The 143472-nt window shown below is 32.9% G+C and overlaps 15 protein-coding genes across 21 annotated transcripts; 8 read left to right on the top strand and 7 right to left on the bottom strand.

The window, feature by feature from the left end:
• Positions 1 to 2760: 2760 nt before the first annotated feature.
• Positions 2761 to 4263, bottom strand: LOC11430646 (serine/threonine-protein kinase UCN). The gene has a single exon (XM_003597405.4). The coding sequence runs from the start codon at positions 4155 to 4157 to the stop codon at positions 3009 to 3011; it is 1149 nt and encodes a 382-aa protein (XP_003597453.1). The 5' UTR covers positions 4158 to 4263; the 3' UTR covers positions 2761 to 3008.
• A 19583-nt stretch (positions 4264 to 23846) lies between these two features.
• On the top strand, positions 23847 to 33167 carry LOC11434282 (AP2-like ethylene-responsive transcription factor PLT2). Of its 4 annotated transcripts, XM_003597400.4 has the most exons (9): positions 23847 to 24230; positions 24325 to 24700; positions 24945 to 25027; positions 25202 to 25210; positions 25306 to 25394; positions 25520 to 25593; positions 25783 to 25833; positions 25970 to 26046; positions 26387 to 27349. In XM_003597400.4, exons 1-9 carry the CDS (start codon positions 24080 to 24082, stop codon positions 27052 to 27054), a joined length of 1578 nt encoding a protein of 525 aa, XP_003597448.2. In that variant the 5' UTR covers positions 23847 to 24079; the 3' UTR covers positions 27055 to 27349. The 4 variants fall into 4 exon arrangements, with proteins under 4 accessions (XP_003597448.2, XP_024631500.1, XP_003597447.1 ...); XM_024775732.2 differs by lacking the exons at positions 25202 to 25210; positions 25306 to 25394; positions 25520 to 25593; ... (1 more) ...; positions 25970 to 26046; positions 26387 to 27349 and adding exons at positions 30010 to 30016; positions 32557 to 33167 and having other exon boundaries at positions 23897 to 24230; XM_003597399.4 differs by lacking the exons at positions 23847 to 24230; positions 24325 to 24700; positions 24945 to 25027; ... (4 more) ...; positions 25970 to 26046; positions 26387 to 27349 and adding exons at positions 32184 to 32435; positions 32540 to 33167.
• A 1875-nt stretch (positions 33168 to 35042) lies between these two features.
• Positions 35043 to 37493, bottom strand: LOC11421471 (zinc finger A20 and AN1 domain-containing stress-associated protein 8). The gene is made up of 3 exons (XM_024776794.2): positions 37333 to 37493; positions 37138 to 37201; positions 35043 to 35978 (listed from the first exon to the last, which is right to left on the bottom strand). Exon 3 carries the CDS (start codon positions 35961 to 35963, stop codon positions 35445 to 35447), a length of 519 nt encoding a protein of 172 aa, XP_024632562.1. The 5' UTR covers positions 35964 to 35978; positions 37138 to 37201; positions 37333 to 37493; the 3' UTR covers positions 35043 to 35444.
• A 2279-nt stretch (positions 37494 to 39772) lies between these two features.
• LOC11429881 (zinc transporter ZTP29) lies at positions 39773 to 44997 on the top strand. The gene is made up of 12 exons (XM_003597397.4): positions 39773 to 39984; positions 40778 to 40836; positions 41010 to 41102; positions 41176 to 41265; positions 41383 to 41464; positions 41692 to 41747; positions 41890 to 41946; positions 42201 to 42241; positions 42872 to 42939; positions 43305 to 43361; positions 43447 to 43564; positions 44480 to 44997. Exons 1-12 carry the CDS (start codon positions 39921 to 39923, stop codon positions 44523 to 44525), a joined length of 831 nt encoding a protein of 276 aa, XP_003597445.2. The 5' UTR covers positions 39773 to 39920; the 3' UTR covers positions 44526 to 44997.
• Positions 44998 to 50276: 5279 nt separating this feature from the next.
• On the bottom strand, positions 50277 to 53158 carry LOC112419064 (zinc finger protein WIP2). The gene is made up of 2 exons (XM_024775878.2): positions 52561 to 53158; positions 50277 to 50926 (listed from the first exon to the last, which is right to left on the bottom strand). The coding sequence occupies exons 1-2, from the start codon at positions 53059 to 53061 to the stop codon at positions 50480 to 50482; spliced, it is 948 nt and encodes a 315-aa protein (XP_024631646.1). The 5' UTR covers positions 53062 to 53158; the 3' UTR covers positions 50277 to 50479.
• A 7097-nt stretch (positions 53159 to 60255) lies between these two features.
• LOC11425763 (outer envelope protein 80, chloroplastic) lies at positions 60256 to 68565 on the bottom strand. 2 transcript variants are annotated; one of them, XM_003597393.4, is made up of 17 exons: positions 67898 to 68565; positions 67476 to 67569; positions 67308 to 67390; positions 67002 to 67099; positions 66813 to 66882; positions 66372 to 66462; positions 65304 to 65385; positions 64941 to 64976; positions 63303 to 63456; positions 63071 to 63211; positions 62203 to 62273; positions 62027 to 62105; positions 61837 to 61952; positions 61564 to 61711; positions 61279 to 61348; positions 60663 to 60819; positions 60256 to 60477 (listed from the first exon to the last, which is right to left on the bottom strand). In XM_003597393.4, exons 1-16 carry the CDS (start codon positions 68426 to 68428, stop codon positions 60665 to 60667), a joined length of 2019 nt encoding a protein of 672 aa, XP_003597441.1. In that variant the 5' UTR covers positions 68429 to 68565; the 3' UTR covers positions 60256 to 60477; positions 60663 to 60664. The 2 variants fall into 2 exon arrangements, with proteins under 2 accessions (XP_003597441.1, XP_024633208.1); XM_024777440.2 differs by having other exon boundaries at positions 67476 to 67565; positions 67898 to 68040.
• Positions 68566 to 79449: 10884 nt separating this feature from the next.
• On the top strand, positions 79450 to 81386 carry LOC11425762 (uncharacterized). The gene is made up of 2 exons (XM_003597391.4): positions 79450 to 79581; positions 79745 to 81386. Exon 2 carries the CDS (start codon positions 79830 to 79832, stop codon positions 81165 to 81167), a length of 1338 nt encoding a protein of 445 aa, XP_003597439.1. The 5' UTR covers positions 79450 to 79581; positions 79745 to 79829; the 3' UTR covers positions 81168 to 81386.
• A 2008-nt stretch (positions 81387 to 83394) lies between these two features.
• On the top strand, positions 83395 to 87786 carry LOC11432918 (ADP,ATP carrier protein, mitochondrial). Its single transcript, XM_003597390.4, has 4 exons — positions 83395 to 83683; positions 85694 to 86157; positions 86274 to 86645; positions 87234 to 87786. Exons 2-4 carry the CDS (start codon positions 85738 to 85740, stop codon positions 87528 to 87530), a joined length of 1089 nt encoding a protein of 362 aa, XP_003597438.1. The 5' UTR covers positions 83395 to 83683; positions 85694 to 85737; the 3' UTR covers positions 87531 to 87786.
• Positions 87787 to 88721: 935 nt separating this feature from the next.
• Positions 88722 to 90736, top strand: LOC11430644 (extensin-2). The gene has a single exon (XM_003597389.4). The coding sequence runs from the start codon at positions 88754 to 88756 to the stop codon at positions 90527 to 90529; it is 1776 nt and encodes a 591-aa protein (XP_003597437.1). The 5' UTR covers positions 88722 to 88753; the 3' UTR covers positions 90530 to 90736.
• A 6770-nt stretch (positions 90737 to 97506) lies between these two features.
• On the bottom strand, positions 97507 to 110360 carry LOC11431418 (xanthine dehydrogenase 1). Of its 2 annotated transcripts, XM_013609977.3 has the most exons (15): positions 110235 to 110360; positions 109933 to 110050; positions 109128 to 109227; positions 108914 to 109022; positions 107305 to 108789; positions 106046 to 106288; positions 104913 to 105227; positions 103909 to 104148; positions 103137 to 103421; positions 102798 to 103019; positions 101716 to 101877; positions 100409 to 100543; positions 98769 to 99005; positions 98098 to 98271; positions 97507 to 97903 (listed from the first exon to the last, which is right to left on the bottom strand). In XM_013609977.3, the coding sequence occupies exons 1-15, from the start codon at positions 110235 to 110237 to the stop codon at positions 97661 to 97663; spliced, it is 4071 nt and encodes a 1356-aa protein (XP_013465431.1). In that variant the 5' UTR covers positions 110238 to 110360; the 3' UTR covers positions 97507 to 97660. The 2 variants fall into 2 exon arrangements, with proteins under 2 accessions (XP_013465431.1, XP_003597436.2); XM_003597388.4 differs by lacking the exon at positions 110235 to 110360 and having other exon boundaries at positions 109933 to 110181.
• A 3729-nt stretch (positions 110361 to 114089) lies between these two features.
• On the top strand, positions 114090 to 118575 carry LOC11441958 (proteasome subunit beta type-1). The gene is made up of 8 exons (XM_003597386.4): positions 114090 to 114249; positions 115383 to 115440; positions 115560 to 115667; positions 115873 to 115954; positions 117440 to 117569; positions 117653 to 117795; positions 117891 to 117977; positions 118202 to 118575. Exons 2-8 carry the CDS (start codon positions 115394 to 115396, stop codon positions 118274 to 118276), a joined length of 672 nt encoding a protein of 223 aa, XP_003597434.2. The 5' UTR covers positions 114090 to 114249; positions 115383 to 115393; the 3' UTR covers positions 118277 to 118575.
• Positions 118576 to 120112: 1537 nt separating this feature from the next.
• LOC11434737 (60S ribosomal protein L18a-2) lies at positions 120113 to 121580 on the bottom strand. Its single transcript, NM_001378732.1, has 4 exons — positions 121528 to 121580; positions 121326 to 121441; positions 121180 to 121243; positions 120113 to 120557 (listed from the first exon to the last, which is right to left on the bottom strand). Exons 1-4 carry the CDS (start codon positions 121540 to 121542, stop codon positions 120216 to 120218), a joined length of 537 nt encoding a protein of 178 aa, NP_001365661.1. The 5' UTR covers positions 121543 to 121580; the 3' UTR covers positions 120113 to 120215.
• Positions 121581 to 124987: 3407 nt separating this feature from the next.
• Positions 124988 to 128364, bottom strand: LOC11434736 (1-acyl-sn-glycerol-3-phosphate acyltransferase 3). 2 transcript variants are annotated; one of them, XM_039830867.1, is made up of 11 exons: positions 128254 to 128364; positions 127505 to 127627; positions 127363 to 127402; positions 127186 to 127259; positions 127035 to 127094; positions 126844 to 126921; positions 126572 to 126730; positions 126167 to 126292; positions 125939 to 126031; positions 125623 to 125709; positions 124988 to 125497 (listed from the first exon to the last, which is right to left on the bottom strand). In XM_039830867.1, the coding sequence occupies exons 1-11, from the start codon at positions 128290 to 128292 to the stop codon at positions 125249 to 125251; spliced, it is 1128 nt and encodes a 375-aa protein (XP_039686801.1). In that variant the 5' UTR covers positions 128293 to 128364; the 3' UTR covers positions 124988 to 125248. The 2 variants fall into 2 exon arrangements, with proteins under 2 accessions (XP_039686801.1, XP_024631679.1); XM_024775911.2 differs by lacking the exon at positions 128254 to 128364 and adding an exon at positions 127947 to 128197.
• A 2336-nt stretch (positions 128365 to 130700) lies between these two features.
• Positions 130701 to 134799, top strand: LOC11424567 (ER membrane protein complex subunit 6). Its single transcript, XM_003597381.4, has 5 exons — positions 130701 to 130845; positions 131688 to 131832; positions 131968 to 132163; positions 134051 to 134070; positions 134440 to 134799. Exons 2-5 carry the CDS (start codon positions 131717 to 131719, stop codon positions 134468 to 134470), a joined length of 363 nt encoding a protein of 120 aa, XP_003597429.1. The 5' UTR covers positions 130701 to 130845; positions 131688 to 131716; the 3' UTR covers positions 134471 to 134799.
• Positions 134800 to 137160: 2361 nt separating this feature from the next.
• Positions 137161 to 142845, top strand: LOC11429879 (polyadenylate-binding protein RBP47B'). The gene is made up of 7 exons (XM_003597380.4): positions 137161 to 137874; positions 139906 to 139982; positions 140055 to 140185; positions 140420 to 140516; positions 141760 to 141921; positions 142004 to 142098; positions 142386 to 142845. The coding sequence occupies exons 1-7, from the start codon at positions 137247 to 137249 to the stop codon at positions 142480 to 142482; spliced, it is 1287 nt and encodes a 428-aa protein (XP_003597428.1). The 5' UTR covers positions 137161 to 137246; the 3' UTR covers positions 142483 to 142845.
• The last annotated feature ends 627 nt before the right edge of the window (positions 142846 to 143472 follow it).

Here is a 143472-nt window from a genome sequence, read left to right as displayed (position 1 = left end):
CGTTTGAAATGGTAGTTAACCGTATTGATGATATTATGAGAATTTTTGTGTGTGTGAGAGCAATGTTAGAAACCTAAAGAGCAATTTCCAAATAAATGGTCCAACTTGGAATATTCTCTGCCCAAGGGCTGATTAACGGGCTAAGTGTCTACTCCAGATTCAAGTATACTGGGCCTTTTCTCTAACCAAGTATTCCAAGTAGACTGTTTCTTTTTCCAGCCTCCAACTTTCTGGCACACACTCTATTCGAAGTATAAAATCCAAAAAGATGGAGCGTTTTGGAGGATATTTTAACGTGTTTATGAGGGTGTTTTATGTTTTTAGGATTATAATCCAAAATCTGAAAGGCGTGCGAGAAATTAATAGGGTGGAAAAATAATCTATCTTTCAAGTGCTATCGAATTATTGATCTTGGATCCCCGGTCACTATGAGAAAATTTCAAGTAACACTTTTTTCACTTGTATATATTGGTAAAGTTCATAATAAACTATGCACAACAAATCAAGTGTTATGGTCAGAAAAGAATGAGAGAACTTTTAATTCATAAGAAGGAATGATAGTATAATTTGTTCTCCATTTTGACGGCAAAAAAAGCATAATTTGGGGGATTATAGACTACTTACAGTTAATCAATAGAACAAAATTGAAGTCACCACTTTTCCTTTCAGCACATATAAAGGCTTTCAAATCAGTTTCTACATCCAATATTAAAAAGGTAATAATCCTTTTTCTAAAAAGCTTGGACTAAATTCTTGCTAGTTATAATTATGGTATAGCTTTCGGCAACTTATTCCTTCAATTATGTAATCTTATATTTATGAGTACATTATAGTACTAGTTTAAAAATAAAAAATAAAGACTAGAGCCAAATTATGAGTAAGACCTCAGAACATAGACAACACGAGAGAAGATATCAAATCTAGCTAGAAGATAGAAACAAATAGTTGAAATATCTATCAGACATTGTAGGTTTTTGTTGTTTGTTGAGGGAAATGCAATACAAAACATTAAATACAGTATGTCCATACCACACAAGTATCAATCATGAGTCACAACATGTTTACTAGTAAATCCAAAAAATTAAAATATGGCACCTAGCAAATTAAATTGAAGACTAAAATAAACTATGAGCTTGTAAGTTTAATTTAAAACTGTAGATCCTTTGAATTTAGAAGTAATCTCTTCCATAATCAATTAATTTCATACCTTATCAAAAACAAAATTTAGCCGACACAAGGAATACTTAGTTACGTTACTGCTAGGTGTAGGGGAACTTGTTCCTATTCTAACCTCTTGTTTTCAACTGAGCACCAGATTCCTGCATAAGGGACAATTATGTGAAGTGACACATCCAGGAATTGTTTAGACAAATGAACATGTTTATTAGATTAGAAGATTGACAAAATTCTTGTTAGAACAATAACCTAATACAAAAGATTAAAGAAAACGCAAACAATGAACACACAATGTTTTTTACAAAGTGTGCCTAATTGTATCTACATCTCCAACTGCAGAGAAGATGTCACAGTTCGTTTGTATTATTAATGAATGATTGGTGTTTACAGTGTACAGAGTATATTTAAATATTACGGCTCAGATTACAACTTATACAACCTTCCCACTTGCCGGTAGCTATGAGCCATACAAAATAATTTTCAATTATAAGTAACAAGTGAATAATGTGTGATTTTTATTTGAAAATTTTCACAAACCAATGTTTATTGAAGGCAATTTTTCTCTGCATTATGTAAGTTTGGAACAAAATGTTGTGTATCATAATAAAAAAAAAATTATCTTAGAGTTTTGTATTTTTCTGTTTCCAATTTAAACAAATACAAAAAAGGAAAGAAGCGTAATTCATTAGCTCACAAGCTTTTGATCTGTCAAAAAGAAAAAGCTCAAGCATTTAATTACTAAGAGAAGAAGCTTTTTTTTTTACTGGATGAAGAGAACAAGCTTGAGCACGTGTTATGGAATATAACTTCAGTAGCTCATTATTATGTACATAGACTTTATTCGATAATCACACTAAACAGTGTCATTATAATGATAATAATCTTTATTCGAATCAAATGGTGTCAGTGAGAATTATAATTAGAATCATTGGTACTGCTACTAATGCTTAGTTTCTTCTCAAAAGAGAAATGCCTTTAAGCTTTAGACCATTAGTGCTTATACTCTCAATTGTAGTAAACTAGCAATGTTTTCATATGAGGCATCAAAGACCCCTTAAAAAACCTGAAAATCAGTCTGAAAATTAAAACAAGTACATATACTAAAATTGGATAATGGTGACATGAATTTTGCACACCACAAAAAACAGCATTATGGTTCCAAATACTTCAGTTCAGACCCAACATATCTTGCTTTCACTAAGATCTATTCATGTATGACTAGTTTTCCTTATCTATTGCTATTTACTCATGTAATACCTGAACAAGATTGACTAATTAATGCTCAAATTCAAACTAATTCGAGTACATGTCTCTCAATAAAATATTACGTAATACTATTTTTTTTATTTACCAATAAATTTACGTATCAAGTATCAACCACCGAATCCAACCAAGGTAAGCAATTACGTATGCTGCAATCCGTATAATATATGCACTCATGTCAAATTAAATAAAATATTACATGTCATTGTGAGCTTATCTAAGTTAATATCTATAATGTATAATATATGGAAGGTCCGGATCCCGACCACCACAAAAAGAACAATATATCACGTTGACTAAAAAAGATAAGTATGAGAAACGTATAGAAAACACATCAAAAAATGTTAAAGTATAAACAGTAGTATTGTACAATTCTATATACGTATTTTGTACTAATATGCATAATTTTGTGACCACAAAATTCAAGTAAAATTATTACACCAACGCAGACGCAGCTTCTACACGTCCTACCGTTATTGTCTATGTACTTCTGCAAACAGAATTTTCAGTCACAAGAAAAGAATAACTAACTCCGTCTCATCACACGAGCAAAACCTCACACGTGTGTGTCAGAACTCATCAAAAGAAACACTATTCTCAAACTCAGAAGACGGTGACCGTAACGGCGACGACGGCAATTTCAGCTTTTCAAAATAATCACTTATATCCAATCCATCACCGAATTCCCCCGCCTTCAAATATCCGTCATCTCCTCTCGACGGAATAAACGGTGGCCGTTCCACCTCCGTCAGCATTTCCCATTTTACCCCTCTAAAAAACTCATGCTCTTTTATCTCTTCAGCACCACCAACATAACCCAAACGCTTCAACGGATCCTTCTCTAACAACCGTTCGATCAAATCCGTTAACGCCGTTTTCCTTCCAAAAAATTCAAGCTTCTTGAAAAGCACGTTTGAAAAAGTTTCTTTCTTGTTCTTCCCTTTAAACGGTGTTTTCCCATACAGCATCTCGTAGCTTAAAATTCCAAGAGCCCAAAAATCAACTGCAAATTCATGTCCTTCGCCGCGGATTACTTCCGGGGCGACGTACTCTGCTGTGCCAACAAACGAGTTAGACTTTTCACCGTCGGAGAAACTCAATCCACGACGACTCACCGGACTAATTCGACGATTGAGTGGAATTCTCCATCGCCGAGTTTTGCGTTGAGATTCGTGGATTCTGTTATCTTCAACGGTTAAAGTTCTAACTGTTTTGTGTGAAAGTTTACGTGAGAGATCGAAATCAGTTAAGGTGACGTGGCCAGATTGTTGAATAAGAACGTTTTCAGGTTTAAGGTCACGATAAGCTATGCCCATGGTATGAAGATGTTGAAGAGCGCAGAGAATCTCTGCTATGTAGAAATGGATTGCTGTTATTGAGAAGACGCGGTCCGTTTGTTGGTAACGGAGCGCGTTTAGATCACCTCCTGGGCAATATGGAACGGCCCATCCGATTAACTGAGCCGTTTCAAAGTTGCCCAGGAAGGAAGGGAGAAATGGATGTGATAAAGTTGATAAGACGTCGATCTCCCAACGGGCTCGACGTTCGGCTTGATGTGTGGAGGATTTATCGACTACCTTGAGTGCCATGGTGGTGTTAACGTTGTTGTTTTGTTGGATGAGGAAAACGGTTCCCATTGCTCCTTTGCCTAAGATTTTGAGTGGTTTGAGGTTGTTGAGGTTAAGGTCTTGTGTACTAGGTGATGTTGGTGAATCCATTTTCTGTCTTGAGTGAGATAGAGAAGTGAAGGTTGGTTTGAGAGACAGATAGTGAATTTAGAGAGATATATGGTTGTGATTGTTCCCATTTGGCTTTTATAACACTTCTTTTATCTTTTTGTGTCTTTTGTTTTTTTCTTTCTCTTTTGTTTTGTTTGGGTAAATGGTGGCGTTTAATTTGGGAAAGGGAAGTTGTTTTCCACCATGAGAAAGTGGACTTTTTACCATTAAATTTTATAAGAACACTGATCTTATCATAGTCTACCTACACCATATATTTATTTCATATTGTCTTCAACCTCATTATCTTCAACCCCATGAGATTGAAATTGATTATTATTTTTTTTGGTTAGAAAGATAAATTAAAAAGGAAAAACAACAGAGAAAAATAAACTAAGCTCTAGGGTAAAATACTCCTAAGGTGTCGTTCTTGATCAGTGGTAGTAGGTCACTTGGAGAAGTATCATAAGTTGTAAATTCTTCATTCGAGGTGGCACTGAGCTTAGCTAAAAAATCAGCACACTGGTTTCCTTCTCTTAGACAATGATGAACGGTGAAATTCCTTGAGGACAAAAGATCTCTGATATCTTAAAGTAACAGAGCATAGGCATGGTAAGTGGAGGCGTGCACAATAAGGAGCTGAATGGAGATCATGGAGTCCGAGTAACAAATCATTTTGTTAATACCTAAATCAATGGCCAGCAGAATACCACGGTGTATTGTTGTAAGCTCGACAAACAATATGTCAGAAATTGATTATTTAGAGCTAGTTTCAAAACTGATTTCTAACTAAATCAATTAAAATCGATTAAAATACTTTTTCAGTGTCTCTGACGTGTTTCGTTTAATTGATATTCAGGATGGTTCGAAGCATGAGGCAGGCAATGACTGGCTGCAAAATGGGAATTGCCCGATTGCAAAGTCATACCAGGCTGTTAGTAAAGTGCTTCCGCTTGTAGCAAAGGTTATTCAGCCTCCTGCTGGTATGAAATACAAGTGCCCACATGTAATAGTTGAGGTTGAAGCGGTAGCCACACAATCCATAAAGCTTCTCATAATCATCAACTCATTTTCAAGTAAATCTAATACAACACTTTCTTATTATCATCAAGAATACATTTTCAAAAATATGTGTATTTGATTTTGGATGGCAGTGGTGATGTGGGAGGAGGGTGGGGAAGGGGGTGGTGGTGGTGGAAGAGTAGGTGCCACCAATGGTGTGGAAGGAAGTTTGTTGTTGGGAGGAGGTGGAGAGAGAAAGTGAGGGAGATTTGATACTGAGAGTTTATGATAAAGATGTGTTCTTTATTAGATCTAATGGTCAGAAATAGCTTTCCCATGGTGAGAAAAAACTAGCCTTTCCCAAATTAAATGCCACCTGGTAAATATATACATTCTACTTGATATAGGCTTAGCCTTATAGGTATCCCTTCGCAAAGTTTTTTCCATTTTCTATGATAATGTGATATTCCTTCCGTTTTAAAATGAGTATCGCTAAGGAGTGGAATAAATAGTCAAATGTCATAGCAATTTTACTAAAATAACCTTACTTTATAAGAATAAGACAAAACTTAAAGTTGCATTGAAAATTGTGTGTGAGAGAAAAGTTGGAGTATTTATTAAAGGTAAAGTTGGAAGAAAAAAATTAAAGTTGTATTGAAAATGTAAAGCGATATTTATTTTGAAACAATTGTTTTTACTAAAGCGACACTCATTTTAAAACAGAGGGAATATATGAGTAGACTTCGATTATAATTTCATCCATATAAAGAAGAACATTGTTGATTGACGTTGATCAAGTTAGTAATTAGCTGACTCGTACCATTTTCTCGTGTAAGAACCCTTGAGATTTGAGGTATGTCGTGCCCTTAATAAATCTCATGATCAATTTGACCTAAATTTGTTTGAAGCAAAATAATGAACAATTTTTAAGGTTAATATTTATAAAATTACCTTTAACAAATGCCCTTTCAAAATGTTGCTGTGACAACATAAAAAAACGTTGCATATTAATGAGATAATTGAGGCCAATGTATATTATTATAAAGTTAATGTATATATTATTATGAACTAAAAATAATGCACTTTTGCAGGCAACATCAAATTAAAGTAAATTTCTTAAAAAAAAATAAAATTAAAAGTATAAATACATTTTGAAATAAAAAGTAAAGAAGAGATTTAACAAAAGAAAAATCATGTCATCCTATAAAGTTTTCATTAAACTTCTATGAGTACTTTTTTTTTGGAGAGAAAACTTCTATGCATACTTGATTTGATGTTATATGTTTAATTAATGTTTCTTTGATACTGCGGTTTAATTCAGTTGGTAAAATAAAAGCCACAAAATAAATCAAACCATACGGTTGAGTCAAAAAATGACTCAAATACATCTGAAGCAAACATAAATTTTTACCATTTTTGTTTTGAATTAGTTTGATTTACAAGTTGATTCAATATTTTTTTTGAGAGAAGTTGAGTGTGGTTAAGCGGTCAGAAGTTGTTCCGGATCCATTGCTACCATTAAAAGAATGGGGAGGAGAAGTTGAATCTAGCTAGGGTACCAGGGAATAATAGTGAGAGGAAAGCGCTACGAGGACCCTCTTTAAGGGGTTAAGATCCTCTCCATTTATGTGTTTCTCCATTTCTTTAATTTGGAGAGATAAAGACACATAAATCTTGAAAAAAGTAAAATATAATTAATGATCCCTTAAGGATCTTCACCGAGACAAATAGAAAGCTAACCCGATTCAATTTTGAACACCCATAAAATGAGTGCATCTTTGCTCCATTTACCAAGGCTCAATTTATCCCTTTTCCCTTCACAGATGTGTGACATGTGGCCAAAATAAAATCAAAGGTTAGAATTGAAAGTTTTACAAAAAGCTGAAAAACAAAGCACATAAAAACACAAATGTTTATTCTTTCTCACTCACGCGCCCCTTCTTCTTCCTCACATCTTCATCATCGCCTCCACACCCCACTCCCTCCATTGACTGGTGGCGTTCTATCTTTTTGTTCCACTCATCTCCTCACATAACTCAGTGGCGGTGGAAATGGCGACGGTGGAGAGAATCTTCCATATAAACATGTATTGCGGGCATCCCTTCACGAATAGCTATGATGGTTGTCAAAATATCTGTCACTCCATTCTGCCATGCCTGCCATTTAACAACAATGGTCCATGAAGGCGAACCATTTAATTGATTTTACTAACCAATTTCTTCCTAGGTTAACTATTCCAGCTGTCAATTTCCGTTGGGTGAATTTCCTAAATGTCAAATTGGTCTAATATGTTTGACCCAAAAGGAACAAGAGTTGGGAAATTAATGATGTTGTTGCCGCAGGAGGTGGAAGGGGAAGAACATAGTAGTTGAGTTGTGGAGGTGATGATGAAGATGTGAGGAAGAAGAAGGGGCGCGTGAGTGAGAAAGAAGAAACATGTGTGTGTGCGCGTTGTTTTTTAACTTTTCGTAAAATTTTTAATTCTAATCCTTGATTTTATTTTGACCACATGTCACATATCTGTGAAGTAAAAAGGGATAAATGGAGCAAAGATGCACTCCATAAAAATATACCTATAGTATAGCGCTTTTGCAATATTACAACAGCTTATTTTAATTTTGTTTAGCTCACTAAACAAGCACTAGTTAGTGTTGTTGTTAGCATAACTAGAAAACAAAAAAAGAAGTTGACTAAATAATTGTAGCTAGTTAGTTACCTATCTCACATATACACGATACTTATAGTATGAATCAAAGGATTAATATTATTTAACCTAACTTGAGTACAAATATTCATTTGATTAGTCATGACTTCTAACTTTGTTTTGACAAAATTTGTGACTTCTAACTAAAACACAAATATGTGTCAAAAAACTAAGACACGTAGAAGAAGAAGCCCTTGAAGAGATTTTTATTTGATACAATAAAAAGATAATATTATTAGACATTATTGCTTATATATAGGCAATTATAATAATATCAATAAGAGACATATTAAGATAACATAGCCATTTTTACATAGGGGGAGCAGCCATATTATGAATGTATGTAATCACACGTGTGAGACCCATAAAAAACACTTATCTAACAATAATGCCAACTTGCCAAACAAAATGACAAAATGAATTGGTCGTACGGTAATCACATGGGGCTCCCCTATATTTCTAAGTTTGTTTTTTCTTAATGGCAAAATGTATTAAAAAAAAGAAGCAATAATTCATGTAGAACGTGAACGTGCACTTTCTATGCTATAACACTCGATATTGGGACCTTTTGTGACCTTGTCATTTACTAATCCATTCTTTTATATATTGTTCTTCTTTCTTGTATTAATAAAACAGGACATTTCACTCACCCTTCATCATACCACTTTAAATTCTCAAAATGCTTAATATTGTCACTACATACATATTGTGAAATTTCAAATTTAATGCATTTATAGGCTTCCTTTTACTTAGCATTCATTTGGGTCTGTGAAACAGAAATCCACTAGTAAAATTGGTATTTTCTCATCTTTACCATTTAAATATAATTTTTTTGTTAACATCAAAATTTTCTAACCTAAAAGATATTGCATAGCTTTTAAATTTCTAAGTCATTGAACTATAAACCCGGGTAACCACACAGATTGAAGAGGAATAGTGTTGCCAAGTGCCAATGAAAGACAAAGCAATAAATGTTGTGTGACATTTTACATGTTCATTGTTCTTGAGTCGTAAGTCGCTATAGATATGAATTTATTTTGTTAATTCATTGGTTGTATATCATATTATACAAATCCAAAACGATAAAAAGAAATATCCACCCTGTCTAAAAAAATGGTCTCTAAATATAAATTCATTTTTAAATTATTTAATTGTTTAAATTAATTTTTAATTAATACTAATAAGTATGTTTGAAAGATGAGAAGTTGAAGTTAACTATTGTCCCTTCGGAGACTTCCGATAAAATGATATATTAGATACATCTATACATAATATACACGTATTAAACACATTATCTAATTTTCTCAATATATTTGAAAATTACAAATGACAATTATAAAAATTGACGTAAAGAGTAGTGAATATATAGATCGATCAACTAAAATTGAAAACTTCATTGAACCATATTTTAATGAATTTTTTTTAACATTCCTTTTTTCAAAATTGCTTACACCCATATTAGATTAGATTTCAGTTTCATTTCGAAACCAAGTCCTACAAAAGAAATGGTAAATTAAATAATCTAGATGCATTGAGCCATTGCCATATTGATGATCCATTAGGTGGATGCTTCATTGTCAAAAGTGAGGGCTTTATGCAAACATAAAAGATGTTGAAATATATATAAATTGGACTATGGTTATTTAAAATAAATCTAGGGTAGACAAGTGGTGGACACGATGATTATGCTTCCTTTAACACTAACAACAAATTTGCTTTTGGTCTGCAAATATTATAGTTGAAACTGTGAATTTGAGGAGAAAGATGTATTTACAAATGAAACAACTTCACGTATAAAACAAGTTATTTTAATTTATTTAAATCCTTCAAATTTTTTCAATTGACAAATTATTAAATATAACGTGGAATCGTGACCTGGGTAGAATTAGGTGATCTTCCATTGGATCTAACTGTACAAAAAGGTGTAGAGAGAGAGAGAGCCTTCAACCTAAAGTTGTTTTGGTAGTTCAATTCGTATATACTTTTAATCATGTTATATATATTTATTTTCTTTGTGCATGATACAGTGGGACTGGGATCTGATTCCAAAGTAGATATATCACAACCTATCGTACATGGCTACTAGATGCTATCTCGATTTATGAGGAATGTATTAGATTATATGCTTTCTTCTCACATATTCTCTATCTTACTTCTATTGTCCACAAATGATTTTAAAATTTATGCATGGTTGAGTCTAATAATACTTCACAAAATCGATTTGTAAAATGTTGACGGATGACTTCTCTCATTTATGAAAACGTGAAGTGACAAAGAGTACTCTATTGTTATAAAAAATATTTTAAAATGATTTGTTTCTAGTAATAAGAGTAAGTTTTCCTCCAAAGCTAGCCATATATATGGACGTGGAGTGGAAGTAAAGGAGAAATGGGTAACCCACTTTCTGTATGAAATGTTTCAACTTCAAAATCAACCAAATCAAGTCAAAGTCTTAAAAAAAAAAAAAAAAGCTAGCTCGATCATCATCCTACTACCAAACTCGTTTGGTTCTGGATGGATAGTAGTAATTAGATTGAAATCCAAGCCTTGTGATTTTGTGATTTATGTATTGAACTCTTACCATAAGACTAAACATGTTGATTGCACTATGATCATGAGAACCAAAACCACCACTAATATTTGGTGGGTAAAACCTCCAACTGATTGGTTTTGTTTGAATATGGATGAAACATTCAAAGGTATAGCAACGGGCTTGCAGGCTCACACGTATTTTGACCTAGAGTTTAAATTTGAAATTTCACAATTGCTAAAATTTAGAAGTTTCATTGTAAACATTAATCATTAGTTTGATGATTCTCTAAAAACTTGAATCCCCTGATCTAAATTTTATTATTATAGGAAAAGAAATTTTACCAAGAAGGAAATGAGCCTAAGCCTTTCTATCAAGGTTTTACAACTTGAGAGTTTACCTCAACTCGTTTTAACTATATAAATTCGAATCATAAACTCGTACGAGTTTACCTAAAATTAAAATTATATAAAATTTATTTTATATATATAGCATATGTAAGCTAATATTTAAACAAAACATAATCAATTAACCACATTTAAATAATAAACTCTAACAATAAAAAATAAAATTTATCAGTACATTTAAACTCTGTTTCATCTTCAGTTGTAACTTTAACTTCAATTGTTCAATTTTCTCATTTAAATACTTGAGCAAGTAATATATTTGAATGATTTCAAATCAATCAATAATAACAAGCTTCTGAATGCATTCCCTAAAATTCAATGTATATTATTGTCACGCATTGGCATAGCTTCTATACATAACAAGCATGGAAAAAACGAGTTATGTTAACCGTAAAGGCAATATTTCAGCATCTTGGGACTGAAAAAAGATTTGGATTTTGAAAGAAAATGAGACAAAAAAAATAACAAAAAAAAAATATAAAAAGGTAAACTCGGACGAGTTTACACGAGTTTACTGAGTTTAACACGTGTTAACTCGGTCAAACTCGTCAAACTTTCCGATTTCATCAAAAACCGAGTTTACCTCCGAATTAACATGTTTTTGCCACCTAAAAACGTAAAGCCGGGTGAGTTTACGAGTTAACACTCAATTTGTGGAAGAGTGCTTTCTACCACTTTTTTTTTGTTTCCTCTTTCTATCATCTTTTATAGATGGTTGCTCATTAGATCCTCAAATTATTCTATCGATCCACTTTTTTGTGCGTGATCCCGATAGGTTTATAATTTTTTTTTATTTTTTTTATTTTATTTTTATTTTTATATAGAAATGTGAACAATTTCGAGAGATATATTGTGCAATCATCCATCTTTTATTCATTAATCACTATTAACTTGGTTATAAACATTCTCAAAAGTTCATCATTGGCCATGCGTAATTTGAAAAAACAGAATACATCTCATAGCAAAAATAAGTACTCCTTTTTAGATGCTTGGTTTCTGACTTGTGACAAACCTCCGCCGCATGCTGCCGCTCTGCTCCGCCCATCTCGCCACATGTCTCCACCCTGTTCGCCGATGATGTAGTATTTTTCTATCAATCAAAAGTAAGTATTTTTGTGTATCGTCTTTACATGGACTAGCGCGATATTCAAGCCATCAACAATCAATATTGTTTTAAGTGTATGGATTTAAAATGTGTTTTTGTGTAAACCTATATAAACTATTTGACATAAAATAAATAGAGAAGAGATAGGGCTATTTCGCTTGGGGTCAGAGACACTCAACCAAGCGTAACAACTGCAATCTCACGATCAAATAACGGATTCTAACTTTTTAAACTATATTATCACAATCACTCAACAATATCATTCGTGTCCAAATGATATCGTTATTTCTAAGGGATCGTTTAAACATTGATTTCCCAAACATTTAAACGATCACAAAGTCGATTGGATAGCTTAATCGACGATTTCTCAACCGATTAAATTACCCAAAAGCATTAAGTTCTAGATTAAAAGTGATTATCAAATATTAACATCCATGTCTAGAGTGATAACTTAAGATAAATTGTTATTCTATTTCTAGATTCAAAAGTATGTGTCCATATCATTTTAAATCTCAATAAAACATTAAATGCAAGAATAACAACAATATTGAATAAATAGCTAAAATCGTATATTAAAATATCAAAAGTTTACATAATGGCTTGTTTGAATACCTTAAAACCCACAATGGTAGATGTAGCTATATATGGCTTCTTGTGTGTGGCCGAAAACAGTGATCCAAAAGATCCTCTCCGCAAGTCTGTGCAGGCGCTATATATATGTATCTTTCATGTCAAACCCTTCTTTCACGTTTCCTAATCTTTCTTTCTTTTCATCTTGGACCAAACAAAATACAACTTGGGCAATAAGCACAATTTACTTATCAATTCCAGCACTCCCCCATGTTGCTACCGTGGCCACAATTTCAATTTGACCAATCACATTAATTCATAAAACCATACTTTTATTTTATTCTCTTTACTAGCCACTAAGTGACCAATAATAATATTAATAATACACTACTTGACCCGATAAATTAAAAACGACAATTTATTTAAAATGACTCTAAATTAAATACTAAAATAATAATAATAGACTAAAAACTAAACTAAAAAGACTCTAAAATTGTGATATGACGGACGATCATCAGCCGCGCTCGCCCATCTCGCTGTCGTCCTGTCGCGATTGTTTACTGGGTACCTGTCGTCGCAGGTGTTTAGAACTGCTCTTTTCCTTTTCCTTTTCAGTGATTGATTTTGATTTCATCTCTATTTCTTTTAACTAATCCTTTCTTATGCTTATTTTGTTTACTATTTTAACAGTGAGAGAATTGAACAACATTATGCAGAATTTAACGGTACATGAGCAAAGAACCAAAGAGATTCAACAAGAATGAACAGGGAAATTTTTACATTATGTTCTCCAGTATCTCATTAGAATGAAAATGAGTTATTTTTTAAATATCAGTAAGATGTGATTTTTACCAGTTAAACAACCGCGACAGAACGACGGAGATGGCGAGATGGGAGGAGCAGAGCGGCGTACGGCGGCAAAGGTAGAAACATGTGTTAAAATCTGAACCAAAAGATTAATTCAATGGTGGATATTGAGCAAAGTCATATGACTTTTCCCACCAAAAAGTTACTGAATCCGGATCCCAATTTTAGCTCTATCAGAACTTACTTACTCATGGTAGTAAAGCAATATTTATGAAAGGAATTGATTATTTTTTTGTTATAGAAAGTAATTGATTATTAAGTAGACAGTCCTAACAAATTAATTAGACAACATATACTATAAGTATATTTCTTCATTGATTTTTTTTTTTCCTTATAATTTGTAAATATTTTATGGTCATTTATTATCTTATCCTCCAACCTTCTCGCACGCCCTATTTTAGATTCGGAAAAAAAGGATTGTTGAATAAAGTGCAAGAAACTATAGAGTGAGATAAGAAATAGTCCAACATTTTTTGTACCGCTAAGATGAGCCAGCACATTTCCTAAGGGTCACTAGCTTCGTAAGATTGCAATTGAATGTGACAATTGCTCTTTAGACATCCAGGAAAGCCTAACTGTGATTAACTATTGTACGACAACAATTTTTAAATCGTGTGTACTGATTTAAAAAGTATCTTAGCCGATCTAAAAAGTGTTGAATAACAGTTACTACCGTTCAGTGGATGTCTGTGAGTAATCACCAGATGCCTAAATAGCAATCATTATCAAACGTGAGTAGCATAACTATGGGGTTGCCAACTTTGTGGGCTTCAACCCATTTATTAGGAAAGCTGCTCATCTTAGTTTTATTTTTGCTCTTCACACATTACAAAAATACCAAATTACCTCAAGCGCCGGTTAATTGCCGCTCACTCCACAACAGCATTTGCACAAAAATGAAGGTGAAATGAGCAAAATTCGTTTATCAGGCAGATTACACATTTTTTCAATTTCTTTTGCAGTATTTTTATTTAATTTTGATATACCGTCTGTAAAAACGCTTCACAATTAGACCTTTAGTGTATGACTTTCCATATTCAGAAGAAAAAAAAATTACGACCTTACACTTTTTTTACAATATCTAAAAAATTACGATTAAAATCAAATGTTCTTAATGATATGCCAAATACGATTTCTTATATAAATTAAATTACACCGAAAACATCACTTGAAAAATATCAGTTCGTTATTCAGAATGACACGTCAGGAAAAAATAAGTTCAAAATTTCGGGATTGAATTATTTTTGAAAATTTTGAAAATTGGGGACTATATTTTTGGATTTATGATAGTCGACCTCAAAATCGTGAATACATGAGCTAAAAGTTGTTGTGAAGGTTAAGTGTGAGTAAAAAAATACACACTGTGATTTGAAAGTTGATATAATTTTCATACCTTTATCCATGTTGAAAAAGTAGGGGTTGAAAGTGTAAAACCTACAAACAAACGTATATCTTCAACTAGCCGACCGATCCAAGAAAATTCCTTATGGAATTGTTGAGGACGTTTTAGTTAAAATGGATAAATTCATCCTCCCATCTGATTTAGTGGTTCTTGATATGGATGAAGATTCAAAGGTCCATCTTATTTTTGGGGACCATTTATTACCATGGGTAGAGCTCCGATTGATGTCCATTGTCCAACAAGATCAACTCATGCTCAGAGTTAATGAAAAAAATGTGATCTTTGATGTGTTTGCAAGATAACACCATGCTTCTTCCACATAAAAATGTTATTTCATTGACGTGGTTCGTCATTGAAAGACTTTCACTCAACAATTCAAACATGTCTAAAACAATCGAGGAAGCTGTTTTTCATGCTAAAAGATGGAGGGAGGTATGAAAGAAAGAGATGCAAACATCGGGGCTAAGTCTAAAAACATGTTGGACACACAAATTGATTCTTCATTTGGCACATCAATTGATTCTTCATTGGAAATGGAGGAACCTGTCAGTAGAATTTGGAAATTAGGCTTCCATCTTATTACTCAGATTTAGCATGTAAAAAGTGGTTCAACAATACGAATGCATATGGGTCATGTTTCAATTAGCTTCATTCATATCTTAGCAGAAGTTCTTGACATTTAACCATGTTAAGTTTATGTCATTATAGTTAATTAGAAAGAAATAACAATATTGTTAGAATAGTTACTAATGTCATGAAAGCCTTAAGAGAAAATTAAATATATTCTAGTGTAAGGTCATCTTTTTTCACATTCATTTGAGAAAGATGCCCTTATAAAAATATTGACCATGCTATATTTAATGCTTTGGTGATAACAGTAAGTCAAAACTATTCTATATATTCTGTCAAAAAAATAACTTTTCTATATTTAGAGTATTATTATTATTATTATTATTATAAACTACAATGATATAAACTTAACATGGTTTACTTAAAATGTTAATTAAGTTTTTAGTTCCTATAAATATTCACAGTTTTGTTTTTAGTTCCTACAAAATAAAATCACAATTTTTAGTCCCTGTGACATTTTCCTTAAGCATTTTAGGGACCAAAATTGTTTTTTTTTAAGGAAGGGACCAAAATTGTTGATGGAAATTTTTTACAGGGACCAAAAGTGCTGATGAAAAATTTTATAGGGACTAAATAGTGTGATTTTATTTTGTAGGGACTAAAAACAAAATTATAAATATTTATAGGGATTAAAAATTTAATTAACCCTACTTAAAAAATCAAGTTAAACGTAACAGAGTTGAAGGTCAAGAACTTGTGCTCAAATATGAAGCTAATTGTAACAAAATTTAAATAAAGTCATTTTATATGCGTCTAGATGGAATAAGACAAAATTAAGAAAAGAATGTCATAAGTTCCTTCAATGGAAAGTAATTCTATATGATGTGTGTCGGACACCAAATAAATGAGTATTTTGTTAGCTAAAAATAAAACTTTGGTTTGTCACATTGTGATAGTATATATATCCTCTTTCGCTATAATCAACTATGTTAGTGTGTGACCTTTTTAATATATGTGTGTGTGCACATGCGCGCTTGTGCGTTGAAAATAATATTTAGTATAAACATTATTTACCAATTGTTAGAAATCTTAAAATAGCAAAATAATATTGAAATAATATAGATATAAATTAATTTTTTTATTTTTACAAACTTTGATTACACACTACTTTGTCACAATATATTTAAAATAACCGATATCGAATTAGATTGATAGTAATACGAGGCCTAAAAAAATCGGAGCCTAAAGCCCTTACTTTAGTGGCATCCCCCTTAGGCCAGCCCTGACAATGTGTATGCGTATGCATTCTCAGTTTTTTTTAGTTCATATCATATTTTGTTTTTTTAATTAATAAAAACGTTGTATTAGTAAAAATAAATGTAATCATTTTAGTGTTTTTTGGTACTCAATCGAAAATATTTTGGTACTCAAATGTAAAATATATTTGCCCTCAATCTAATACACGTGATACTTGTCCCCCAATTTTCTCATGAGTTAGGGTTGAATTATCCCTATAAATAGAGAGCTCATGTAGTTCATTCTACACATCAAAGAATTCTATTGAGTTATCGAGAATTCTTTCGCTCTTATCTCTCTTTCTGCCTGATGCATTTCCAACCCTTGTTTCCCTTTTATTTTTTGTACTTTTAAAATTAAGAATGTTATTAAAACCATATGCCCTTTCTAGAGATAACGTCCCTTTGAAATCAAGAATGGTCTATGAAATCAGGTGGTTAAGTCGTAGACAAATGGCCAAAAATACAACACAATGGCAATGCAAAAATATTTGAAGTCCAAGTCCGACTGAATTATGGAAGCCATGGATACAACATAAGAACGAACGGAAGGTATCAGAAAAAGATCTGCGGAAAAAGCATCATGATTGCATAACCACAAGATATTTTTTTTGACATCAGAATCATCCAATACAATCCCCAAAATAGTTAAACAGGCGATCATTATTCCAGATGCTCCTTTAAGGAACCAATCTGCACTTGCATTCAGATTGTTTTGACGGAAGCGTGCTATAGGCTGCTTGAGAAACTCAAGTACCATCTGAAAGTTAAAAAACCAAACCAATTAAGAAATAAGTCTATTAAATATTAATATTGTACTAATATTAGATCAAATATTAATGTTGTATTTTGAAACATTAATATTGTTTTTTATGACTTAATTTTTAGTTGGTTTGGTTTTTTAATTGTCAGATGACACTTGAGTTTTTCAAACGGCATATAGCACGATTCTGTCAAAACTATCTGAGTGCAAGGATATAATGGTTCTTTAAAGGAGCATCCGGAATAATGATCACATGTTTAACTATTTTGGGGACCATATTGGATGATTCTGATGTCAAAAAAATAAAAATATCCTGTGGTCATGCCATCAAGATGCTTTTTTTGGCAGTTTTTTTCCTGATGATTTTCATTGGTTCTTATGTTGTATCCGTGGCTTCCATATTTTAATCTTTGAAGAAAAATGACACTTATTTTAAAACAAATAGTGTGTTTTACTATAAAAATCAATATAACGATTAACTAACCATTTTCTTAACTTAAGAAATATGCATGGACTAAAACAACACGAGAAAATATTATATTGACCATCCTCAGTTACAACTTTTATACTACTCCAATCTTATATAAAAATAAAAATAAAAATAAAAAATAAAATTATTGACCATCCTTGGTCATAACTTCTATACTACAATCAAAATAATAATTATCCGATGGTCCTAAATATAAATAAAACCTAACTAATTTCATTACATTGAGTGTTTTTTTTTACGAATCATTATATTGAAAGTTGTTATTCTAAAAATACTCTCATACAAATTAAATGGGAAAAAATTGTAGCTTGAATTAATAATATGAGTAATGCTATGGACAACCTCTCAAACACTCTCCTTTTGACACTTGCTTATTTATTGGCCCACGTCACTCTCTTTGCAAACTCCATCACCGGGTAACCGGCTAAGCCATTGCCTAAAATAGCGTTCTCTCTCTTCTGCCATCTGAAAGGTTTTCTCACCCAATACCTGTTCCCACTGTCTTCTTTGTTTATCCCACCAGCACCAAACTTGCGATTAGGATCTACAGTTCAAGGGTTTAAGATCATCTTCGCTAGATCTAAGAATCTATAATCCCAACAAGTTCAAGGTCATTTTCGTCATCAAGATCGAAGAGATTATGTTGTTATTTTAATTCTATTTGATTTATGGTTGTTATTAGCATGAATCCATAAATTTAGAGCTTGCCTCCATAATTAATTGATGCAGTTCTTCATAAAAAGGATTAATTTAAGGGTCTGAGTAAGAAGAAAAGAAAAGAAACCCAGCCACTGTGAAATAGAAACTTGGAATCTTTGATGGGTGTATATTGTCTTCTGGATTTAAGGTAGAATGAAAAGAAAGTCTTGTGAATTTTAATTTTTATTCAGTTTTTTTCTAAAAAAATTATTCTGATTGTTTTTATTTTGCCCTTTAATTTGAGATAAAGTTTGAGACTTGAACAAGCAAGAACCTTACTGTCATTGTGGAGTTATGTCATGTTAATTAGAGTCAATGAGTCATCTTGCTATTGTAGTTGTTCGAAAGGTTCTTTTATTTGGGCAAAGAGTTTGGGGGATTCATGTATTCCTTGACTGTGAAAAAAAAAAAAACTGGGAATCTGAAGTGATGCGTGTGTGATTTTTTGATCAACAATAGCATGTCTGGGTTTTCTTCACAAAAGAGGACAATTTAAAATAATAAAAAGTATTAAAATATACTAAACAAGATGGATCGGTTGCCGGTTAGAGGATTAATGAAAATTGATGAAATGGTCCAATAATTTAGAGAGTAGCAAAGAGAGAGTGTTAGAGCGGTTGTGCCTAGCACTCCTCTTAATAATATTTTCTATTACATGTCATTCACTATTCCTAAGATGTTTACTTGTTTGTGGTATTATTGTACTAATGTGATATAAGATATGGTATGATCTCAAGCTGTGGTCAAAGTTCTCTTTTTGCATTCGTATCCTTTAACGCAGGCATGCAAACTGGAATTGGCTCTTCTATTCTATGATGCAACTTTGGAAACAAAATCCAAAAGAGAGGGCTGTAATCCTCTCCATTTAGTATATTTTAATTTTCTTCAATTTATAAACAGAAAGACATAAAAAAGTTTGGAAAAAAATTAAAGTAATTAATAGTGACATGACCAATTAAGTCGTAGGATCCTCTACCTATTTTTATGTGTATCTCTATAAATGACATTTTTGGTTTATTTTGATAAACATAGAGGAGCTTAAAACTTCAAACAGGACCAAGAAAAAATGGAATTCAACATGTGTCAATCATATTCCTTATGCCCTCAATTGATTAAATTATTTCTTCTAATATTGTTTATGTTTTTTGTAAAATTAATTAATTAAAAATAATTTGAATTTAAAGTAGTCTATATTTGAATGCATATTCACATAAAAATGAATTAAATAATAAATTTAAGTATAAAATTATGTTTGAGTATGAAGAACCAATGGCTATTTGGATTGAATTATTTGAGTTTATCTATTGGTTTAAGTATTATAAGACTGTTTTGAGAGAATTTATGATAACATCTTACGACAATTTTCATAATTTCTTAAATATAGCTTATATAAACAACTTATAATAATATATAAAAAACAATTTAACGTTGTTATTTTTTTTCTATAAAAAAGCCCATGCAAGCTTATATATACACATTTATCATGATCAAGATTTGCTTATGTAGATTTAGATTGATGGTGATTTTAAGTTTTATTTTCACTGTGTAGGAATTTATACTTGTCTAGTAGTTTTGATGAAGAGGTAGATAAGTTAAAAGGTGGAATCGAATGAAGCGTGAAAAGTGGGGTTTTGCTCCCTTATTGTGGTGCATTTTGGTCAAATTAGAGTTTTGTTTATGTCAAAGAATTTGGCGGAAAACGTGCATCATCAACAATGTCAGATATTTTCAATTGTTTAGTGTTTACACTGACAGTGGCACTCACTAATTATTGAATATAGATATAGATAGTATACCACTATTTTATGAATTACACTATTTTGGATGGGTTAGCTCCAAAGTGTGCAATGATTTAATTATAAATATCTGGCAGACTCAACTTTGTTGTAGCTAGGTTCTTTCAATGATTCACTGGCTTCTCTGCAGACTAACTGGTAAACGTATAAGTTTAGAAAATTGCATATGTTAAGCTGACAAAATATGTATATGCTATTCAAACGGAATCGTCACTGAAATGTTTTAAAATTGTAGGATATATTCATGCATGATATAAATGTGTGATCCATTCATCCTGACTTAGAAGACACACATCACCTAAAGGAACATGCTAGTATCGATGCACACCACCTAAATGAAGCGTGACTCCATACAGCTTATGTCGTATGTGTGTCCTTTAACGGCTTTCTGATGAGGCGCTGTATTTCACATAAATAGTTAGCACCTCCTTCCTCTATATAAGGGTGACTTCGCGTCACCCTCAAGGTACGATATATTTTTCCACACTTTTTACCCATTCAACCTCATTTCTTACACTGACTTGGATGTTGAAGTTTGATGTGCCTGCAGGCAGGCACCCTCCGTTCCACCACAAAGACTTCGTCGCCACTTCACCGTTACCGTAACCTTCATCCGTCTTCACTAGTCAGATCAGTACGAAATATATTTTTAAGTTTAAACAAAATCACCACACCGTTGTAATTTCTTTAAACTCATCGTCAATTCAAATATGTAGTTATATAATTAATTTGTAGCCTCCATATATAACACCTATTAATCGAAAACTTTTTTTTATAACCTAAAAATTCAGAACTAGTTTCCAACGGATATAGAAGTATTTTCATTTAGTAGATTTGTGCTGTAATTGCGGTATATGTTACGGGATCCAAGCCTAGGTTGAGGCCTTGTCCCACTACATCTACTATAGTTGAACATTCCTTAAATTATTGAACAATAGCTTAATAAGCCAAGCTTAGACATTCCATAAATTATGAGTTTTGTGCCATGTTCTGTAATCATTTCATTGGGACATATTTAGATGAAGATGGATTTGGTCAGAAATCTTAGAACTAGTAACACTGCGTGTTACAAGATCTTCAAATTTGGACATCCTAGATTTGGACCTCATAGGTTGAACCTTTAAGAAAGTATAGTACAATTTTTTTAGTTCTAATTAAGTTCTAACGTGTGTATGACCTGACGAGTCATTCTTTAATAGTTATTTTTAATTGAAACAGTAATTTTTTCCAACTATAGCTAGCTAGTGGTCTTTTGACTGGAACAGAATCCAAGTATTTGGTCAACAGATTTCTACTTGGGGGAACAAACGAAATCCTTCAAATTAATTTCTTAATTACAATTTAATTGAATCATGTTAATAAATTAGTATTATTTGGAGTAATATGGAGCACAGCTTAGTCTTATATTTTGAACAAGAGTAATTCTTACTTTTTCTTTTGGTACGTTTAATATTTTATTTTTTTGAGAGAACATTTAATATTTACTATGTTGAATTTTTCAATATAAAATTTCATGTCCGTACACATGCATCTTTACCACATGAAAGACTCGGGGATCCACAAATTGGGTTCCCTATAGCAAATGTATGTATGGGGTCCATGTATCTATACCTATTTGAGGTTTTTCTTAATTGAGGCAATTGGATGTTTAAATTGTCACATTATTAGCACCTCCGTCCCTAATTATAAGATCCTTTTGAGAATTTTTTTGTCCTTTTTTATAAAATTCCTTGTTATTTCCAACTACATTAATTATTTTTTTACATACATGCCCCTATTTATTATACATCTTTTTCTTCAATTAGCAATAAATAACATGTTGAAAACATAAACCAACTCTCTCTCTTAAAGGATAAAATTGTAAAAACAATAGTAATTACAAACATATTTAATACAAATATCTACTATCTTAATTCCCAATGTTCTTTTAAAAAGGTCCTACTATAATTAGGGATGGAGATAGTATTATTTTTTATATTTTTACTCAAATTTGTTACGTTACTTGTGATAATGGCAAAAAAAAAACCTGGTGAGAGTAACCAAACTAAGATAATAGTACTATTTTTTTTTTTTTGCAAGACAATAGTATTTTGATTCTACTAGATTTATTTATTTTTAAATATTGCAATCACATTTTTCTACCGGTAAGTGTTGGTTACTAGTCACTCCAATTTATTATTGTTGGTAAGTATATTATGCAAAACCCCGACTTGACGGTGAAGGTTTGAAACTTTAGAGTTTGATCTTCATCGGATATCAGGCTTGACCCACATATAGGCCTACAATTCATGTGTTGGCTAGTCTATACGGAGTTTGCCTTTAACTTCAGCTGAATCCTTGTTAGTGGATGATAAGGTTGGTTCTCATGTTAGTTAGTTCTTGAATTATATATATACTAGTTCGCTGACCCGTGCTATCGCCTGAGACAAAAAAAAGAACTATATTAGTTGCAATGTAAGAATAGTTTTTGAAGGTGGATAGTGCAGAAGAAATGTAGTGAAAATGATGGAGAAAATGTTGGAAAAAAACATAGAAAACTAAAGTTGAACTTTTAAATGTCTACAATATGGAATACGATCTACGTACAATATTTATCGAACATTCTGAAAAACTTCTTTGTAGACGACATTGGATGTAGTTTCAATGTCATCACCATCGTCGAAAAGTAATAGTATCTTTAACCCTTTTCTAAACGTAACTCTGGACATTGTGACATACAACTGATCATGGAAAAAAACAGATTGGGGAAGAATATATATATATATATATATATATATATATATATATATATATATATGTATTATGAAGATATGAGATGCAAATTTTTGTAACTCCATTTCTACTTCTCAACTCCAATACCTAATAATCAAATCTATTTTATCCTTAAAACTTTTGTTAACATTTTTCTATATTAATTGTTAGATTATATTTACCTTTACGATCAAGTTTGAATTAATAACCTTAAACTCCTTATTTCTTATCTCAAACCAACTGAGTTAGATTTTAACACAAAGTTTCATATTAAGAAGTGTCTTTGGAATTTATGGCACTTGTTAGTATTATGATCTTTGAGATGGGTCGGTAGTGTAATAAACAATTTACGCATTAAGACTTAGTCTTAAGAAAATATTTGAAGAGTGTGGGAATGCTGGGCTTTGGGTAGTCATTAATATCACATAACGAGGAGGAGAGTTCCAATAACCTCAAGTGGGTAGACAGAGAAAAGTAATACTATAGTCTTGGATTGGATTTTTCCATTTGGAATGGTTGGGTTTGTCTTTTGAAAGAGTTGAAAGTCGTAGTTTCACTATAACACTCGTGTCCTCATCTTAGATAAATAACATTATTTTTAATAATCATTGTAGGCAGATTATATCTTTGTTTCTTTCTTTGTGTTGGAAACTGATGGAATTAAAAACTAAACCTTCACAATAGGTGTTAGATGAGACATAAACAACTCATTTGAATATTATGTCCCTTCCTTCATTTTTCTTTTTCTTTTTCTTTTTCAACCTCTATTCTCCCTAATTCCCCTTTATCTTCATCTACTTAAAGAGGTTTGGAGAGAGATAGCAAGAGCTTTAAACCCTAGCTAGTATCCTTGGTAAACCTATAACTATATCACTCTTTCACTACTTTCAATTTCATTTCCACACCCCATTTTCCTCAAAAAGAATATAGTAAACTTTTTAGATGCAGGTTGTGCTTAATTTGTACTGAATATGGGCTCAAATAACTGGCTTTCATTTCCACTTTCTCCAACTCATCATCCTTCATTACCACCTCATCTTCAACCAAATCAATCTCATCATCACTTTTCTCTTGGAACATTAGTCAATGACAACATGTTGCAAAACCCTTTCCAAAATCATGGTAATTTAATCAACCTCTTTTATATCTGCTTCAAGCTGCCACATATATAAATATAACCTATGTTTTGTTGATTATTTTATTGATGATTAAACAGATTGGAACTTGATGAATAGTAGTCACAACTCAAACGAAGTTCCAAAGGTTGCAGATTTTCTTGGTGTGAGCAGCAAGAGTACTGAAAATGAGTCAGATCTTGCAGCCTATAATGAAATGAATAGCTCAAATCATCATTCTTTAGATAATTACTTGTTCATGCCGCCAGTACAAAATAGCTCAGCAACTTCTAGCAACAACTATGACCAATATGAAGAAAACCCTAACAATAATCTGCAGTCATTGACATTATCAATGGGAAGTGGTACTACTAAGGATTCCACATGTGATAATAATATCGTTGAAGCAGCTGCAACACCTAGAAGAGCTTTGGATACCTTTGGCCAAAGAACATCAATATATCGTGGTGTAACAAGGTTTGAAAATATATTGTTTAAATTTTTTGCATGTCTGGTATATATTCATATTAGTATCGTGAAACCGTGCTTTGTTCTTTCAAATAAAAAAAAAAGTATTGTGAATCTGGCTTAAGTAGAATTCGTCGAAAAAATCATGTTAGTAATGGCAACCGTGTTTCACCATAAATCGCATTAGACATACATCAATGTTGTGATTTATTTTAATTTGCTTTTATCCTTCAAAATCAAATTCTCTATATAGACATAGATGGACCGGAAGGTATGAAGCTCACCTTTGGGATAATACTTGTAGAAGGGAAGGTCAGTCAAGAAAAGGACGTCAAGGTAACAACAAATTAACTTCAAACCACTTAATGTTTATACTAAGGTTTTTTCCCCTTATTTTCTTTTTATTTATATATATATATATATATATATATATATATATATATTTTAATATTTACTAACACATTTCCATTTTTCTTCATCTTGCCCTATGCTTCTTATTTTCTTCATCAGTTTATTTAGGTAAGTGTAATTTTTGTTACAAATTATTTCCACTTCGTCTTTATTATTTATGTTCGATATATTCGTTTAAATATAAATTTTTATGTTATATATAGGTGGGTATGACAAAGAAGAGAAAGCAGCTAGGGCTTATGATTTAGCAGCACTAAAATACTGGGGGACATCTACCACTACAAACTTTCCCGTAAGTTTCACGTTGTTAATTATTTCGGCTAATAGCACAAATGGATGGTGAGATTGATCTTCTCGAATTAGTCGATCAGATTCAAATTAAACCACCTAATGTTGAATTAATTAATTGTTTTTCAGATCAGTAACTATGAGAAGGAAGTAGAAGATATGAAGCACATGACAAGACTAGAATTTGTTGCCGCCATAAGAAGGTAATTAATTTCATTTTATATTTGGAATCAGCCATGAGATATACTTTTTTTTTAGCAACGAGATATACTAGTTTTCAATTATTATTTTTTTTTGAAAGAATTATTTCTTTTTTAAAATGAAGTGGTTCAATAAATTTCATCAATCTTCCCCTAAAATAAAAAATTCATCAATCTGTTGATAAATTGCAGAAAGAGCAGTGGATTTTCAAGGGGTGCATCAATGTATCGTGGAGTCACAAGGTACTAAATCAAATAGGCCTACTATTAATTAGATTAAACTTTAATTTCTTCTCCTAAGCTTACTACTTAAGGTGTTTAAAGAGTGTCACATGCACTCGTTAGCATTTTTCTTAGTATATATTCGTCATTATTTTAGGCATCACCAACATGGAAGATGGCAAGCAAGAATTGGTCGAGTCGCGGGAAACAAAGATCTTTACTTAGGAACTTTTGGTAAACTGAATACTAACTCCTATTCTTTTTTAACTGTTACTTTAAGACTGTTTACACAAACCAATAAATCTATTAAATTTTGATATTTTCATAAACAATTTCATCTATTTCTATATTAACCTTCATTATTTATCATCTCAAACCATTTATATATTTGAAAACATCTAATACAACTTTAAAATTTGAAAATGACAATTATAGATGAATAAAAATTTCTCCATGCATGCACAACAAATAATAGCTTATCATCTTTTCATAAATAATAGCTTATCTTATAAAAAAACAAATTAATTATAGCTTAATATGAAATAACAATTAATATTCGAATATATTTTTATAGGTACCGAGGAAGAGGCTGCAGAAGCATATGACATAGCTGCAATCAAATTCAGAGGATTAAACGCAGTAACAAACTTTGACATGAATCGTTACGACGTGAAAGCGATTCTTGAAAGTATCACTCTCCCAATAGGAGGAGGTGCTGCAAAAAGATTAAAAGAAGCACAAGCTCTAGAATCTTCTAGAAAAAGGGAACAAGAGATGATATCACTAGCAGGCTCAACTTTTCAATATGGAATATCCTCAAATTCAAGTAGGATACAATTACAAGGTTACCCTTTAATGCAGTTTGAACAACATGCACAACAAAACCTATATGATAGTAGTACTCAAGATACAACGTCGTTTGATCATCAGAGTTATATACAAACTCAGCTTCAGTTACAACAACAACAAAGTGGAGGATTCTACAACTACGATGGTAATTTCGTTCAGAATAACCCGAGTTTGATGAACATGGGTATGATAGAGAATAATGGTGGTGGAGGGTATATTGGGAATATGAATTGTGCGAATAACAATGTTGTTGGTGGGCATGCAGCGGAGGAAGTTGCATATGTTAAGGTTGATTATGAAATGCCTTCAGGAGATTATGGAAGTTGGTCGGGTGCAGATGCTTCAAATGCTGCTGGTGTTCTTACAATGTGGAATGATCATTTGACTAACTAACTTGAAGAAGTGAAGAGTTCTCTATTGAAGAAGTTAACCAAAGTGGTGCAATACAAATTAATTTCTTGTTATTTTCATTATTTATTTTTCTGTTACATTGTCACAAACTGAATTAAAAAAAGAATTAGGAGTTGACTGTTGACTAGTTTTATTTTCTGTGGACAAATGTCTAATTTTTGTTTTGTTTTGAAGGAATGGACAAATGTCTAATGTCTAGTACTGATCGATCAAGTGATCATACTCTATTTTATGTACAATTAGTTCGCTAAATGACCTTCTTCATGTTTTTTCTTGACTTGGGTTGAAGTACTGACTAATGTATGTTGAATTAACAATAGACTATTACTTTTTCCACCCTATACTTTTCCTCGCGCGCCCTATTTTTTTTCCAATTTTAACCCTGGCCCGGATTTCGTTTTCCAGATTTCATTGTTAGAATTTTGCAGATGTTTCCGGATTTGAAAATCCGAAATAATGTTTTACCAGAACTTTTGCAATTTTAATCTTCAAAATTCGTAAAATAAAATGAAAATAAAATAAAATAACATAAATAAAAAGACTTTGAGTATGGTGAAAGTTGGTTCGGATTTTAGAATCTGGATTTATTCAGCATTGGATTCTTTTGTATGGACCACATTGCACGAGGAGTTTATGTGGTCCACAACATCCAAGGACCTCTATAAATACATCATCTCCGGTTTTCAGCTTCAATAAAATCAAAACATACAAACACACCAAAGAAAACCATGCAAACTTTTGTCATTAAGCTGAGGATCTTTCTCATGCGGTCGCAAATAGATGAGTTAGCTCTCTATTTGACTGTATGATGAAGATCCTCAGCATGCTGTCAAAAATACAAACAACCACACCAAAGAGACCAGACCAAATTTTTGTCATTGTGTTGAGGATCTTTCTCATGTTATTTTAAATATATAGATCTCTATATAACAGCATGATGAAGATCCTCAGTATGCTGTCAAAAATATATAGATACTGCTTGATGCCTCCTTGATACATAGATAACTCAAAAATATCAAGAGCTTTCTATGAGTTCGATCCTTCTGCCTACCAGATGAAAACACCTTCCCGAAAGATTCAACATTTCTGTTATTATGATTTTTTTTTCAACTGTTTATTTGTCTTATGTTGATTCTATTTATGTTATGTACCTTTGTTCTATTTTTTTCCAAGGCATTCGCAACGAAAACGATCCAAAAAAAGGGTCTGATGTGGTTCGGACTTTACAATCCGGACCACCTTCATGCATTCCGGATTTTATAATCCGGAAACCCTCATTAACATTATGGTCGGTGACGTTTCACCAAAGTTTAGGCCGATTGGTGGAGTTTTAATACACGGTTAGTGGAGTTTTAATAACATTTTGGACTGTTTTGAATGAAAAACACGTTTTCCTTGACTTCCAAATTACCTATGACTTGTTTTAGGCTATAAAAAGGTTGGGATCTTCAACATTTTCCTTCATTCTTCCTCACCCTCCTTTCTTACATTTTCTTCCATTTTTTTTTAGTTTTTTAGGTAGATTTTAGGAGTGTTAGTGGTGTCATGGTCATTGTTGACCTCTCATACGACCCCTGCAATTGCATTGCAGCTTATGCGGGGGTCGTATAACGGTCAACAAAGACCCTTAACATCAAAGAAAGATACAAAATATTCATATCGTATTTGTCCGGATTATATATTCCGGAAACACTAACAATCTGGTCCAGATTCGTAATTCAGACCAGAGGTATTTATGCAGGGCGCGCGAGAAGGCAACAGGGTGGAAAAAGTAATAGTCTTAACAATATTTGTCAATCTTGCAATATAGCTCGCTCATATGGGTGTGTCACTATGAGTTTGTGTACTCAAGTTTTGCATGTACACACACTTACGGTTTAATTTTCTCGTTTCATATCGATTAAAGTCTAATTAACTTTTGGGAGCTTCTACGGTGCAGTCAGGAAACTGAATTTTTTGAAAAAGTTAATTTTGATTTTAATGTTTGATTCATTTTTAAATTGTTGATTATTGATTAATGATCAATAGTAATTCATCTAGTAATGCTTGCAACATCTTGGACTTACAGGTATTATTTTATCGTTGGCATCTTTAACATGCAAACCGATTTGATGATATTATGTGATAATCTTAAGTGTTACACTTTGTGGGGTGTTACACTTGAAACAAGGTAGGATAAAATTAGATTAAGTGTAGTCTTGTTAATCTGATGAATTGATGATACTATGTGGACTGAACTTTTGATGTTATAGTGTTAACTTCATCAAAAAAGTCATTTCTATGACTTCACCATAGAATTTTCCTTAACTTTTTTGTAGAAGACAAATTAAATTAATGCAACTATTACTCTATGACACTTACATGAGAGGGTAAGAGACTCTTACGGTAACGAGAAATCTTTAGATCAAATTCAGTCATTGAAATCTAATAATGTTAAATTTTACGAGGGAGAATTTTGTCATCTATTACGGGTATCCCCAACTCAAAATGTTTGTTTATGCGGTTGAGCACAAAAGATAATTGGTTTACACTAAAAAAATTAATACAAGAGAATAAATACCTATTTATTTTTAATTTCATTTAAAGAATAGAGTAGGTATCTAAAATTTATTATCCTTTGAAAATTTAGTGTTATGACTAGAAAATTTATTTATTTTCATTATATTTTTACCAGTATATTTTTTATTCAAACAAGAGAATAATTTTTGTCAATCTTTCTTTTCTTTGAGTTTCTTTGCTGCCATTCTTTTTAATTATCAACTTTTTAGAATTATTTTTATTTATCAGTCATATTTAAAATTTTAAGATTGTGGTACCTACCTTTTTGTCAATATGTCCTAATTATTTTTCTCTTAAGAAAGATGGTGGTAAAATGATAAATAAAAACCAAAAAATTGAGTAGTTAATGAATTTCTTTTAAGACGAATGATTCGAGAGAACTCAAGTTTGATTCTTGATGATCAGGTTTTACTTACCTCTCACCCAAACCCCATATTATTAGAACCCCTTCCAATAGGAATCAGAGTTAAAAACAAAAAAATAGACTAACAAAACATAAAATTTATTTAAATTTGTTTTTATTAATAAAACTATTTTATATGTAAAATAACTTTAAAAGAGATATAGTAGTGTGTTTATGGGTTAGATCGATCGAATTTGGCTAAACCCATTATCCAAACCAATCAAGTGTCATGGATTTGGGTTGAACGTTCATTTTGTGCTTTCAACACTAAGTCGGAAAATATTTGCACCATGATCCTATTTTTATCAAACTCAATTAATTAAAAAGTGTTCGTGTAGATGTTTAATGTTAAGTTAGTATGTCGAAATTTAAAACAAAACTGATCGATTATTTTATTTATGATATTATTGCTGGAATATTTATCTGTAAACTTAGGTTTGAATTCAAAAACAAGAAGAGGAAAATGTGAGTGAGTAATCATATTTGATATCATATGCATTTTTCAACCTACCATCTCAATGTTAAATAATTTATAACTGCATCAATATAAATATTCTAAGACATAAAATATCAATTTGTACAAGAAAAACTTAATGAACAATTTGTAACAAAACTAACTTATTACAAACATCTAAATTGAAGGATCGTTACATGTATTTGCCTTACTTTCTAAAACAAAAGTTAAAAGGTGGAGATATCTCTCACCTTAAATAAAGGAATAGGTATCTCAAATTAGATTTAGGTTTCCCTTTTTACGATAAAAAAAACTAAAAATGTAATAAAAAAATATAAACTCATGGAACGGAGTATGCTAGACAATCTATAAAAAATAAAAATAATAATGAAAGTAATATCGTACTTTTTTTTTTAATGGCAAAATATTATATATATATATATATATATATATATATATATATATATATATATATATATATATATATAGGGCTGACAATGAACCGAATCAACTCGATTATAGTTCGACATTCGACTCGATATCTAATCCGTTGAACTTGATTCATGAACCTAACGAGCTGGACTTGAGCTGAAAATTAAGTTCGTTAATTAAATGAGCTGAACATAAGCTACATATAGTTCGACTCGTTAGGTTAATGAGATGGCTCGATTATCGATTATATATATAAATCAATTTGAGTTAGTTTTTAAAAAAATTTAATTCAAATGTGGCAAATGTGGCTGAATACAATTTTGTCTTGAAGGGAAGAGCAGTTGGAGTTTAAAATTAAAAGAATATTATGAATTTTGTTCACAGCTAATTGAATTTTGTTGGATTTTTTTGTCTCTGTTACTTGTATCAGATATTTTTCTTCGTATTTATGCAACCTTTAACTTTATATAATTTATGTCTATTATATGCATGCTTGTGGAAACTTTTATTTTAATTCAATATTTAATTTATATATATATATATATATATATATATATATAATATCAAAGATCTATAAATTAATTTTTTTTTATAATTTTTTTGGACGAGTTGAGCAACCGAACTGAACCTAACGAGCCGAACCGAACTGTTCGTGAACTTTAAACGAGCCGAACTCGAGCTGAAAAAATAGTTCGTGTCGAACTCGAGCCGAGTTTCGAGCCGAACCAATTTTTATCGAGTCGAACCGAGCTCGGGCAGGTTCGGTTCAACTCGACTCGACTCATTTCCAGCCCTATATATATAAGAGGATTAAATTCCAAGTATTACACCAAAAAGAGAAAATAAAAACACAAAACCCCAAAGAAAAATCACTCGCAACCTCAAAATGCCGAATCCCCTAACAACAACTTCTCAAAGAACCAACATCGCCAACAGTGATGAATTAGGCGCCCGATAGTGATTTTGTTTCAAATGTTCAGCTTCGACCACCACTCAAGTTTCGGTCTATCAGAGGAGACGTTACAACAGACTAAAAGGACCTGAGTCACAAACTTGCTTCCGACCTCGAATCAAAAGTGGTCGGCCACAAGACTCCTGACACAAGTCAAAAAGGCACCCTTCAACTCACAAACCACCAGAGCAGACACCTTAACCTGTCCAAAAATCCAACCCATCAATATAACCCGATGCCAAAATCCGAAGACAGAGAAAGGTAGAACATTAGCGCAAAGCGAACCGAAAGTAATACTGCATGAGATGTCAACGGGTTGCATTTGTGAGTTTCAACCGACAAATCCGTTATGTGACAAATGCCGGTTTGGGTCGTTTGTGCAACTGGGTTCACAGTTGACCCGTACACATGAACACCTCTAGCTCTAGGTATAGATTTTGACTTTCACTTTTCTTGTCTTACAAAATCAGCACGCGAAGCTGCCTCAGCACCTCCACACTCCGCCATCTGATCAATTCAAATTTTACCCTTCCTGTCACCGCCTCTCTTAATCCTCACTTTCGGTACGCTCTTATTCCTTAATCTAATTATATTATATCTCATTATGCACAATCCGATCTAATCGTTTTTTTTAATCTGTCACTAATTGAGGAAATTATTTGATTAGGTTAATCGATTTCACAGCGTAATGGTGAAATCATACAAACAAGAACACGTATATAACCATCCATGGGAACGAGTAACCTCAGCATCATGGCGAAAATTCACCGACGCTGAAAACAAGCGTGTTTTACCACACATTCTAGATTGCAATACATTGAACACAAGCCTTGATTCATCCTCCGGGAAGCTGTACGCGACGCGCGCTATAACCGTTCGTTGTCCGTGGCTGGTGCGAAGGATTATCGGTGAAGACATTTGTCATTGTGTTGAATCAACAGTTGTGGATGCAAAATCGCGTTCGATGCAGATTTGTTATAGGAATATTAGTATGGAGAAGTTTATTGAAGTGGAAGAGAAGACTAGGTATGATCCACATCCGGATAATCCGAATGGATGGACTGTTTGTCAGCAGGAGACGAGGATTCGGATTAAGCCGTTGTCTGCTTTGGCTTCTATGGCGGAGAAAGTTGAGCAGAGGTGTGCTGATAGGTTTCTTCATAATAGTGCTAAGAGTAGAGATGTTATGGAGAGGATTTGCAAATATCATGAGGCTGAGTCTAGCTCATTTTCTTTGTGATTGTTTCTGATATAACTTCGTATTGCGTGGTTTCTCTCATCCGTGTCGCATTACTGTTAGTGTTTGTTACTTATTCTAAAGCATTGATTATGATTACGGGCACTGTTTTAATATATTCGTAGTCGGAGGTATAAGTGATTATCTGTGATGGCTTATCAGGTATTTTTGAGAGATAAACTTGTGTTTATGGTTTTTTGTATAACTTTGACAATAAATGTTTGTTTGTTTTCCATGTTAAGTGTTAACACTCAACATTGACAGTGTGAGTGGAAATGAAGTTATAGTTGATTACTAAGTGTGTGCGTGTGTGTGGTTCAACGATGGCGAAAATTGATTTTGATTGCTTAGAGCTGTTTGTTTTTCTCTTTACCTATTCGAAAAATGTAAGTTTGAAACTCGATATAATCTGCGTCCGAATAATATGAATGGTTGGGACTTGGGAGTTATATGTGGTTGTGAGCTCTTGCATACACAGGCTTAAAGAGTCTTCACTTCCACCTTTGCCTTGATAGATATTAAATTCCATTATATTGTTGTAGCTTTTTAGCTATCAGGTGAGTTCACGATTTCAAATCATATGCAACATCATGGTGTTTGAATAGTGAGATTTTGATTGTATCTATCAATTGCCAATGATTTTTACGAGGTTTTAACTTTTAATAGTGAAATAACTTCTCCTAAGAAAAAGTGAAATAACCTGTATAGATTAATGTCAGATATGAAATGTAGATATTGGTTGGTTGATCATGAAAGGGTTTGAAATGAACTTTGCATTGTTGATACACCAATATGTGGAATGAGTGATTTGAATATCATCAATGACGACAACATTCGAAGGTATTTGAATACAAATAACTAAGAGGAATCCTCACCTTTCACGACTTGTTTCTTTATATGGCGCATAGCCGTCTCAGATGCAAGGTAGTGAATATGGTTCGTGGATGGAGAGGGAAAGGGTTGGGGGAAAGGAAAAGATGGAGTATATTTGCTATAGATGTATACCATTACATTTGACAGAACTTTATGATTTAATTAATAATAACAAATGGTCTTACATGTACACCACTTAAACCATTGTGCACATTTGAACTATCCTCCCTTTTGTTTGGGAGATATAGTTCCATTTTCATATGATTCTTTGCTTGTAAAACAAGTCTTCAAATGTTAATGTTTTATGAAGTTGAATAAATATGTTTCTGAAAAATTTATAATGTAAAAGCTAATTTTAACTTGAAATTATTAAAAAATACATTATTATTATTATTATATTTTTTTCATATATTGTTTTTCTTTGGTGTTTTTTAGAAATTTGGGTATAACAACTCACTTGGTTAAGCTAAAGGATCAGATGAGTTGAAGTGTCCAGGGTTTGAATCATAACAAGGAAGAAAATACTAACATCACATTTAGCGTACTAACATTTGTCATTAAAAAAAAACTTGATAGAAAATTCATATTTTATATAAACTATTTGAAAGATATTTTGAAAAGCTAAATCATTTTGATAAACTTTTAAAATAAACAATTGAAAAACTCTATTTTCCAACAGCTTATTTGCTTACCTTTTTTCTATCAAGAATAATCGAATTCAGTATTTTAAGATCCACAAAACTCACACACCTTACAAACGACCACCTAGACCTGAATGCTTTTAACAATAATAAGCACTTTAAATACTTTTGCATATTCATATGAAGGGGGCATATAACTATTTTTACCTGCACCATTTTTCTTACCTGTGTTTCACTTCCGCAATTTTACTTTCGAAATCAGCAACAAAATAATAACTTCATTACTCAATACAAGTATAAGCAGTTACCATAATGTTTGAGATATAATTGCCAGTTTTCTTTAGTTATCTTGAAGATAGACCCCAGTATTAAATTTTAATATATGATAAATAGTGAGCCCAAGCACATCCAACACATTCTTTACCTAGAGAAATTAAATGATAGCCATAAAAACCACAATAATATAGTACAATCTACTCATGTCTATGGATCAATCTGAAATTAACTGTCAATTGCACATACCATTTTGACATGTACTATTACAGAGATAGATAGGGAACAGAATATACGCCTTATAATGCAGACAACACCAACTTCCACTAAACTAGCAGAGATTTAAAGACTTCAAAACACTGGGGCATATATTTTGGCCAATCAAATGAAATGCAGTCTCTCTCAAACTGCAGAGATAATACCCAAGTCCCCCATCACATATAAAAATATAATAAAAACACCATTAAAATATGCAGGAAACTCGGATCATCTCATGATGACATTGAGCATAACAGCATCTCAAGACATGAAACTTTAAGACACCAAATCTAGATCTTGTCAAGCTTTTCAGCCTTCACAACAGGGTTTGCTTTTGCTATTGCATCACGTCCAGCAGTGCGGTAATCAAATGGGCAGTCATGCTTGTCTGAGTAGCGATGTACAGCACAGTAAAGATTACCACATCGACAATTAAATCCTGTCAAACCAACCCGCTTATTGCAGTTGCTGCACCGCTTAGGACCATCCTTTGGCTTCTTCTCCAAACTCTCCTCTGAGCCGGAAGCAACTAACGGTTCTGCAGAGATGATTTTGGGCTCCACTGGATCGACTGAGATCTCCACGTTGGCAGTGATAGCAGGTTCAATTCCACTGCTGCTTGATGACCCATTCATGATGTTCCCAATGGAAGATGCTGCAAGTGTGGCCTGCTCCTGTTTCAGCATCATGTCTTTGTGGCACTTGGAACACATGTTCATGGTAGCTGCGCTTCCGAAAAATCCACAGTTGTTGATGCACAACATAGGACCTTCTGGGGCTGCTTCACATCCAGTCTGATCATGGTCCATCTTTTTTCAACTTTCCTGCACCAAAGAAATTTAAATACCAAACCGTTTAACCATAAACAGGCCACCAAATTAATAATAAATTGTCATTCTGAGCACATACAACGTCCAATTATGCATATTGACCACTTAATTTATATAGCATAATCAGCACCATTTCCAGGTACGATAAATTAGCCAAATGGAACATTGGCCAATACATGAAATCTTAAACAAGGAAAATAACAGAGAAATTGTGTCTTTGATTATCTCTTTAAGCATGCATATGTGAAACATCAACACAGATAACACCCAAGTCGTCTAGAACCAAAACTTGGTTCTCGTGAAAGCACAAAAAAAAAAAAAAAAAGGAATGAAACTCTTTCATGTTGAATTCATTAAATAACACATAAGTATGATCATAAAAGCGCACAAATGTGATCAGTCTACTACTCTGCCTCAAATGAACAAGACGGCAAAACTAGTTACTGCGGGCTTTTCATAAACTAATGAAGACCGTCTTTCTTCGAAAAAAAGAAAAAAAATCAACCTTTTACAATTAGCGGGTGTTGACTAAATTCATCAAACGTTAAGACACAATACAAAGAAGTAGAATAGTCTTAAAACTTGCTACACGCAACTTCAAAGACATCAATGGTCATTGTTTTGGTATAAACATCTTGAGCTTGTTTTTCAGATCAATGGCCATTAGATCACAAACCTTCTCAGATCATCATATAAAATAAAATATTATTGTTAGAACCTTCTTATACCAAAACAACATCAAAAACAAGATCATTAAAAAAAAAAAATCAAGAAAACAAGCTAACATTAAAAAAAAAAAAACATGCCATCTACCAGTTGACTAACATGAAACAAAAAAATTGATCAAAACCTCGAAACATAAACACAGAAACACCAAAAACCATAACAAGTCCTAATATCATTCAACTTTCAATCATCAGCAGCAGAAATCACGCTATACAGACCACAAATCAAATTTTAAAAAACCAATATAAATTAATTAATTAATTAAAAAAATCAATAAGGCAATAACCCCTACGTAAATCTGCATGTATAATCTATAATCACAAATTTTCACCTCAACCTCGGAACTAAAATTTTAAAAAAAATTCAAAAGAATCCTTAAAAATAAAAACTGTACAAAAATATTATCCACCACGTGAATATATCCAACCTTGTAGCCAGGAAACGAAAGCTTCAAGCCGATCTACAAGATCAGAATCGTATAAATAATAATCCTGTATTCACCAAATTCAAAACAAAAAATTAATAAATAATGAAACAATAAACGAAATTAACAACAACAACAACAAAATAAAGCTAATAAAAAACGAAAACATGGAAGATAATTAGGAAATGGAACCCTAACCTTTGAAGATTTGGGATCGAAGAGGGAGAAAGAGGAGAGAGAAAGAAATGAAAATGAGTTCTGTCAGTGTTTGTTTCTCTCTCCTTTTTTTTTTGTGTTTGAAAAGCTTTGTTTCTCTTTCTCTTTGTTTTGCCAACGAACGATCTTCACTGATTGGGGTGCGACGTGGGAAATGGTTATTGGGGTTGAGGTTTCATGTTTCATTTCCGATATTGTCCTTCTTTAAAGGGTAAAAGTGTTTGGGAAATGTGGGGTATTATGGTCCACATACGTAAATAATGGAGTGTTTAATACGTTAGATTAATTAAGTGGAAAATTTGGTGAGGGGTAACTTTAGGTAAGGTCTACGAAACATCGATATTAAAGTTCTCTGTTTGAATTGATTTATTTAGATCTATCATTTTATCTTGTTCGTTAGATGAGTCTCTGCAATTGTTCAAAGAGAATACTCGGTTCATATCAAAAATCAACAAAAATTTCAATAAAAGAACTCAAGACAAATTTTATCTAACCAAAAATATGACTTAATTTGGCTCATCGAATGACAATTCTAACAATAAAGAAGTCTAACATCACTACCAAAAAAAAAAAAAAAAAAAAGAAGTCTAACATCATCTTAAATTAGATCACTTATATTTCTAGACCAATATGCAAGATAACAATCATGAGATTATACAACAATTGACTTGTTAAAAATCTTATTAGAAAAATCACGTGGAATAAAACCAGACATGATAATAGGGAGGTGTGGGGACGGGTTTTACCTTCCTCGTCCTCATCCCCGACTTTTATATAATTACTCGTTACCCTACACATATCCAGCGCGGATGAGAATTTAAATCTCATCCTCGTTCCCAACAGGTTTAGGTATCCCTGCCCCGTTCTTGATGCCAAACCTAAATAAGACTATACACTCTAATAAAAAAAAAAGTAAAGTGCAAAACAACAAAAGTAACAATATCTCATTGTTCCGGACTGACTCAAGGTCCAACCTGACTAAGCTCGGGTGCGACCCGAGTTCATTAAACAGGCAACCACATACAATGGATACACCATAAAACCTATTGGATCACGGTATGGGGCGAGAGTTCCTTACCAAGGGCCGATAGTTACTCACGGTCGTACAAGGACTAGAGCTCATCGTCTCCCCGAGGATTACTCACGTTCATACCACCATGTATAACTGGCAAGAGCAATGGTGACAACCAAACCCTAGTTGGTCATTATATATATACCCATGCTTAGTATTGGGTCACATATGACACTTACTCATTCTATAGCGACATAATCACTTGAACCCTCACCGACTTGGGTGTTAGAGCGCATGTAGGTACATCACCCCCTCCGATGGAGAAGGATATGCAATAAATGACTCAACGGATCTAGGCTCAAGGCGGACGGAACGAAGCTTAGATTTTCATCAACTCAACGAATCTTAATCAGTCAACCATCTTCTTATGTCCAACTAGATCGCTTATGATTGACAAAATCTAAATTCAAAAGGCTAAACCTACGTATTATGATAATACCAAGAAGATATTTATATATTCATAGCAAAATATTTTTAAATCATCAAGATAATTTTATTCTATAAACTATTTGTTGTACCAAAAAATAAAGTACCATGAATCATGTTTTCTTCCGGCACAAAAAAGAAAGCACTATCCATGCATTTTGACAATAAAGATAGTAGTAATACATATCTCGACAAAATAAGATGGTAGGAAGTGATTTGTTCTACATCGTCACTTATTGACAAAACGTGATTTTTAATTCCAAAAATATAAGAAAAATATCATGTGTGTGTAATTGACTAACTGGTTGTAAATTTTTTTTTTTTGACTAACTGGTATTACTAAGTATTATATTACTTTTCTTTTTTTTTGAGCAAGTATTATATTACTTTTCAAACCCTAGAACGTTTCTCTTTTCAACAGTCAAATTATTGAAAATCAGTGACAATTTTATTGGTATAATTTTTATTTTCACAAGCGATGACATTGCTTATGGATATATTTATTTTCTTGATAAAAATAAATATTTTTTAAACCTAACTCAATCAATAATATTGATATTGTAAAACTGAACATTTGAAGCGAATTCTAACTTGAAACTTCGAAGGAATTTGAGTTTCTTTTAATATTTACCACTTTGTGAATGAATGTTCTATTATTTTACTTGAAAAATAATGAGAAAGATAAGTAAAATTGAACAAGCATTAAAATTAAAGTTTAATTCATATACACATACATAAATTTTACACAATATCCAATGATATGTTAATGATATCATTTGCTCGTAAACTAAACAAAAAAACAAAAAATTTAAATGCATTTTTGATTATTAAGTTGCGATTTTAATCCCAACTACAAAAATTGCAATTGGGCTAAAATGAAAACTTTTGCAAAGTGAAGGGACTAAAAATGTATTTAAATGAGTTGAGTTGAGTAGGTGTTAGTGGGGGGTATATGCTATGAAATGAAACGCTTCTTCTTTGTTTCTGGTAGTTGAATAACAAATTTGCGTTTTGGGTAGTTATCCGAATTACGAACCCAATTAATCAATCAATCGTTGAAATTGAAGGTGGCATGGATTCTCAAGTTATGGTAGCTCTTGCTCTTTCTCTCGTTGGTGGTCTCAGCACTTCCATAGGTAACTTCATTTCACTTTTTAACAACATTTTATCTATTTCAATTTCAATTTTTATTACTCTGTTTCTTCGCGCGTTTTCAGCTTATTTCCATAAGCTCTATATGACTGTTTGATAGAGCTTATAAAAACAACTAAATTACATGTTTGTTAGCTGTTTTAAGCTTATTTTCATAAGCTCTATAGGATAGTGAATGTAAACAGGATATAGTTTATATGAAAATGTTTCACTTTATTGTTTGTTTGTTTCTTATATAAGAAGCTTCTACATAAGCACTTATATGATAAACATTTATCCTATAAGCACTTAACTAAGCTGCTTATCTAAATAGAGCCTCATATACTATTTACATAATCAATCCATCTACTGTTCCTAAATAATGAGTTCTACTGTTGTGTTCCCTAGAGCGTCCTGATTTCTATATAATAGGTTATATTCTATCTACTAGAAATAATGGTGCATGTAAGAATCCATATGGTTAATATTTTATTAAGAGAATAAAATGGGACAAAGTAAAAAAAGTGGATCATTTCATAACTATCAAAGGAGTGGAGTGGTGGAACCATAGAGAATTTAATAGAACAATACATCGCCTTAGCTCATTGTTGTTTTAATTGTTTGTTCACTTGTATCCGTTGTAGCTCTTGTGGAAAGACACAAAAATTCTTTGCTTGCTTCCAAAATCTTAAGATTTAACAGTTTATCATTAGTTGTTTTTTTGTTTTTTAGATTTGTTTTCGTTGGCTCTTTATGTGTTTGTAATTGGAATATAAGTTGTCAATCAATGTGAAACAGGCGCGCTTCTTGTAATCATCAAGCCAGCTCCCAATTTGAAGATGCTTGGGCTATTACAGGTGGTTTTTCTTTTTTTAAAACTCTTGTTTATGACAAGAAAATATTGGTGTGTTGGTTCATTTATAATCTCTGCATGCCTCTCTTTTGTCAAATGTGATAGAGTGTATTCAAGTTTTTGATTTCTTTACCCTGGTCTGCAGTTTGTTTTCTAAAAATATTTCATTCCGTGAAGGGTTTTGCTGCTGGTTTGATGCTGAGCATATCATTCTTTGATCTGGCTCATAATGCTATAAACTCACTGGGCTTCTTGAAAGGCAACCTTTGGGTACGTTGTTGCATTTGAGCTAATCATAAAGTGTTAGTTCTGACTAAAATCTTTTATCTTCTCATTTTTGTAGTTTTTTGCTGGTGTTATATTCTTTGCTGCTGTAGTCAGTTTTATCCCGGAGCCAACGCTTACTCCCACTGCAGATGTCAAGACTAAAAAGGTTTTAATGAATTTGTCTCTTACAAATGACTATTATTACCTCTGTATTGTTGCACTTGCATTGTGGTATTCCATAAATATAGATTTTTGATAGATATAATGACATTCTTGAAATTAGAATAAAGGGGATGAAGGAGGCAAGGATATTATGAAAAAGCATCGCCAACAAGTTTTATTCAGTGGAATTATTACAGCTGTAGGTAGGACTGTCTGTGTACTTTTAAACCTAACATTTTCCTTACAAAGTAGTTTTTGCTGGAACAATTTTTTTTAGGGGTGTGTGAAAATCAACTTTCTTTTGAATGTTCAAGTAATATCGAGGGGATAAAAATTCCATGCCAATATCAATTCACATTTTCCATGTTTCCAATTGTTCACTGTTTTTGTAAGTTTTACTAATACAGTTTTCTTTTTGTTCATTTCTTAGGCATAAGTTTACACAATTTTCCAGAAGGAATGGCAGTGTTTCTTGGATCCATGAAGGTATCCAAGAACCTATTGATGTCGTATGGATATTCAAATTTTATTATTAATTGTTGAAGGATTGCATATATCAAGATTCTAGTTTGATATGTCCGTTAATGCCACTTCAGTTTGATGTTTCTGACATGCTTTTTGTGAATAGGGTCTCCGTGTTGGCATCAACTTAGCATTGGCCATTGCTCTGCATAATATCCCAGAGGTGCAATTTTTCTTGCGATAAAACCTGTTTTACTCTAGATACAATAGTCACGTTTGAGTAGTGCAATTAATAATAGAGAAAAACCACTTTCCTTGCAGTCCTTGATGATTTCTTGCTCCTATATTTTATTGTTCCATATTCTGAGTTTCAATAAAAAAAATCTTTTTACCTACCCACATTATTAACGAAAAAACACATATTTTTAAGATGCTATATATGTCTTATTGTAATTTCAAAAATCTTCTGCTTTCTAGGGTGTTGCTGTTGCACTTCCTGTTTATTTTGCGACGCAAAGGTAATAACTTTTTAAGTTTTCCTGTTGGCTCAAGCTTTTGTAACACTTACAATTGAAAGTGACTTATATAGCTATTCAAGTGTTATCTCTGATTGCTATGCTGGCTGAAATATGCATATGAAATACAGAAATAATGTGCTTAACAATGATGTGACGTAAATAAATTGTGCTGTGAAGGTTGGCAATGTATATGATTGCCATTTTTTAAATTACAGATTTATTTGTAGAGCCATTGCCATGATGACAAGAGGTGCTGGCTTGGCTGGTTTGTGTTGTTGGCTATTATGTGTAGCAAAACCTTTTTTGTTTTAATTTACTTCAACAGAAAAAAAAATACTCGCATCAAACAGAAAACAAACTTGAGCCTGTATTTGGATTTGAACGCTGGTACCTTAACAAATAAAATTTGTGCTTAAGAAAGTATTGGTTACAGGATGCAATGATGGGTGCATTTTCAAACTTTGACATACTTGATGTTATTGTTTTGTAAATTAATAACTCCTAGAGTTATTAATTAATCTTAAATCTTGGTTTTTGTTGCTATGTTAAATGAAGTTATGTCAATTAATATGTATTTGAATTATAACCGTTTTTTATTTGTTTATTTCTTTGGTTCTGGATGTGTATTAGTAAATGGCAGGCATTTAAATTGGCAACACTTTCAGGCTTTGCAGAACCCTTGGGTGTTATAATTGTAGGTATGTCATCTGCTTTATGTTGCTTTGCACACCATCCTTATTTCCTTATGGTCAGGCAAGGTATTTGTGGCTATTTCACAATTCTGCCCATTGAATCTTCCTTTGTTGTCAAATAGTGGTTATAGCGGTGCTATAGTGTAGCGGAATTTGAACAAATCGCTTTGTTCCGCAATACGCTATTTAGTAGAGTTTTGTCAAATAGCGGCGCTATAGCATAGCAGAATTTGAACAAACCACTATTTTCTGCGATTGACTACATTGGAATCTCCCACTCTCTGCTCATTTTTTTTGACACTCAGGGTTTATTAGATATGTGAGTTACTAAGATGAACTTAATTTGATGATTTCTTTTTCTTTCTCTGTAGCCTATCTATTCCCTAGCCGCTTAAATCCTGAGATTCTTGAAGGTCTACTTGGATCAGGTTTGCAATGATACAGCTTCTTGATATTACAATTGGATTTTCAGCAATTATCTTTTTACACAAATTGGTTCTATGTTGATTACAGTTGGTGGAGTTATGGCTTTTCTGACTCTTCATGAAATGCTGCCGTTGGCTTTTGATTATGCTGGACAGAAGCAATCTGTAAAGGCTGTATTTTTTGGGATGGCTTTCATGTCTGCGAGGTAATAATCTCATTTCTAATGAAATTTTATTTTAATATATAATGATATTGTTTGCTTATTATTATTATTATTAATTTTTTTTTGGGGGCGGAGGGGGTAAAATATTTATTGCAACCGTGAATAAATTACTGTGCATGTTAAATACCAACTATCAATGATGAATTTTCTGGTGGAGACAGAAAGTGAAAACAAACAGTTGGCCTTACACCATTTAGTAACTGAAATTTACTACATTCCATGTCTTCAATTTGTGTTCACCTTTTGAGCTGCCTATCCTGCAATGTGACTGATAGCCAGATTCATTGGTTTTTTGAGCATGAAAAAACTCGGCAGAATTCACAGCAAGAATTTGCCACAATCCAAAGTTGGTTGTGGTAGGGGTCTACTTATTTATCCAAGAATCAATAACAATGTCGACCTATTCTTGCAAAAGAATTGTGACTCTTTACCCAATTAAAAAATTGCCTGTATTCCCATATTTGATACAATCATTCAACTACAGTCAAAAACATTATTTGCAAGAGTGCAAAAAAGTTAACCTTATTATGACCAGAGTCTTGGACTGAATTGCTACCTTGTTCATCGATTGGATGGATTTCCTAAAAAATGGAGATGAAATTTTGTAATACAACTTCAGCTGAAAAATTTGAAAATTCATATATCCTCCAATTGTATGGGATACCAACTGACTATCAGGGGCCTTGCACCATCCACCTCCAAACATACAATCAGAGTCTGAGCGTCTTGCACCTCAAAATCTTTGGCTGTTGTTTCAGCCTGCCTTTTCATCCCTGTCACACGTGAAGTGTGATATCTCTGTTTCTTTACTTCATAAAGATAAAAAAAATGGATGATATATTTTACTGTTGGTATTTCTTTGCTAGTATTTCCTAATTAATGTTGCTGAATGTGCAGCCTGTATTTTCTAAGTATCAGCTTACCAGAGGAGATAAGCTTGTAGACAGGAGCAACTTCTTTTCATTTCTTAATTCATGAGCTCCATGGTATCATTGTGGTGTGTGTCTTCAGTTTCTATTGCCAATTGCATCAAAATTCCTTCAGTAGGAGTCTCACACACTGTCTGATGACAATAACGATACAACCATCTGATGAGGATAGCAGTAGATATATCAATATATAGGGGATACATTCCACCTATGATTGTGGTTTCCCCTAAAAATGTACAAAGAGGAACCGAATATGAGTGTGCTGTCTTCAATTTTTTTAGCCTACCATCAATCTTGTATCATGTATCATCAAACCAAGATCAAACCTTGAATTGCACAGTTAACAATAATGTGTTATTTTTATTTTATTTCTGCCTAGGGGTATAAGTAACAATCATAAACATGAAATGTAGGTAACTACTACTGGCGAAGAGGTTCCTCTCAAGAGTGTGCCTCAAATAGTCTTTCTTTGCTGCTGGTATTCAATTCGGAGTCTGCCGAATTTTTCCTATTGATTGCATTCTTTGGTGGTTTTTGTGCTGTGGCTGCTTTGGCAATGAATTAGGTTCTTAGCTTTCTTGTACAAAAAGCCTTAGGTGAGCCGAAAACTGCATGTCGTTTGAAATTGAGCAAATGCCCAAATTGGTCACTCATTTTGATATGGTGTTAGGTGTATCCACTTGGTCCTCAGATACTATGTTAGTTCCTCACTTTGGAGAAAGTTAGTCAAGTGAGATTGGTTCTTGAATATACATATGGAGTATCAAGTCGGTCCCGGTAATTGCATATTTAGTGCATATTTGGTCCATGAAGTTGCATGCTTAATATTGATGAAGTGCTTATGATTAACAAATACTGGATGAAAGGACTAACTTGACAAACAATTTACAAGGGACTAAGTAAACAATTTATGAAAGTGAGTGGATAACTAAATTGACATACTATACCATAGCAAAGTGATGGACTAAGCTGTACATTTACAGGTAGGTAGGTATCAAACCTTCTTCCTTTTCATCACTTCACTTATCTCATCTACTATTCAACCCAATCAAAGCTTCTACAATAGTTGCACCATACAACATCTATTGAGAGTTACATTGGCTAGCTTCAATGTATTGGATTTTTCTTTTCCTTTTTGGTCTCTTAGTGCGGAGGTCCAAGGAGAGTCTGCGTGCAAGTGTAATACTGTCTCATTCCGTCATAGGTTGCGACAACCGTTTATCCGTCACAGAGCTCTAAAATCTATCATGGAACTAAGGCAAATAAAAAAAAAAAAACAACTTCAGTGTAGTATCTGTAATTGCGTGAGTGCTTAGTTTATTAAAAAAAAAAATGTTTCTCTTTTTCTTTATATTTGAAAGCATAATAAATTAATCATCAATAAAACTAAGACGCTAGATATTAAGATCAACTTCAAATGGAAAGATTGTAATGTGAAATAAGATTCACATGCGTACAGAAACAAAATCTATATATCTACATTATGTCTTTCTAAATATTAATCATAAAACAACAACCTACTTTTAAGATTTTTGTCCGAACCGATATAAAGTATAAACCGCCAAATAAGGTCAGTTTCCATTATTATGTGCCTCTTGTTTTTTTGGACAAAAATTGTGCTTGTGTAGTAGACTAGTGGTAGCTTTTATGTTTTGAAATAGAGAAAAACTTTAGTCACCCCACATTTCCAAAAAAATTGAACATAATTTGGGAAATATATAAGGATGCGAATGTTAGAAAAAGTTGAAACTTACAAAACTAAGTATTTATGCGTTTGTTACTTTGGTTACTTATTCATGCTTATTTGGTGTGGTTTAAGGCCTTATTATGCTCATGTTTAGCACTAGGTACATTTCTTGATCAATGAATATTTTTCTTGCTTCTAAAAGAAGTAAGCATTAATTAAGTATTTATTTTCATATTAATCTTTTTGTCTTGTTAGTGTTTAAGATCATATTATAAGGGTCCTGATCGATGCCAGATTTTTGCACAAGGGTTGAGTATCCCTTTATAGTTAGGTAACAAATTAGTTTTATATTAATTTTGAATAAATAGTACTCCTCATTGTAAAGGCAAAATGCATTTTTCAATTAAAAATAGCTGTATGCACAAACACACACATGCATATTGAATTGCAGCACTCTAGGACAAAACGTCAATTTTAGCCTCATATATTTGCATTCAATATATGCATGTGCTTTCATAATCAAATTTGATAAGGGGACAAAATTGTCCTACACAGACCAAAAAAAATGGAAGCATAATGCATATTTCTCTGGGTTTTTAATGTCATGTTTCTCTCTTTCTATCGTTTTGTAATAATACTACCAAAAACTTATTAGTAATCTTGAGTTACATTATGCAACATAAACTTTATGCCATAGCAATACTAAACATTTATTCTCATAAAAATTATGTAGATCCCACTGCTTTATGTTCTCAAGTGTCTAAACCAGTGGACAATAACAGTAAAAAAAGACAAATCCAAAATGTATACATATATATAACCTTTGGATGATGATATGAATATTCCACGGTAGTTATTAATTTTCTTGCGCCCACATTTTCAAATGAAAAATAAATAAAATATGGTTAATATGTAGCTACAAGGATCAATCACATCTAGTGTTATAAGTGAAGCTGACAGGTTTGTGGACTGATTGTGAATATTATTATTATGACAGATTGACGTTACACTGTAATACAAAGCATAACAAGAAAAGAATCACATAATAATTATTAGTTATCGTTTTCAACACCCCCATTTTTACTGTTATGTTAAATCTGAACAAATGTACTACTGGTGATAATAAAGTAAAAAAAAAATAAATGGAGTACATAGATAGAAACCCTGGTAACAGTGATAGAGCCTGCAGAAAAAGATGGAAAGAGAATTTACCTAAGAAGAGAAGAGAGGGCAAAAAAAAATGGAGACAGAGAACGTGGAGTCCCGTTTTTGTTGGTTGGGCTGATCAGGGAAAAATAGACACAATTCATATTCATATACTCTGAATAATAATGTGTTGTACTTTGAAATGACATTTCAAACAAGCTCTGACCTTATGTTATTTCAATTTATTTATTTCTCTCAACCTTCATACATTGTCATCAATATCACCTCCAATGAATTCGCAATATCAACGTCAATATTCAAAAGCTTGGTTTTATATATTCAAGGTAAAAGATAAATATATATTCAAGGTGTAAAAAGGTTTTACATAAACATTTAAGTACCACTCAAATGGTAATATCCATCTTTTTGGCATGTAGTTTGTGTGAGTTTTGTGCTCTTTCACAACAAAAAATATTTATTGGAAAAAAAATCCAATTCAGTATTAAAGAGATAAAATTGAAAATAATTTATAAAAAATGACATCATTCATCTTTTTATAAAAATAATTTAGTTTTGATATATCATTCATATGCATGACTTTAAAAATAATTATGAATATAACCAAACAATTTTCATGGTCATGTGATTGATTTTATTGTAAAAAATCTAATTACGTAATTTCCTTAAATATATGTACATATGAAGCAAAGACACTTCTCAGACACGTGTTGTGTTTGACACCGACATGATACCAACTCATATATAATTATACTGAATTATGTAATTTTCTCAAATTTTTAACGGTGACTGCGTGTCAGTGTCTGTGTCGTATCAGGCGTCCGTATCCGTGCTTATAGATGTAAAAAAAACATGTTTTTAGAATTTGTGTTGAATATATTATTCAACCGTACAAAACAAGTGAGAATTTTAACCTATCTAACCAATGAACTCAAATGCATAAAAAATTCAAGTCATATAAATTAAATGTTTGTTATAATTGAGCTTCCGCTCTCTTCCCTTTTTCTCATGACATTTGAAAATATTTATGAAATTAAGATTTTTTAAGCAAAAAATCATCATTTATATCTTCAAAAGCTAATAATTAATTTTGATAGAAATCATTATGGTGAGACTAAACATAGTATTTGATCGGTCCATCGTGGTGGACAGCAGCTAGCATCATATGAATCATAATAAAGCTGATCAATGATGACAGTCACAAAAGCTTCCATCCAGAAACTTCATTTGCTACCTATATGTTATGTACACGTCCTAGCTACAATTTTCATATTCATTTTTCTCTTTATAAAATATTACTGCACACTTTCACTTGTTATTGCAAATGTAAACTTTGTACATGAACATTGTTGGATCAGCCAACTTTGGTAACTTTTGAAACTTCTTACCAAAAATCATAGAGCCTTTTATTTTAAAGTTTAAACATGCACGTGAGTTTCTCTGCAATTGGAATTAAGTATAAGTACAATCTCACTAGCACTAGTATACCTTAATTAATAGGAACATGATCTTTTCATATCGGTTTTTTGTTACATCATATCCAGTAGAACCTATGTATAGCTGCTAGTATGGTTAGGAGGGAAGGAAAATTTTCTCTTTCCATTTTTAACCATGCAAGTGAGGTGTAGGAGTATGAGTATAAAAATTGATGTACCATTTGAAAGGAATGAGATAGCTAGGTTAACCTAACAACCATTGCTTGAATCTTACACTTCTAAACGAAGACTTTTAATTGGGGACTTTTAATTTTCTCTTATCGTTTTTAATAAAATAATAATAATTTTTTTAAAACATAAAATACTGAGTTTTATAAAAATGTTATATTTTATTAAAATTTACTCAAAATAGTAAGGTTCACCCTGTATATTTTTTAGAGGTTCATATTATATGGACCCCTTAATTAGTTTTAAATATACGAAAATACTAGCAATTAAACAATACTTGATTAAAAAAATTCTAGAAGGTGAGGGGCTCACATCAATGGGTTTAAATGGAATGATAGTTTATAAGCTTTTGAATTGGGTCCTAACTCTTAAATTAGGTTCGTTATAAATTAGGAAGTTGAAATCCTCAGTTTAGGTCTGATTTAAGACATAAAAAGATGTTAGGCGTGTAGGATAGAATGATCCTATTGTCATTAGTCCAGTTAAATTTTTGTCTTGGTCAAAACCATTACAAGGTATCAATAAGGAGCCACTTCTTGCACATACTTTGGTACAACTACATGCTTCAAATTTGGGGGGAAATCAAACCAAAAATCAAATAGAGCATCAACATGGTAAAAAATTTCTTGATATGGCTCTTGGAGTGATGTAGTGATAGAGAAGGGCTATATTCGAGAATAAAAGAATAACAACCTTATTTGAGGATCTTTTTTATTCTACTTGGTTAGGTTTGTATTTTCAATTTTTTTTTTTTCATAAATGAATTTACGCAATTAGTTATAAAAATAACTTGAATAAAATATATTTATAATTCATTTGGAAAACAGCTTAATCATAGCATTTATATTTTGTATCGACATTTGAATATAAATTATATCTATAATTCAGATGTAATAATAAATTTGAATTCTTTCTAGGTAAGCATGGTACTATATATCACCAACTTATTGAAATTAACTAAATAATTTACTCAAATTCTCACACAAGTATTAATTAATGACAAAAAGTTCAAATGAGTTTTTTTTTTAAATGGCTCAAATAGTTGCAAATTAAGAGACAAATGAGTCGTTAAAAATTATTATATGTAGTTTATAATATAAATCAAATATATTAATTTTTGTTGATTCATCTGTCTCTTATAAAAAAGACAGGAAGTAAATTCTTTCATGCTTTATAGTATATGCAAATTAATTAAAGTTTGCATTTTTTTTTTATAATACAAGCTTGAATCGGCATGTCATGTACACTAATTAAGGAGAGAGAGGGAGAGATATCAATCCAAAATTTGCCACAACATATCTGAGTATATATTGCAAATACAAAGACAAAAAGGAAATTAATAAAGAAGACAAAATAAATTTAGTCATACTACTAGTCTTAGTCACCAATGTAATTAGTGCAAAACATGTCCATAGCTGTCTTGTCTTTATAGTTAAAACATACATACATCAAACTATGACTGAAAAGATTCATTTTCTTGCTCAATTTCAGAGCCACCATGTTCATCATCTTGATCAAGACATTCGTCAATTCCATAAGCTTTATGTCCATTTCCAAAAGCCTTGATATGATCTTTAAGTGATCTTTTGTGCTTAAAATCGGACCCACAACAACAATACCAAAGTTTCCCACAGTTTTTCTCGTGAGTTCTCCAGTCACCTCTTACTGCAAATGCTTTGCAACACTTTCTACACATAAATGGCTTTATTCCATGCTTTCTCTTGTAATGTGTTTGAAGTGTTCTAAAATCTTTCAGTGGTTTTGCTCTTGGATGATCAATGTTGTTCTTGCATCCAGGTGCACAACAATAACATGGGAGTCTTAGCATGGCTGTTGGTTGTGTTCCTCTTAGAGATTCTGGTCCCTTTCTATATTGTGATCCATGTCCCCACATATGCATCTATATATTTTGGAAGCAATATATACAAGCAAATAATTAGTTGATATTAATAGAAAAAGTTAATGAAAGACAAAAAACAATACTTAGTCACAAATTTTGATATTTATAACCCTGTTTTATTGACAAATGTTAGTAGCAACACCAAACCCTAGATTATCCTCGTGAGCTTAGCTTAGTTGGTAGGGATAATGCATAATATATGTAAGGTTTGAGATTCAAACTCCGACCACCACAAAAAAAACACCAAACCCTAAATTTACTATATAGAATCATTAGTTGTCCCAACCTTGTAACACATAAAGATATAATTAGAAATAGTTCAATCATTTCATTTCTTTAATAAGCAAAATTTTATTAATGAGTACAAGGGTACTCAATCCCATTACAATTTTTTTTTTTGGAAGGGCCATTACAAAAATTGGTGCTAACTAACCACTTTGAAGAAAACGTTTAATCATTTCAATTGTTTTACCACTGATTCAATTTTGTTTTTGTTCTAGATTCAATTTTTTTAGTAATGTGAAAAGGGAAGTATGGGTGAAAGAATGAAAGTAACACTCACTAACTTACACAAATAAATTTTTGGTAACTATCTATAGTCCAAAACTTGCATTGTGTGAAACAGCATTTTCTTTTTTATTTTTGACTGAAACAACATTTATTTGAAACCATGTATTTATTAATATATTGGATGTAATTTTGTTAAGATTGTGATTTTTCTTACCATGCCTAAGAGGATGTATTGTATATGATCTTGGAGCCTTTGTCGTTTTCAACGTGTTTCAATTATTTCTTAGTACCTATGGTGTATAGGATTAAAGGAAAAGGTGACAATATATGTAGGACATCCTAATAAAGAAGTAGTTCGGAAGGCAAACAAGGGAATATTGTACAGCTATTTATGTTTATTTTTATGGAGATGAAAAATTAATTTCATTCCATGCGTGTTTGTACTAGAGTTTGAAAAATTATGGATCCTGTCTCATTTTATGTCTTCCCGTGATGATGTTAACATTAACATTATTGTTGCATAGTATATAAACTAATATTAATTAATAAACCCTAGATATCAATTGTCAATTTTAGACACCGTCCATCAAATTTTTATCTAATACAAAAATATAATTTAAGGTTTAAAAAGAGATAAAATGTATATAAAAGGAAAGGAAAGGGGTGTGCAATAGTAAGCACACATGAGAAAACCCTAAATTACAAACATACAAAAATAACTTCAATTTCATGAATTGTAGACAGACAATATATGAATATATATATATATATATATATATATATATATATATATATATATATATATATATATATATAAGTGAAAAATTAAATTGATACTACAAAGGAAGAGTGTAACCACAGCATGTAAAAAATGAGCCTTTTCTTTTTCAGAAAATTTCCTCAAAAGTAATTAAGATCTGGCAAAGTAAAGGGGTAAGAAAAATAAAGGGAAAAGAAAAAACATCCTTTTTCTTTCTTTAAATTCTTTCTATATATATGTCATTCACAGTGCCACCGCTTTCAATTTATGTCATAATGTTTTCATAAAAAAAAAAAAATGCTATAATGTTTTCAATAGTCTTTTACCTGAGTATGAATGGAAAAGAGTGAAATTAAATATATACCTGCATGTTGTTGTATCTATTGAAGGTCTTGAAACAAAGAGGGCATGAAAACTGTGTTGGACCGATTAGAATCTGAGCAGGGGTAGGGATCCAATACTGACCCCTACTAATTTTATTTGGTGGACACTCAGAAGAATCAACAGTCACTACTTTTTCATCATCTTTGTAAATATTTGAAGAAGCTAAATCAGATGAACTTATACTTGGAAGCCCTAGATGTAAAGCCACAGTAACGGCATCATCATCTAAAGAATTTGATGATATGCTTAGTTCTTTCTCCTTCATATTCATCATTTCCATGGAACTAAAGGAAGATTCTAGAAGATCTTCATGTTTTGTAGGGCTTAGGTTAAGTAAAGGAAGAGCTTCTCTTGGAGGTGGAGATGAAGGAGAAGATGCAAAAGATATGTTGTTACTATAAGGAAAATTATAGAATGGAGGGTTATTTAGGTCAAACCAATAACCATTGAAGTCATTGGAGAAGTAGGGATGAGTACTCATGATAATGATGATGAAAGATTAGGAAAGGAAAGATATATGATATGATGATAGTGGAAAAGGGTTAGGTTATTATAGACTAGAGCATACAAGGAAAAGAAAATAAAAGGGTAGTGGAGAGAGAAAGTTGAGAAAAAGATAAAATTTTAGATTTTTTTAACAAATAGCCATAATGAAAGAGTTGTAGAAATCCAATGTTGGTAAAGCTAACCCGATAAAGTTTATAAAAATAAAAATAAAAAAAGGAGACATGAAATCACTTGTGAAGTGTGACTTAACAATGGAGAAAAAAAAAATGTTAAAAGGAAGTAATGGTAAAGACTAAAGAGAGTGGGGAAAAGTCATTGATCTGATTTGGTCGTATAGAGAAGGAGATCATCTTGGGACTTGAAAGAAGGTTTGTATGAACAGTGTAGAAAAAAGGGACATATATTAATATAGAATATGTAGAATATATAAATAAGAAAATGCTAATATTTGTCTTAAATAACACAATATGAAAATTTTGTCTTAAATATTTGTGATAATTTAGTTTTTAAAAAGTTAAAAATTAATTTTTAATAATAAATAATTTTTACTTGTAGAATTTTTAACATGTGTCTCTAGAACACCTTAAAAACACATAAACACATGTTAATACATCCATATAGATTATCTTAATTTAAAATAAAACTGGTATAACAATTCTATACCTACCCATTAAGGTTTGAAATAAGACCAAAACACAAAATCATGTCATTGGAGTTGAAATTTTGAAGACTATCTGTTCCCCCAAAACTATACTACCACATTCCCTTTCACACAAGGGGCTGAATTTCATAAACTAAGCTACCTTCTAGCCCCATCAGTGTTTGTGAGAGAGAAGAGAGACATAGAGTAACACTGCATCTTAAAATATTTACTCTTTTGATGATAATATTAGTACTTTTGTATAATAATAAAAATCAGTATTTTGTGAATTTAATTGATTAGGTTTTATCTAAATCAAGATTTACATTACATGCATGTTATGAAAATTTATGGCAGTACATATGAAAGTGCATTTAATATGCACCTCTTTTCCTTTTTATTAGCATCGTAGTATAATTGTGTGAATGCATGAGTCTTTTACTATTTCATAACTAGAAGTTTAAGCAAGTTGAGACAAATAGTAAGGGTCCATCTTTAGATCCTTTTTTACTGTCCATGTTAGACAAATCTTATATGCGATATGAAGTGCATACCTTATGTTTTAATGCACTAGTATATAAGTAATTGAAAAGTAGAATTACCATCACAAGACAAGAGGAAAAAATACTCACACAGTTGAGTCGTATATTAGAGTATGACTATGGTGTTGATTAGGGTGTCGATCGTTCGAAGAAAGACAATTATAGTGGATTTCACAAAAGCATGGGAGATTACTTATATGAAATATGAGAGGGTATTAGGGCACAATGTTGTTGCGATAGAGAAGTAGGGATGACAATGGGTATCCAATGGGCAGGGTACTATAGTACCCATCTCCATACCCGCGTTTGTAAAAAATATCTGTACCCGGGTCCGTACCCTCGTGGGCAACAACTTTAGTGTCCTTCCTCATACCCTATGGGCACCTAAGTGCTCATACCCGCACCCATTACCCACAGTTTAATTCTGAAAAGACAATAAAAAAGCACCACAACTGAAATACAACTATAATCCAGAAAATTTCAAATCAACTCATAAAATAATATGAATCGTACTATTTAACCAAATAAAATAAAAGTATGAATCGTAGTATTTTGTTGGTACCCATCAGGCCTGGGTCCAATTGACATCCCTTTAGAAATATGAGATTCAAGAAATAGTTAGCGGGAAGCATAAGAGATGGATAACAAAAAGCAACGAAAGGCAGGCAGACGACAGAAATTCAACGCAACAATAGGCTAGGTTTAGGTTACTGTAATAAGCAATTTTTAGGTTTAGGTTTAAGCTTAAATAGTTAGGTAAATTAATTAATTAATTAATATATAAATTATTTATTATATTATATAAAAACATATATGTGGGTTGCAGGGCTGGGTAGTATAGTGCCCATATCCATGAAAGCGGGGTCTTACCCTACCCATTGCAGGTATTTTTTGCGGGTGCCCATCAGGCCTGGGTCTAATTGTCATCCCTATAGAGAAGGGTTTAAAGTGGCGAGAACGAAATTGAATGTGATGGTACCAAAATTAATAACACCATGGCATCAAATATATGACCTAATTTAGTATGAGCTAGTCTGACGTGACATTTAATTAGCATATCCTGTTGGATTTTGTATCATGTGGGGCGGTCCAATTTCACAACTCTTCTAAGAGTGATGATCGACTATTTTTTGTATCAATACCCTATTTTCCGATTGTATATATAACTTTTATCTGCCCTAATTATACATATAGGGTACCTTTGATTTGTTAAAAAATGAAGAACATGATATGACAAACTCAAGTTGTATAGTGTGTGATTTGTAAAACTGATTAAGGGATGAGATAAACTGGATGCAAAAGACAAGACAAAAACTGAAATTCTTGTACTTCACTAAACCACAACACAACTTTTTGTCCTACGTATAAGTTGTCTAAAATACCAAAATAACATTTTGTCCACCAAAAATCATATAAGACATAAAATCATTCAATACCGTAAAAATTTGTTATGCGTTATTTTATCTTGTGTTGTGTTGTTCTATCTTGTACTGTGTTATACGGTACTTACTGTTTTGCAAATTAAACGCACCCTAGAGTAGGAAAAAGAAAGTGATCATGTATGATTATATAATGTATATACACTAATTTTTAAAGCATTAAATAAATAAATTTTCATAAAAACATTTTAAGGTTCTTAAAGAGTGAAAATAAAAATTCTTAAAGAGTGTTCCAAAACCTTATTCAGCATTATCCTTGTATTTTCTAGAATTATATATATTTATAACGAATGGAATTTATACAGTACTAAAAAAAATATTACTAATGAATGAATGGAACAAGTTGTGTTGTTGGATCACATACATAGATTGTTTAATTGATGAATGATTCCGAGGAAATACACACACAATGTGTGTTGTTTGTTTGACACCCTCTCATGGTGATCTTTTCTGAACCTCGGGAAACAAATAGTTAACATTTAAACCAGCAAGTGCTTTGGTCTGCACACTCTGGTCGGGTTGGATCAGATACTCAGTCCGTGTCTCCTCTTCTAATGCTTTCTCACTATATCAAAGAAAATATGTTCACTGTTTCATCCACCTTGTCTTTTTGGAGTTAAGGGAAGAACCAGTAACATTGTGTGTCACACCACAAAACACTTTGACATAAATACTATTCTGCTAGTAAACTCAACAACATTGCCACCCATATCATCAACACTATTTTGGTACCTGTTTTCATTTTCAGATCACCTAGGCTAGTACTTCATTTTATTATAGTTTCAATATTTTTGTGCGCGTGTGTATATATGTGAATGTCAAACAAAGTGTGTGTCCATGTGTTTATATGGTTAAATTAAGAGGTTAATATCATGAGTTAGATTTTTATATGCATAGTACACGTCATCTGGATAGCACTTGGATGATATTATGGTTGGTGACATTGATCAATTACAGTGTTATAATTGTAGAGAAAAACAAAAAAAACTTTGTGAAAGAGAAGAAAGAAAGCTACTTGTGACATCAATGTCACCAATATTATCAACCACAATGTCACACAAGCAATACCCCAGATTTTTATATTGAATTAAAATAAATTTTATAAAATTGGCTTATAATATTATGAGTATTTCCTTTTATAAACTTGTTTTAGATCGTATATTTATTTAATGTGACTTGTATTTTTCTCAATACACTTCTCATATCCAACATTACAAGGAATAATAAATGAACGGCCCGAACGACAGAGTTTAATACTATGTTAATTTTTTATGGAAAATATTAACGAGTGTTCCCGGAGCACTCTTTAAGCACTTTAATTAGTAAATTTTTTATAAAAAGTTGTTTACTGAGTGCATTGAAAATTGTAATAGTTGACTTTTTAAAAGAATAATTGCTAAATTTGATATGTTTAAACAGTGTCTCGGAGACAGACACTCGTTAACAAGACTCATTTTTTATATCAAATTTAACTCTTCTTTACGGATCACCTCCTAAAGAAAAAGATCATGAAGTTAGCAACATAAATTGAACTTCGTTTTTGTGGCATATGAGTCAACTTCTTAACGCCTAAGACAATATTTATTGACAATATTTTCGATTATATCCGATCACATAATAATTGAAGGCATAACTTTGAAAATATAAATCTTTATTTGTGTAAAACTTTTATAAGATTAATTAACTATGCATACAAATTAAATCCTTAATTTATAAGGGAGGTTCTGGTTACGTTCTTGATTTTAATTATTCAAGGTCTAATCATAAATAATTTTGATGGGTGAATATTTTAGATTTCTTTGAATAAAGTACGCCCATTTTTTCCACGGAAGAAAAGCTACCTCGTTTATTTAATAGGATAATTACAAAGTAGTGTACCGACTAATATTGTTACTCTCTGAACTATACAGGACTGTCACAGTGGATCTAATCTTATAAGTATATGCAACTTTACCAGCAAAAAGTTAACCAAAAGAAAGGGGAAATTATGACGAAAACAAAGCTATAATTTTTGTCATAAAAAAATAGTTATTATAAAATTAAAATGCTAAATATTGCGCCGAATTAACATAATACTCGGTGGTGTGATATCCCTTGTATGTCCCTTTAAAGAATTTTTGTTTTTCTACTTTCAATTTAGGGCCCACCAGTAATAGTATGTATAGTTTGGTGATGGACCACTTTGTTCTCTATATTTATCTCTTGCAAATAATATTCAGAATTTCTTTTTATATGTTTATAGTTCTCACGCTTTCACGATTCTCACACGTTCTCTGAATAGATTATTTATGGCGTTTAATTTATTAGTTCAGCAAAATTTATTAAAATGACATAATTTAAAATTGACAACAAAAATTAATAACTCAACACATTTTATTAATTGAAATAGATTTCATAATATATTTATATTAACATATGTACAAAATGTTGGCAACTAAAATTAAATATGTAGTACAAGAAGATGGAGGTGGAACGAAGGAGAAGACATGTCATCCCTCTCATGTACCCTCAGAAGAATTTGAAAACACATGATGATGTGGAGGAAAAGGTGGGAACTGAATTAAACAATCACATATTCAAATATATCTACATTACATACTACGAAGCGGGAACACAAGTTCATGTGGTCAATTTGACCATTCATACTAACCCAAGAACTACTACTACGAAGGTCTCTGCTGCAATCCTAACCCTGCCCTCTTGTATTTATAGGAATGATCCTTTAAACTTGGTCAAACAGTAAAAAAAAAATGTGCTCAAACAGTTAAAAAAAATGCATGAAAAACCAACCAACCTTATTGACCAAGCAACCTTTCCCAGTTTGTCACATTTTGGATTATGTTATCTGAATGTACTCGGACTATGTAAAAACTTGTTTGTGGTTTTAAGTGTTTTACATCTTTAAAACTATATAATCTGAACCAATTGAATACAAGATTTTACTGTGCCCCACATTGCACCAACAATTTTTGTGCTCCACGATGCACAATAACTTCAATAAATTTGTACGTTTGGTTCATTTGCAAACCACACAACAAAACCATGAACACTTATTCAGTTGATATAAACATTAAACTAGTTGCAATTTACAGTAACGGGGAAAACCTAAGTTGTTTAGAGTCCACGTTGATGTCACATTGACTGGTCTGAAAGATCAGCTAGGTTACATTAACGGTTGTCTCAACCACACAATAAGGGTGGACAGTGTTGAGTATCGTCGTCCGTCGATCGAATCAAATGAAAGCGTCCGATTCACCCAAATGAAGCTTGAGAACAACGACAAAGTGAGAACCATGTCTATATATTTGGTCAGTACAGTTCAAAGGGCACGATTGAGTTAAACACTTCCCTGATCAAATCTTTTCATGATATTATGAAAATTTTGATTCGGATGATGACCTACGAAGAATCAGGGCTTGGATTGATAGACCCGATGAATTATTTAGTTTGAATGATCCATGATCTTATTTATGTTTAATTATGTTGTTTTACGTTATTGAATTATGTTGTTGAAATTGTTATATTTAATGTACGTTGTTGAATTTGGTAGTTTGACTTATCAACAAAGGATATGCATGATCTTGTTGAATATGATAGATTTTGATAAAACGATAATTTTTTAATTTTATGTGTTTTTGATACGATTCGAATTATATAATCATAAGTGTATCAAAAACACAATCTTACATGATTTTATATAATCATAAATGTATCATATCTTGCTGAACGTTTTGGATTATATCATCCAAACCAATCTTACATGATTTTGGATTATAAAGTCCAAAATATTTGAGATTGTGGATAGTGGCGTTACAAGCAAGTTTGGACAATTTAGGGTGTGTTTAATTCATTTTTTATCGGTTCGATCATTTTAAATGTTTCCTTTAGTATGCTGGTCCTCAAAGTCTCAAATTCGATTCTCTCATATATCAATTTAAGTGGGCTAATTTAATTTTTTTTATAAAATTATTTCCTTTAACTGTAGTTATAGTCGAGGATGATGCTGTGACTATAAATAGTATTGACATTTCTTCATTTTCATGGCAATTCCCCCATTCATTGTTATTTTTTCTTTCTTACTTATCTTTTGGGGTAAATTATGATATCATAGAGAAGTGTTGACCATTCATACCACAATTGTGCGGTATTTGTGTGATGATATAATTGCCAGCAAAGACATTCATATCAAATCTTTATATTTTTATTCATTTTTCAACTATTTTTCTTCAATCTCTTTGGTTTACTGCTTTTCTCTTGAACATTTTCATCAACTCCACCGGTGGTAAATATATATCGTTGTTCTAAAATTCGTCCCATAGAATGTCGTTTTTATATTTATTTACACTTTTTCATTTAAAAGAGTGCCTTTTAAAATGCTATACTACTTGTAACATTTAATAATTTAAAATGAAGATTTTTAAAATATTTAGATGATAATAAAAAAAGACAGACATAAATTAAATTTCAAAATATATATATATATATATATATATATATATATATATATTAATAATATAATTGATATATTAATAACTAAAATATTATGATTGACTTAATCTAAACAATAATACTGAAGTGAAAAAAATATAAAATAAATTATGTGTATTAGAATTAAAAATCAAAGTAGAAAAAATCTACAAATGATCTCAATATTTGAGAAGCCCTACTCAGAAGTCAGAACCCTATTTTGATGCCCCATCTTCCTCTTCAAATGATCCCATAGTACAAAATCTACATGATAGATCCACTCTCCACTAACCTTGCATATCCTGTAAATTATCTCAAATCACAAAAGATGAAAACCAGAATGAGCCATTTCAATTCATCTATGGGAAACACTCAAAGAAGCATTAGCTGAACTGAACACACTATACAGAAAAAATATTTACGACTTTTCTGAAAGAAGGCCATGCAAAAACAAAACAAAAAACCATACAACAACGAAAAGTGAAACCTTTAGTTTCTGTAGCCAACTCCAAAGTGAAACCTCTTCTCTTTCTTGTCATTAAAGGCATATTCAAGACGCAAAGGACCCAAAGGCGAATCCACGCGGATGCCCAATCCATACCCATATCCACTTCCAGGCTTATTCCTTGCTCCAGCAGGGTCACCTAATAAAAACCAAAAACAACATAATATATAATAATATATGCCTCATAAAGGACCTGGATAAACTGTATTGGCAAACATCAAGAGAAGCAATACCAGTAGAGAAGTCAATTTAAGAAATATATATAAGAACATTGTGGATATAGTCATTTAAAGGATCCAAAGTACAAAGATAAGCCAAGAAAGTTGGATCTGGTCAGTAAATGACTCTAGCCTATAATTGTACATTTGAAGTGTGTGCTTGGAGTTATCCTCCTTGACTGTGTAAACATCATAAAATAGGACAAATTAACTCTTTTCATGTCGATGATAGTACTCATGTGTATCTTTTTTCTTTTTCTTTTTTGAATGGCACTCATGTGCATCTGGGTGATCTCCAGAATATTGATCCTCAATAGAAAGGATCAATTAAATTAAATGAACTTCAGTCCAAAAATAATATAAATGAAATAAAGACCTACCAGGGACAGTCGAGCCTGATCCAAGATCAGTTCCATAGTCAGAGAATATGACACATTCTACTGGCTTCATCTGCAAATAGAAACAGTGAAGAATCAGGAAGTCTTCTACTCTATTCTCTGTATTTCAAAAGCATGCCTCTCTACTAAGAAATCACACAATTCGGCAAGAAATTTCATATTCAGATAGGTCGAAGCAAATGCTTATCTTGAAAATTAGGATTAGCATAAACAAACATAAGAAGCTAAACTAATTGAGCAGGAAAAAGCTTAATAAAATTAAAGTACCATAGGGAAAGAAATTTCTCCAGAACCAACAACATACGATCGACCAGAGCCCACACCGCCTTCTTCATAGCCTCTCACACTGTTCGTTCCACCAATGGCAAAAGCTTCATAGGGAGAGAAATTTCCTACCACATGACCACCAGAGAGACTGGCAGTTTACCAATTAAAGTCGGAGAAACATAAGATTGTTTTTTGTATTAATATAAAGTGTAAGCAACAATGATACTAGTTACTCTTTCCAAGAGAAGGGCATTGAATATATGTAAATCATACCTTAAGTTAAGACGAGTAGGACCTATCTCAACACCCTTCCTAGCCCTTGCATTCACCCTAGTGAAGGATAGCCAATCAGGCAAAAGAGGAAGTCCTTGTTCCATGTTAAGGACAAACTGCAAAACCAGGCAAGTAATGATAAGAAACATTTACATTTAAACTGAAGGACTGAATTCAGTTGATAACTAACCATAGAAGACCCATGTTCACCGGAACCAGTGTAAACAGTCTCAATTTTACCAAGCAACGTATCGTCATGGGTATTGCCGCTACAAGGAAAAATTGATAGAAGTTAGGAACAACATAAAGTCATCATAAGCATACTGTCCAAAACAAGTAACATATAGCATTTACTTAGATTACAACCTTGCAGTAAGAGGGCTGTTGTAACGATCCCTAATGATAGGAACACCATTGTTGTCACAGACTCCAGCACGCTGAAGTGATAGATAGAGATGATTCATAAAAGTTAAAAAAAAAAATCAATGGTATTAATAAACATAGAAGCAAGGTCCCTATTACATTTAATGTATGGCAAGAATAATCTCACTAGTGATTACATGGTGTAACTCAAGGTAATCAAAATCGAACCGGACATTGAACCGGTGTAGTTACAGGTTCAAGGTTCAAAGGTTGGACCGGAGTTTGACCGGTAATAGCTAAATACATTTTTTTATTTTTATAATAAGAAAAAATATACCAAAAAAAATTTATATCTCACACTATTGAAAATTAAACTACACTAAAAAATTTAAGAGATGATATAAAATTAAAAATGATAATGACAAATATATATATATATAGGGGTTTGCTAGAACACACCCACTAGTTTTTATGTGGGAGTGTTTTAGCAAGCTACACCTTAAGGGGAGGTGTGTGTGGTTGCTGGTGGTGGTTAGTTTAATGTTTTTTACAGACAAAATGGAAATCACGGTCCAAACTCTCAAACCGGCTCAACCGCCAGTTTACCCGGTTCTTGCCTGGTTTACCGGTTTTCTCCCTGTTCTTATATAAGGCGGTTTTCATGACTTTTTGGACCAGATATAGGTTTGGTTCGCGGCCCAACTGGTTGAACCGGCCAGTCCGGTCCAGTTTTAATTACCTTGGTTTAACTACACTGGGAAAATCAACAACTCACAAGAAGTATTGAAAGAGGTAGAGTGGAAAGACTTAAATTAGAAATCAAACTATTGTACAGCTTATCAAACATCCACCAAAAAAGTTAATGAAGCACCTGGAAAATCAGTCCTGCTGTTCCACTCCACTTTGGCCTGATCGGTCGACTCAATTCTACGCCACCTGTGATGCGGCCAATGGTCAGGCTACTGTTACCATCCAGGTTACCATGAACAATTGTTCCGGGCGTTCTTGAATTCTAAAATTGAAGTTAATTAAATATAAGCAAACACAATACTTAACTTTCTATCACCAAAAGGAGGCTTAACAAATAAACCTTTAGAGATTACCTGAACCATTATTGTTCCAGATGTTCGCTTATCATCTCCCTGAATCCAAGGGTCTGTGTAGTTTGCACGAACGATTAAGTCAACCTGGCCCCTCTCTAAGGAAACATTGAGCTTCTGGTTTCTCCCAAAAACATTTCTATGAGAGTAGGCAAAGCTGCAATGGGAACAAAATACAGTTGAGTGGATCAGTGATGTGTAAACCAGTGGCAGTTGGAACATTCACAACATGTAATATGAACATTTATTAAGGCAAAAACAGCTTTATTCTGTTTCATTGAAAATACACTGGGGAAAGCATATGTAGGGCACGTTTTGATACACATTTCAGCAAAACACATGCAGCCCTGTGCAGGATAAGTAGTCAAGTCCCAACACAATTTTTTATTTTATATGTTGTTTGGTTATCGATACACATCACAGGAAATTGTGCATATTTTTTGTGAAGCATACATACTTGACAAAATAATTTGGGGTTAACTAAAATGCCCAAAATATTAAGTAACAATTGTTTTTCACTATAAAAAACAAAAACAAGTGTTTTAACATTTGTCATTCTCCAAATGTTTATAATTAAATAAATTAAATTTTTTCACACTACTCATGTTCAGATTTTTTTATGTAATTGATTGTTTTTAGTTGCAATTTATATTTATCATATTAATTTTTATATTGTATTAATCAAATTAAAGTCATGTGTCTTTCATGAATTATCATGGAGCCATTTGCTTCAAGATTCAAGTCCTTAGAAAGCCTGGAAAAAGACGATGGTTCCAACTATATTAATATATTATGATCTATTCCTTTGTTGGGTTGCTTATTTCTTTATTCTAGATAATGCAAAACACCGATCCTTCCTTCTTTCTTCCTATTTTGTTCTGGTATGTTCTTCTTTCATCAACCGCCAGAGCAGAGCCGGAAGGGCTATTGTGGTATTTGTAGTGATGGTCATGCAGCATCTGCGATTCCGAGCAGCTGCATGGATATAACCGCCAGAAACCCAAACAAGAATAGGAGAAAATGTTTAACAGAAAGAGGAGTTGTGGAAACTGCTGTCGGTCACCAGATTTCTAATTGGACAGCAGTGGTACTTGCTTGTGAAACCTAAGTGCAGCCAAGAGATTTGGTGAGAGAGAAGGGAAGGGATAACTTTGACTTTTGAGTTATCTTATACTTGAAAAGTTGTCCCTTACTCTAGCGAGTGCGTTTATCATTTACCCTATGTCTCATCTCTTAGTTTGTTTTGTCCAATCAAACACAAAATAAAATTTGTTTTGTGCTGTCTAGTCTTCTATTTTTTAGCGAATTAAACAAACCAATAGTTAAAGAATAACTGGTAAACTATTATGATAAGTTAATGTAAAATAAAATCTTCATATGACTCAGCTTTATCTAATGCAAAACTGTGTACAGGAGGCAGTGTGCTTACAGGTACAAGGGGCATATTTACATATTCAACAGTGTCAAAAATAAACACTCTATGGAACTAGCAGTATATGGAGCTAGTAACAGAGGTAAATAACCCGTAAAACGGTTTTAATTGAATGAAAGCAACCTTGGTTATCAAACCAAAGAAAGCATAGGATGCCTAAAAGACAAAGCATTAACTCCACCCATCACATGACTGGAAAATAAGCTTACCTTCCAATGAGACCTCTGAGGGGACCACTTGTAATCCTGCAGATATAAATGGCTAGTCAGATTATATAGTAACCAAGAGTTTTTATTTTTATTTTTATCTCCCCTCTATTTTAATGATATGTATCAATAATCTCCTTAAACTTATAGTTTTCACCAATATGTAGCATACAGAGGGGGCATCTGTCTAAACCTAAAATATGAAGGGGCAGTTGTCTTGTGGAAATTTAAAGTAAGGAAGCATAAAATAATTTCCTAAAGTATTGGGGAAGCTAGAATTTGTAATAAACGTCAAGGAGGTCGATGTAATTTGCATATTTAGTAAACAAGTATTATTTAAGGGTGCTTTAGACTCGCATCACTTACCCACTTGATATCCCACCACCAGCAGAAAATCCTCCACTAGGACGTTCCACCACATTCATCACTAAATCAACCTTCCCTGTATCTATAACACAACAAAACTATACTTTAGAGAGTGTCATTGATCTAATAGGGGAAAACCAAAAAAAAAAAAAAAAGTAGAAAATGTTGTGTCCATTCTTTTAGAATATATGTATTTCCCTTTTGAAAGCATGGGTTGAATTGAAGTGACTAGCGAGGTATCATCATATATAACACCTTACTGGATGACTAAAAAGAAAAGATTCGGGCCACTTGAAGAACATTACAACTCATTTAAGTCCTGGTTAGCACTAGTAATCTCTACAAAAGCAAGCTACTTATACTTTCAAATAGTGAATAATGCCAATGTTTGTTTTTTCCTTTCTTTCACTTTGGTCTTGAATTTTCTTTAACTTCAGTTTCCTGATTTCTAACAAAATTGGTCTTGTATTTTCTTTAACTTCAGTTTCCTGATTTCTAACAAAATTAGCATGAATAATTCTCCTTTTTTTCTTAATGATTCTTCTCCACAAACATTTATGAAAAAGTATATTAAAAGAATTTTGTTATAACACTAAATTTTGAAACAGTAGCTTTTTGTAGAGGTTGAAAAAGCTTCAACATTTTAATTTTTCATAAGCTCTCTCATTGTGCCATTAGGGTATCTTTTAATTTATTATTAGGATTTGTTTTAAACTTTGAAACAGTAGCTTTTTGTAGAGGTTGAAAAAGCTTCAACATTTTAATTTTTCATAAGCTCTCTCATTGTGCCATTAGGGTATCTTTTAATTTATTATTAGGATTTGTTTTAAACAAAACAAATAAACCACGATATAAACAAAACAAATCCTAATAATAATACCCTTTGGCAAGAGTCAGGATTGTAAAATGCTGAACAAAGAAGGTAAACTTATAAAGGCCCTGCCTCAATATGAAATTACATTACAACTTGGCAAGTGCAGTTAGCAGTTAGCACTTACAACTGACGGTGTTTCTTTGTTGCAATTATTCACCTTAAATTAAATCCCATTTTCTGCATGTATAAATTACCTGCTGGTTGGGGAATAATGCTAACATCTTCCATGATCCCCATCGTTAATACAGTTTCTACATCTCTTTTTCCCTGATGCATGCTGTAGACCTAAAAATGCAATTACAGATGATGCCAAAAATCCTTCTCAGTTACTATGAAAAATCAAGAAGGTGGATTTCATAAGAGAAAATAAAGAAATATCTTATACTTTCCCTTTTAGTGAATTATATCAATCAACTGACCCTAGAATGTTGTCAACTACCAAATTTGATAAAAATAATGCCACGATAAGCTTTAAAACTTAACTTAGACAAATATGAAACTACGTGTCTTAGCTTGATTCGCAGTTTTGCAGAAAAATTAAAAACACGTCAGTTCTTCATAAAATTTTCAAAAGCTAAATAATAAAATATGAACGATCATTTAATTGAATATCCAGTGCTGGGTCAAAAAACTACCTGCCCCTTCTTGGTTGTAATTTGCCGAAGTATTGTTTCAGGTTTTGTCTTCCCGACAGTGGTCTCACCCCTACATATAAAATCAAGTTAGTGAAGAAAATCTCTCCACAAAAATATGTAACATAATATTATAGGTATTGTGTATGCAAGGGAATATTTATGTGTGTAAATCAAAAAGAAAGTCCTTACGTCTTCCTATCAAGAAATCGTATGGAAATATTATTGACCTCGGCCTCTGAAACTTGTAATCTCAGAATACCCCCAGATAGAATCTCTACAGCTGATACCTAGAGTGGAAATCAAGGTTGGGGAAAAAGAATAAAAGGTCAATTGCCAATGAAAACCACTAAGAGCATATGTATAATTTAAGGATGTAATATGATGCTACTTTCTGCTGCCAAGACAACTGAAAACATGAAAAATCAACCTGAATTTCCACCGATCACAAAGCATGACTATATTTTGAAGTTTGAACAGAAGTTAAGGGAAATTTACCATGGCAAAAAGACCACGCTCCATATACCAATCATTAATGGAAGATATTGCTTCATCCAATCGCCTCAAATTGATAACTTTCCCTGCGCAACTTACCACGTAAATTTGAGAACAGTGAATGTACACTAGCAACATGTGCATACATAAGGAGAGAGAGGAATAAGTTACCATATCCATTCCGAAAAGAGTTCTCTAAAAACTTAGCCGGAATAACATTAGCTCCTTCACATACCAATCCTTGAAACTCTTGATTTGGTTCTACCTTATACCACAAGAAACCAGATAACATCCAATTATCATCACTAACAATTCAAATTCAATTCACCTTAAAAAAATGCAACACTATAACCCTAAATTTCAATTCTACTAAATTCAATTCAAATATCATCACTAGCAAGTTTAATTCAACACACATTTAAAAATACAACACTCTGACACAAAATTTCAATTCAATTCTACCTTATTCCACAAGAAACCAGCATTCACATATCATATCCAATTATCATCATCACTAACAATTTTAATACAACAAATTCAAAAAACGCAACATAATAACCCTAAATTTAAATTCAATTCAAATAACATTATACCTGAAAGACCAATCGAATCCCATCACGCGTATCAACAGCAACAGGAACACACGAACAAAAATATCCACTATTAATAATCCGATGAACATCATCTTGCACCTCACGAACCGTTAAAGCCGAATTAGGTCTACAAGCTTTAAGCGCCTGAGCGGCTTCTGCTTCTAAATCCTTCCGTTCAAGTTCTTCACCGTCCTTATTTCTAACCAATACTTCACTGATTAAAACTCTCTCTTCATTCTGTCGGGTTTTCAACTGCGTCTCCTCTGCCGACGAAAGCGACAACGGCGGCGATCGGTTAGCGGCGTTGAGGGAGAGTGATGTGGAGCATAGAGAATGAGATTTTTGGAGAACGGAACGAGTTAACTGAGTGGAGTGAGTTGTGAACGAGTGAATGAGATGAGAGAATGAGTTAGTTGCGTTAGTGAAGTGAGAATGTAAGGTTTTGAATGGTGAAGTGGGTTTGGGTTTAGAAGAAGGGAGAGGGATTTTGATTGATGAAGAGATGAAACGGATGTCGTCGTTTTGAGGCATTGTGAGGGGGATTTGTGTGTCGTTTTGGTGATGGTGTGGAATTTGAATGTTGAAGTGAGTTAAGTGAAGTGAAGTGGTTGTGTTGCACTTGCACTTGCACGGTTGAATTGAATGTGTTTCGTTAATCGCTCGTGCCTTTGGCAGTGTCAGACAAAACCGGGTTTTCTTGTGTTTCAGAACGAATAAAAAGACTTTTATATTTAGTTTACTGGTGACTCGTGCCAGCATGGGGAAATAAAAAACTTTTTTGATTAAATGTATAGATTTTAAATTCGATATGAAAAAATATCATCTTCATTTTGTATATATTTTAAAATATCTAAACATTGCATATAACGATAAAAAATATTTGGATTATTATACTTGTACTAATTATTTGTAGCATAAGATGCACTCATTGTTAAACTTAGCATATGTAATTTTCTTGTAAAAATACGCCGACGTACTGTGTAATAATATTTGTTGATAGAATGTATTTTATTAATCATAAAAACTAAAAAATATGTATTTTTTTTTATATAATAGTCATTGTCACATGCATACACGTAGTCGGTAAATGCAAACGTTTAATTTTTACGGGTGTGTATAAATATAGTTTGGGCTACAGAAACGCCGATTGTTATTTGTTTTTAATTTTTACAAAACAAATGGTCTAATGTAAATATTGTATTTTAGGGTAACAACGATGTAAAAAAAAAAAAGGTTTCACGGATTGTTAAACCTGAAAAGTGCATGAACTAATAGTCAATGACAGGAGGATCTGCTTATATAGAAATTGCATGTCTATAATGACCGGTACGCCTTACAAAGAAATTAAAAATAAAACGACTTCCAAACAATAGGCAACTTTAGTTTTATATATTATAGCAACAACAATTCTAAAACATAACCGATGATCATACTTTTTAAAAAACTTCACGATACACAACATTTGTGGTCTCCTTACAAACATTATTATCTTCATCCAGGATGAGTAGCTTCAGACCTTTTCATGAAGTTACTCGAGAGACAGCGACATAAAGTTGTCTATGCGTGAACACAGGCTTAGGAAGATAAACCCCCACCCGAGATAAAGATTGACCCTGGCTTTTATTTATTGTCATTGCAAAACAAAGCGTCAATGGAAATTGTCTGCGTCTGAATTTGAAGGGTAGTCCTGGATCACTCGGAATAAGATTCATCCTGGGAACGAATACCCTAGTACCTGCCCTTTTTCCTTGTAATTACGGTAGCAGTTATCGTGCTCTTCCCTAGATGTATAACTGTCAGCCTAGTACCATTACACAGTCCATTGGCCTGATCGATGTTTCTCAACAGCATAACTGGACATCCCACCTTTAGTTTCAACCTGTGATTTGGAATTCCAGAGCTCTTAATACCATTAAGAAATTCTGGTGTGAACCACTCGCTTTGGACATCAGAATTTTCACCCGATCTAAAAATAGAATCAGAGGTTAAATACTCTTTATCTTCACCTGGAATCAACGACATCATAAATTCGTTAACATGCTTAATTGAATCAAGCGTGGGTGCGAGTATTCCCCTTTCTTGGAAAAATAGTTGGTCACCAAGGTTATCATTCAGATCGGGATACACAAAGTCTATAAGTGACATCAACGGATTTGTTGTGTCTGATATCAGCAAATCTTCAGGAATTTCTACCTTCATTTCACCATTGTCACCCGAAGCATCGTTGCCGTCTCCAATTGAGAGTATCCACTTGCAAAAATTATCAATTTCTTCCTGCTCTACAGGTACCAAAGATGCATCCAATAGCAAGCCTCAAAACATTACAATAAGTCCATATCTTTGACGAATTGACCGAGGCATCAACAATATATGGCCTCGTTCCTCCTCGGACAACAGGCAATATCTGCCTAAAACTACTGCCATTCCACCAAAAGGTTTAAGTGCGTTTAGGGGATCATTCTTGGACATGATATCAAGCAATGATCGGTCAACTGCCTCAAAACACCATCGGTGCATCATTGGAGCCTCATCCCAAATTATCAACTTTGCAGCACGCACCAGGTCTGCCCTAGGACTATCCTTTTCCATCGTAAGCGATGACGCCTCATTAATCTCAATAGGGACTGTTGGCGTGGAGTGCGCGGTTCTTCCACCTGATAATAGAAGAGCCGCTATACCATTGGATGCAGCATTCAATACAATTAACCCCTTCGATCTAACAGCAGCCGACAATCTTTTCCATATAAAGGTTTTTCCAGTACCACCGTAACCATATAAGAAAAAGAAACCATTGTCGTCAGAACCAACAGACTCCATGATCTTGTCATGCACACATCTTTGTTCATCAGTCAGCATCAGTAACATATCAACATGTGTCTTTTCCAGTTCAACTTTGTTGTAATTTAGCTCATCAATGATAAGCTTGTTTGTGAAAGTTGGCATGTCTGCCGCGTTTGGCCTGGACATAGATTTGAAGTCAGTAAGCGACGTCCGTTTTCTTGAAGCAGCATTTCAATTTCAATCAAACACATGTTCTTCAAGTCATCGCCACCGATACGCATATCTACATATTAAATGTAAAGTCACGAAATTAATATGAACACCTAAAGAAAAACGATAGTAAGAGAATATATGCAATGCAACAGAAAAAATGATATTAAAGTCACGACTCAATTCTTAATCAAAAAAGCTTTTTTCAGCTTAACTCAAACTAAAAAAATAAGCTTATTTGTAAAGGATTTCCCAAGCCATTATTTATTTAAAGCGAAAATAAATAGATATAGGAACTGCTACAAAATGATGTCATGAATGCTCACTAATCTAGATAACGTGAAAAAGTAATCAATTAAAAAACAGAAAATGGGAACAAATTAATCAAGATATACATAGTGGAAAGCTATATATGACAGTTTTGTGGCGTTGACAGTAGATAAATATATTTATTTAATAGTGTATAATCAAATTAATAGTGTATTTGTTTTTTTTTTTTTTGAAAGAATATTGTATTTGTTTATTATCACTACTTAAATAGATAAATGATAAATATATTTATTGAGATAGGTATACAATACTTTGAACAGGACTATGTTAGCCAATTTTCTAAAATGTGCCTTATTAGACAGAGAAAAAAAATGCAAAAATTAGATCGTAAACAAAACAAAAAATGGTGCATAGATTTCGTAATAAGTACAATAAACATTACCCAGAATATTCAGACGCTTCCTACGTTCAAATAAGATATCATCGGACAGTAGCTGCCATGTCGCATCCCATACTATATCAGGGCTCGTCATTGTCCTAGTGGTTAAGAGATGCACAAACAACCAACACAATTGATGGCCCGAACCTAACTCACCATTTTCCGTGATATCATCTATAAACTCTCTGTCGTCATCAAGTAATCCTAAAGCAGAGCGTGCTTTCTGGAACGTGTCATAGGTATGTCCATTAATCGTTTTTATGCATCTATATCTCATGCAGCCCTTCTTAACGGTCAATAGTATCCTCGTGTAGTACAACTCAACGGTCAATAGTATCCTCATGTAGTACAACTCCCATATATCAGGCGGCGTGTAATGAAGCCTTCCAATTTGATATCCTAGTTTACGTGGCTGCCACTGTTTGTCCTTCTTCTCATAAGTAAATCTTGTTGGAAATTCAGCATATGTTAGATCGCGACCGCCTACATACTGACGATTTGCTTCAAACCACGCGAGAAACATGGTCTATGATTCCTTGTTATACATCACCACGTCCTCGATGTCATGATCACCATCATATAGTACTGATTGTTCATTATGCAAGTGAAACGTTAGTTTGAGAACATGAGACCATTTATGGTGTATATCAAAAGCAAATATCCTCCAAACAGCCTCGCAAGGTGAAACATAACGACAATCGTAATACTGCTTTATTTCATCAACCGGCTTGGACTTATCACGATTGTCACCGTCAACAGACAACTGCATCAAAGCCTTATCAGGGACTTTGTTCACGTATTTGAAAAGGTACTTGATGGAGTTGGATTTGTTACAACATTCCACATTTACATGACCTCCGTATCTAATGAGAAGATGTGGATTGTATGAGACGACATATCGATTATCCAATAGGACCCTCTGCTTGTCAACATGTATCCCAAAATCGCGAGGTTTGTACCTCGGATAACCCTCGTCAATCGTCGTAGTTCCTTTATAATCCTTCGAATAATATTTCGTACATCTGCCCTTGTCCATGAAAGGCGAGAAGGGACGGACACCACCACATGGCACGTGGCGCTGACGTGGCATGGCACATAATTAATTTTTGTTTATTTTTTTCAAAATTCTAAAAATTCATTTTTTAAATTGAAAAATCGGAAAATAAATATAAAAAATCGGAAAAAAAAAAACCGAAAATTAAAATTTTTCGATTTTTAATTAATTTTTTTTTCTTCAAAATTCTGAAAATTCATTTGTTTTAAATTAAAAAAAACAGAAAATTGAATTTTCGATTTTTAATTAAAAAAATATTTTTTTCAAAATTCTGAAAATTAAAATTAAAATTTCGAAAATTCATTTTTTTTTAATTCTGAAAATTAAATTATATTTTCAAAAGTTATAAATTTTGAGATTATATAATTTTCAATTTTATTTTTCTTAAATTTATTTCTAAATTTTAAAAACACAAATTTCCAATTTTTTTCTTCATATTTCAAAAAAAAATTGGAATTTTTTTATGACTTTTTAATTTATTTTCAAATTAAAAAAAAAATGACGTGGACTGCCACGTGGCAAAAGTCGCACAGTCAGCAACTGCCACATGGCCAAAGTCATCCCATGTCAGCAAAAAAGTGGGGCCAGGGACCTTTTTAAAACAATTTTTTTTTACAGGGATGTTTTTAATTTTTTTTTTTATAAGGACGAAAATCAAAACGCGTCCAAATTACTGGGACGGATTGCATATTTAAGCCTAAAATACTACTAATATTACAGTGTATACCTGCATCAACTTTGCCAAACATTCTTCTTTCTTAAAATCATCCATCAATTTATCCAACTTTATTTTGAACACTCAACAAACAATATCAGGTCTATCAGATGCCTTTAAGTTTCGTTTAAGAAAATCTTGAATTTCTCGCCAGTTTGTATTGCACGCGATTGTTACGAACAGATCGGGATATCCATAATTCTTACAAATTGACATTGCATCCTGACAATTATTAAACATGTAATGTCTGCCACCCGCAAAGGACGGCTGTAACACTATCTTTCGTCCAACATTAGCCGCATCAGTTTCACCCATATCCATTGCCTCGTGCAAACCATTCAGAATGCCGCACATTATGGCCTTTTGATTTTTTCTAATGTACCTCAACCGTTGTGATTCAATCATAGTATAGCAATCAACGGATCTCCTCGAGTTAACAACATTGCCATAATCAACGACCCTGTCTTGCATTCTATATGCAATCTATTCGCGTATGATGCAATCCATTTCCGCATGTCTTAAGTGTTTTCAATGAAGATGTTGGGTTTCTCTAACCCAAATATGATGATCCAACAAATTGTAGACTCCCTCAGAACTCCAAACGTTATGATGAAATATTTTTTATTTTTAGGGGTTATTTTCTTACTTTTTTTATATTAAATATAAAAAAAAATTAAATTTTTTGTATTATTTTAAATTCCTTCACTTTTGATCTTTGGTGAAAACTAATCATAGAAAAACATGAATGTGTTATGCTCAGTTGACAAAATGCATGTCTATTAAACTTTTTTATGATTGATGATCTAGGAGAATATTTTGATACGTGATAAGTGAGTCATATATGTATGAAGAAAAAAAAGCACAAACTTTGGTCTGCAATAAATGAAATATGTGAGAATGCAAATAAAGGAACTAATAGTTAAGGTTTCAAATTAGAAAGGCAAGAAAGTTTGCATCCTTATTTATTTTTCAATACATGTTGACATATGTATATCTCTGTATTGAAATCATTTGATTGTCATTGTTTTTGCTATAAATACAATAATGGATGGTTAATTGATAATATAATTTTTATTAAAAATATTATACCGTAAAATTTATATTTATGGGTTAATGTAGTGATTGAGGGTAGATTTGAATTTTAAGGCAAGACAAATTTTAGATTCGTATAAAAACTGAGACCCAATTAGTTGCTAAGAAAAAAAAACCTTTAAGTTCAAAAAAATTAATTTGAAAATTTAATCTCTATCTCAATGTCCTCTTTTTTACTTATTATTTTTAATGAAGTAATTATACATTTTTTATTATTATCAAGACATAATTGTATCTTTAATTATTGTGAATGATCAAAGTTTGGTTGTAGAACCCATTAACAACACTAAGGCAAGTTAAGGGAAAACGGAAAACTTGCTTTATATTCTCAAATGATTTAAAGAACTCTATGAGTTTCTTCTTTAAGATAGCCCTGATTGGAGCATTTCAAAGTTTCAACACATCATTTATAATTAAGACAATTAAAGTATGTGTTTAATTTTTGAAAGAACAAAATAGATTTTTTTTATGCTTATTTAAAGGTACTTAATTACTAACAATTTTTTATATCGTATTCACGCGGAAGTCACGATCCTTTACTATAAGCATACCCAAGTCTTTGGAATCAAATGTCGTGAAACAAAGAAAAAAATAGATAGCCTATTTAGAATATTTGTACCAAATTAATTTCATTCAAAATATTACAATGTTTATTTCAAATATTACAATGTGTTCACTTATTTAAAAAGTTTGTATCAAATTAATTACATCCAAAATGTTGTTGATCCTTAGAGATATTTGTCTTAATTAAAAAATAATAATGTCTAGAATTTTCATGATTTATAAACATGAAAAAATAAACTCCTTAATTATTTGGTCAAAGGTTTATTTCATGGCATTCTTAAATTTTTCTCGAAAAAAAGAGTTCTATCTACTCTTTTGTGAAAATGACTAAATGAGTTGTAACTATATTACTCAATTAATATATTTTTTTTTATTAATTACCATTTACATTACAACATATATGGTGTTCTGATGGATAAATTAAATATGTTAATCAAGATTATTACTTTCCTCAAGAACAAAAAAATATTGCTATTGATTACCGTCCAATAAACAACTGGTCATAGCTTTCTTTGTCAACTACATAATGAAAAATAATTTTTTAAAGATTAAAGAAATTATTGAAATAAAATCATAACAAATTATAAACGAATATACAATTTATCGAAGAAAAGAGGACATGGGATTGCTGGTGAAACTTGGGTGTTGCCATTTGATAGTGTGTGTGCATAATGTTTATTTTTGATTTCGACTAAACTGACTTTAAATATGCAGAAAATGATAAACTCAATTATGAACTAATAGTAAAAAGCATTAAAATGATAAGTAATTTATTAACTAATTTCATCAATATAATACTTCTTTCTTTCATTTTTCAGTCCGATTACATATAAATCATACCAAAAAACTACACAATCCTTCTTTGTATAAGAGACATAAAATAGTGACTCATCATAGTAAAAAATTTATCTAGATTATTTTCTAAGAACGACTAATTTCTTTGGAATCTCAAAGTTTGTCATAATGTCATCTTTTTTTCCCCCAGGCCCTCATGTGAAGAATATGTTGTCTTGAACTCAACCATCATATAATCGGTTTCATCTATAAAATAATATCTCCATATTCTTATTTTTTGTGCTTGTTCGTGATTTCGTGATTCAATACCCTGTATGCATAGGAACCACAAAAGTAAAAATAAAAATAAAAATAAAAACTATAGTATTCATTTATAAACCATCCATAAATTTAAATAGAATAATAACGAAAACAAAAAAGCATAACATTGTCATAAAAGCATAAGGAAAAAATAAAATAAGTCACATGAAAAAAAATAAAGGAGAGATGAATAATTTTTTTATAGGAGAGACGAAGATACTACTTTTTATGTGAACATTTGATTCATCAAAATCGCAGCATGAAGGAAATATTACTCTTGGAACATTGATATCAAAGAAAAAAAATATGAAGAAAAAAGAATAAAAACACTAAACAATCTTTGTCTGAACATTTGATTCATCAAAGTCACAACATAAAGGAAATATAAATCTTGGAGCATTGATATCAAAGTTAAAAAAGAAGAAGAAGAACAAAGAATAAAAAACGGGGGATAAGAGTTGTGAATTGTGATGTGAAATTATGCCAATCCATATTTCTAATTTATAGACTTGTTTCACACCGTAATTTGGTATAATAACCATTATTTTTTTAACATTCCTAAAAAATAATTGTTCTATGCAGGGTATTCATTTACAAAATTATTTGGTCATGAATCAATTTTAATGTCCATAAATTATTTTAATAGCCATTAAAAGCGTATCATAAAAAAGTCTCATATTCTAAGTTTTTTTTTTAGGAAATCTCCTATGCTAAGTTATAGGTGATTTTGACATATATATGTAACATAATCATTTAAAATAGAGGTCATTTTTTTTCTTCTGATTATGTGTTTTTTTATTATTATAATATATGTAATGATCCAAGCATAAACAATTAAAATTTTGGTCAGTGATAATAGTGAATATTTTCTCACTAAATGTTTCATTAAAAAAAATAATTTTTATTAATAGTTTGTTTTCATTATTGTTTTCAGATTATAGTAATATTTAAGTTTGACCCAATTTTTTAATAATATTACAACATATGAACTTCTTTATTTTTTTAACGAAAATACAACATATGCTATTTTTTAAGAACGAAAATACAAAATACAATAAAGTGTATCATTTGGTTTTGTTACTTTTAATTTCAAACACAAAATAATTTGGATATAAATAGATTCGTGTGTATATGTGTGTGAAAAGAAAAAATTCAATTAAAATAATTGTTAAGATATATTATATATTTAATATTCCATGAATAGCAACACATCAAATTAGAATAATTTTATAAAACTCAAATACAAATAAAATTAATAGCAATAAATGTCAAATTCATAAGAAATGTCTACATTATTTGATGTTTTTTTTTTTGAATAAACACTATTATGTGTTATTATTAATAAAAAATAAATTTGAATAATTCAATCAATTGTTTTATTTTAATCTATGAATTCAAATATTTTAATTCAAACTATCTTTTTTGAAATAATTTTAATTTAAACTATTTGATTATTAAAAAAAATTATTTGATTCAAATTTGTACTTTTTGAATTCGAAATGTTTGATTTCTAATATAAATTCAAGTAATAGAATTTGATATTGTAAAACTTCCTTTTATACATGAACATTAAATACAAATATGTGAGGATGATTGTGGTGAGAGTATTTTGTGATGAACAATATGGTGAGAGCATTTGTAAAAAAGAAAGGGACATGTGGCAACACCAAAACAATAGTAGTTCATTTCCATAAAAGTCTATGAAATGGGTCATAAATTTATATTATATAGAATATAGATATATAGATTACATTACTCCTTTCGCTTATTATTATAAATAAAATTCACTTTTTTAATATATTGAATAATTAATATATCTGACTATAATATAGATTAAATACGTCAATTATTCTATGTATCTTAAAAATGAATTTTTCCTTATAATAGTAATTAGAGGGAGTATTAATAAGTTGATCTAGAAGTTAGAAGAATATATTTTGCTCCATCCGTTCTAAAATATAAGCAAAAAATTGTTCAACAAAAATTAATGTATCTGGTTCAAAATTTGTACCAGCTAGATTAACTTATGTTGACTTATTTTTACTTGTATTTTAGGACGGATAAAATATTTAAAAACAGATAAACTTTTGCAAATTGTCTTAACATTGAAGACAAATGAAGTAATTATTAGTACGATTAAATATGTTTTTGATCTCTACAAATATATCAATCTTTCCTTTTAGTCCCCCTAAAAAATTTCTTCGACTTTTTGTCCTCCAAAAGTTTTTTTTCACCGCTTTTGGTTCATATTGTAAGTCAACTCATATGCATGGGCGGATCTAGACATTTGATATTGGTGTGGCAAAACTTTCAAAGCAACAATATATATTAACAAAGTAGACCATTAACACTTTAAACAGTATAGCAAAATGATTTGGGTGAGAGCATTTTAACATGGTGTCACAGGATCGAGTCCCTGCAAGACTCTTTTTATTAATAATTAATAATTTTAAAAAATTCAAAACTGCAACTCGGTAGGTGTTGAACACAAGTCATACGAATCATCCATCAAGCATAAACCATTAGGCCAAGAGAGAAACTTGTGATATGTTAGGTTTCACACTGGATCCGCCCCTGTTCATATGTAACCTTTATATATTTTAATGAAATTGTGCAAAAATATGTAGCATAATATAACATTCTCACACAAAAAAAAAGAGTTTTTTTTTAACAAAACATGAATTATTAAACACAAAAAAATATAAAAATTTATATTTAATACCTGTTTTATTAAAAAAAATCTAATTTTTTAGGAGATATTCTTATAATATTTTAAACATTCATGCAAAAATCCATTCAAAAATGTCAATGATACATATACGTCGACTTAGAAAATATGGACAAAAAATGACGATGTTAAATATATAGGGGACCAAAAGTTGAAGAAATTTTTTAGGAAACTAAAACATAAATTTAAAATATTTATAGGGATCAAAAATACATTTAATCTTTTTAAATAAAATAAATCTTACGAATTAAAAAATAATGAAAAGTAAGTCAAAATTACACAATTTATCACGTAATTAACATTTTTGTACTTTTCCTGTCTCGATTTAATTTTTTATATTATAAAATATCAATATTGTTATATATCTAAAAACTTTTTCAAATTCATAAACAAATTCAAATCTTCATCATACAAATCTAAAAACTCATGATTCATCGACGGTTTTCATAAAAATTATAGTAACTTTATTAACATTTTATAACATTAAAAAAAAGATGAGTGTTATTTGAACAACCAATTTGATTGACAATTCATGTGACAACCATAATTTACAAAAAAAAAAAAAAAGTAATACACGTTAAAGATCAAGTCAAAAAAGTGTATTCAAGTTTGATGACCTTAATTTTTACACCTCAAACTCATGCCATATTCCGAAGCCGATATCAAGACAAAGAAAGTGACCGGAACGAAGAAACTCCAACTCTTCCATTGATCTCTCCTTGGTACTCATCAACAGGTATATACTCAACCGTAGTAGTAGTTTCTACAGTTATGTGTTTCATTATTTTTCATTTATTATTCGTTTATGTCTTCCGTTATTACCTATTTCCCATTTTTGCGCTGTTTTGTTTTTTGTTTTATTATGTCATACTAAGAAAATGTTTTTTTTTTCTTTCCAGTTTTTCCGGTGGTGCCGAATCTCGGTTTTTATAATCAGCACCAACAATTTAGGAATTAGGGTTTGAGTATTGTGTTTCAATAATTATGAATGGTTCTGGTTTGGGTGGTGGGTTTTTGAGTGGTCCCACTGGGGGTATTTTAGACCTTGAATCTCCATTTAACAGGCATCAACAACAGACTCAGTTAGCTCATGGTCAGCACCATATGAATATGATAACTGGTTTGGAAAATGATAGTAATCAAATTGGTTTAATTGAAGTGAAAAATTTGAATTTTGGTAAAGGGAAGGGAATTGCTAGTTCTAATCATGACAATAGTAACGATATGAGTGAAGACGATGAACATGGTTACGGAGAAGATGGGAATTGCGAGAATTTTTTCGATGGTGGGAAAGGGAAAAAAGGGTCTCCTTGGCAGAGAATGAAGTGGACGGATAATGTGGTTGGGCTTCTTATAGCAGTGGTGAGTTGTGTTGGCGAGGATGGAACAATTTCTGGTGTGGATGGTGTTAAGAGGAAATCCGGGGTTGTACAGAAGAAGGGTAAGTGGAAAACTGTTTCTAAGATAATGATAAGTAAGGGTTGTCATGTGTCGCCGCAGCAGTGTGAGGATAAATTTAATGACTTGAATAAGAGGTATAAGAGGTTGAATGAGATACTTGGTAGGGGAACTTGTTGTCAGGTGGTTGAGAACCCTGCATTGATGGATTCAATGGTTAACTTGTCTGCTAAGGCTAAGGATGATGTTAGAAAGATATTAAGCTCGAAACATTTGTTTTATAAGGAAATGTGTGCATACCACAATGGTCAAAGGATACCAAATAGTCATGATCTTGACTTGCATAGTTATTCGTTGGAACACGGGAAGGACTCGAGAGATCACGATGGCTCTGATGATGAAGATGAAGATAACAATGAAAGTGAGGACGATGAGTTGGATAATGGAATTAATATTAATGCACGTGGTGATGGAGGGAGAATGGAAGGGTTTTGTGATAGAAATAAATTAAGTGAGGAGGATGGCCACTTTTGGCCGCAGTCTATTGGGATGAAGAAACTTGAGAGTGAAATGGCAAGGGTTTTTCAAGACCCTGTAAAGTCACCGTGGGAGAAAAGAGAGTGGATTAAGCAACAGCTGTTGCAGCTCCAAGAGCAAAATGTTGACTTCCAAGCCAAGGCTTTTGAACTTCAGAAACAGCAGTTTAAGTGGTTAAGATACCGCAGCAAGAAGGATCGGGAGCTGGAGAAGCTGGCGATGGAGAACAAGCGAATGAAATTTGAAAATGAGCACAGGATCTTAAAGCTGAAGCAGAGAGAGCAGGAGGCAGAGTTCAGTAGGTCTGAGATGTCCTTAGACCCTACCTCCATTGGTATCAAGAGGCCACAAGGGAGGGAACATATCAACTTGGCTAGACAGCACTAGCTTCCAGAAAGGATAGATCGTCATTGCTTTAAATTATGTATGAAATGAAACCCTTTTGATTATGATGTTTCAAATTTTGTTAAACTAACTTAGCAGGTTATATATGTCTTATATATATGTGTAGAAGCTATTGGCCTTGAATACGAATGCCGTATTTATTTGTTCTTGGGTTGAACTATATATATGGTTGAGAAGTTATTTTACTAGACATTTTCCCTTTGGATTGTTGCCATCTTTTATCTTTATTTTTAACCTTATGCTGTTTTGCAGTGCCGAAACATAAAAAACCGAGCACAGAAGTGTAACCTACTAGTTGTGCACTTCAAATTGTTTAATTGCAATTTTGTTACATTATATTAAATAGATCCATTAACCCACTTGGGTTGGCCTGGTGGTGTCGGTTTGAGACCTTGGAGTGTGCTCCTCCTCAAGGTCTCAAGTTCGATTATCCCCGGTGCCAATTTGGGTGGGCTAGTTTAGCTTCTTCAAAAAAAATTATGTAAACAGCTCCCACATTGAATTGAAATAGATGCTCTCTATTTCCTCCTTTCATTTCTTCGTGTCATTATTAATTACTAAAGGTTTGGGGTGTGCGTGTGTATTTGGACTTCACTTAATATCACGTTATATGTTGTTTATCTTCCCAAAAACTATAAAAAGATTTGTTGAGAATGTATTCCAATGACTACTAACCTTCGTCATCATGATGTTCAATGCTCACCCAACTGTGCTCTTTGTAATATTGGCGAGGACAACGCAACCAACCTGTTATTTCTTTGCACTTTGAGTGTGGAGGTTTGGAGGCTAACTCAGCTATGTCCGGATCTCTTCAACCTCGCAGACCTCAGAGTTGTACCCGTAAATTGTCTTTAATTGCTTAAACTGCATGGATTAAACACAATGCAGTTTGTTTGCTGTGAATTTATGTGGCTGATGGAAAGGTCGTAATACAAACGCCTGCAACAAATTACAACCGCAACAGCAGCTTTCTACCAAAATTGGAGTAATGCTCAGGGAGAAAAGAACAGGTCACAGCTGAATAATATCAGTTCGGTGGTACACATATGAGAGCCTCCGCCAGAGGGTTGGCTAAAATGTAATATAGATGTGGTTTTTTCCCCGGATAATGGCCGCACTTCTTTGGGAAGCTGCATTAGAGACTCTGGTGAATGTTTCCGAGCATACTGCACTACCATCATATCTCCCTTGTTTTCTCTTTGATGTCTAACATCGCTACAATTGGACTGAATTATTATTGAGAATGATTGCAAAATGGTTGTGCATGTGCTGAATCGTTCTATTATTAATGTTACAAAGTTAGGTTCTATAATTGGTGACTGTAGACAGATTATTTCTAGTAAGCCAAACTAGAGGTTAGATTTGTTCGAAGACAGGCAAATCATGTTGCTCATCATTTAGTGAGAGCAGTTGTATTCACAGCTAATCCCCTCAAATTTATTATTTTCCTTACCTTGTATTGGTCCTTTGATAATTAGTGTAAGGATTTGAGTTTCTTCCTTAAAAGAAAAAAGAAGAAAAAAAGAATATATTTTCAAAATATATTGGTTGATGTATAGTTTCATTCCCATCGTGCACACTCAGTTTTATTTTCATAATAAGAATATATTTTTTCTTTTGCTGAATGAAATGTGCCATGATTTAAATTCATCAAAATATATAGGTTGATATATTTTTACTTGCTCATATGATAGATGTGATGAAATGAATCATTTTCAGATTGAATGGTGTTTTCAGAATTATCGAATAATGAATCACATTCTTCCTAGAATTTTAAAGTAGATATAAATTAAGCTTAATAAGTGACATTTTTAAAATGAGGAAAAATATTGTCAAAAAAAAAAAAAAGAAGAAGAAAATATAGTTTTCAGAATTGACTACAATGAATATATTTTTTCTTTGGATAATCTGAGTTTTTGTAGTCAACACATCATCGACCATCGTTTTGAGATTCAACAGTCCATATTTTAAACTTGCTATTTTAGATTTTTATGCATGTCAAAACTACATGTGAATGTATGAATGAATATATCCTCACCTTAGAAGACAGTTATAGAGAGTCGTGTCAAAACTCAAAAGCAACCATAGCATGATGTAATTGAAAATATTAGTATAATTATACTAATATACATTGAACTATCAGTTTCATTGAAAAGATTAGTATAATAAATGAATTCAACAGTTGAAAATTAAGCGCAGCCAGACTTTTCTCAAGTCAAAGTAAGCCCTACTGAAACAAATTTTGATGGAACTTTCTTTCCATTTTCTCAGGAGTGCTACAGTACTGATAACTAATTTTGCAGCATTTACTATTCTATTCTATAAGTAAATTCAACTTTTTGCACCATCTCATATAAGCTTGCAATATAATAACGATTTTCACGTCTCCAAGAGCTTATAAATCTGAAATATTTTCGTTCATACACTTACCACAAGGTCATATCTTTTGTTCATATTCCATCAGCCAAGATAAAGGACACAAACTATCTTTCAGTCAGGTTTGGCTTCTATTTTGATGTCTCTTTTCAATAACCATGTTTGTGTTAAGTTACATATTACTTACTTTCTGCGCCTTGTTTTCTCCTTTAAACCCTTAAGTATGATATAATATGAAAAAGTAGCACACTGTGTTACTCATGTCCAGACTTAGGTCCAGTTTGAATAAACAACTGAGTTATAAGCTCAAGTGTTTATCTATAAGGTGTTTTTATAAGGGTTAATATATGTTTACCCCTTTATAATAGTAGCGATTTCCAGTTTACCCCTCTGTAAAATAAATTGTTTAAATTTCAACCTTGTAATTTGAAGATTTTTTTATTTTGGACCTTTATGGCATCAAATTACAAAATTTTAGGTACTTTCGACCTTGTAACATGAGAGAATTTCAGTTTACCCCCTGCCATATCATTGATATTTCAGTTTACCCCCTTCCATATCGTCGATTTTGTACAGTCAAAATTCATGAAGGTCGAAAACCAAATATCTTCAAATTACAGGGTTGGATTCTAAACAAATTTTTTTTAAAGGGGGATAAACTGAAAATCGCTAATATTACAGGGGGTAAACATGTATTAACCCTTTTTATAACTAAAGATAAAATACAGTCAAATTGTTCTCTTGTAAGCTATCACGGAGAACTTATGAACATGCAATAAGTTGTTTTCATAAGCTCTCTCGAAGAGTCTCATAAGTGTTTATGCAAATAAATAAGTTCAAATAAGTCAAATCAAACATGCTCTTAATTTTATTTCTCAATCCATTTTGTATTGGAATTAAAGGCAAGTAAACCACCAAACTAGTGTATGATTTTGTGAAACACTTTCGATCAGGTCCCTAAAATTATGAATATTTCAAAAATGTTAAACAGTCAAGTTGGTCACTATATTTAATAATTTAGTGTGAATTTAATCCCTAACATACTCCCATATGGGCTAATATGTGTAAAATTTGATAAAGCTTGAGACCTTTTTTAAATATTCATAATCTCATAAATCTATTTGAGAGCGTCCTACAAAATTAAGGACGAATTTAATGGTTTAGTAGGTAGAGTGATGATCTTGGGAGTCTACTTGATTTTGATCAAAGTGGTTTAGTAGGTTTAACAAGGACCGAACTTGAAATTTGAAAAGTGTTACACATGATGATGTCCGCTCTGGTTTTTGTATGGACACTACTTGCATAAATGATGAAACAACCTTTTCACTATAATAATAACCAAGTATATTTATGTGCATAGGAAGGTGGGTCATGTGGTCATACATAGTGACAGATATGTTACTAAGGAAACAGAAAGTTTCTATTTAACTTTTGTAGGTTAGGTGGCTGATTTATTTTAAAAGTAGCAAATTTCAAAAGATGATTGATTCAAAGTATAAAAGTTGAACTCAATGCAATATGATTGGTATCAAACTAACAGTACATAGAATATTCAGTCACATCGTTGAATTTTAAGGACCTGATGAATGTGTTGCTATTTGAGAACTTTGTGTATGTCTTATTCCTATATGGTCTATGGTGAACGGATATTCAAAAATCATTTCAAATTTCGACGATCAGCGACGTTGCCATCTATAAATAGAAGTGTAAGGCTTTCCACATCTTTACGGTTGAGACGGTGACTTGATTGATGTTAATTCATCAAAAACAACATAAAACATATATGCGTTCAGTTTTAAAACACTAATATTTAGTTTTATTTTTTTTGCCGATCGACACCAATCATGTCACCGTCTCAGTCGTGAGGACACATGATACCAAGCGCTACTACTTAGAGAGAGCAACACTAATCATTGTTTTATTTTCAAACATCGTACACGGTATATCATATGTGACACTTCTTCACCTTATAATCCACCTAGAAACTAACACAAGCTGTCAATTAGCTGCTTAAATGTTATTTTGTAATTCAATGTTTACTCTTGATTTCTCAAACAGCATAAGTCTCCATTATTTCCTTAAAGTACATAACATAATTAGCCTAACATAATTTGTTTTGGTGCAATTTGCAGTAAGTTAACAATATTAACAACAAAATTAAGCACTCAAAGCATTGATGATGACTGATAAGAGGCACCAATACCCAACAGTAGCACAAAAGTTTGGTCTAAGATCAAATCTTTCTCCACATGTTGCAAATTCCTATAGAGGTTCAGAAAAACCTGTTCTGTTTCAGCAACAGTTTTCATCCTCAAATGCAGTGTTTGTTCCATCACCATCAGAGAAAAGCTTTGCAAGCTTTGCCACTGATTTTCTCATGGGTGGAGTTTCCGCAGCAGTGTCAAAATCTGCAGCCGCTCCTATTGAGCGCGTGAAGCTTCTGATTCAAAATCAAGATGAGATGATTAAGGCTGGTAGGCTTTCTGAACCTTACAAGGGTATTGGAGATTGTTTTGGAAGAACAGTCAAAGATGAAGGATTTGCTTCACTTTGGAGGGGAAACACTGTCAATGTTATCCGTTACTTTCCAACACAGGTTTCCTTTCAAATTTTCAACTGCATTAATTATTTCTTTAGGCCAATGTCTAAATTAAATTTTTGCTTTGTTGTGTGTTAATTAGGCCAATGTCTAACATGATTAATCTATTACAGGCATTCAACTTTGCATTCAAAGACTACTTTAAGAAGCTATTTAACTTCAAGCAAGAGAGGGATGGATATTGGAAAGTCTTTGCAGGAAATATTGCATCTGGTGCTGCAGCTGGAGCTTCATCTTCCATCTTCGTTTACTCGTTGGATTATGCTCGAACTCGCCTTGCAAGCGACGCCAAGTCCACGAAGAAAGGTGGAGAGAGGCAATTCAATGGCTTGATTGATGTCTACAAGAAGACATTACAATCAGATGGTATTGCTGGTCTTTATCGCGGCTTCAATGTTTCAGTTGTTGGAATCATTGTCTACCGTGGTTTGTATTTTGGACTGTATGATTCTCTTAAGCCAGTGCTCTTGGTAGGAACGTTTCAGGTAAGAAGGGGGCATTAATTACACTTCATTTTATGTTCATTATTATTACATATCATGCTTAAAGATTGTGTTACTATGGATTTAGATAACACATATTTACTCATAAGTGAGTAGGGGACGATGTTTTTAAAACCAAATCGAAAATCAAACTAGTGAAACCTCCGAATCATAGTTCAACTACAGTTAAACACTTGAATCAGATAACATATAAATCAATAGAAAAGAAAAAATATATATTAAAACGTAAAAAACCGGTTGAACCAACAACAATTCAACCAGTTCAATCCGGTTCAATCAGAATGCATTACAATTAGGATCAAACCAACCAGCGAAACTGTCCAAATTTTTGTTTGGTCAAACTTTTAAAACATTGGTAGGGGTAGACTAAACCATAGTATTTAAACTTTGTATTATACTATGTAACCTTAAAAATTGCATAGCCGAAAAACTCCTCGGGCCACTCTACCGTCGAAGATGTTGACACAATTGGGCGAACTTTGTTATCAATCGTTTTTATGTGCGTTTACTAATATGTTTTCTTTATAACCAAATTTTGCTGCTCTAAAATATTATTTTACAAAATTTCAGGATAGTTTCCTAGCTAGCTTTGCCCTAGGATGGGCTGTTACGGTTGGTGCTAGTGTTGCATCTTACCCTTTAGACACAGTTCGTAGAAGAATGATGATGACATCAGGTGAAGCTGTAAAGTACAAGAGTTCTTTGGATGCTTTCTCACAAATTGTGAAAACTGAAGGTCCAAAATCTCTCTTCAAAGGTGCTGGTGCAAACATTCTTCGAGCAGTAGCTGGTGCTGGTGTGCTTGCAAGTTATGATAAACTGCAGGTGCTTATGTTGGGAAAGAAATTTGGTTCTGGTGGAGCTTAATTATCAATCAACAAGAGACCTTATACCGCATAAGATAGTGATGATGATGGTGAAAAAAACAATAAGCAAATCAGTTTAGACTATTAAATTGATTATTTTTTTTCTATGGAGATAAAGGCTATTTTTTTCAATGTACTCTATAGTTTGCTGAATATTTTTTTGGATTTTATCAGTTTGAGAGTGTGTACTACCAAATAAAAAATAAAGAATGAAACTCGCATGATTGAATGGAATACATAAATTTCGATCAATAATAGAGAGCTTGTTTAAAAGAGTGTGTTAGATTATATGATATGCTAGCATTATTTTTCTATCCATTGTTACAAATTTACATAACTTAGTTCACAAAATTTGAGTACAAAATTGACCAACCCTCACAATTTAACTAAAACGACTATTAACAGAAATTTTCATATTCTTGTGTATGTGTTCAGTCAAATGAGTAAATTATTAAATTAATCCATGTACTTTCTCCCTTAGAATTAGTAAATTAGTAATGGTACATTTTTAGACAAAATGATCTCTATGATATGGCCTCTATGCATAGATATTAAAGATGCATTTAACATTTAACTCATACCGTTTAACTTAACATTTAACATTCAGGATATTTGCATATTCGTAAAATTTAGACTAAAATGACGTGATCGTATAATTTGAAGTAGCAATTTGATCATTTACTTTTACCCTTTTTCGAATTGGCCAAATCATTTAGCTAGGAACTAGGAAAAGACAGATTAGAGAGACAACCTTGACATTTGACTTTGTGATGTTTTATACTATAATTTAGATTTTCTCCATCATAATCACTGATTCTCTATAAATAAATGAAAATAACCATAGTTGGCTTTAATGTGTTTTTTTCACAAAATTTGATAGAATCTAACAAATGATTATATTATATCCAGCCATGCTATTACCAACCCTCTTCCTTGACTTTGTTAATTTCTATTTTATATTGTGAAACTAAAAGAATATGAACTCACTTAGTGGAGAACCAGTACTTTCAAGTCTTCAACTTGAAAATGCTTTAAAGAAAAAGAGTAATGGAGCAGCATACATATAATTTAAAATGTTAAACAAGAATGTTGATGCTTTCACAAAGAGATATTGTAGGTCATAATTGTGAAGAGGGTAACACTATATAAAGGAGATGCTGCATACTTTAATTTCCAAAGCAAGCATATTTCAAAGACAAGAGTAGCTGCACACATTGATAAAAGATGGGAACTCCACTCATCTATGCAATTGCATTTTGCCTAATTGCAATTAGTATTAGTATCAATGTTGCTGCTTATAAACCATATTATGCATCCCAGCCAAACAACTACTCTCCACCATCTACAAAGCATGTAGAATATCCACGGTCACAAAAAACCCCATATTATTACGCGAAACACCCACACCTCAATCACAAATTAACTCCATTGTATAAACACAAATCTCCACTCTCTACGAAGCATGCAGAATATCCACAATCAAAGTACACCCCAAAACATGCAAAACATTCACATCCCTATCCCAAATTAACTCCATTATATGCATATAAATCTCCACCACCTCCAAAATATGCAAAACACCCACAATCACAATACACCCTATATCATGCAAAACACTCGCACCTCTACCCTAAATTAACTCCATTATATAAACACAAATCTCCATTACCTACAAAGCATGTAGAATATCCACAATCAAAGTACACCCCTGAACATGCAAAACATTCACATCCCTATCCAAAATTAACTCCAATATATACATACAAATCCCCACCACCTCCAAAGTATGCAAAATATCCACAATCAAAATACACCTCACATCATGCAAAACACTCACACCTCTACCCCAAATTAACTCAATTATATACATACAAATCCCCACCACCTCCAAAGTATGCAAAATATCCACAATCACAATATACCCCACATCATGCAAAACACTCACACCTCTACCCCAAATTAACTCCATTATATACATATAAATCTCCACCTCCTCCAAAACATGCAAAATATCCACAATCACAATACACCCCACATCATGCAAAACACGCACACCTCTACCCCAAATTAGCTCCATTATATACATACAAATCTCCACCACCACCATCTCCTTCACCACCTCCACCTTATATTTATAAGTCACCACCACCTCCCTCTCCTTCACCTCCTCCGCCATATGTCTACAAATCTCCTCCACCTCCCTCTCCATCACCACAACCTAAGTATGTCTATAAGTCTCCTCCTCCACCATCTGCATCACTACCCCTTTCTTACATCTACAAGTCCCCACCACCACCATCCCCATCACCACCTCCACCTTATATTTACAAGTCACCACCACCTCCTTCTCCTTCACTTCCTCCACCATATGTCTACAAATCTCCTCCACCTCCCTCTCCTTCACCACCACCTCCATATGTCTACAAGTCTCCTCCTCCACCATCTGCATCACTACCCCTTTCTTACATCTACAAGTCCCCACCACCACCATCCCCATCACCACCTCCGCCTTATGTGCACAAGTCACCACCACATCCTTCTCCCTCACCTCCTCCACCGTATGTCTACAAATCTCCTCCACCTCCCTCTCCTTCACCACCGCCTCCATATGTTTACAAATCTCCTCCACCACCATATGCATCGCTACCCCTTTCTTATGTCTACAACTCTCCACCTCCTCCCTCTCCTTCACCTCCACCACCATATGTCTACAAGTCCCCACCACCACCTTCCCCCTCACCACCTCCTCCATATGTTTACAAGTCCCCACCACCGCCTTCCCCGTCACCCCCTCCTCCATATGCGTACAAGTCTCCTCCCCCACCATCACCTTCACCGCCTCCTCCATATGTTTACAAGTCTCCACCTCCACCTTCTTCTTCACCTCCTCCACCATATATTCATAAATCACCTTCCCCTTCTCGTCATGTCCTCAAGCATCCGGCTTATCACCTTCCCTACCTCTATAACTCTCCACCACCTCCTCCAAGAGTCTATTGATGCGGCTAAACCAACTTAATTTGTTTCAATATTATGCATTACATTATCGCTATTTCATTTATATCAGGGTCTACATCAAAGAGCATTGCTATGAATGTAGCCCTATTGTATCATTTTGTTTCATTCTCAATTCAAAAGTTTGTTTTGTTCTAAACATTCTTCGTATTATATTGTATATTGGAACTGTTGTTAAGTCTATTCTGCTCATTCGAAAGACTTTTTTTAACTAATAGAATTATTTTTTTTCCCATAAAAATTTAATCTAATCCAAACAATTCAAGTGATTCCTTTCATGACTATAAAATAATATTTGCAGGCCTTAAGTTTAAATATAAAATATATAATGGTAATTTAATCAAGCAATGCTTAAGGTTCATAATCACACATGACAAATCCATTATGCGACAGTTAGTATAAAAATGCATTTTTTATGGCAGTGGTTACGGAAATGAAATATAGAAATCAAAAAGATAATATTACCAGATGAAAGTGTAAGTTCTATTGCTTCGGTGCAGTGCTGCAGTTGCCACATCATGTCAAGGTGTGGGAATTTGGACATTCTCTAGAATTGAGTCCATTATTGGTGCTCTCACGCCCCTATATAACTTATTTTCTATCAAGTGTATGTACATATGATGCTCTCTTGTAGATATCACGTGTGGATATAGCAAGGAACTTAACAAATGAATAAATATAGTATATGGGAAAACTAAATATGACTAATAAACTAATGGGCCCAATACAAATAATCACTAATAATAATTAAAATAAACTATTTCCAACACCCCCCCTCAAGCTGGTGAATGAATATCAATCATTCCCAATTTGGAAACAAACTTTTCAAAGTTATTGTTGTTCAGCCCCTTTGTTAGAAGATCTGCAAGGTTGCCTTGGGAAGAGACATATGGAGTGCAAATTAGACCACTGTCTAACTTTTCTTTGATAAAGTGTCTGTCAACTTCAATATGTTTGGTTCTGTCATGCTGCACTGGATTATGGGCTATGCTAATAGCAGATTTATTATCACAATAGAGCCTCATTGGTTCATCAATCTTTATACTCAAGTCTTTCAAGATGCTTCTCAGCCATAGTAATTCACATATCCCCTGTGCCATTGCCCTGAACTCTGCTTCAGCACTAGATCTGGATAACACACTTTGTTTTTTACTTTTCCAAGTCACAAGGTTCCCACTCAGGAAAGTGCAATATCCTGTAGTCGATCTCCTATCCACAATTGACCCTGCATAGTCCGCATCAATGCATGCTTCAAGTCCCACACTTCCATTCCTTTCGTAAAAAATTCCTCTACCTGGGGTTCCTTTCAAATATTGCACAATTCGAAGTGCGGCTTGTAAATGAATCTCCTTTGGTTGGTGCATGAATTGGCTGACTAAGTTTACAGCAAAAGCAACATCAGGTCTAGTATGTGAGAGGTATATAAGCTTGCCGACTAACCTTAGATACATTTCTTTATTAACTGCAACATCTTCTTCTGCATTCCCCAACTTCACATTTGGATCAATTGGTGTACTTGCAGGCTTGCATGTTGTCTTGCCAGTCTCTTGCAGAAGATCTGTAATGTATTTCTGTTGAGATATGAAAATTCCTTAGAATGAGCCACTTCAATTCCCAAAAAATACTTTAATTTTCCCAAGGTCTTGATCTCGAACTCTTTGGCTAAGTGTTGGCCTAACAGTTTTAGCTCCTCTTCATCATCACCTGTCACTATAATGTCATCCACATATACCAGCAACACTGTTACTCCCCCTGTTTCGGAGTGTTTGACAAATAAAGTATGGTGTCCTTGACTTTGTTTGAAGCCCAAACCTACCATAACTTTAGTGAATCTACCAAACCATGCACGTGGTGACTGCTTTAGCCCATATAAAGCTTTTTTTAACTTGCACACGGTGTTAGCAGTAGTATGTTCACCGTATCCAGGGGGCACATTCATGTAGATCTCCTCTTCAAGTTCTCCATGAAGGAAGGCATTTTTCACATCAAATTGGTGCAAGTTCCAGTTGTAGTTAGCTGCTAAAGATAATATCACCCTGACAGTATTCATTTTTGCAACAGGGGAAAATGTCTCTGAGTAATCTACTTCATAAGTCTGAGTGAATCCTTTGGCTACCAATCTTGCCTTGTATCTCTCAATAGAACCATCAACCTTGTATTTTACAGTGTATACCCATTTGCACCCTACAGGTTTCTTTCCATCTAGTAAAGGAACCAATTCCCAAGTATTGTTCTTATCAAGTGCCTCCATTTCCATGTCCATGGCTTGTTTCCATTTCCTGTCAGACAATGCCTCAGATAAAGAGGTGGGTATAATGGTAGTGTTTAGGTTGGTGAGGAAGGCTTTATAGGTAGGTGATAACTGTTCAAAGCATAGGTAATTAGATAGAGGATAGAGTGGCTTATTTGTACAAGTTCTAGGATCCTTTCTAAGGGCAACTGGAAGATGTAAGTCTTTAGAATCTATTGGTGGTACTTCTCTAGATTTTCGTTTCTTACACTCTATTGGGCTGGATTCTGGCTCCTCGGGTGTGGATGAGTTAGATTCTAGTTCATGTGCATGAGAAAATTCAGAAATTGAGTCACAAGAATTTGAAGGGTCAAGCAAACTTACCTCATGTAATGTCGGATCAGACTCTTGGATATGAGTAAATTCAGGAATGGTCTTTCTTCGTGTATAAATCCTTATATTTTTCCCATATCTTACATCGGCTTCAACATTAACTTGATTTTCAGAATCAACTTCCGTCTCAACATTGTCACTTCCAGTTTCAACCTCAACTTCTGGTCCTAGATTAAGGTCATGTAGTAAAAGAGACTCATCTTCCTTACATGAATACTCCCCCTGAAGATGAGTTTGAACAAAGTAAATTTCTTGTTCATGGAAGGTGACATCTCGAGAGACAAAGAATTTGTGAGATGGAGGATGATAACATTTGTAACCCTTTTGGGTGAAAGAATACCCTATAAAGACACATTTTAAAGCTCTAGGATCAAGTTTCCCTCTATCATCACTATGGATATGGACAAACGACGTACACCTAAATATTCTAGGGGGTGAGATTGAAGATAAATAATTATCACAAGAAAGGGGGGTTTGAATTGTGATGTAATAAAAATTACCTATTAAAAATTCTCAACAAAAACGTTAGTGATTTAAATGGAATTTTAAATAGATATAGTGAAGGTGTGTGACTAGTGCAAATATAAAATAGATAAGGAAGAAGGATCACACAAAAAGAGTTATCCTGGTTCACCCAACGTGGGTTAGTCCAGTCCCCACAATACTTGTGAGATTTTCCACTAGGTAATTGAGTTATGACTTAATCTCAATTCCTTCTTTCTTTTTAGATCTTTCTGATCTTTACAACACTTTCTTTCAACCTTCACTTGGTCAAGTCACTTGCCGTTACGAGCAAGAATTTTTACAACCTTTCTGCACACTTGCAGATTCTTTTACAATAGTATTTGAAAGTATTAAACTTCTTCAAAGATTTAATACACAAAAGAGCTGCTTGCTCAACACAAAGATATAGTTCTTGAGTGATTTGTAAACAAAGAAATTCTTAATGAATATTGTCTTTTTTCTTTTGCTCAAAAGTTGTTTTTCTCTCTTGCTGAAGTCTTCTATTTATAGGAGAAAAACTCTTGATAAATTCTTCCTTTCTTGCAGCGCAAGAATCATGGGAGCCTTTGAGATGAAACTGTTCCTTTTAAAGTTGAGATCGATCTCTAAATCTGCCGAAGCTTTCCTTTGTACTTTGTTGCTTGCTACGTGAGACATGAGCTTTGTACAGCTCATTTCCTTTTCATTTGTTGCTGTAACATAAGTCTTGAGCCCAAAGAAAAGGCTTTTCTTGTACTAGGTAGCTTTCTTGTCATGTTGTGAGGTGACCATAAAGTGAATATCCAAAGGTTCATAGTTTTGTATTTGTCTTACACTCTTGATGTGTTGTCGAAATTATAGTGGTCATTCTCATGCCAACCTTTTTGCACATGACATTAAATATGTTCTTTTTGTTCATATGTTCATTTGTAGTAAGCTTCAAATAATATTTCCTTGTCATGATATAGTTTATGCTTGAAATATTTATTACTTCCTTAAATGTAACATTCCATTGCCCTGTACGTGCTTGGCCTTATTTGAACTTAAATCCATATTTGAGACCAATGCTTGAGATCAATCTCTCCATCATAACTTGGTGCTTTCCTTGATAATTGTACAATGCTTTTATACCTTTAACTTAAAAGAGATACTCAAGAGCACAAGTTATATAACAATTAAAATCAGAATTAATAAAGTTTAATTTAATTAGTTTGTTATCTTTAAAACTAAAAATAGGGATTTAGATTTTATATTAACAGAGATTACTAGAGGTAGACAAATCGGGATAGAATGAGGATAAAACTTCCATATGAGTTTTGGAGTCAATAACACTAGAAGGTAACCGATTTATAAGATAAGACGCGGTTAAAACTGCCTCTCCCCGATATTTCTTGGGAATTTTATTTTGGAATAACATAGCACAAGTTTGATCCAACAAATGATCATTTTTCCTCTCAACAATCCCATTTTGTTGGGGTGTTTTAACACAGGAGGACTCATGAATTATGCATTCTTTTTGACATAATGAATTTAAACTGTGATTAAAATAATCTTTGGCATTATCGGATCTAATCCGTTTAATGCTCACATCAAACTGATTTTTAATCATGGAGAAAAATTGAAAAAACACATAACTAACTTCAGATTTGTGTTTAAGCAAATAAACCCAAGTAACCCGGGTGCAATCATCAATAAAAGTTACAAACCAACGAGCACCCGATATATTTGGAACATTAGAAGGACCCCACACATCTGTATGAACTAAATAAAACGGAAAAGTACTCATTTTATTACTGACTGAAAAAGGTACACGCTTGTGTTTAGCAAGTTCACACACCTCACACTGAAAACTCTCAACATCTAATGTTTTAAAAAATAAAGGAAATAGCTGCTTAATGACTCTAAACGACGGATGACCCAGGCGATAGTGGTACAAGAGAACCTTCTCCATGCTGGTCTTTATTGATTCTGAAGGAAAAAAAAAAAAAAAGAGTTGTTGCCAAGTAACTTTGGGCTTGAGTCTTGGTTATCCAAATAGTAAAGACCATTCCATTCTCTAGCAATTCCAACCGTCCTCCCCGACTCTTTGTCCTGAAAAACACAAGAGTTATTATCGAAAATAACATTACATGATAGGTCATTTATGAGTTTTTTTATGGAAATCAGGCTAGTGGACAATTTTGGGATATGAAGGACATTGTTTAGGGTCATGAATGGATTAAGTTGGACATTCCCTTGACCTGCTACAGTTATAAGGGTTCCATCGGCAATGGATATTTTTTGTTGCTAGGACAAGGTGAATAGGTAGAAAAGTGTGTAGGTAAAGGTGTCATGTGGTGAGTGGCTCCAGAATATGCCAGAGAGCTAGTACCTGTTGGTTTCTCCAACCTACTGAGGAAAGATCTCATTTGTTCTATCTCATCTTGGTTGAGTGGCTTGGCATTTTTTGGACTAGCTTCATTAGCGCCTGCAGCCATGTGTGCTTGTCCTCCCTTCTTAGGTAAGTCTCCCTTTTTATCTCATTCTCTACCAGATGGCTTTCCGTTTCCCCACTCTCTACTAGGTGGCTTTCCATTCAATCTCCAACATTTTTCACGAGTGTGGCGATATTTTTTGCAAAAAGTACAAAACAATTCTTCACCTTTCTTCTCCACATAGGTTCCTTCCCCTTTCTTCTGGTCAGCCGTCACGCTCGAACTCTTCTCAGCTAGCATTGCTGAGCTTTCCACAATGGGAGGGACTGCCAACATTAGTCCCCTTCTACTTTCTTCACTCCTCACTGTAGCCACTACCTCATTAATGCCAGGTACCGTCTTTTGACCAAGAATTTGCACTCTAACTTGGTCATATTCAGGGTTGAGTCCCACCAGAAAGTCATAGACTTTATCCTGCTTAATATACTCCTTGAGTGTTGGTGTATCTTCTGAACACTTGGCTTTTATAACTCTGTACTGATCCAGCTCCATCCATAAGGTTTTGAGGTGATTTGCATACTGCGTAACAGTTTTGTTTCCCTGTTTAGCACCCATTGTTTTCACCTTCACATCATATATTTGGCATCTTTGGCTTTAGAATAAGACTCTTCTAATGATTTCCAAATATTCTTTGCAGTACCGAGAAACATGCAATTGTCACTAATTTCTTCAGTCATTGAACTCCATAACCAAGACATGATGGCTGAGTCTTCCTCATCCCACTTCTTGAACGTAGGACTTTTCTCATCAGGAGGATCATCAGTTAAATGTCTTGCCTTTCCTTTACCTTTTAAAGTGGTTTTCACAAGTTGAGACCACTTCAAATAATTCTTCTCATGTAATCTGTAAGATGAGGGTATGGTTGGTAATTCTTGAGATTTGGAATCTGTTGTTTCAGTTTTGTTATTGATCACCACCTCTTCATCTGAGCCGGCCATTGATGACAGATAAATTCAGACCAAAACGGAAAGAGGATGTTCCGATTTACAACCTGCCAAAAAACGGCAGAAAATGGCGAACTGTAGGGTGGCGCGTGGAGTTCACATGCGGAAAGATTGACCGAAGCGTGGTGGCGCGTGAGACGTCAGATGGCGGCGAAAATTTGGGTTTTGGCCGGTTTTGGACCGGCGATTAGGATGGTGGTGGCGGTGTTGTTTCAAACACAAAGGAAATAGGGAAAACACGTTGCTATGTGGCTGCGTGAATAGTGACAGATTGAGTGTTTACGGCTGGGTGTGAATTGAGACACAGTGAAGGGAAAATTCTGCAATTAAGGCAGTAAAAGGCCACAATTAAGGTGGCTAGGGTTTTAGACCGCAATTAAGGCGGCTAGGGTTTTTATGCGGAAGTGAAACCCTCAAGAACGAGAGCTCGTGATACCATGTGAAAACTGAATATATTTTAAAGTTCTAAATAATTTACAATCACTAATGTGTTTATATAGGCTAATGTAACTTGATGGGCAAGACTAATAAACTAATGGGCCCAATACAAATAATCACTAATAATAATTAAAATAAACTATTTCCAATAGTATCAAACACTAAGTTTGGGATGGAAATCTGAGTTAAGAAAAGATGATGTAAATTCGTCTAAACAAGCCATCCGAATTCTCTCAGGAGTTGCTGGACTATCAAGAGTAAACCAGTCGGTGCACCCTGTTTCAGCTCTTGCAGCTCTGATGGCATCCTTGATGGCAAAGAATACAGCTGATGCTAGGAAAAACGGAGGCTCACCAACTGCTTTAGACGAATGGATTGCCTTTACATTTGGATGACCCTGCATGTTAGATTACAGAACAATAGAAAGTTAATATGTAGCTATCTTCAAGTTCAGTATGCATCACAGATAGTCAAATAACCAAAATGTGAGTCCGATACTATTATGCCTTGGATTACACCTATGACTTCACTGTCTCATCAGGTGACAGCTCAAGAAAAGAACTGAAACATGTTCAGGGTTCGGGAACATACCTTCAAAAGTGAGACATTAAATTTCAAGGGAACATCATTTATAGAAGGAATTTTATAAGCTCCAGGTCCACAAGTGTTAAGCCACCCAGAGGGGATCCATTTATGTGCTTTATCTCCCCATTTAAGTTCTTCTAAAGCAACCCAACCCAAACCTTGAATAAAAGCTCCTTCGATCTGTGAACATAAATAGCAATGAATTAAACATGAATATATCATGCATTGATATATTAAAAAATGATTTCCAAAAAAAGGGGAGGAAAAATAAAAGTGGGAACTTGTAATTCAGAGGAAATTTTTGAGAATTTTGAATATTCTACAACCAGGAAAACATCTTTTACCAAAAAAGTTCATACAACCAAGAATCCAAAACCAAACATTCAGCATTCGGCAATAAAGAATTCCAGGAGTACAGCTTTAGAATTATTTTACAATTCTCTAAAAGTGAGGATAACTTCATACAAACAGACATTGTTATCCTGATCAAATTATTGACGAAAGCTAAAATTTATTCACTATATAGAATATAAGTAAACTAACTTGTGTTTTTTTCATTCAAAATCCTCATTTTGATTAATGGAATTCCTATCCTCTTGTTTTTCCATCTTTCATAAATTCCTTCCTTATTCGGAAATCAATAAAAAGAATAATGTCCAATTGTAAAAGAAAAGCACCTGGCCAACATCGATCGCTGGGTTCAGAGAATAACCAAGATCTAAAATTATGTTTGCCGCCCTAGTGTGAAAATCTCCGGTCAATGTGTCAATTTCAACCTCGGCAAATGCAGCCCCATAAGTGAAATAGCTAAAAGGATTTCCTTTACCCGTGATCCAATCAAAATTAATATCAGGTGTAATATAAAATCCATGGGCAGAAAGGTCTATTCTCTCCATATAGCATGCATTAACTAGCTGAAAACAACAAAAGCATAACAAAACATGTTCAGTAGTTTTCAACCACAGGACACTTCATAACAGCGGAGACAATCACAAAAGCTACATGTAATTAGAACTTGTTGACAAACCTATACAACATATACCTTCAGTAGGGATACCCCACTTTAGAGGGGAAAATGAGGAGTTAACCGCTAACTGAAAAACCAATGGTCGAAGTTTAAAGAACAATGTAGTTTGTTATACATGTACATGACTGTAATTCCTCATTTTCACCTTTAAAGTGAATTTGGAGAATCCAAATCCTATCAATAACATTCTGATATCAGTGACGGATCCAAAAATCTTGACTTACGAGGGCAAAATTTTATATGATAGATATTTATGTATAAAATTTAGCAATGCAAAAGTGATAAAATAATAACATCATTAACGTTGGACAAAATACTTGAGATTATAATATTATATATTAGAAATACTAATTACTCCTTAACATCTACAAATTAAAGTTTTTGTCCAAAAAAAATTCTACAAATTAAAGTTGTTTTTCACGTGTCTATATTTATAAAGTATGGTAAATGTCATTTAAAATTTTATCTCAAATGCATTTACACAATTGATTTTATAAAATTCATGAGAGAAACTCTTTTAATGGTATAAATTTCCATTTAACGTGGGCAATTTATTATTATAAGAGAGGGCAATAATTAAAATATCAAAGATTTAACAAATAACACCGAAAAATTAGTGGGGGCATTTGCCTCCAATCCACTATAGGTGGATACGTGCCTGGATATAGTACATGTAATTTCTTACACAAGCCTCAAACTAAAGAGTCATATCTATTTTTTTATTCTTAATGAAACCCAATATATTCAAACGAAAAATATATATAATATTTACTAAATGTTATTTTCGCAGAAATTCGAATATTCTCAATGCCTTCTTAATTTTCTCTCAACTTGCCAACTCTCAGCATATGTATAAAATTGAGGGTTATGCTAACAAGTGCCCTAAGGGCATTTGTTAAGGAAACCAAAAGTAGTAGGTTTGCATTGGATTCAACAATATTTTAACTTTTAAATTCATCACTTTTCATCATTTTCCAATACAATATTTCTATTTGGCAAATGTTAACTTGTGCCCTTTAAGAAACTTATTATAGAAATATACGCATCAAAAGTCGTGCATTCAACTTCTTAAAAATTAAAATGTTATGTTTTCCAATGCAAAGTTAACGTGACCCTTTCTATTTTTATCCTCTTAATCAATGCCATAAGGGCACTCTTTAGCATTTCCCTAAAATTTATAATAAAAAAAGAAACTTCAGTAATACAATTAATTAATTTGGTTTTCTGCTCATTTATTCTGAGCGGATCACTCAATAGGCTGAGAAACAAAAACTGCAAATACAAGCATACCTCAGCAAATGAGGCGAAGTTATGTCGAGAAGCAATAGGTTCCATGCGTGCCTTTATTTGCTCACAAGCATCTAAAACTGCTCCTCCATACATATCAGAACTTGCAGAAGCTGCTGTTGGAGAAGAATTAGGAACCTAATTACAGCAAGCACGAAGAAATGAAAACAACTTAGCATCGGAAAGAATAGGCACAGATCCAATAAAGGGGAAAAGGGGGAAAAAGAAGGATAATCCAGTTGAAACAGAAAAGCACTGCATGATACTACACTCCAATTTGAAAATATAATCAACAAGGTTACAAAAAACCTACTATCTTTTTTATCTTGTCTTGGAAGCTTTAGTTATTTTCTGAAATTACTGTGGAGATTCGATGAAGTTTTATATGAAAAGATATTATGCCAATGTTGCTTTTTCTCCATACTTTTGGGTCCTAAACCTTGAATATGCTGTTTTTCTTTTGGAAGTGAGTCCATAAAAAACTAAAGAAAAAAATAATTATTATTATTATAATAATGATGGGAAGGAGGGAAGGAAATAATGTATTACTACCATTTACCTGATATTATTGGCAGACCCTAATTTCCAAGAAAAAATAACACAGCACACAAATTGTGTTTTCAACCATGTCGTAAGAAAATCTTGTGTATATCTTTTGTCATAGACATTAAGCCCCATTTGGAAAGAAAACTTATTTAAGTTCTTATACAATAATAGTTTATACTCTATAACATGAGAGCTTATGTCATAAGTGCTTCATTGAATAAGCTAATTGCTTTTGTACATTGAAAAGCACTTACAAAAATTGAAGTGTTTAGATGTGTTACTACTAATAAGATGTTAGATAATTTTTGTAAAATGAAATGATTAAAGAGTCAAACCATAACAAAAAATATACTAATATTTTATAATATACCATAATATATCACGTCATTATTTAAAAAATTTACCAATCTCCATAATGCAAAATTATTATTTAGACATGAAATTTTAAAAATCAATCTAGTGTCGTGTATATTATAATAATAATCTAATATACAAGTATATTGAAAATGAAATAATTAAGTGAAGACTTTTTTTTACAATAATAATTACGTGAAGACTAATACATGTATTTGTAAATATATCATATATGTATGTCACATGCTTATGTCAGTAGATAAGCTCAAGTAAGTCAACAATAAGCCATTTCAAATGGACCCTAAATAGATTAAATCCTATTAAAATTTATGAATGTTTATGAAGTGAAGAGAGCCGCACGTATATAATTTTCACAAGTTCTTGATATCTTTTAAAAAATAACTTAATACCTTGTCAGTACTTGTTTCTGATATAAAGACAGAACTAAGGGGGATATTGAAAGCTGATGCTGCGATCTGAGCAACTTTCGTATGTAAACCTTGCCCCATTTCCACACCCCCATGGGTAACTAAGACAGTTCCATCCGTATAAACATTAACCAGAGCACCTGCCTACAGTTGTTGAGAAAATATGCAAGCATGATGTTATCTCTATTCTAATAATGCAATTATTTCATAACTAAGAAAATAGGAATATGAAATAGAAATGAAATCTTCAATGAAAAGCACCTCAAAAATATCAAGCACAGTTAGGAAGTAATGTAGATCAATACACAACCACTCAAATGAATTTTTGAAACAATAGATTATATATGTGGCATTTAACCCATCAAGCTCTTTCAATTTTTTTATTTACAAGTTATTTCTTGCTTTCCATTCTATGTTGTTTTAACACAGATTTTGTTGTATTTAGTCACATTACTAGCATCGTGGGATTTTTATTAATGGTTGAGCTTAGTAATATACAACTAATTTAGCATATAAAACCCCTTACCCTTAAGATGATAGACTCAGCCGCATATGTTATCATTTAAAATGTGAAGTGATGTATAACCCGCAACCCATATTTTCTGCTTCATACTACAATTTTCCCTACTCTTGATCACAATTCTTAATCTTTGTTTACTTTCTTAGCATCAAGAGAGGTTTAATAAAATTTATTGGTGCTTAGAGGAATAACATACTTGAATCCTTCACTAAATGGTAATGTGTTAACCTATTTAACAGGTAAAGTGCTCAAGAGTTAAAATGAAATACTTTTCCTGGGAAAGCTTAATCACCACCAATAGTATACAAGTGAACATGAAAAAGTTTTAAAATTCAAATAAAAAAAAATTGAAACCAAATTTGGAGACATCTTTAGCAGATAAATAACCTCTGAACCTATCCCTTGCAGAAGCTATCCAATCTTATGCCAGAAAATTGTCTCCACAACAACATATATAACAAACTTGACAAGCTTCCTTCTAATCATCCATGAATTTCATGTCAAATCACTTTTTTTTCAAAACATGATGGAAGTCAGAATTTACCTGGTTCATAAACTTTGTTGTAAAGGATATACCAAACTTAGTAGGAATCATAGCAATGCCACGCTTCCTCCAGCGGTTGTGAGCATTGAATTTGTCAACTTCTTCGCGTGTCTTCACAAAGTCACAGGATAACTTCAGTTCATTCCATAGCTGGGATAGAGGGCAGTGCTCAAGTATCTGGCCATAGTGCAAAATGGATCCTTCACCTTGAAAATTAATTTCCTAAAAGGAAACTTAGTTTAGGAAGATTCACAAGAAAATCCAACATCAAGTAGGATGACAGTGCAATTTCATATGTATAACTCCAAATTGACAATAATCCAAAATTTTATATCTTACCTTTATCACTTCTGGGCTCATATCGAGTTCTACAGCAATCCTCTGAATCCAGTTTTCAGTAATAAGCATACCTTGAGGACCACCAAATCCACGAAAGGCGGTATTGCTAGGAAAATTAGTGAAGCAAACCCTTCCCGTTATCCTCACATTTGGTATTTCATACACATTATCTGAATGAAACATAGCACGTTCAAGGATAGCAAGTGACAAATCCAGTGAATTTCCAGCATTGTTATAAATTTCAAGATCCAACGCAAGCACCTTCCCTTCATTTGTAAATCCAACCTGAATCAAATAATACCTCTAATTAATTACCCAACCACATCAAAAATGAAGAAACCAATGCTAATACTACACCCAAAGTCTAAAACAATGGACAGGAACATTGGGATGTAAGAAACCAAGGGTGAGAGAAACAAAACAAAGTTGACCGTTTCTCCTGTGTCAAATTCTATTTTTTACAACATTCCAATACCAAATAGTGGGATAAACATTGGTTTCTGTTTTAAGAAAGCAAAACAAGGGCCAATGGGCTTCAAAATGAGAAAAAGTAGGGTGCTAAACTGTATATTATATGCCACCATTTCAAGCATCACTCAGAAATATCAAGATATTGTCAAATTCGTATTTCTGGCACAAACAGAATGAATCAGTAGCTCTTAGACATAGATGACATTTAAATGAAAATAATTCACAGGATTTAGTTTTACACTAAATATTGATGTGGGATGAAATAGACAAATAAAATCTATTTATGTAAATAAAGCAGTACCTTATACTTCCCTAAAAAACTATGGCGTTGCCCAGTTATCATCATGTCTACATCTCGATCCAGTATGATTTTCACTGGTCTATTTAACAGATATGATGGAACTGAAACTGCAGCAGCAATAAAAGCTGATCTTGTCTCCTTTCCCCCAAATCCACCACCAATTCGCTTTGTTTTGCAAACTACCTTTGACATGGGAAGACCAAGAACATGAGAAATATATTTCTGGTGCTTCTGTGGGGCCTGCAATAACACAACGATATTATCACAACACAGTTATTTCTTCCAAGCGAGAACACGTCAAGTTGCTTAGTTTGAGAATCCTTTTCAATGGAATTGTCATCATAAAATACAATTTGAAATGCCCCTGTTACCACCACCTTATAAGATGGTTTTTTCGAAGGAAAATTCCATTTCCCACTTAGGGTTGGGCAGCATAAAAAAAAACATGCAGTAGCAAAGAAATACTACCTCCGTTCCTTTTTCATTGTCACATTTTGACATTTTACACAAACCAAGACAATCAACAATTGATACTACTTTTGATGCAATAAGCTGTACTTTTACTGTAATGACCTTATTCATTTAATATCTCATTTCATATATTTCTCTCTCCACAATAAATAACTAAGGACAATATTGGTAAAATAACATTTAATGTTGCATTGAACTTTGAAAGTGACAGTTAAATAGGAACAAAAAATTTCTCCAAAAGTGACACCTAAAAAGGAACGGAGGGAGTATTAACTACGCCAAAGACAAAGCTGGCATAATGGTTCTGTAACATTGTCCATTGTTATTTGTTAATTCTTGAACATCATTATACTGATCTGCAGTTCTTGACACTTAATTATACAAAAATAAATAAGTGGTTGAGTAATACTTGGCTGAAATTTCCATAATGCAATCGATACAATGAAACAAGCAAAAGATTTAAGAAACTGCAATTTCCAAAAGATACATAAACTATAAATTGTAGGCATTCACTACAAAATTGTGTAACTTACTTGAGTAGATGATATCATATGAACTTCGTTTCCACCATCCACTGTCCATACCAAACTGCCATGTGGCTCTAGATAAAAGTGTTCCTGACCTCCTATCTGAACTTCGCCCTCAATTATTCTGTCACACTTGCCAGACTGAAAACAGTGATCAACATCACCTTTTCTCATGTGCTTTTCTGTGTTGGGATGAAAACTTCTAGCATTGATGGCATCCTGTATTGACAAGATAGCTGGGAGCTCTTCATACTCAACGTGAACTTTTCTTGCTGCTGTCTTTGCATTTTCATGAGTATCAGCCACAGCAACTCCTATTACCTGGAAAATGCATGTAAAACCAATGAACTAATAACAGCAAAAGGCTAATACAAGACTACATATTACACTAGAATTCATAACCAACACTTTATAGGTCATCCACCAAATTCAACTTCAAGATTTGTTCATAAATATGCCGGAAGTGAAAGACAATTAATAGTAAAAGGCTAAGTGGGCATTCAGAGTGATTGAGAACAGGTAGACACGGTGAATTGGGAAAACCATCATGATACTATATGAAATCTGGAACTACAATTTATTGTATTATGAGCTGATAATATCATTGTAGAATATTCTAGAGGCTCCAACTCTGTTCAGCAACCCGATTTTATTACAGTATACTTGTGTGAAAAGAATTGCAGGCAAGGCTTACAGGGTACAATAGAGAATAATGAAAAGTGTGAGAATAAAAGTCAATGCATGAAGAGGCGTGGGTCTTGAATAAGGAGAAGTAGAAACGTACTAGTCTTCTTTACATAATGCTGAATTAAAACTCTAATATGTAGATCGTAAAGTGTTGTATACCAAAATAATACAAGTCTCCTCACTAGCTATAGTATGCACTACAAGTCTAATTCATGCATGTGCACAATATATATTTACATCTAATGCATTGCATATCATAATTTTCTTCTGTTTTGCAAGGGACTTTGAAGATCTTCATTTCATAACATGACACCGTCAGTTAAGAACGGGCACAAACTGCAAATGCCACACAAAGGAAGCAGGAGAACTCCATTCCCTTTAAGCTCAAAATTATAAAATAAAAAAAAATAAAAACAGATCACAAGTGAGAGAATATTCAGTGAGCTAGATACCTGACCCACGCAAGTGATATATTCTACGGCAAAAAGCTCCTCATCAGCAACAACTGCTCCAATCATATTATCGCCTGGTATATCTTTGGCTAGAAACAAGCCCACAAATCCAGGTGAAGACCTGGCCACTGAATCATCAATTGAAAGTATTCGGGCATGGGGTTTTCTACTCAAAACTAAGGCAGCATGCAAGCCATTTGGAGGCATTGGTGTGTCGTCGGCATATAATGCTTCTCCTGTAACCTGAATGTAAGTTGTAAGAATCATGAAGCCAACATTTTACTAAATAGAAAAGAACATAATTTTCTAAAGAGACCAAGTAAGCCAAACATAACAGAAAGATAGAGAATAACAATTGAAAACATGGCAGAGAGAAAGAGGAGGTAACAAAGGATGCAAGCAATTAATATATACAACAAGAAACAAACCTATGAAAGACTAAATTAATATATCATGTGTTCCTTCTGAACATCGGCTAGTAAATGTACTAGTTAAGACCTTTTGCACGGAGCAATTTTATCAGCTTCTTGCAAGCCGGGAATGTTGAACATCCATTCACCAGCTTGAGATGGTATGTTGTAAATATGTAAATAACACTATTTTAGGATAGAGTATTTCACTCTTTCCTTTTTCTATTTTCTGAACACATCTTTAGGATAGCCTATAATTAGGATATTTCATCTCCCTTTGCTTGATTATCGTGTATCTAAATAACAGCCTTTCTGCTTGTACTCAAATATAATCAAATAATATTCGCATTTCATTCTCTCTCTAGTCTTAAAAAAAAAATGGATCCGATAACTTCTAATTAGAACATATATGGAAAAGGGAATTTTGCATCAAAGCTTATTATTTTTGTATAAAAAACATGTATGTCTGTTATTGAATGACCCTCAAAGACATCAGTGTCAGTAACATGCCTTGACGCAAGATTCAAGAATATTATAGGGAAAAAGCAGACATAGCCAACATTGAGGTTATTATTTTCGTTTGATTAGTGGGAACAATAGACAATACAGGATTCATTGGGATGCATCTCATGTTTAACATCTGACTTTTTATAGTTAGAAATTCCGCAACAGAGATAAGTATAATGATCTAGTCCTTCATAATGTCATTTTTTTTAAAGTTAAACAACAAGAGAAGCAGTAGAAAAGAAGATACAAGCATGCTTGAGTGAGTAGAACACTAACAAATCTATAGATGAATGCATAATTGTTAAATTTGCGACATGAATTTACATTATAAGTTCAACGAACCTGAAGTCTTGAAGATTGATGAACCTCGGGAAAACCGACAGATGTCCCGTGCTTCATGATTTCATAGTCCTGAGATCCTGTAGCTGGTGGCCGGTGGACTGAGTGCACTGCAGATAGATGGGATGTTGGTATAGACTCTTTGATGCCATCCATTTGATGAGACACCCATAGAAAAAATTTAAAAAAGAAACTCAGAGTCAAAGATTTCCGGAACTCTACCATTCCACCAGGAGCATCTTCCTTAAGTACTATATCCTTTTGCAGAATTTTCAATGCATTTTGCAACATGTCTTGGTCCCAAATCTTTCCAATGAGAAATTCCTTAGTTTTTATGGCAGAAAGTGAACATGGTGCTACCCCACCATAAACAATTGATGCATCAGCAACAACCCAGTTTTCACTATGTTCCTTAAGATGAACACGAATACCCGCATTTACAATTGCGATATCATCATCCCTTCTATGGGACTGTTTAAATTCTTTTACAAACTCAAAGGTCCTATTCCATGGCAAGAATACTGACAGAAGAATTTCATCAGATGCCAAATCCACCTTGCGATAACCCAGGAAGAAATTTTCTGCTGGTACTGTCTTGATGTTCCCTTTTGAGTCAATAATTCGAAACTTTGCTCTGGTTGCCATCCAGAGAGGATTCAAGTCTGATATTGGGCTGGCAGTACATATATTTCCACCAATTGATGAAACGTTTCTTATCTGTGATCCAGCAAACCATTTTAGTTGCTCAATAAAGGCTTTACAAGATGAAGTTTCATGAGCAGCTCGTTCAGTCACAACCTTCCTGAAAAAATTCAAGAGAATGGATAATCTCATTGCAGCACCTATCTCTATGCCATCATCCGTAACTTCCAAAATGTTTAGTTCTGGCACATGCATTACAGAAACCAGAACTTGATATTGCATTCTCTTCAATCTCATCTCAATTCCTACTTCCGTATTACCGACTAGCAACTTCGCATCAGGATATTTGGCTTTTAAATCCAATACGTGTTGAAGTGTTAAAGGCCGGTACCACATTAGCCCTCCAAATCCAGTCAAATTTAAGAAGGTTGGTTTCCTTAACAACAGCTCAGGAGGAAAAATAAGCTCCTTTTCTGTATATTTGGTCCCGTCTACTTCATTATAGGAAGTAGGTTTATGTCTATCAACACTTTCTACACATTTATCATTTACACTGTCTAAGTTGCATGAACAGGGTTTCCCGGTTGATGGGCAAACAGACTGGCCTTCTTGAAGGCCCGTTGAAGAAACGCCGGTATATAACATATTATTAGTTTTGGCAAAGACCCGGAATGCATCCAGTATTGCTCTGTAACCCGTGCATCGGCATAAATTTCCAGCAAGGCATGCTTCAATTTGTTCTTCACTAGGTGGTGTTTGACTTGACCGCAATAACGCATACATTGACATGACAAAACCAGGTGTACAAAATCCACATTGTGAACCGTGAGTACGAGCAAGAGACTCCTGAAAATGATATCACACTAATAAGTAAAGACTAAAGAGTATTGATTGATAAATATCAATTCAAAATAACACGAAAGATAATAACCAAAGCCAATAAATAATAAAATATGTCGTAAACAATCACCTGGATAGGGTGCAATCCAAGCCTGCAGCTTCCAAGTCCCTCGACTGTAATCACATGCATCCCTTCAACAGAATATAGAGGTGCTAAGCAAGCATTGATAGCATAGTGTCTGAAAGAATATTTTCAAACTAAAATCGTAAGCCTTATGTTAGGATACAAGAACAAATCATTTCAAAAGTAGTAGGAGCACACAGTATGAGAAAGAAAAACTCACAAGGTTTTCCTCAAATTTGTATCATAATGAGAAACCATAACAGTACAAGCTCCACAACCACCTTCACCGCAGCCTAGTTTAGTCCCAGTCAGACCTATATCTTTTATACCAAATAGAGTGGAAAACTATAATCAGTTTAGCTTCACAAAGGAAACCATTTAAATCGACAAATCAAAATTAAGTACACAAGAAAAAACAAAATTTCAATTAAATCGTGAAGTGCTTACAGATTAACTCGCTGAACTTGGTTCATGAACCAAATGACTTTAACTTAAGCTAAAAATTGGTCTTATTAAGCACATATAGCATAAGTGCTTATGTATCAATTATTTCTACAACAATATAAAATAATAATAATTTGTCATCTTACTAATGAACTGTTTTAACAGCTAGCTTATAAAAATAAGCTGAAAATAGCTTATGGACATAGTCCTGTTTGGATAAACAACTTACTTTGCAGCTTATAGCACAAGCGCTTATCATGTAATTGCTTATAAATATACTATTTCTATTACACACGATAAAATAAAGCAAAATTGTTTCTGTATAAGCTATTTTCATAAACTATCATGATCTTATGGAAAAATGTTGAAAACAACTTATGATCATCTAATAAGTTCTCTTAAACAGTCTCCCAGGTGTTTTATATCAGCCGATAAACTCAAATAAGTTAATTCAAACATACTCGTTATAAGTTGTTTCTATATGCTCTTCCAAAGAGTCTCACAAGTGGTAAGTGCTTATATCAGTAGATAATCTCAAACAAGTCCATCCAAACACGTGAAAATTGAGTATAATAATATACCTCTGAGATATTCAAGTAGAGTGAAATGAGCTAAGTCATGAGGCAAAACTCTACGAATTCCGTTAACGTATAATATTGGAGAATCGTTCTTCAAATCTCGCTCAACAGAATCCATCTTCTTCAATGATCCCATTTTTCAGAGAACGCAAATTCAATTCAACGAAACAAAACCTTCTATTATGATTCTAATTCTTAAAATAATAATAATATATGATTATGATAGACGAGAAAAGTAGAAAAAAAATGAATTGTTGTGATTTGTTGGGATAAAGTTTCTTTTTTTAGAGTAATGAATTAGTTACCATATTTTCCGATGAAGACGAAATAAGCCAGCTGGGAAGGTATCTTGAAACTCTTACTTTATTTAATCCAAGTCTCTAGTCAGAGCTGTCTCAGACTCATCTATTCGATCTCAAAGATATCATAAACTAATACTTAACGATAAAATAATTTTATATTCAAATCCAATCATAACTCTTGAAATAAAGCTAATGAAAAGCAAGGGCGGTTGGGTTGGGCCGCTGATAGTTTATAACTTATAGCTGATGATTGATATTTGATAACTTATAGTTATTAATTTATGATTGATGACTAATAATTTATAGCTGATAAGTTAATTGAAATGTTTGGTAAAATTAATGATTCAATTATCTTATAAATATAAAATGACATTCTTAATTTATAACAAAATTAGCATCTATTAATATTAAAGTATTTAACATTTTGCTAATTTCAATTATTAATTTAATATATCTTTATTTTATATTTTAGTATTTATTTTCATTTCAGTATACTTTGTAAAAAAAAATATAATGATAAAATATAACAAAAAAGTAAATTATATAGACGTAAAAAATAACAATAAAACTATTTGTAAAAAAAAAAAAAACAATTAAACTAGACGTTAGTTATTCTGAAAAAAAAAATAAAAAAACTAGATGCGAGCAAGTTTAATATAATGGGCACAGTTTATGTGCAAAGAATTTAACCGAGCAAAAAAAAAATTAGGCTAAAGTACACTTTTTCCCCCTTAATTTTCAAAAACTTGCAATTTTGGCCCCCTAAGTACATAAACTACAATTTTAACCCCCTAAAATTTAGCACCATTGCAATTTTAATCATTTTGATCAATTTTGACCAGTCAATGCCTACGTGGCGTGCCACGTGTGTAATTATTTAATTAAAAAATTAAAAAAGCATATTATCATTTTTCAAATTAAATAAATGAAAATGAAATTAAAAAAATAAAAATAAAATCAGAAAAAAAATTAAAAATAAAATCCAAATCTTAATCTTAATCTTTTATTTCTTCTTCCTCTCAATCTCAAAAACAACAACAACAATTGACCCTGCATATGAGAGATCCATGCACACCAATTGATCCTTATTCTTCTTCTTCTTCCATCTTTGCTGGGAATGAGACTCCGAGCCTTCGCCTGTCCTCTTACGGTGGCAACTTGCACCTTTGGGTTCTCATCCTCATAGGCTTTTGGATTGCTGTAGCAACCTGTGAGCTGAACTTTTCCCATGAAAACCCTGCACCAAAACCTTTTGTCTGTTGCAACTTTGGTTTCTCATCCTCATCAGGATTTTGATTTGTTGTAGCAACCTGTGTGCTTAACTTTTGCCTTGAAACCCTGCACGAAAAGCTTTAGCCTTGTTCAAAATGTCTTCTATCGAAGTGTCGGTTGCCTTTGCCTTCTCTTAATCTTCTTTAGCTAGATTAGAAGCTTGTGCTTCTTGCTTTGAAAGCTTTAGTGCCTCTTCTTCCATCTTCTTAGTTGTTGCAGCAGCTTCGCGTTCCTTTTCAGCTTCCACTCTTGCCTCTTCCTCTGCTTTGGCTTTCTCCAATATTTCAGCATAGGCTTTCCTTCTTCCATCTTCCGGAATAGTGCTGCAAAGAAAATTGCAAATAACATAATGATCCTCCACAACGAGAAGAAAATTGCAAATAACATAATGACCATCATCAAATTAAATAAAAAATTTCTGATTTTTTTTAATTTCATTTTCATTTATTTAATTTGAAAAATGATAATATGTTTTTCTATTTTTTTTAATTAAATAATTACACACGTGCCACGTAGCATTGACCGGTCAAAATTGACCAAAAAGATTAAAATTGCAATGGGGCTAAATCTTAAGGGGCCAAAATTGTAGTTTCTGTACTTAGGGGGCCAAAATTGCAAATAGTTTTTGAAAGTTAAGGGGGGAAAGTGCACTTTAGCCAAAAAATTACGTCCTTTGAAAAAAATTAATGTAATTATATACAATTAAATGTCCTTAGAAAAATGTAATAGTAAAAATGAATATTTTTCAAATAAAAAAAAACGATCATTTGTGAGCATTAATCAAATCATAGATATTTTATTTAAAACTATAGGGGTAGAATTGGTTTTTAGAGAAAATAGCAAGGGTAAAGATTGAAGAAAAAATGATAAGCTATAAGCTCAAACACTACTTGAAATAGCTTCTGAAAAATAGTTTATAAGCTCGTGAACTTCTGAAAAATAGTTTATAAGCTCGTGGTAAGAGACCATTACCAAACAGAGTTTTTTTTGTCAAACGAACTTATAAGCTATAAGCTATAAGCTCATTTAGTGGACTTACCAAACATACCCTAGATCGAGTTAAAAGACAGTTAGTGGTGCGTAAACAAACTTGATGTGACATGTTATTTTGTCTAAAAACTTACTCCCTCCGTCCCTATGTAAGCACTCTTTTCTTCTAATAAAAGTGTGCTTAGATATAGGGACAAAGGGAGTATATTTCAAAGAAAAAAAAGTATTTAAATTAGAAATCTTATTAATGCTTAAATGGACTTGAGATTAAACTCCGTTTGGATATTTAACACGGAGATTAAACACTTTTTGCTACCAACACGGGGCTCGTCTATGGTGATTTCTTCAAACCGTGGGGACAGGTGCTATTAGTATCCTTCTCATTGCGTGCTTGTTTTTTTTTTAAGTTTGTTTTAGGCAGTGATGTGTTTTAGAGGGTTTATCTTCAGGGGTGTTTTCAGGTGGTTATGGTGTACCGTCTATATACGGTACCATTTGTATATTGTTTCGTCCATATCTTGCGTCTTGCGGGGATGGAGTTTAATAATATTTGTTGATTAAAAAAAAAAAAAAGTATCCTTCTCGTTGCCATCCATAAATGAAAGAGCATGCACCATGTTGCAAAAGCAAGAAGACTCCAAAATTGAAATGACTCGCTAACTCTCCCCTTTTCTCCTTGTGTAGCTTCATTGGCGCGTAATAGTGGTTATAGATCCTTTAGTTGTGGTCAGCTTAGCATAGCTCTTGCATCCTTGAGTCCCCTTCCTAGCAGAATCATAAAGTAGATAAATTCAATACTACAAAGAGACGGTGAACCACGTGGTTGAGTGTAAAATTGGTATGAACACATCCAAACTAAACACTTTTTTTTTCCCGATTTGAGTTGCTTCAACTTGCATTTTTCTATTGAGTTTGCTCTATTTTGAACAACTATTGGAAATGATGCAATAAGTAATGGGATTATCTCTAACTATTTTCGCACTAACTCATATTGTACAACTTGCGCATGTTGCCCAAACTTTCCATGCCCACGTTTTGTACATAAATAAGTAGTAGTGCCACATCTATTATGATTAATATGTATACAATCCATCACTGAAATAGAAGAAAAGAATATTAGGTCGTGTAACAGTTTGGAACAACAAATTCAAAACGAATCTTCATAATGTTCAGACTGACTGAACCATTAAAATATTTAAAACAAATTTTACAAATACAAATGCATATATACTAACTCTCTTATTGACAACGAGCAAAAAACTTTTCGAATGTGACTTATTAGATGCAAACCTGATCCAAACAGGAGTTTTGAAGATGAATGTAAGTTAGCGAAAATTTTAAGTTTTTTGTTGTGAAAAACGTAAATGACAATGAAGAAGATAAATTGCCTTTTAAATTGTTCCGTGCGAATCAGTTCATCCAAACGCTTTTGTTTGGATTGGTTAATTCCTAGAGGGACAATTTTAGCAACGAAAAATAAATAAATTATTTAGGGTGGGGTTTGAAGAACATAAGGGGGTGGAAGGATAACAACTCTCAAATATTTATCACCTTATAAAAATATGCCCCAAGCCCAAAAACCGAAAAAAGCAGAGAGAAAAAAAACGTGGAAAGAAAGAAACTAAGGTGAAGTTATTAGAAGCAGTAAGAAACAAATCTCAAATCGCGAATAGCTTCAATCGCAAACCCTAACCACCCAGAACCACCGCGTTCCGAATCGTTTCCGGCCACCACAGTCCTAGCTTTCTCCGTCGTGGTGAGACTTTCATTTTTTTTTGTTTTGTTTTTTCCTGAGCGAATTTCGATCTTTCTGTGTTCTATTTGATTATGAGTTGCGATTCATCTAACATTGTGTATAATTTCTCTGTTGTCATTGATTATGTGTTGGGATTCCTTCATGTTTGATTATTGCTTTTGAATTAGATTTAGGCCTTGTTTGGATGAATAGCTTAATTTGCAGCTTATTTATAAGCACTTACGTATAAGCTGTTTCTTTAACCAAAGATAAAATGATGTTAAGTTGTTTTCGTATAAGCTGTAAGCTGTTTTCATAAGCTATCTTGGTGAGCTTAAGAAAATAAGCTAGCTGTTTTTATAACTTCTCCCTGAAGTGCTTATACCAGTAAAAAATCTGAAATAAGCCAATCCAAATAGGCCATTATTTTTGCTGCTGTTTGTTTGTTGGTCTCTGGTTTAAGTTTGTTGCCTTGTTGGTGCCATTTTCACTCTTAGAAGCCAGAAATTGTAAATTTTGTTGTCTTCTTCCAATATGAATACTTGTGGTGCTGTGAAATGTGTGGATGATGATGATATTCAAATTTTGGACAAAGGGTGGGACTGCTCTTTGGGGGAAGTAGCTAGGTTGTCTTGGGTGGGTGGGAATTTTATTTTTGGTTTTTTTCTCATGGCTTGGATGTTGGAGATGATGGTAGTTATTTTTGTGTGGTTCCCTCCCTATATTTTTATCTGGATATGAATATCTTCGATTGTTATTTGATTTGGCTAGTTTGTTCTTTGATTTTTTGCTTGATTTGGTTAGTTTGACCATTTGGCTTGAGTTGCTAAGTTCATTGCCTCTTTTTTTGGTGAAGTGCTAAGTTTGTGTTTGAAAGAATTCTGATTTGTATTTTGGATTGCTAAGTTGGTTTGTACTTTTCAGTTGTAGTTATATTATGGTTTGTGATAATTGGAGCCAATATAGAGCTCTGGAAAAATTGCAATTTTCCACATTCCGAACCAAACCATCCTGTATATCATTTGGGTAGTTTGGTTTGTGTACGGTCACAATAATTACATATACCCTATCACCCGTGACACCCTTGTATACCCTCATCTCCATTACACTATTCTTCATCTTCTTGCTAACATTTTTTTTTGTGTGTTTTCCAGTTCCATTTACCATGACTAAACAACACGCTAATTGGTCTCCATATGACAACAATGGAGGGTAATCTCTCTCTCTCTCCCGCTCTCTCTCTCTCTCTCTCTCTCTCTCTCTCTCTCTCTCTCTCTCCTTGTTTTAATATTTTTCAATTACTATCTTTTTAATATTATTATTATTTGTAGATCTTGTGTCGCAATTGCTGGATCGGATTACTGTGTGATTGCAGCTGATACGAGGATGTCCACCGGTTACAACATCCTCACTCGCGATTACTCCAAAATCTCTCACCTGTAAGCTATTTCTCACACACACACACACATATATATATATATATATATTGCTGAAACCCAATTGGTTTTCTATTATTGTAAAACTTCTGTTGGTGTTAATTTTCTTTAGCATTAGACAAATGCCTCTTTTTTTAGTTGTGTTATGCTGTTAAAAGATCCCAAGTCTAAACTAGGTTTTTGAGGTTTGTGTTTTGTTTCGCGACAGAGCTGAGAAATGTGTGATGGCTTCTTCTGGTTTTCAAGCTGATGTGAAGGCTTTGCAGAAGGTTTTGTCTGCTAGGCATTTGGTGAGTCTAATAATCTCAATCCTTGTAACAGATATATAAATAATACTATTTAGATTGTAAACATATTCAGGAAACAGGATGGATGTGAGAAACTTTCTTTGTTTAATTTCCTTGTGTTTTTGTTCTGTTTGTATGCTTCGCTATGTTGATCACTTGTTGGAAGTATTTTCTAGTTGAGTAAGGAAGTTTAGAAGAAATTTATTCAGTTGCAAATTCCTTTTAACCTCTATTTGTTAACAGCACTGATTTAGAACCACAGAAGAATAAACTCTGAGTATTCCTCTAGGGTTAAATGTTGCTTTGATGTGGGTTTCAGATATTCTGATAATAAACTAAACTCAATATTCTTAGTTATACAAAAGCAGTGTTGAGCATTTGATGGTTTATTTATAGACTGCCATGGTAACCGAAAACCTCTTTTCTCGGTATATAGAATTAGATAAATTGATTAATTGACACCCATCATGACATAATGTGTTACGATATATAATAATGGCTAATTAAATTAGTTAAGAGTTGCTATAGTTAGTTACAAAGTTATTTGGATTAGTTAGAGAGTATGTGTATAAATTAGGAGAACACAAAGGGTAGAGAGTATCTTCTGAGTATCGTAAAGTTTGTGAATGAAGTAGCAACTCTAATGCAAAGGGGAAACTCTTGGAGGAGAGATTATCTCCTGGTCTTTCTTATTTTCTTAATTTAGTGGTTCTTTCTATTCCATTCAGCTCTTGGGTTCCTAACATAATGCATGTCATGTATTGAGTTGTAAGGATTGAGATCAACCATTCACCTCTATATTTATTTTGATGTTCTGCACTATTATTTTTGTTGGTCTGCTTTTACCTATACTTATTGGACTATTTTTGTCACCCCTCTTTTCTAATTTTTCTATAAGTTCCTTTAAACATGTCCACGATCCTTGCCATCTTTTCTATGTAGAAGTTATTGAGTTAAGCCCACATTTATAGAAGTTTATACTCCTAATTTTATTTGTTTTGCATAATCATCATCTGCTGTGTAAATTGTATTATTATCGTCTTTTTGACACCAAGTTCCGTTCTTCTCTCCATATATATTTGTATATCCAAAATTGTAAAGAAATGATAAAGCAGGATTGAGGGGAGAGTAAAAACTGGCCAAGTGTTCTGTCAAGATTTACTCTTGCTATTGGACTTTCCTGAGTCTGTATATCTTATTTGGAAATATTACTACTTAGTAACATGACATGCCTTGGAATGTCAATGTTTCTGGAATACTGTGCTTAATTGATTTGCTGATGCTAATTGCATTGCATCAATTATTAAAGTTTTTACTCTTTTATCAAAGTATATAACCTTATCAATTACGTTGTTAGATGTTAGTTTGAAATTGTGGTGTTTGACTCACAAACAGTTATGTACCTTCCATGCTTCCTTTGTTTTGAATATTACCTTGACAAATAATTGAAGCTTGTAATTGAAATGACACTATTGATTCTGAATGCAGACTTATCAGCATCAACACAACAAACAGATGAGCTGTCCTGCAATGGCTCAATTGCTTTCAAACACACTTTATTACAAACGCTTCTTTCCTTACTATTCTTTCAATGTGTTGGGTGGCCTTGACAGTGAAGGTGAGCTATTTCTAACTTTCTATACTTGTTCGTGTCCCATTTTTGTATTTGCTTGCTCTGACTTCAACTTAAACCTAAAATAGGAAAGGGATGCGTCTTCACTTATGATGCTGTTGGTTCCTATGAGAGGGTGGGATATAGCTCTCAGGGTTCTGGCTCCACTCTCATTATGCCGTTTCTTGATAACCAACTGAAGTCCCCCAGCCCACTCCTCTTACCTGCCCAGGTGAAGTTCTTGAATTGGTGTTTTTCTTGAAGTATTTTGGCGCTTTAAATTATTTCTGAATAACACCCTCTACATTAAAATATGATTTATTGCAGGATGCCGTTACTCCACTGTCCGAAGCAGAAGCAGTTGATCTGGTCAAAACTGTTTTTGCATCTGCAACTGAGAGAGATATATACACTGTAAGTTTGTTTATGTATGAAAATGGATTGTCTGCCATCACACATTCACACTTGCAGAATTGGATCGTCTAATCTTAATCAATCCACATTAAGATCAGGCGGTTAAAATCTCGTGACTGTGAATGCAGGGTCATTTCGACTGCAGAAAATTGTGGTCCTTTTACATAATTGTCATTTTGCATTAGGACAAGCTTTAAACTTGCTTTGGGTGTATGTTTTTACAGGGGGATAAGGTTGAAATTGTCATCCTAAATGCTGGTGGTATTCATCGTGAGTTCATGGACCTAAGGAAAGACTGATGCTTTTACAGAGGAGTGTATGTTCATGATAGACTTGTTCTGAGAATGTTTGGAGGTGCTCCTAAATTCTGAATGTGGTCTACGATTTGCCCCCTAAGCCAAACCGAGGAATGCTTTCCAATTTGAGCTATTGCTAGTCTGCTCACATTGTAACTAGACTGCGCTTTTACTTTTATATTTGCATCGGATGTTATCCATTTCTTAACTTTATTCAAGTCTATTGTGTTGAAAAATGAATAGCCTAAATATTTTGTTATATTAATGTTATCCCAAATGAAACCAACTATAGCTTTGCAGTAGTGTGAGTAATATGCAATCAGGAGTGCTACCAATTGTCATGGACATTTTTTCCAACGCTATGCGTGTCTCGAAAATTTCTAAGGGACCGTATCCGAAATAATGAATCCACGTGATTTAATATTTAGAGGAAGTGTTGAAAAGGTAGTATCATAGATTTCATTTCTAGATAATAACTATAACTATTGTACAATCCTTAATTTGAATTCATTTCAGATTCAAAAAAGTTTTGACTGTTGACTGCCTGGTTGGGACCGGCTATGCAAAACTAGGCTAACCTAAACAGAATTTAATATGCTGTGTGTATAAATTTAAAATGGCAAAGGATAATCATTTTACTACAATTGCCAAATTGTTAATAAATTTTTGATGCTTAGTCAAACATAAAACATTAAAAAGGAACTGGAACAATTATATAGGACACGCAAGATACAAGTGATACACAAAAGAGATTAAGGGAGTGTTTGTTTCATGTTTAAGAATTATATTCCTTGGAATACATGGCTAGGTAATGTCTACACCTGTATTTGTTTCAAGATTGAAAAAAATTATTCCTCGGTATAAAGGTTCTAAGAAATGAATAACTTCTCATAACCTCCATTATTCCAATGAATTTATTTTCATAATAAGGTGGAAATGTAATGTACATTTCCATGAAAAATTTATAGTCTTTTTTTTTTTTTTAAATTATAACCACCAATTTAGCCATGATTTTTTTTTAAATTGTTTCTTAAAAACTTAATATTTTTCAATAAATATTTACCAAGGAATCCTTAACACGTGTCAATTATTTTGAGAAAGATAAAAATTCGCAAAGTGACATTTAAAATGAGACGAATTGAGTAACTACTAACATTGCTATTAAAAAATTGCAAAATTAGGACATTTTCACTTTGGATCCTCTTCTTCCTTGATCCTCCCTCCTGCACCAAGTTGTGTCTATCTCTCTCTCCCTTGATCTTATTTTTTGTTATTTTCTGTCTATCTCTCTCCCTTGGTCTTATTTTTTGTTATTTTCTCTCTCTTGATCTCTCTCTAAAATTAGAGAGATAGATATAATGTGGCAAAGGAGAGAATCCAAATTAGGGCATATTTCCAATCATGCTTGGCAAACTGATACTGCTTAAAGTACATTTGTACTCTAGAAAACTGTATGCACTCACTATGCATTGCTTGCATTCAGTTCTTTCGAGAACAAACTGATTTTTCAAAATAAGTTCATGAAAAACAATAGTCCAAACTCCAAACAACAATGAATGAGCTAGAAGGTTGGACACAATTACCATCACAGCTTCGTTCATCAGCTCAGCTTTCGCAAAACCTAGCTCATTAGCTATGAGCATCTGAAATTACTTTTTTCCAGCAATAAGAGTGCACAAACAATAGAAAAACCCTCCTTCAAAACAAAAAGTTCACTAAATTCAAAACCAAGCTTGTACCGGTACATCAAAAAGAGAAAAATAAATAGCAGCATAACAAAAAGATGTAACGAAATTCTTGATAAATAACAAACTAGGAAAAATGCAAATGCTGTCTGAGTTTGCTGGTAATGGAGTTTGTTAAAAAACGACAGAAAGCTCTTAAAGTACAAACTGATAAATCAAGCAACTAGAATATGAGAAGGGAAATGTGATTCACTGAATCACATAAACAGGTTGGGCTTCTTTGCTTTGTAGGTTGTTTTTAGGCTCCTAGTAGGAGGCCTAATCTTCTTGTACACCAAGGGGAACTTGATTTTGGAATTGTGGAACTGCTTAGTGCTCTCCCTTTTGCACAGATTAGCTGGGATGGTGGCCGTCTTAATGATCTGGATGCAAGGAAATCTGACCCTATGACGAGATGCCATTTCGTTGTACATTGTCTCCACAGCACCGTTTAGAGTAGTATCACGGTATTCCTTGTACATATTGTGATAACCAGTACGACTCTGATAACGCAGCCAAATTCCGTAGTTCTTAATCTTGGTAGGATTTTTCTCAAAGATCTGCAATTAAAAAGAGGTACCATAAACCCCTATGTCCAAAAAGACTGCAATTGAAGGTAAAATAATAACTAAAAATCCAACTCCAGGTATTCTTTCATCACAATTAGCCTTACTTTTCCTAGCATAATTGAAACAATATGCGGAAAAAAAATGAGCATAATTTTTCAGGTTAGTCACTGGTTTCATGCTAAAACCCTACCTGAAATACTTAAGATAGGCATACAGTTTGAAGGAAAAAACTGGCAAAATCCCTTAAAAAGACATGTCACAACAACAGGTTACCTATGTTTGGATTTTGACATAATTCGTCTTCAATCAAAACAGCTTAGACTCAAATGTTTAGTCAATGACTTCTCAAAACAAAACAACTAAACAGAGCAAATTTTATACCAGCACTAATCAAAACAGATGTTTTTATATGCTATCATGGAATGCTAATCAAAATCACAGTTAAAATCATCGAAATGTCATATCAATTGTTCTATTTAGAATCACAAAATACCAAACAAGTGCTTCTACGAGTCGATAAATACAAATAAGCTGTTGATAAGTATAAATCTAGCTTAACTACAATCCTAGTATAAAATTTGAATTAACAGGTAGAATAAATAAATGTGCATACCTCATTGATAGCCAAAACTTGTCCATTACTTTTCTTAACCTTCTTCAACTTCCTCAAGAAATACCTACAACAATTAACATTATTAAAAACACAATTAAAGGGTTAATCACTCACACAAATTTGTTAATAATAAATAAGGAACTTACCAGAACTTGGATTTGGCACGAACCTCGTTGGTTGCCCAAAGTTTCATGCGATAAATCTTGGGATGTTCATCCTTTTCGGTGGGAAGTGCTCTTCCGACAACCTGGTACTGGTGAAACTGTGGAAACAAAAATTCATAACCGTGTTACAATTAACACAAAAAAAGATAACTGATGAAGAAAATTAAACGATTTATTAACCAACCTTAGCGTTAACCATTTTCCGCAGATTGTAGTTTTGTGTGAAGGTGAATGAATGAAGCAGCATTTACATGTAGAAAACCCTAATCAATGGTGGACCTTATTGACCCATTTAGTTCGACCCGATTGAAGCGGGTCACACTTTCATGTAAAAATAAGCCCATTTATGTAAGTTTATTTTTATAATTGTTTTTAAAAATAAAAATATATATAATATTGTTTGACACTCGATGTGACTTATGTGACACTCAAAAAAAATTGTTAAATATATTTTTAGTTGTTATAATTGAGAAATGATATTTGTACAATCATTTTTTTAACAACTTTTTGACAACTTTCTCTCTCATACTCACATTATCTTCTTATTCTCTCTCTTCCTTTTTCTCTCTCTATTATTTTTGACCAATCAAATATGAGAAAACCAAAGTTGTCGTAAAAGTTGTATCAAAGAGTTGTACAAATATCATTATTCATTCATTTAAGAGGTGTTTGATTCATAGAATCAAAATGTATTCTCAGGATTGTATAGATATTTTTTTTTTTTTACTATAATTGAGTTATATATTTATATAAACCATTATTTACACTTGAATAGAAAGCAAGCGGGCAACAAGTTGCGCCGCTAGATCTTTTTGGTGGCAAAACCAATCCTCGTAAACACAACATTCATGGACCTGGGAGACATGACATTGTTATGCATGACCTTTTGAACTCTATGTAGAAGGTCAACAGCCTCTGGTGCTAGGAACCCGAAAGTGTCAAAAGCAAATGGTATAAAAGCATGTTGATTGTCAGAACATGCTTTCTCATGTTTGACCACTTTGCTTGACGCAGCTTTTAAGGCTGCCTGTCCTACGATAAAAGGTCCGACACCTAATCCCACAAGTCGTGAAATCTCAGTCAAGTCTACACAAGCATGTTTTCCACCTACCCATCTGTACACCATAACATCCGCAGGCCTGAGTGTTGATCTTCTATCTAGTGGGTCAGTCAGGAAGTTCACAGGTGCCTCCTTCTTCACTGATATTCCCGCCCGTATGAATATATCAAAAAGAACATCCCTAACAAAGTCACGTCTGTACTTAAAGCCGGGAAGCTCCTTACAATGAATGGCATGCTCCCCAAAAGTATCCAGACACGACTTACGACAAACAGAGCACACCTCATCAATAGGAAATAGTGGAATCATAAGACGATATCTAAGGATAGTACGATACTCCACTGGTGACATATGCTGACCTAACCCATCAATCGGGATAGCTAGAAGAAAATTCTGAGCATGTGCTGCTTGCAAACATTCAAAAATCGCCTTCTGCCCCGTGGTCATGTCAAACTTGACTTCCATATCCTGGACACTTTTACTAAAAAGAGCACTCGCCAAAATATGTTGTGTTTTAGGAGGGACAGTGTCTTTGTTAGTAAAAATGCTAACATCAAAATATGGAATCGTACTATGAAGACCATCAAAAGCATTATCAAAATCCGAGTCCATGCCATATAACCCACTGTCTCTCAAAATATGATCTTATAACACCCAAGACTGTGCCCTAGAAGCCACAAAAGTGTACGAGGAAGCCTCTAATGCTGAAAAAATAATAGTGGAAATATTATTCTCGAGAAAGTTTGGAAAAAGTGTTTGATGATGAATTAAATTTGCTAATTTTTCTAAATAATTATTGGCCATTGTATTTTTTTTTCTGAATAAATTATTGGTCATTGCAAGACAATATAAACAAACTAATGTGTTTGGCAATTTTAGTTTATCATACATCATTTTATCTATGTCTACTTTTTTATTAAAGCGATCAAAATATCATAAGTTTTATTGTTCTAATACCATTAGTCTTTTTTTAAGAAATACTTTGATTCATAAATAAATAACTACACTATCTATCAACGTTTGATCAACAAAATCATGTAATAAAAATTGCTTAAGCTTATAAAACAAGAGTTTTTAATTGCAGAAATAAAAACACATGGTGCTTATGGATATGCTTTGTGGTTATTTAAGGGTAAAAATGAACTTTAAAAAAAAAAAAACTTGTGATAACCGTTGGGAATAGATCATTCCCATCCTTTCATGCTGTAAGAAATTGGTTTTGCCGGATTCAGACATAGCAGAGGCTATGGCTTTGAAACTTGGCTTAGAGTTTGCAAGAGATATGCTTTTCTTAAAACATAATAGCTGAATCAGACTCCCTCAACACTATCACAACTCTTAGGGACCAACACCATGGTCAATCTTACATAGGTCCCATTCTGGATGACTGTAAATTGTTATTTTCGACTTTCCGTAGTTATGATTTAGTGCGTATTAGACGTATGGCTAATCATGCGGCACATTATCTAGCAAAATTTGCTCTTTCAAATCCGGATTATGTTTGGATTGAAGATATTTCTAGTTGTATTTATGATGTCTTGGCATTTGATTTGATGTCAGTCATTGTTTAATAGAAATTATTTTCCCGTCAAAAAAAAAAAAAGAAGAGAGTAAAATGGTTGAAAAAAAGTTTCTGAAATGATTTATTCCTTAGAACTTTTCTATGTTTATGTGTACCAAACATTGGAATAAATAATTTTACATTTCTAAAATTTAGTTTGTAGAGGTGAAACAAATGTCCACTGAACTCTTTGTTATAGAGGATTTTTGGTACTAAACACAAATTATGAGTGACCAAAAAGTTAGTTTGCTATTTGACAGAAAATACAAACGATATAAATGAAAAATAAATGAAAAAGTGACCAACATGCTTTCATTTCATCTATCTACTCCATCCGTCCCTATATTTAAGCACTCATTTGATTTTATTTTTGTTCCTAAATGTAAACACCTTTTCAAATTATTAGATGCATTTATTATTTTTTTCCTAAACATACCCCTAATAAATATTACTAACTTGTCTTAAAATATAAAAAGTCAAATTTAATACACATACAAACAAGGATAATTTGGTAATGTTAACACACAAAATAGACACATTAATTAGACCAACAACTTTTCTTAAGAAATGTGAAAAAAGCAAAAGGGGCTTACATTAAGGGAAGGAGGGAGTATCTATCTATTTCTATTATTAGTTTCCGGTAGCTCATACTATAAATTCATTTTGCTTGTGTTAATTGATGTAAAGTGGTTGAAGCTAACAATTAGCTACACTGATCAACGAGCTCCACCAAAAAAACAAATCAAACTGTGGATTATGGATTACCAGGACCCTTCTTCCTGAAAAATTAGAGGGTTAACAAAAAAAAAATTAAAGCACGGAAGACAAATTATTTGAACCAAACTTTGCGGTGCCATGAGATTAAGTTTAAACGGACCTGCTCAGGTAGGCTGGATTAAATGGTACCAAACTTTGTAGTACCATGAGATTAAGATTAAATGGCCAATTACTTTTTACTTTTAGGTGTTATTGTATATAGTTTAATAATAACTTAATCCTCCTTTTGTTGACAAAAAAACTAAATAATAATAATAATAAGTTATTCCTATCACCAAAAGAACTGTTAATTCTAATTTCTAAGTTACATCTGCTAACACAAAACTAATAGGTACCCTAGAGAAAAAGTACTGGTTGGGGCCTAGGGGTATAAATAACAGTATATTACTTTACATATATCCTGCATTTTGCAACCATAAAAAAACATTATGATAGACATATATACATGTACAATGAGACAGAAACATGAGATTAACATTAAACTATTGGTCTCCTCAAAAAAAAAAATTAAACTATTGGTGCATGTTTGATAATGTCTGAATCAAGAAGCCCTTGCTTGATGGGGTCTTGTATGGGTAAATTGGTGGGTTTAGAAGACTCGGCTTGAGTTGCATGTATGAGTATTTCCATAACAGCTGTTACAATGACCATAAAAAGCACTGCAAAGAAGATGCCATGCCACGTGGAGAGTAGTTTAGTCCACTGAAAGAATTTTACTAGAAGAAAGCAAAGGAAACTTGACCAACAAGCCATAACCTGCAGTAGTTCAATTGAAATGAAAATTTATTATGAATAGAACGATTGTTATTAAATAGATAACGAATAAAGTGATTATAAATAATAAGTTTAATCTATCTATCATAATCCAACTCAAAACTTACAAATATTGATCTTTTTGGTCGACGGAATTGATGAAGTTCTAGCTCACTGAATATCTCTGTAGTACTATATTTCTCCAGTAATGCATCCTGAAAATTAGTTGAGTAAACACACATTAATTGTTACAAGTTTAATACAAAAAGTTTTGAAGAATGCATCCATCAGATTAATTTGTGCAAAGTGTCTCTAATGTAGAATGTGAGGGGCTAACTTATAAACTGAGTCATGCCAAATATGAGAAAGTAAAAAACAATTGCAATTAATTAGCTAACAAATTTTCTGCTGCTAGAACATCTTTTACATTACTTGAAGCAATACCTTGGCAACAAAAGCATCTTTGCACCATTGTGCAATGCCATCTTCTGTTTCTGGAAGTTCCTCTATTTCGTGTCGCTTAATTTGAACCTTGACCTGCAAAAACGCAGAGGAGCGTAAATATTTTTTTTTATGTTGTAAAACAGATAACTATAAACAACATCTAATTATGAAGGATTGTTTGTTTTCTCTAATTTAGTTACTGTCAAGCAAGGTTTTCAATTGCCTTACCTTAGAAGGAATCCCTTTAAAAATTCTCAATAGCGTAGGTGAAGTCTCACCCCTTGGAACTGTAAATGTGCAATCATAAATGGCTGGAATGTACTTTCGCGTTTCTTTTACGGCAGTAACAAAGCCCTGGAGAGAGATCATCAACAATAAACAAAAGATATCAGTTGATAAAACAAAGTCAAATTGTAAGCGGTAATTGGAAACTTATGGCGGTAGCTGCTAACATAAATTGTTTAAGTAGCAATTGATCATATTACTGCTATCTCCTATATATAGGCTTGAGGTTGCAAAAAAACTTTCATCAGAAATGGCATTTTTTATTTTTAAGTCCATATATTCTTTTGCAGGGCTACAAATTCTCATTTTCTTGTAACCAAACATATCCTAAGTATCAATATTTTTTACCTTGGTACGAGGAATCAAAACATTTTTAGGTACTGGAATTCCTCTTGAAATAGCAAACTCTTGAGCTGCTAAAAGTTTCGTGTGCGTAAAGCGAGTTCCTTCAACAAAAAGAGCCACCCAAAAAGGCACCGGTTTGTGTTCAAGCAGCTTAAAACCTGACTGCCAACAAAAGTCAAGAGATTTATAAATAAAATGCTAATAATTAAGGAACATTATACTAATAATCACATATATATCTAAATTAATAAAATAATATTTTTTGATTTATTTACCTTCAATGATGATTCATCTTTAGCCCAGTTTCTTTCTAGAAATAAATATTCAGCAAACCACATTGACCAACCTATAACCTGCATAGATATTGCAATGTTGTTACTGGAACAAATCATTTAAATTAATTAAAAGCCTTAATGTAATTCTAAATCTACAAAGAACAAAGAAAGAGAGGTTTAGAGAAACATACAGGGAGGTATTTAAATTCTTTCTTCATAATGGCTATCGTGCTACCAAGGCAACCCGTGCGCTGTGACAAACGCGAAAGAAATAGAATATAAGAACTATATGACTCTGAAATTGTAAGTTAATCAAAGAATTCTGCATATATAGGCACCTACCTGAGCCAAGACCCATCCAATAAGCCAATCAATGTCACTCCTGTGATTGCATATCAGAAGTGCATTTTCTTTACCTGAAATTTTCACCAGAAAAAATGCAAATTTGTGAGAGATCCTGTTATACTAGTTTATTTTTAGCAAATAATATTAAGAACTTTATAAACCATGTTAACTAACCCATTAATTGAAATGTTTCTGAATCTGCGTACAGCTCGACCTGCAACCCAAATACTCGACAAATTAATAGGCAAGAAAGAGGGTTTAGAACATAGATAAACAACATATTAATATAGATTAAGGTAATGAATCAAATTAAGACCTTGACGCCCGCCCACCAATCAATGAGCCATATGAGTTCCAACCATAATGATTCTGTGAGCACATTGTTTATTCTTCTATAACAATATCTTGATATAGGACGAACAAACACAAAGAAGATAGCCTGCAAATGGATATATATAAATTTCGTATAAATAGCTTATAATCAACCAATTAACTATCAAAAAATGAAAATTCAATCTAATCGTAATTCTAATAACTTTTCTCCTTTGAGAATTCCAATTCCACAATAAACAAGGCAGTGTTGATCAAGAATCAATGAAGTTTTACATAGAAACAGAAATGCATACATACACATAATCTACATATCTATGTTGTTGTTAAATAGCTGTTGCATAGCAGAATTTGAAGAAATCGTCGTCATTGTTTCACGATAGGTTGTTTAGTACATAATATTATGGATTGAATTGAATTAAATTTACCTGAATAACATTGATAATGAGGCCTGAAAGAATGAAAATAATGCCTACAGGAAGAATAACAATTGTAGCTGGGAAAGCCATGTCTTTCCTAACCTTCTTTCTATTAAGCTAATTGAGAATTATGAATGAATACGAGAGGGAGAGAGAGAGAGAATGCAAAAGTGTAATTTGGGGAGAAAAAGAATTAGATGTTTGTGATTAAGGAATAATAATTATGAATAGCTAGCTGTCCCACGCTGGGTTAAATAAGGAAGCATAATTAAATACCAACTATGGTATACAAAAAATCAAATAAATAAGTCAATACCATGTGGAAAATGGAAATGCAAAGTTGGCACTTCTTCATTCACATGTTCATAATAATAATAATAATTGAATTTCGAAGCTCAGTTGAATCTGAATGCCTCTCCACATCAATCTTCAATGGTATACATGTAAATCCTTTTACGTACTTCTATTAAAAGATAGTTGAGTTGACAATCAACTTTGACACTATATGACATGAATTTCTATTAAAAATTTATTAGGATTCACTAAACTTTAGAATTGGATAAAATTGAGATAGCCTTGAGGGCCAAAGTGGAAATTATCATTTTAATACACAATTTTGGGTAATTCTTACACATGAAGCATTCAAAAGAACTAACAATTACAAATCCAAATCAAATGCCAATTTACCAAAAACAAACAATTCTAATACAAAAAGCAATGAATTAAATTCTACCTCTCTAATTTTGATTCCCAAAAAGCAATGAAAAAATATTTTAATCAATTTAATTTCTTCACGCCTGCCAACTAATTTCACTCAACAAGATTCTCAAACATAAACGAATAATTCGATATTTCGATTCATCTAAACTCCATTCACTCCTTAGATTCCCCATCCAACCATTGAAGGTCCACTAGAACATGCAAAACACAATGAGCACTATGAGACTGTTTCATTTTTTTTTTATTAAAAAAATTGTATTAATTACATTCATATTGGTGAAATAAATTTAAAACAACACAATTTTTTTTTTTGGTAGAAAAAACAACACAAATTTAACGTTACTGTATTTATTTTTTGAGAAAATTAACGTCACTAAAATTGAAAAAAAATGTTATAAACAAACTCAAAACACTAATATTAAAAGTATAAAAGAGCAAAATATCTACAAATGTTACAAAATCAAAATGACCTCCTTAGTTATTGATTGAATCTGTACTCTATCAGAGTTGATTTGTCAATGTGAACTAAACGCAACAAATTAAAAATTCAAACAACATCACGCCAAGACAATTAACAAAAGAACATTGAACGCAAACGATGAAATCATAGAAAAACAATAAAGGAAAATCACACACACTTCATTTATTTAGATAACATGAGAAAAATACTAACTTTTAGTCCTCCAAAACTATCGCCATTTTTTATCTTGCTTTTAAGTTAACCGATGTGTAACATTCAAATTTTTGATTTATTGCTGCAATCATATTTATAATATTATAAAAATTCCTCAAAAAAATAGCATTTTTTTTAACTAAACTTGAAAATGAATTTTTATGTTTTAGGCGTTAAAGAATTCATTTGCTTCTGAAAACTCGTTATTCGGCCAATCCGATGGGTCAAATCCCACCTGACTTGGGGCCAATGCAAAGCTTTACGCGAATTAGCCCATCAAAATTGATATCGGATGGAATCGAACATGAGACAACGAGAGCAGCACACTTCAAGATAGCAAGCTCTCAAAAAAGAAAAAATTGCAAGCCAACATCACCAAACCAACCGAAGTGTTTTTTTTTTAAAAAAAAATATTTAATTTTTTTTTGAAAGAAAAAATTTATTTAATTTTTTTTAAAGAAATAATATTTAATTAATGATTTGTTAGAAAAATATTTTAGAGAAATATATACAATATATAAAGAGAATACATGGTTTTACCTGACTTTTTCACTTACAATTATACCTTTATATAAATTTGCATATAAGAATGCTATATTGTTGATGTCCTTTAAAAAGATAAGAATTTATATTATGTTTGTTTTATTGTTCGTGTTTTAAAAAAGATAAATATAATTTGTTACAATATTTTTCAAAAAGATAAGTATCATTTTTTTTCTCGTATGAATAAAAGATAAGTATAGTTTGTTACAACGTGAAAGTGCAAAATATCTCTATACATACAATTTTAATCAAAATTAATTATAATCAAAATTTCCCTAAAACAAAACTATAATAAAAATTAAAATTTCATAAAAAAAAACTATTGTATGTAATTCATTATATTAACACAATAAAAAGAACAGACATACAAACACAAAATACTTATCCGTCTAAATAAGTTCATCTTATATTCTGATCATTAAAACTTTGAAGGATAAAAATGATTCGATTTTTTTTATGGTGGCCGGGGTTTGAACCCCAGACCTTGCATATTTTATGCATTGTCCATACCAACTGAGTTAAACTCACAAGGAAAAAAAAAATATTCGATTTAAATGGAGGACCAAAATTATGGATGGAAAATTTTTAAGATCTAGAAGTCAAAAACAAATTTTTAAGTGAACAAAAATTAGGATATGAGTAAAAACAACAAATATATTAACCCTTTCTTTAAAAAATAAAAAATAAAGGATTAATAGGTCTTTACCCCTGTAATATAGATCATTTTCTATTATTTTTTTCTGTAAAATATTTTTTTTATTTTTTTTTGTTTTGATTTACCCTCTAATAGACCAACCAAAAACAGTTGTATATATTATGTAAAGAAACTAAAAACAGGTTGAACTGAAGGCGCATCGGCACTCCTTTGTTCCCGAAACCCAGCAGCTCACAGCTATTCTGTAGAGAATTTTGGGATTTGACAGTTTGTTGAGATAAAATAGTGTTACGTTTCACCCTAACTCTCAATCGCAGGTTGGTTCCTTTCTTTAAATCCCAATTCATAATAGGATTTTGCAGACAACAGGAATAGCCAAATAGTTGCAATATCTCCTGCATAGTTTCTTTTCTTTAATTTATTTGGGCCATAGTATTCAACTACCATATACTGGTAGAAAAATTTGTGTATATGTTCAAATTTTGTCTACATCATATTGTTATTTTTCTCTGGTCTGGAGTGGTCAACATTATGATTTATTCATGACTTTTGGTATATCATGACCATGTTCTCTGGAGTGTTTCTTTGTAACACTAATATAAAGGGAACTCTAAAATTAAGTACCAATTTTGTTTTAGGAGGGGATTCAAAAACATACACCATGAAAATTGAAACTGAAATTTAGATAAGTACAGATAACATAGATCTTATGAAATAGTAAACCTAATTAACTTGAAATCGCAAGCACACAGTTACATTAGTGTTTTTCTTTTTGCTAGGAGTAATCTTTGCTACTAACATTGATCAAATTACACCATAATGATATATCATAAACCATATTAAGATTCAACTCTAGTATTTCTCTGCCTTCAGCGATCTGACTATCCTCTATCCGATCTACTTTCTTTACTAGAGAACCTACATGTCTTCTCTCTACATGTCCAAACCATCTAAGCCCAGTTTCCACCATCTTTTCTACTACCCCAATTCTCTCTCTAATGTTGTCATTTCTAATCACGTCTCATACAGTCTTACCACACATCCAAATCCAACGCAACATCCTTGTCTCCGCTACATTTATTTTTCCCCTTCCCCTAACAAAGTAACTACTAACATTTGCCTTTCAGCAAAAGTCATTGAATTACCTTTCTGTTTACAGGAACATATCATCAAATTAGACAGAATATTATGGCTGGACATTCTGGGTCAGGTTCATCCGACAAGAAATCAAGCAATGGAGTGAATGAGTTGCTGACTTTTAACGCTGAAAATATGCAAAGCAACATGAAAATCATCTATTACAGGTTTGGTTTCATTGCACCTTCTTAATTCTGTGTTTACTTGAATATATACATATAGCACTATAACAGGAAGCGTTATATGCGCAATTGTTCAACGCTGTCTATGATTCACAATTGAATTTTCTGTTTCTTTTACAGCCGAACATTTTTATCTATAATTGGCGGAGTTGTTGCTGGTATTTTGGGATTTACTGGCTTGAAAGGATTTGTCTTCTACGCACTTCTCATGGCATTTACTTCACTTGGGCTCGTAGCCAAAGCAAAATTTTCAATCCACACATACTTTGATTCCTGGAACCGTGTGCTTATTGATGGCTTTCTCGGTGGTCTAATGGTAGGTTTTTTATGTTTACTTCATCTTTATTTTGTCATAATTTGCGTTTATTTTTCATTAAAGAAGAAATAAGTTTGGATAAGATAGGTAGACTAGAGTAAACACACATACAAATAGGAAACTAGATATCATCCTCAAAGAAAATCAAATTTAGAAAGTCAGGGAAAGCAACGAAAGACACATCAACGGTTTAGGGTTAGCTAAACTCGCTGCTTATTAACTACTAGAATCCCCTGGAACAACATGAATGAGGTGACTGTATATTCTTTATGCCATAAAGGATGCAGTGGCGAAGATTTGTCTAGAAAATTGTTTCAGCATAGAGATTCAAACTCACAAGACATGTCCATGAGATCTCTCCTTGTCAATATTTTTTAATAGAAAAAAGTGCTGAACACTTAGAGAGACCATGAAAAGGCATGTGTACCTTAGATGTTTTTCGTTTGAATGAGCATTCTGCTCCAGCAAAAGATTCCACGAGATAGCTTGCAAAGTTCATTACCATAATATTTCCTGATACTCTAGGCAAAAGTTTGAACTTATGAAGGAAAATGCTTCAAGCTTTAACCAGTTGAGAGGATACATTTTGTAGTCACCAGACACACTAAATGACCTACTCCAGATGTACTTAGCTCCTTGCCTTTGTGAAAATAAATTTGCTGTATTTTCTAATTCTAGGGTACATATGACAAATACAATGGAAACAAAGTGTTATTGGCCTTATGTATAAGCCTACTCTGTCCAAGCCTGTGAATCTACTAGTAACCTTTGAAATTATCAGCAGCCTTCTCTGGCAGAAAATTTTCTCTGTTTGGACTCAGAAAATGGTTAAGAAAGTAAAAAAAAACGACTTGCAAATAAGTATATTAAAATATCCAACAGTCCAAATCATTTTTTCCAGGTTACTTGTAACAAATGAACAGAGTCAAGCAAAGGTAGAAGAAAATCCAATTGAAAATATTCTGTATCTTTTGAATTCCTAGAGAAATTAAAGTTCCAACAATTAACATCTAGTACTATGAAAATTGAAGATGAGATCATGAGAGACTGATACTGGGAGAAAGACAAAATAATCAAGGTTTCGCCTCCATGAATATTAAATTCCTTGTGCACCCCAACCTAAGATTTACCTAGAACCCAAGTGTCTAACCTGATAATGATTACTTACCTAGATTCCCATTCTTAGTCACTTAGCTAAACCATACTTGTTAACCCATTTATTCAGCAATTATATATGACTTTCAATGCAATTGTGTGTGATCTCTTTCAAAAACATGTATTTCTGTGGTCTCTATCTTAGCAAGTGTAAAATGTGATCACTTTTGCTATTACTGGCTGAAAAGAAATTTTCTAATGTTCATTGTGATGATTTGTGTGTATTTCATGAGTCAGATATTGTACATTGTAAAATACATAGCTTTCACCCCCTTTTAGGAAATAAAAAGAAAGAATCAACTTGCTATTCATATTATTGGCATCCCTTATATAGACTTCTGATGTTTGTTTGAGTGGTATGTGTTTGTTGACGATATTTTCCCGTTCTCTCCCCCTCAGTAAAATGTTTGTTAATTGTACAGAGAAAGGCCAAAAAGAGGGCTTTCCTCTGCAAATTAGGGGAAAAGAGAGGCAGAAAAGGGAGGTTTATCCAGTCCATAACTATTTTAATATATCTGATAAGGCCTTTATAGCATATTGAAATTTTAATGTTTATAAAAAAAAGTCTTGTTGTAATTGCCTTGCTGATCTTATCTGGCAAGTTAAACATTATATTTTGATCATAATAATGTATATGTGGGGGGTTTGTATCCTCTCTTGCTCCCTATATATTTTATTCTTGAATGTACATTTTTTCAGCATTCTAACTTTCCTTTTTTTGATCCCATGCAGTCGTTCGTGCTGTTCTGGACGTATCCTTCTCTTTGTCAATAATACTTCGAGTATTTTAATTTTAATTAAATATTATCAAATATGTTAAAAATGGAGTTAGTTTTTTCATAATTGTATCAAAATGTAATTCATAAATATCAAAAGAAATTTGGGTTGGCGAGGATTTGGTTAAGATAAAGTCATGTTTTCTTAACAACTTTGAAATGTTTGAATATACACTGGCGGAACTTTCAGATTTTCTTGAGCAGCCATTGCCATGCTCATTCAACTTAACAATAGTCACTCCAGAGCATCCTACTAAAACACAACCTAAAACAACTGATATTCTTGCATATCTATCTTCTGCTTAAATTCTTGTTGTTATACTGTGGTTCCTTGACAAAATACAGATTTGCATATGACATTGCTCATATATTTTGACTGCCGGGATGTGCAAGTGTTTCTAGAGAAGACAGTTTTTTCTCCATTGCGGCTATTCAGAATGAAGTTACAACAACTTACACCCTTCACTTATGAGATAGCTTTCATGATGTTCCCGATTTTAAACAATGTAAACTTTACTTTCATTATCTTATATGTTCATGTATAATTTAATATAGTGGGAAGCACTCGATGACGAGGGCTTGTTGTGGCTGTTGAATTGTTCTCTAGAATATTTTTCTTGAAGTTTACTTTGTGATATAGATTGCAATTTGGCCAATTCAGTATGAAACAATATCAATGACTAAGGATAGAAGTTTTGGTTGACATTCTCATGTTTAAGCTTGAAATTAAATTTGTTTTCTTCGAATGGTTATAATTAATAGTTTGGTGTTTAAGAAACTAAAAAAGGAATGAAGAAATTAATTTTACAATGAAAAGATAAATGTTTAAATTTTTAAAACATTAAATACACAATTTTCAAGAAAATATTTATATCTTTAGCTTCTTAACTTGTGGATGAAGGATACATACAAGTCAGTAGCATTTTCCTTTCTTTCGAAAAACGAGAAAGTTAGCATTTTCTTTAGAGCATTACTTTTTCCACCCTATGTCTTTCCTCGCGCGCCTTATTTTTTTTTCCAAAATTACCCTCGGAGCATTCCGGATTATATAATCCGGAATGGTGTTTTCTGTTGTTAAAGGGTGAAAAAATGAGTAACGGATTTTGTAATCCGGAAACTTCAAAAAATAGGGTGTGTTACATGATGTTTCCGGATTACATGATCCGGAAACCCCCTAAACACCCTTTTTCAAGGTAAAACAGTTCGGATTATATAATTTGAACTGTATCAGCACAAATTCTAAACATGTTTGTAAATAGTCATTTCAGGGACAATATTAATCTTCCTAACTCTCATCCTTCTGTTTTGAGTCATTGTTATCTGTTCTTAGTTAAAAACCGGATTTTTGGGCTACTTGATCGGATTGCTCTGAAACTTCCCCAGAAAATCAGAAAAAAATTCAAGGATCATGACACCATTAGAAGGAACTTCTTATGGGACTCCGCCCCTCAAAATCCAAAATTCCATCGTTTAGACCCATTTTTCATTTTTTTTTAATTTTTCATATTCTCAGAAAAATTCGAAAAAATTTGCATTAGTTTTATTTGATTTTTAGAATTTTTTTGTGCTATTTTTATATTTTTATGATTTTATTTGACAGGTTTTTAGCATTTTTTTACTTAGTTTTTTATGTTGTTTTTAAAAGCAAAACTCAAAACTGCTGAAATGTGAGAGTATGGCTGATTATACATAAGAATTGTCCGAGTTATAAAATCCGAAATAGTAAACATGAATCCAAATTTTAAAATCCATAATGCACAAGGACATTTTTGGAAATTTTACATGGCGCGGGAGAAGACCATAGGATGGGAGATGTTGATTTTAAACTCCATTGGGCCATGATTTATGTTAAATATGTAATTAATCATTTTTTTACTTCTTTAAGCTAGGAACACAACATATTCTTGTGATCTCTAGAAAAAACATATTTTTGCGATTATTGTATCGTACTAGATAGCAATGCCCTGTTTGTTAATTTTGATCAGGCAGTCTAGTGACTAAAAATTTACCTTTAAGATGAATAACTAAGATGTCCAAAGTTCGAACTCCAATATCTACATATATTATACAATATACCGCATGATCTAATGGTAGAAGGGCGAGACAACATGACCTAATGGCAGAAGGGTGTTGCTCATGAGTCATGACAGCTATTTGTGATATGCATGTTTCATTTAGATGAATGTTCACACTCCTTGAATCAGATGAATGTCCACATTGCTTAAACCACATTGTTTATCTTGTTTGAGATAGTTACTTACAAGTTGGGGGGAAGGCTTGGGTGAGAGCCCTAAAAGCGTTTTACATAGAGCAACTGTGATTTTTTTTTTGGACACACATAATTGGAAAAAATTAAAAGAGAAATAAATTAATCTCATCATCTTTTTATTAAAATTATCTTTTAGTTTTTCTTATCTATACGTGTGTGCCTAAATATTTTTTATTTGTATTTGTGATCAACTGAGACTCTCTCAATATACAAATTAGTTAACGCAAAGAATCAATCAATATATTTAAGAAAACAATATAGAAATGAAAACTTAAATATACCTTTACTAATCTCATGCCACCTCATCAATTTAATTTCCTCTATTTTATTGTATTTGAGCTTTACATTTCAAATTTTCTTTTCCCATCACACTCTCCCTACCTCATTTTCTCACCACTCTCTCTCTTTTATTTTATTTTCTCACCGCTTCAAAAGAAAGGAACAAATGTTTTTTTGGTGGCCGGGGTTCGAACGCCGGACCTTACATATATTATGCATTGTTTATATCAGCTGAGTTAAGTTTACGAGAAAAATATTTGGAATCCATAAATAAATAAAATACATAAAAATTATAAGATAAATAGTTATCATCTATAAATATAAAAAAAGAAACTTTCATTAAAAATAAAAAATAAACTTATAATACATTTCGATAATATATTTGTTACAGATAAATATAACAAAACACTCCCCTAAAAAAATATATAACAAAACACATAACAAATAATTATTTATTTCTTAAAAAAAAGATAACAATTATAATCAACATTATACTTCCCTCAAAAAAAAAAATAAAAAAAAATCATGATTTTAAACCCAGTTTACAGCAGCGTTGGCACTTCCCGAAACCCAGTTCACCGCCAACTGTAGTCTGCTCGTAACAATGGCAACAACGTATCACCAACCAGCATCCCTAGAAGAAGTTCGAACCCTATGGATAGGCGATTTACAATACTGGGTAGACGAAAACTATCTCACACACTGTTTCTCCCACACCGGCGAAGTCATCTCCATCAAAATCATCCGCAACAAAATCACCGGCCAACCCGAAGGTTACGGTTTCATCGAATTCGTCTCCCACTCCGCCGCCGAACGCGTTCTTCAAACCTACAACGGCACTCAAATGCCTGGCACCGAACAAACCTTCCGTTTAAACTGGGCTTCATTCGGTATCGGTGAACGCCGTCCTGATGCTGGTCCCGATCATTCGATATTTGTGGGGGATTTGGCGCCTGATGTTACGGATTATTTACTGCAAGAGACTTTTAGGACTCATTATGGGAGTGTTCGTGGGGCGAAGGTTGTGACTGATCCGAATACTGGGAGGAGTAAGGGGTATGGGTTTGTTAAATTTAGTGATGAGAGTGAGAGGAATCGTGCTATGTCGGAGATGAATGGTGTTTATTGTTCTACTAGACCGATGAGGATTAGTGCTGCTACCCCCAAGAAAACTACGGGGTATCAGCAGAATCCTTATGCTGCTGTTGTTGCTGCTGCTCCTGTTCCCAAAGGTATAACAAAACCCTACACTTTTTTTATAATTAGGATAATTAGTATAATTAAGTGCTTAGTATAATGTTAGGGCTTATGTTTGGATAATTAGTTTAATTAAGTTACTTAGTAGAATGTTAGGGCTTATGTTTGGATAATTAGTTTAATTAAGTGTTAAGCGTTTGGATAATTAGTTTAATTAAGTGTTAAGTGTTTGGGTAATTAGTTTAACAAAATCAGGGGACCGGGCTCAAGTGGTCAATGAGCTTCACTAAAGGACAAATCATTCCTAGGTTGAATAATTCTTGGTCATGCTATACTTACCTCACGGCCGAACTCCAGATTACCATGACCCCATTCCCCTGGCTACCACAGGGTTAACACAAACAAAAGATAAAATTAAGTCAAATTGTTTTCATATAAGTTATAAATTGAAATTGGCTTATGGACATGTCATAACCTGTTTGCGTAAGCTCTTTCAAGCAGACTTGGAAGGGTTTATATTCGTAGGTAAGTTGAAATAAATCAATTCAAACCACCCTGTTTCGATTGTAAGTTTAATTAAGTGCTTACAACATAAGTGTTTATCATGTTAGTAGTGCTTATGTATAAGTTTATTGGGAAAACCACTATTTTGGTCTATCGAAGTGTAATTCATTGTCACATTGGTCCCCAAATGTATCTTTTATATGTCATTTTGGTTTTCGAATCTATTCTTAGGTAGTCATTTTGAGCTTATCTATTGACAAAAGTTTTGTGAGACTGATTGGGAGAATTTATGGAAACAACTTATGACACTTTTCATAAGCTTTTCTCAGCTTAATTTCATAAATTCTCCAAGATAGCTTCTGAAAACAACTTATAGCATATACAAAAACAATTTAACTTTATTGTATCTTTTCCTATATAAATATCTCGTGTAAGCTTATATATAAGCGTTTAGCATGATAAGCGCTTGTGCTATATGCTGCAAATAAGATGTTTATCCAAATAGGGATTGTCGCCGTTTACGTTTTTAGTTTTGAGCTTATCTATCAGCATGATAATGCTGCAAATAGGGATGTTTTTGCAATTTCACACATTCAAGGACCTAAGTGGTTGGTTTTTGTGTAAGTTATTCTATAGAAAAAGATAAAATAAAGTCAAATTGTTTCGTATAAGTTATATAAGTTATTTTTATATGCTATCTTGGATAACTTATGGAGATAAAGTGAAATCGGCTTATGGACATGTCATAAGCTGTTTCCGTAAGCTCTTTCAAACAAACTCACAAGGGTTTATTTTATACTAGTAGATAAATTCAAATAAATCAATCCGAATAGCCCTAATTTTTAATGCAATGTGTTTTTCAGCTTTACCCTGTGAGTTATGACCAATGACCATAACATTTTACTGATTTAGATTGTAAGAAAATTGTACATGATTGGTGTCACTATATAATTTGTACTTGTGAATGGGTTTCTGGCTGAAGACTTACATTGTTATCTATAAGCCTGTTCGATTAAAAATTTGTTGTGTTTATGATTGATGGAATGGTACTAATTGTTGTTGTTTAGATTGACTAAAATATGATAGAATGGTATGTAAAGGAATTCATATTCTATCACATTCCGTCCAGTTTCTCTATTTTTCTTGTACCAATATGGGGTTTAAGATGGAGCTTACTTGTTTATTAATCTCCTTACCATTACATTCACTTTTCGAACTTCGGAAAGAAAGCTTTTTCTCTTTTCCTTCGTATAGGCATGGTAATTATTCCATCATGTTCTTATTCATAAAAAAAAAGTTCCATTCTATTTTTTCTTATTTCACTTGATATCCAACTTTAGCCTTGAGGTTCTAAAAACTTTATGCAATCCTAGGTCATGCAATCCATTAAATTTCAAATATTGTTGGAGTGTTGGTCCTTTAGATATGCATTTCATGATGCGACTAGAACCTTCCTAGGACGAAGTCTTGCATTTGAAGTTGAAACTTTGATCTTTTTGGTGTTCTGATATTTTGATTTAGTACACCCTAGGAAAGATACTTATCTATGATTTCCTTGGCAGCAATATATCCAGTGCCGGCATACACCACCGCCCCAGTGAATACAGTTCCACCAGAATACGATGTAAACAATACTACTGTAAGTCCTGTAGCACTAACATTTTTGAATTTTTCATTTCCTATGGTGCTCTTACATGCCTTTGCAATGCAGATTTATGTTGGTAATTTGGATCTTAATGTCTCAGAAGAGGAGCTGAAGCAAAACTTTTTGCAATTTGGAGAGATTGTTTCTGTCAAAGTTCATCCCGGCAAAGCATGTGGTTTTGTTCAATTTGGTGCTAGGTCTTCTTTTCCCCTTTAATCTCTTTTTAAGCATTGAAGTGTTTTTGTGATATCTTTTTAAAATTGAAACTAAAAATTAATGATAAGATTTTGATATGTTGCCTCTCAAAGGAAATAAGTTTCATGTGACCCTAATTTACCATGCATCTTGAGTTCTTTCATGATCTTTATATTTTTTCCTTAATTCTATTATGTGAATGTTCATTTAATCTTTCTCATATCTGATGTCTGTAGAGCATCTGCTGAAGAAGCCATTCAGAAGATGCAGGGAAAGATATTAGGTCAACAAGTGATCCGAGTTTCTTGGGGTAGGCCCCAAACAGCTAGACAGGTATTTTTTTCATTAGAAATGGTCTATTTCTTCACAAAATTAAGCTATAGCCTTGTGCATTTGTGTATATTATTCATTTCAATTTCAGATATTCTTTCAATGTAGAATCGTAGATTACAAATTGTCCATATTTGTTTAGGTTTTTAACATAGGATCCATACATGGGGTTCTACTTCTAGTATTATTTTTATTGCCCTTTTTATGTATTGTCATGTTTTTATTTAGAAGTAAGTTTGTTAGGACATGTGTGGAAGATATTCTAGATTCCAGTTCTAATGACAAATCTTGAAATTGTGAAGGTTCGACAACTTGTGAACTATGAAGCACGGACACCTCTAGAATTAGGCGTGTCGCGGTGTCAGACACGCGTCGGTGTCCGACACTCCTATGACACGTATCGAACAAGTGTCCTAAATAAGTTATTTTCTTTTTTATTTCGACACTCCTTGGACTGGTGTCCGACACCTATATAACACTTATATGAGGCGTGTCGGACAACTCAAACAAATGTCTGAATTTTTTTCTCTGCTTCCACATAGTAGATTCAAGAATTAAAGATGTGTGAGAAAAGTTGAGCAACGAGGCATTCTGGACATTAAAGTTGATTACAATGTTTTTTAATTTTTCAATAATAAATGGATAATAAAAGCCAAATATTGTTATAGACCTTTTTTTAATGAAATAAAGTGCTCAAGTTAGATTCATATGTATGTATTTTGATTCTCAATTTAGATATTTTATAAATAAATTAATATATAGATAGCGGTGTCGGTGTCCTATATTTTTTACATTAGCGGTGTCGATGTGTCAGTGTCGTGCGGAGTCCGTGCTTCATAGCTTGTGAATGGCCAATGTGGGACATTGAGAGACCCTTACATGGGTTAATACTTAATGGTTAAAGACTAAAACAGGAAATGATATCTTAGGAGTCATATGTATCAATATGGTTTTTGAAGGTTCAGTAAAAAAGATATGTATAGATATGGAGGACGTCAATTAGTGTCTATTGACAATTCGAATTTAGGCTTGGTCTTCTTGACTCTTGATGTATAATTTGCGAACATTAGCAACAGCCCCCTTGTTACAACTACAAACTTCCATCATAACAAACTTTATCTAAATATTAAAAATACTTGAGGTTATATGTCAGTGAGTTTTGATATCTCTGACTAGTTCTATAAGTGTCTCATCATGTTTGAAGTGTTATATTTGTACTAATAAATTTGGCTCTAAATGGTACTAGGACGTACCTGGTGGCTGGGGACAACAGGTGGATCAAAGTCAATGGAGTGCATACTATGGGTATGGACAGCCGGGTTATGAAGCTTATGCATATGGGGCTGCTCAGGATCCTTCAATGTATGCATATGCTGGATATGCTAGCTATGCACAATACCCGCAACAGGTAAGTTATAAAATTTTATTTTTACATATTGCATTGGTTCATATTGAAGGGAATGACTTTATCCGACTACTTATGTTCGCAGGTTGAAGGTGCCCAAGACGTATCAGCTATGTCTGTGCCTACCTTGGAACAAAGGGAAGAATTGTATGATCCTCTGGCAATGCCCGATGTTGATAAGTAATTTCCCCCCTTTCTTTTTATAACATGGGAGACAAACAACTGAACACGAGATATTGACGGATCCGGATTGTATGCAGTCTTGCAGTCGGTCCATTTCTGACCATCTGATGGCCCAGATTTAAATCTCATTTTTAGATATAATAAAACAAATACAATCTGCTTTAAATATAGATCATCCAATCTAAATCGGACGGCAAAAAAGGACTGACTGCATGATTGCATGCAATCTGGATCCCATATTGACTTCATGTGCATTTCTGACATGTCCTTGATTGCTTTGCCAGGTTAAATGCTGCATATCTCTCAGTACACGGAAATGCCATTTTAGGGCGGTCCCTCTGGCACAAAACCCATTCCTCATCCTTGCAGCAGCAAGCTTAGGATCTATTTGTATTTGCACTTCCTATATTTTATGTTTCAATATATTATGCAACTAGATCTGCAACATAACTTAAGTTGCTTAGCTTTAAATTCTTATTGTTTGATCCCCAAATCCCAGTGGCTTTTTCATGTGGCCGCCGACCGGTGTAAAGATATGAAAGATATGACAAGTAGCATATCAGTAGACAAGTCTTTCGTTAGATCGACCCCCTGATTATCTTTTGATTTTGACAATCTAGATAACGTGTCTTTTGTTAAAGGGAAGAAATATTGTTTGGCAGAGGAACTTCAACCTCATTTATGAGCTGATAAGTGTTGATTTAAATGCTTTAACTAATAATCAACTCATTGTGGGGTTTTACATGTTTGTGTGGCTAGTTTCTTTTTGAGATCTCATTAAATCATTAATTTACTCATCGTATTATGTTGTGTCCAATTCTTGTTCGATATCTCATTTATTTATGTGTAATGGCATGGGTTGGCAGGGTTGCTTTCGAGATTGATAAATAACCCACAAATCACTTTTCAGCAGATTTATCTTCACTCATTTGCTTCTTCGTAAACTTCTCAGGAAATCATTTCTCAGACTTAAGCTTTTAAATTATGAACTCTTGAAGAAACAAAAATGTGCATTTTGTTGGTATTAGAAGTGCTAATCAATTCCTTTTAGCTATCTTTAGCTAAATATCTCATTCCCATCAGAACTTTTAACAATCTTTAATTAAACATCTCATTCATATATTGTCTGTGTTTCTCTCATTTCAATGTGTATTTATGTCATTCACATGTTCTTATCCTTCCACCTCTTCATGTCTTTCTCATTTCTATGTGATCATGGGTCTCCAATGAAAATATCACAGAAATCACTCTTTATTTTGCGCCTTATACATTAATGGTCACTCATTCATGGCCTTCACCAATAAGCGAACGTCACACTATCCTTATCATTTAAGAATTGACGTCGTTACTTCCAACCTAAGACACACATCT

Source organism: Medicago truncatula, chromosome 2, assembly GCF_003473485.1.
Source record: "Medicago truncatula cultivar Jemalong A17 chromosome 2, MtrunA17r5.0-ANR, whole genome shotgun sequence".
Classification (NCBI taxonomy): domain Eukaryota; kingdom Viridiplantae; phylum Streptophyta; class Magnoliopsida; order Fabales; family Fabaceae; genus Medicago; species Medicago truncatula.
This window is presented reverse-complemented; position numbering and strand designations above follow the sequence as displayed.

Bases quoted from the DNA above. Each gene is read 5' to 3' on its own strand.
- LOC11425762 (XM_003597391.4), top strand. From the start codon at position 79,830: ATGAATGGTTCTGGTTTGGGTGGTGGGTTTTTGAGTGGTCCCACTGGG.
- LOC11425763 (XM_003597393.4), bottom strand. From the start codon at position 68,428: ATGCCTCAAAACGACGACATCCGTTTCATCTCTTCATCAATCAAAATC. The intron at 67,391-67,475 runs GTAACTTATTCC...TAAGTTGCGCAG, and splicing joins CTCTTTTCGGAATGGATATG to GGAAAGTTATCAATTTGAGG. The intron at 65,386-66,371 runs GTAATTTATACA...GTTGTGTTATAG, and splicing joins CATTATTCCCCAACCAGCAG to ATACAGGGAAGGTTGATTTA.
- LOC11430646 (XM_003597405.4), bottom strand. From the start codon at position 4,157: ATGGATTCACCAACATCACCTAGTACACAAGACCTTAACCTCAACAAC.
- LOC11434736 (XM_024775911.2), bottom strand. From the start codon at position 128,027: ATGGCTTTCCCAGCTACAATTGTTATTCTTCCTGTAGGCATTATTTTC. The intron at 126,731-126,843 runs GTAAATAAATCA...TTTTGTTGGCAG, and splicing joins AAGATGAATCATCATTGAAG to TCAGGTTTTAAGCTGCTTGA. The intron at 126,032-126,166 runs GTAAGGCAATTG...GCGTTTTTGCAG, and splicing joins TTAAAGGGATTCCTTCTAAG to GTCAAGGTTCAAATTAAGCG.
- LOC11432918 (XM_003597390.4), top strand. From the start codon at position 85,738: ATGATGACTGATAAGAGGCACCAATACCCAACAGTAGCACAAAAGTTT. The intron at 86,158-86,273 runs GTTTCCTTTCAA...AATCTATTACAG, and splicing joins TCCGTTACTTTCCAACACAG to GCATTCAACTTTGCATTCAA. The intron at 86,646-87,233 runs GTAAGAAGGGGG...ACAAAATTTCAG, and splicing joins TCTTGGTAGGAACGTTTCAG to GATAGTTTCCTAGCTAGCTT.
- LOC11429879 (XM_003597380.4), top strand. From the start codon at position 137,247: ATGGCAACAACGTATCACCAACCAGCATCCCTAGAAGAAGTTCGAACC. The intron at 139,983-140,054 runs GTAAGTCCTGTA...TTTGCAATGCAG, and splicing joins ACGATGTAAACAATACTACT to ATTTATGTTGGTAATTTGGA. The intron at 140,186-140,419 runs GTCTTCTTTTCC...TGATGTCTGTAG, and splicing joins TTTGTTCAATTTGGTGCTAG to AGCATCTGCTGAAGAAGCCA.
- LOC112419064 (XM_024775878.2), bottom strand. From the start codon at position 53,061: ATGAGTACTCATCCCTACTTCTCCAATGACTTCAATGGTTATTGGTTT. The intron at 50,927-52,560 runs GTATATATTTAA...CAAAATATATAG, and splicing joins ATAGATACAACAACATGCAG to ATGCATATGTGGGGACATGG.
- LOC11421471 (XM_024776794.2), bottom strand. From the start codon at position 35,963: ATGGACCATGATCAGACTGGATGTGAAGCAGCCCCAGAAGGTCCTATG.
- LOC11430644 (XM_003597389.4), top strand. From the start codon at position 88,754: ATGGGAACTCCACTCATCTATGCAATTGCATTTTGCCTAATTGCAATT.
- LOC11441958 (XM_003597386.4), top strand. From the start codon at position 115,394: ATGACTAAACAACACGCTAATTGGTCTCCATATGACAACAATGGAGG. The intron at 115,668-115,872 runs GTAAGCTATTTC...GTTTCGCGACAG, and splicing joins TACTCCAAAATCTCTCACCT to AGCTGAGAAATGTGTGATGG. The intron at 117,796-117,890 runs GTGAAGTTCTTG...GATTTATTGCAG, and splicing joins CACTCCTCTTACCTGCCCAG to GATGCCGTTACTCCACTGTC.
- LOC11429881 (XM_003597397.4), top strand. From the start codon at position 39,921: ATGGATTCTCAAGTTATGGTAGCTCTTGCTCTTTCTCTCGTTGGTGGT. The intron at 39,985-40,777 runs GTAACTTCATTT...AATGTGAAACAG, and splicing joins TGGTCTCAGCACTTCCATAG to GCGCGCTTCTTGTAATCATC. The intron at 42,940-43,304 runs GTATGTCATCTG...CTTTCTCTGTAG, and splicing joins CTTGGGTGTTATAATTGTAG to CCTATCTATTCCCTAGCCGC.
- LOC11431418 (XM_003597388.4), bottom strand. From the start codon at position 110,065: ATGGGATCATTGAAGAAGATGGATTCTGTTGAGCGAGATTTGAAGAAC. The intron at 109,228-109,932 runs GTATATTATTAT...TTGGTATAAAAG, and splicing joins TCTACTTGAATATCTCAGAG to ATATAGGTCTGACTGGGACT. The intron at 103,020-103,136 runs GTAAGATATAAA...GTTTCCTTTTAG, and splicing joins TGAGCCCAGAAGTGATAAAG to GAAATTAATTTTCAAGGTGA.
- LOC11434737 (NM_001378732.1), bottom strand. The intron at 121,244-121,325 runs GTAAGTTCCTTA...TAATTGTTGTAG, and splicing joins CGTGCCAAATCCAAGTTCTG to GTATTTCTTGAGGAAGTTGA. The intron at 120,558-121,179 runs GTATGCACATTT...TTTTAATTGCAG, and splicing joins AAGTTTTGGCTATCAATGAG to ATCTTTGAGAAAAATCCTAC.
- LOC11434282 (XM_003597400.4), top strand. From the start codon at position 24,080: ATGGGCTCAAATAACTGGCTTTCATTTCCACTTTCTCCAACTCATCAT. The intron at 24,231-24,324 runs GTAATTTAATCA...ATGATTAAACAG, and splicing joins AAACCCTTTCCAAAATCATG to ATTGGAACTTGATGAATAGT. The intron at 24,701-24,944 runs GTTTGAAAATAT...TTCTCTATATAG, and splicing joins ATATATCGTGGTGTAACAAG to ACATAGATGGACCGGAAGGT.
- LOC11424567 (XM_003597381.4), top strand. From the start codon at position 131,717: ATGGCTGGACATTCTGGGTCAGGTTCATCCGACAAGAAATCAAGCAAT. The intron at 132,164-134,050 runs GTAGGTTTTTTA...GATCCCATGCAG, and splicing joins GCTTTCTCGGTGGTCTAATG to TCGTTCGTGCTGTTCTGGAC. The intron at 134,071-134,439 runs GTATCCTTCTCT...GACAAAATACAG, and splicing joins TCGTTCGTGCTGTTCTGGAC to ATTTGCATATGACATTGCTC.